The sequence below is a fragment of the Streptopelia decaocto genome (assembly GCF_964273445.1).
Source record: "Streptopelia decaocto genome assembly, chromosome: 2".
NCBI classification, from domain to species: domain Eukaryota; kingdom Metazoa; phylum Chordata; class Aves; order Columbiformes; family Columbidae; genus Streptopelia; species Streptopelia decaocto.
Genome location: NC_138655.1, coordinates 116,705,816 through 116,819,287, shown reverse-complemented (window position 1 = coordinate 116,819,287; position 113,472 = coordinate 116,705,816). Strand labels below are relative to the sequence as shown.

At 44.1% G+C, this 113,472-nt stretch overlaps 4 protein-coding genes across 6 annotated transcripts; 1 reads left to right on the top strand and 3 right to left on the bottom strand.

Moving 5' to 3' along the window:
- Positions 1-12,954: 12,954 nt before the first annotated feature.
- Positions 12,955-20,691, bottom strand: CLEC3B (C-type lectin domain family 3 member B). The gene is made up of 3 exons (XM_082046658.1): positions 20,398-20,691; positions 15,615-15,713; positions 12,955-14,354 (listed from the first exon to the last, which is right to left on the bottom strand). Exons 1-3 carry the CDS (start codon positions 20,501-20,503, stop codon positions 13,954-13,956), a joined length of 606 nt encoding a protein of 201 aa, XP_081902784.1. The 5' UTR covers positions 20,504-20,691; the 3' UTR covers positions 12,955-13,953.
- A 14,241-nt stretch (positions 20,692-34,932) lies between these two features.
- On the bottom strand, positions 34,933-55,730 carry EXOSC7 (exosome component 7). The gene is made up of 8 exons (XM_082046966.1): positions 55,587-55,730; positions 54,531-54,632; positions 54,076-54,170; positions 48,189-48,354; positions 43,950-44,020; positions 39,224-39,347; positions 38,157-38,312; positions 34,933-35,073 (listed from the first exon to the last, which is right to left on the bottom strand). Exons 1-8 carry the CDS (start codon positions 55,641-55,643, stop codon positions 34,969-34,971), a joined length of 876 nt encoding a protein of 291 aa, XP_081903092.1. The 5' UTR covers positions 55,644-55,730; the 3' UTR covers positions 34,933-34,968.
- A 2,296-nt stretch (positions 55,731-58,026) lies between these two features.
- Positions 58,027-92,226, top strand: ZDHHC3 (zDHHC palmitoyltransferase 3). 3 transcript variants are annotated; one of them, XM_082046389.1, is made up of 7 exons: positions 58,027-58,241; positions 69,715-70,044; positions 72,684-72,808; positions 76,108-76,204; positions 77,966-78,047; positions 79,798-79,928; positions 88,343-92,226. In XM_082046389.1, exons 2-7 carry the CDS (start codon positions 69,739-69,741, stop codon positions 88,583-88,585), a joined length of 984 nt encoding a protein of 327 aa, XP_081902515.1. In that variant the 5' UTR covers positions 58,027-58,241; positions 69,715-69,738; the 3' UTR covers positions 88,586-92,226. The 3 variants fall into 3 exon arrangements, with proteins under 3 accessions (XP_081902515.1, XP_081902517.1, XP_081902516.1); XM_082046391.1 differs by lacking the exon at positions 88,343-92,226 and adding an exon at positions 82,674-84,356 and having other exon boundaries at positions 58,030-58,241; XM_082046390.1 differs by lacking the exon at positions 58,027-58,241 and adding an exon at positions 58,283-58,420.
- Positions 92,227-93,609: 1,383 nt separating this feature from the next.
- On the bottom strand, positions 93,610-109,238 carry TGM4 (transglutaminase 4). Its single transcript, XM_082044283.1, has 14 exons — positions 109,099-109,238; positions 103,937-104,125; positions 103,688-103,794; positions 103,264-103,393; positions 102,504-102,622; positions 100,987-101,094; positions 99,684-99,858; positions 99,037-99,175; positions 98,671-98,774; positions 97,573-97,824; positions 96,587-96,937; positions 95,102-95,271; positions 94,474-94,610; positions 93,610-93,957 (listed from the first exon to the last, which is right to left on the bottom strand). The coding sequence occupies exons 1-14, from the start codon at positions 109,112-109,114 to the stop codon at positions 93,816-93,818; spliced, it is 2,139 nt and encodes a 712-aa protein (XP_081900409.1). The 5' UTR covers positions 109,115-109,238; the 3' UTR covers positions 93,610-93,815.
- Positions 109,239-113,472: the final 4,234 nt, after the last annotated feature.

Here is a 113,472-nt window from a genome sequence, read left to right as displayed (position 1 = left end):
GAGCGGAGGGGTTTGTTGCCCAAAGCAGCAAAGCTGAAAATATACTTCTTTCTTCTTGGGCTTGAGTTGGTGAGGTTTGGACAATTTCAGTCTATCAAAACACTCTTTATTTTAAGCTTATTTTAAGTGCTTTATTTTAAGCATGTATGCGAATAATCTAGTGCAATTTCCAGACAAATCAAGAGCCTTTGGATTACTCTTTGGATTACAGCAAAAGTTGTAGAGCACCAGTAAGAAGTGAAAAAGTAGTTTCATCAGACAAATATGGACACTTCAGCACCTCAACCCTAGCAGAAAAAAAATTATCCTGCTACTCTTAAGAAATTACCCTGGGATACCGTTGAGTGTGACAGAGAATAAATGTAAGTATGAGAATTTGGTTTTGGTCAGGGATGAACCAAAACGCTCAATGACTCTCATCCATGTGCACATCTTCACCAGCCAGCATCTAATTGTGGGCTGTAGCGTACACAAAGATGGGAGCAAATCTGTCTCCCCAAAAACTCTGAAGTGAGAAACTAAAAAAAGAATAATTATAGGATTTATTCCTTTAGTCTGAATGGCTTTCTATATCCAACCTAGTGACTGGTTTATTTTTGATAAAGTATAGCTTCCCAGCAATTAAGTAAGCATGGATTACCTAATTTTCTTTGAAATTGAGGAATTCTGGTGCGGAAAACTGATCCAGCCTGGAGGAAGGGACTGTCTTTTTACAGGGATTTAGAAACTTCTGGCATGTTTCTTCAGCAACATAAAAGAAGCATGCCAAATTGTTTCAATTAGCAACACTCCTAACATTTAAAAAGAGTTTTGTGTGTGTGTGGTTTGGGCTGCATCCCTCTCTTGTATGAAAGAATTGCTATGCTGCTGCACACAAGTCAGGCTTTATGCTTCTGGGCAAGATGAATCTTCAAAAACTTGAAGGAGCTGTTTCGTTTCTTGCCATATTCGTGTGTGTGTTTTATATATAGATATGGGGTTTTTTTAATCCTTGTACAACTGCTACAGTCACTCAGAGCTGTATAAAGAGTGCCATGCTGCATCCTGTCAAAGGTGCTCTAACAGAGCAATATTCTGTCAGGACACAGAACTTTTTTTAGACAGGAGGCTAGAAAAATGACCTCACTTTGTGTAAGCTGTTTTCTCAGAAGAAAATGGAGGGGGGAAAGTTCTAGTGATATCCTGTCATCTTTGCAGCATTTTTTTTTTTCTAACTGGAAATGATTTTATTTTGGGAAGTATTCTTTAGAACAAATGACATGTTCAATGTAAAGTATGTAGTCTCCTTTTTTATTTTTATTTTGTTGTCAGCATAAAGCTGGATTTGATATTGCTCACCAAGGAGAATGTCTGTCCTACACACATGGCTGCAAATCCATGCTGAAAGGAATGGTGATCTGCTCATGGGGTGGAGGAGAGTGCTTTTTGTTCTGAGGTGGGTTTTTTTGTTTGTTTGTGCTGGGGTGGTTGTTGGTGTTGGTTGGTTTTGGTTTAGGGTTGGTTTTGGTTTAGGGTTGGTTTTGTTTGTTTCTTCTAAATGCAGAAAATGAGAGCAAGTTTGTGAAATGTCCAAGAGCTTCATGGTATATCAGGGCCCCTACAACTTCATATCTGCTGTTTTTCCCAGCAAGGTTTAAATACTGATTTTTACTGCAGTACTTGCACAGCCACAGCCCCTCCAGGAAAGGAAAGGAAAGGAAAGGAAAGGAAAGGAAAGGAAAGGAAAGGAAAGGAAAGGAAAGGAAAGGAAAGGAAAGGAAAGGAAAGGAAAGGAAAGGAAAGGAAAGGAAAGGAAAGGAAAGGAAAGGAAAGGAAAGGAAAGGAAAGGAAAGGAAAGGAAAGGAAAGGAAAGGAAAGGAAAGGAAAGGAAAGGAAAGGAAAGGAAAGGAAAGGAAAGGAAAGGAAAGGAAAGGAAAGGGAAAAAGAAGCATGCTCTGTGTGGCTGAAGTGCACCTCCTTGCTGGACTTTGAAACTGATTTGTCCTTGGGGCATGCTTGGGCATTGCCTCTGCTGTTGCATGGGACTTTTTCCTTCAGAAATGCAGAAGTTTTTAGTGGCCTTAGGCTTCCTGGTACTGGAGGGTGTTGAAGCTCTCCCACTTAGACTGACCTTTCCCCATTATTTTTCAGAGGCCTTTGGAGCCATGGGTGCTCATTTCTGAATGTTACTTGAGGCCATCACTGGTGCCTGCTGAGCTGCATCCAGCTCTGGAGCCCTTAGTACAGGAAAGATACGGACCTGTTGGAGAGGGTCCAGAGGTGGCCACAAAAATGATCAGAGCTCTGATCAGAACACTTCTCCTGTGAGGACAGGCTGAGAGAGTTGGGGTTGTTCAGCCTGGAGAAGAGAAGGCTCTGGGGAGACCTTATTGTGGCCTTTCAGTATTTAGAAGGAGCCTGTAAGAAAGATGGGGACAGACTCTTTAGCAGAGCCTGTTATGACAGGACACGACGTAATGGTTCTAAACTAAAGGAGGGGAGATTCAGGTTAGACATGAGGAAGAAATTTTTTACAATGAGGGTGGTGAAACACTGGCACAAGTTGCCCAGAGAGGTGGTAGATGCCCCATCCCTGGAGACATTCAAGGCCAGGCTGGACGGGGCTCTGAGCAACCTGATCTAGTTGCAGATGTCCCTGCTCATTGCAGGGGGGTTGGACTAGATGACCTTTGAAGATCTCTTCTAACCCAAACCATTCTATGATTCTATGATTCTGTAAGGTCAGAAAGGCTGCTTCCTCCAGTGTGGTGGTTTGGGTAAATACTGGGAGAGGTGAGGGGATGTTTCAGTTTCAGGGGGTACTTCAAGTGAAACAGGGACAAGTTTGGGTGTTCTTCTTTCTCAGAAGCCCTGGATATGGTTTTGCCTGAAGGGTGGTATTAGGATATTCTGAACCTTTGTCATTTGCCACCATGAGAAAAGTATCCCTGTCTTTGATCATTATTTTAAGGGCTAAAAAACAACAGACAGATCCTATACAGATGACTTCCTCCCTACATGAGATTAATCACAGCAAGACATCTCTTAAGTATGTGTGTATAAACCTAATTTTCTGCACAGAACAATCTGGCCTTAAGTGAGATTCACCCCTTGGTCTCAGGAGTATGAACTGCAGCCTCCCGAGTCCAAGCATCTGTTTCAAATTCATCATTACAAATCCTTTTATTTAAAAGTTTTGGTTTTATTTTGTTTTAATTAAAAGAGAAGCAAATTAATGGGGCGTTTCTCCTCTCCAAATGCTGCTTTAATTGCTGGATTCTGAAAAAAATTACATGAAAACAAATATGCATAGATGTTGTTCTGTAACATATGGTAAAGTACAGAGGCAAAAAAGTGACTGCTTTACAGTTTAAGCTGCCAAGTAGAGTTTTGTTCATACTAAACACAGCATTTGCACTTCAGGGCATGATTTCATAAAGCTTTCAACTTTGAAGGCCTGCATATCCACCAGTGCCTTCCCACGCTGTAGAAACTGTCAGAGTTATGCTACTTAGAAAAATAATGCGAATTCTGATGTCCTCAATAGTGAGGGCTTTAACGATAAATGCTATGATAAATGCTTTGTATAAGAATAATAGTCTTAGTAAGATGCAAACTCAAAATCTTGAATCTTTATGGATTTCACATTTCCACAGTAAATTAAAACTGTTCTACTTTCTGCCAAATCAAACTTGTTTAGATACTTGGTAATTACTTTCACAGCTTAATGCTTTACCCATTCAAAAGTTTGAAAAGGTTCATGTGTTTTCCCTTCATTTGTTTCCTTAAATTAATGAGAGTTTATTTGATAAGTGGTAAAGCCTAAAAGGTAAGCAAAGGCATAATGAAATCTTCTAGTACAATTGTTTGATAACCATTTTATAGCTTAGCCTTTCAGAGCAATTAAAAAAAAGAAAACAGCAAGCCATTAGATCTTCCTATCTAATTTATTTTATTTGGATTAACAGACAAGTTTCTAAATATCTCAGACCAGCCTAGGAAAGTATATCGGTTCATGCATATGTCTAATATTCCAGTAGACAATTTAAATTTTTCTTTACTAGTCAGACATCTGAGGAAAATGGGCATTTTACTTTATACTTGTGTGTTCTGACATTTGATTTTTTTTTTGGCTGATCAGTTCTGCAGGTCAAACTCCTACATGTTCTTCTTAAGTTTTTGTGGCTACACGTCTGGGTTAAAATATGAGATTCAGCTTCAGCTGAAAGGAGATGCTGGATTTCTGTGACAACACTTCCTGATACTACCTATGGGGCATAAGTCTCAAGGAATCTGTGCCCAGGTTACAGCTGGAAAGGCAGCACTGCTGGAAGACAACTCAACTGGAAGAGGTTGAACCATGTGTCAATGAATTTGCTCCAAGAGCCAACTAAAAGGTGGATTTTTGTCGTCACCCCCCTTTCTTTTCCTATTGTTATATTTTCATGTCTTGTTTTCCTTTCTCCCCACACACCCAATCAGCTGAATTCAAAACAGAAGTCTCCAGAAACTACTTTTTTGGTGAATGTTCTCTGAGATTTACAATCATCAGCTGATGCTGAGGTGAAATACTTTCAGCCTCTCTCTACAATGTATTTTTCACTCTAGCCACATCTGAGCTTGCTTGGATTATGACAAAGCTGCTGGGTGAGATTTGCTACAGCAACGTCCCCAGATTTTGCTGCCACAAAGCTGGTTCAGGGTTGAATGAACTGCCATTACTTGAATTGTTTACATCTCAAATAGTTGGAGAAGTACTTGGGAAAACATTAATACACATAGGGAAAACTCAAATTGTTCCAGAACTATTGCTTCTCTTGACATGAATGACCCCTTGTATGAGTAATAACTAGTTAGACACCAAATTAGATGGAAGTGCACAGAATAAGCCAGGTCCACGAACAGTGCAGTGAACCATGTCGCTACCAGTAACCTCTTTCCAAGAAAAGCCTTACAAAATCTGTAATTGCTTCACTAACATTTACCATAGTAAAAATGTCTCCACCAATCCACAGTTTGCTTTAGGTGATGCAGTGGCGATGACTCTGTGGCTTTCTGTCACTGATGAACAAAACAGAGGAGCTGTTCCCCTTCCTGCTACCTCAAAGTAGAAAAAGATGGTGAGAATAGTGCATCCCTTCACCCTTGAAGGCTCAGATACCAATTTTAACTTTAATCATCAAGGTGAAACTGACCACTTATTTTAAGGGTAGGTATTTTCCTGTATGTTTCCTTTTGGACTAACTTCACCTCCTTCTGGTATTTCATACTGTTAACAATTAATAATGTATGCTGAACTTTGCGTTGTCTTATGTCATCATTGTGAGGATGAAGATGCAAGAGGAGGATCCCATTAGCTGTGGCAGGAGCTGTGAATTATGCTTTCTCTGTTCCTGGAAAAAATCACAACCACCACTCTTTCCTACCAATATCCCTGAGATGCAGTGGGTAGGCAGGCTGGGCTGGGTTTTTGGGGATGGCACAGACCAAGTGTGCCTCCCTTGGGTGTTCCCAAGCCAGAAGTTGCTTTTGATGGCATTAGTTGAAGTCAGTACTCCTCTGGCTATTGCGTCTCTGCTTCTAGCCATGATTTAGTTAAATCACTGTTCTGCACTAACCTTTGCCAGCAGAATGTCTTTAGGTAACTCTATACAACAGTAGGAACATGAGATATCACCTTTGCCAACATTAATAGTGGACCCTAACCCTAATCCTTCGGGTTTTGGCTAAAAAAATGGTCACATCTAGGTCATGGCCTGGGAAAGTAAGGGAGGGAGGGAGGGAGGAGGCTGCTTTCTGCCTGGGTGCTTAAATTTCATCCTTTTCCACAAAGCTACTGCTGTAATAGCATTTGCTGCGGTTACCGCTGCTGTCATGCTTGCAGTAAATGTATTAACCCTGCTATGAAATTACTGGTACAGGTAATGAATGATGATATAATTGAAGTGGTTTGTGTCAAGGTTTCCAGGTGACCTTAATTTTCATATATTCCTGAATTTATTTTTTTTTTAAGGACTGGATGCCTTAATCTCTCTTACTTTGTGTGTGTGTGTTATCCTTCATTGTACAGGATTCAAACCTGAAGTCACATAATAGCAATGTCTATAATACTCAACTGCCTCCTGCATCACAATCACAGCCTTAAGACAGATGTTTCTGGGCACATGTGGAGCCTGGGTACCATGTACCAGGAACCCTGCCTCATCCCAGCCTATGCCTCTAAACCAGCTTCCCACAGTGATGCCTTTCCTGATGAATTAAAAAGCATTAGTGTCTCTGGGACACAACAATGGCAAAGGGCTGGAACATAGATGCTATGGTCAGGGACCTTACTGGTGCTTGTGTCACGGATCTTATTTATGCTTATAAATATCTCAAAGGTGGGTGTCAAAAGCATGCGACCAGACTCTTTTCAGTGGCGCCAAACGACAGGATGAGGGACAGCATGCACAAAGTGAAACATAGGAGGTTCTGCCTAAACATGAGGAAAAACTACTTTCAGGGTGCCAGAGCACTGGAACAGGCTGCCCAGAAAGTATGTGGAATCTCTTTCTCTGGAGACATTCAAAACCATTCTGGACACATTCCTGTGCAATCTGCTCTGGGTGAACCTGCTTTAGCAGGTGGGTTGGACTAGATGATCTCCAGAGGTCCCTTCCAACCCCAACCATTCTGTGATTCTGTGTGTGATCTGGTAGTCTTAAATTTTCCCTCACCTTTGACAAAGCTGGACTTTCCCTGCAGCTCTGCTGAGAGCAGCTGAGGAATGAGTCCATGAGCACTTGTATATGAGATGAGCAGACATGAGAGGATCTGGCTGCTATAGTCCCTGCCTATTTTATCTGCCTGGTAAGGCTTGAATATAACTGAGAGCTTGGTTCCTGGACCAAGCATGGCTTAAGTTTCCAGGCATGTGTAATTCCTTGTTGCTCCCATTAGCTGAAATCCCAATGCTGCACTTGTGCACCTCAACACTACACTAAACATTCCAGATTGCTCCATGCTTTGGGGATGCAACTGAAGAAGTAGTTGGATTCCTGCAAAATACAACATGTGCAGATAAGCTCTGATATACTGCAGTTCCTGCAGGTGGATAACTGGTCCAGAGACTAAGAAACTGTTAGATTATGTGTTGGGGCTGTTTTTAATAGACAATTTTATGCAACCTCATCTCCCTGTGCCTGGAACTATCAACTTTAATGCCTCAGGAGTGTGATTTCAAGGAACTGGGAAAGGGGAAGGACAGCAGGAAAGGAATGGTATCCTCGGCCCCACGTCTGTTAGATGCTGCTTCTCCGTGGCGGGACATGAGAATATAGGTGCTCACACGGCAATATCTCAGGACCACAAGTTCTGCCTCAGACCTTTGTATGATCTAGAGCCAGAGAGCTACCACCTCTGTGGTGTTCTCCCCCAAGGGAAAAGGGTTGGCTTCCTGTGCCTTGGGGCCATCCATCTGCTCCAGGGATTTTGGCAATGGTCAGCTTGCTCCATCATGTGTGAACTGGTAAAAGAAGAAATCAAGTAGCAGATGTCTCAGGAGGGCCTGGCAGCTTATGGACACCCCTCCTGTTGATCCCAAAATAGGAGGGGAACAAGAAAACTGTCTTACCCCTGATACAGCCAGTTCCTGAGACTCAAGATTGTGATTTTCTATGGACCTCCAGGGTCATCCAAGTCCCCTGACTAGCAGATGAAACAAAGGCTTAATCTTTGCTTTTGGATACATGCACCGCTCACTGCAATTGGGCCTTCAGAGCTGTCTGCTCTCTTTTTAGTCACTTGATAAAAGCCATGAGGTAGTTTTATATCTGACTGTGGACGCTATCTACATCTGAAGTTCCAGCTTAAAAACAAGCTACTTATATAGACTGACGTAACAATTCCTATGAATGTTTAAAAGAAGGAAAAATTCTCAGTAATGATTTTTTGTTTTGTTTTGTGTTCAGACTTTCTACATTGTATATGTAAATTGGTTTGTTGTTTTGTTTTTCCCCCAGTACCGTGCTTTCAGGATTGCTTATCTTTCTGAGGTGATATGCTATGATTACTCACTGTGTTTGCGTTCGTTTTGGGTGCGTACATTTTAAATCAGGAATAAAAAGTACTGATTGTTATTCTGCTTCATTTTTCAAAGGAAGTTCAGTTTCTAGGCTGTGTAGAAAACTGTCAGTCTTTGGCTGTATACAGGTACATAGCACCCCACCCACACAGCTCCTTCCAAGTCCTCACTCTTCAATGCAGCCAATTGTTTGACCATGTTAATAACCAGTGCTATTTCTGGAGTGTTTCCTAAAGGTTGACTGGTTTAAGGTCTACCCACTTGAGGGTTTGGCTTTCTGCTCTGACATATTATAGAACAAAGTGCAAGAGCCAACCTCCTGTGCTGTGTTGCAGCACCTCTGAGCTGGTGCACAGGCAGGTGGGACCTGTGGCATCTCCCATCTCCTGAGGTTTGGATTTCCCCTTGTCAGGGTGGCTCAGGGTTTGAGGGGGAGGGAGGTGGGTTTGGATCCAAGCCTTCCCAGCAATGCAGCAGTGTCCGGGTTGCACATGAATCTGGATGAACTGGAAGCTGCCCACGGGCCAACCTGCTCTAACAGTAAAGCAAATCTGTCACTGTGGTTGCACTGATTCACAACTGCATCTGCCCACTCATGAACTTTGTGTTTAGACTAATCATTTAATATATAAAAAAAAATATCTCATTTTCTTTGTGGTGCTTTGGTGGAGTTTTTTCAGTTTACTTTCTGTTGAATATGAAGTTGCAGCTCTTGTCTTCTGATCACACTTGCCAGAGCAGCAAGACCTAGTATAAGGAGCTCTGACAACACTACAGTGAAGAAATAATCTCCCTCAGGAGATTATTTTATCAGCTTTCATGATAACCTTTCTGTGTAGGAAGGCTTTTACATGACAGCTCATCCATCAGGTGCCCGAGGTCATCAGGTCCCCCTGAAATGCCCATTTCTCCCCTGTGACTGTAGAAGAGGTCCTGGTTACCTAGGCAGGATCCCTTGCTGGGTCTCTGTGTCTTCATATATCAGCTGAGGTTGGCAGGGACCACCTCCTGCTCAGAGCAAGGTCTTCTGGAGAAGGTTGTCCAGGGCCATGTCCAGTCAGGATTTAAGTATCTCCAAGGATTGGAAACTCCACAGACTCTCTGGGCAACCTGGGCCGGGGTCTGACCACCCTCACAGAGAAGAAGTTTTCAGTTTAAGCAGCATTTCTTGTATTTCAGTTTGTGCCCATGGCTCTGTCTTCTCTACCTCTTCCCATCAGGCATTTAAACATGTGGATAGGACCCCCCTGAACCTTCTCTTCACCAGGCTGAGAAGTCCCTGCTCTCACACAACAGCTGCCCCAATCCCTTCATCATCTTTGTGGCCCTTCACTGCTCTGGCTCCAGTAAGTCTATGTCCTCCCCTGTACTGGGGAGCCTGAACTGGACCTGGTGCTCCAGATGTGGCTTCACCAGTCCCAAGAAACACAGAACATGGTACAATATTGAACACCAGAGGCCTTGCTTTTGGGATCCCTGTTGATGGGTGTGATGGAAATAAGAAGCATTCCTGTTTCTGTAGTGGGAAACTAAGCTGGCTTCGGGTATTTCTGCAAAGCAGTAGGTGGTGTAGGTTTTATTTCCTCTTTTGCATTTTTTTTCATAAGCTGTAGTGCTTCCCAAACAGCATTTGCGACACATATCTTCTCGAGACGCGTTCTTTGTTGCTGGCCTGCAAGGTTGGCATGCAGCTTACGTGTTTCATTCTCCTTGCCAGGCTCAGGGTTAGCTTTCTAACAGGGCTGAGCTGAAAGCAAATATTTTCCGTGATTAGCAGCTGGCCTCACCTCTTGGCAGCGCAGTCATCTGTGGGTTTCTGTCTCCTTCCCAGGGTGAGGCTGGACACTGAGTGTACACCCAGGCTGCAGGCGCTGGGCGCCCCATGGTGCCCAGTGTGGCAGGAGGTCGCAGGGAGGTGATGCAGCCACCAACCTGTTTGCACAGCACAGGACAGAGCGGTGAGGCTGCTGGGTGCGAGTCACGGCTAAGGTGTTTGTGATTTTACTTTTAGCTATATTTGCAACAGTCCCCAGCTGTTACCTTTGGATTCTCTCCAGGTTCTTCTAAACTGGAGATGCTTTTGGATACTGTTAGGGAATAAAGCACTATGTTTTCATTCTGTACACCATAGTCTGATACTTTCTCAACCCCTGCTTTTTCTTCTACCTACAAGGAGAGTATTTTTATGCTCTCCATCAGTGTAGTGACCCCCAACTCTTTTACATTTATGCTCCCAGTGATCATTTGGCTTACCCTTGTTTGCTGAGCCTCACAGATCTGTGTTTCTTTCCTGCCTATGGAGGCTCTGAGCTGAAGAAATGTAACTTTAATTTAACTTTTTATTTTATTTGCAAAAGAAGAGACTGAGAGGTCAGGTACTGAAGCGGGGTTCAGAGCTTAAGTAAGAGCGGGATCGAACAGTAAAGCCTATAGAAATAAGAAGGCTCAGTGGGGCAGGGGAGGAGGTGCTCCTTCCCTTTTGACATGTATCCTACTGATGGTCTCATCCCACAGCTGGACATAGGAAGTGCCTTCCCCTTTGGGCAGGCAGGAGCAGAAGTGTTTGGGAGCTGCTCCTTGTGCAAGATGATGGAGAGAGACTACATGTGACAGGGTGAGCGACTTGGGTTTGAGTAACCCTCAGGCTGAGCAGACAGGCACAAGGAGTAGAGGTGTCAGGTTCAGTTCCTTGTTCTGCGTAGGAATTTTCTTCCTCTCTCTGCTTGGGGTCCCTTTTCCCATGTCACCAAACTTTCTTGATCTGAATTTACCTGGGACTGCTAAGGATCGAGTCCCATAAAAGTGTTCAAGATTCAAAACAAGGTTTTGGCTTGTGACTCCCAAATTCTTGCCCACCTTTACCTACCTGTCCCTTTTACTGACCAAAGCCAAAAGCAAGTTGGCCAGGGCGCTGACAAGTGTTAATAGTTTGCTGTTCTGGTCCTTGCTCAGAGGCATACTTCTGAAAGGTATTAACTGTTTTATGGTTAATAATTTTAACCATTTGGTCCTCTGCCTGTACTTCAGGACCTTGGTGAACTGGGTTTAGGGCAATCAGCTGGATAAATGAGCGTAGTTCTACTAAGTCAACTGTGGATGGTGTAGTGCTGGGTTAACATTTTCCATGGGTTCACCCAGTAACTTTTCTTCTTTTGTTTATATAAATGTATGTGCATTTCATGTTTCATCTTTCCTCAGCCATGTTACAGAGCCACAGGCAGCCAAGTGGCACAACCAGTGGCACAAGCTCTTACACAACATCTCCTATTTTAATAACACAAGGTTCATTTGAGATTGCAGACATCACAAAATGTTGGTTCAGATGTGGTCACTTCCACATTTCTTTTTCTTGGGGAAAAGCTGAAGTTTCTTTCCACTAGTCTGCATGCCTTTGGTTGGGATCACACTTTGTTGACAGCAGATGTTCTTCTCTGGCTTGAGTGCCAGAAAGATTTAATAGAAGATCAAAAAAAGTGATGCTTGTCCCAGCCCCCAGCAGATGGACCCCATCAGGCCATGCTGGAGTAGAGGCAGCCAGTGTCCCCCATTCAACCTCTCAATCCCAGCATCCCTTGTGAGCACAAAACACGGGGTTGGTCACAAACAAATTAAAAAAGAGTGCTGTGGTAAGCAAGGATGAGGACTCTTCCAGAATTTGCTTTTCTTTGGCTTTTAAAAGAAAATCTGTAGTTCATAATATACAGTAAGAAAAAAACATGTAGAAAAATATTAAAATCATAAATGCAACCCTGAAGATGCAAAGTCAGTTTTGGCATCCTGGCTCCAACAAGTAGGGCAGGAGCAAAGCCACCCCTTCCCTGCACTCCTCTCAGCTTCAGAAAAGCAAAACATCTACAAAGAATGGGGTTGGTAGGAGTGTAGCTGTGTGAAAATAGAAAGCAACAGAGATACAACCAAGAACTCTGCTGAGAGCAACTTGTTATTCTCTGGATTTTGACAGATTGACCCTTTAATGTCCTCTCTGGGAATATCCTTTGGCGTCGACCTCCACAGCTGTTTTTCAGATTCACACTCCTTGCAGAGAGATGGTTTGGCTACACCACCCTCATCTTTCCCAAATCTCAGCACCGCCAGGGTCTGTGGCTTTTATAGCACCCCTCTTTAATTCCTGGGCTCCTATAAAATCCCTCAGTTTATTTCTCTGACCATGCATTTGTGTTTTAAGACCTTGTGGTTTATGACCAATCAGGACCAAAGCCAGCAATGCTGCTGGCTCGGCTGCTTTGCATTCATGTGTATCTGAAAACATGGAGGGATCATCTGGCAAGGAAACTAGAGGGTTTTTACTGATTGAGACAAGCTGGCTTGTAGAGTGTAACCATGACCTATAGAAAAGAGCCTCAGAAACATTCAGGATCAGGGCCTGGAGTCTGCAAAGGCTTCTTTATGTAGCCTTCTCTCCTTGGCAGGATGCTGAGGAGGAGGATGAGGGGGGAGAGGCCATCACCACCTCAGTGGAGGAAGGAGAGGGACACTCAGTGCTGCTGCAGCTCTGCTCGTTGCAGAGGAGGCAGGAGGCAGCCTGGTCAGTGCTGGCTCCACACTGGGACCTGAGGTGCCTCCTCCCCTGACACCACTGCCAAATGGGGACAAGGGAAAGACCTTTCTTCTGGGTTGGCTCATATTTTGGAGTGACATTTCCCAGCAATAAGAGGAGGAGAGGAGGGAAATCTTATATGCCTGTAAAAGGATTCCGTGCCTGTATCCCCTGTGTGGCCTGTGACTGCGATGATAAGAGGGGAGGTGGAAATCCTATAAACCGTGTCCCGGGTGGGAAGCTCTTTTCCCCTCTGCCTTTGATATCTCTGACCCTCTGCAGGTCCCTGGAGCTGCTCTGCAGAGAAATGCAAAGAGAAGAAAGCACTCCAATCTCATTGACACAACTCCCTTCCTTCAGCAAGCTATATATATATTTATTTTATAGTCATTTGAACAGCGGAGAGTTTGACAATAGTTACAGCCTCGGGAATGTGCACTCTGCATTTGTTTGTGTATGTTTCAATCCCTCCAGCTTGACTCTTCCACTCAGCGTCCTGGAATACCCATCATCGTGCTCTTTTTAAACAAAGCAGCACATTGAAATACCTCTCCCATGGGTTCCCCATGAGTGTCACATCTTGACATTCCCAACCTGGCAGCGCAGGAGACATGACTCAAACTGGAGGAGTTATTATCAAGCACTGAGCTGCAAAGAACTGCTGATACCTTTACGCCAACAGCCAGCAAATCAGCATCAGCAGGGCTTCATTAAACTGTTGGTGTGACCTGCATTTCTTTCCCATCTTTGTTGTTTATTTTTTTTTTCTTTAACCCTTTTCTCAGAAAAAAAAATACAAATTCTCTCTACTTTTTGAGACAGGACCTTGATCCCCAGGAGCCTGAATTAGGGTGCTGTGAGGGATGAGGATCTTGATCCTGTGTGCCTTGCTGCCAGGGCTTACAGGAAGTAAAACAGGAGAAGAAAGTGGGAACTAGCTTTGCTGGTGTCCCAATGAAGCTCAGCGAGGTGGGAAAGGACATTGCAGAGCGACAGCCCCGGGCAGCCGAGGTGGCTGTTTGCCAGGCTGGACTGAGGCACTGTGTCTTTGCCAAAACAACTGAGCTGTCCTAATAAAATTCCCTGTGTAAAAAAATATATCCATAAATCACGCCTTAGTAAGAACAATGCAGCTGCTAACAGGGCTGGATGTGGCCAAACGAAATGCTCTAACGCTCTCTAACCCAATACGGAGCTGTGACGACTTTCTTTGCAAAGAGTGACTCTAGTGGAACGTGCGCGCGCGTGCGTGCGTATGTACATGTACACATACACATACCTATAGCTTTATAATCCTGCTGCCAAGGGGTAAGACCCAGGTGGCAGGTGGATGGGCAGGGGGAGGCCCCCACCACTACACGATCATGAACTGGCAGATGTAGGGCAGCCGCTCTTTGCACTTCTTGTCGAACCACTTGCCCACCGCGGCCCCCGACAAGGCCGCACAGTTTTCCAGCTTGCCGCCGTCAGGCTGGGTGGTGATTTCAGTCTCCCAGTTCTTGTAGCGGATGGGGCCGCCCGTCATGTCGACCCACTTGCCCTCTGCTGCCATGTCATTGAGGCCCAGCCAGATCTCCACCTCAGAGCCAATGCTCTTGCGCATGTAGTCGTAGAGGGCGTCGTTCTCCTCCCCATTCTGGGGGGTGCTGAGCGTGCCCCCCTGCAAGATGCAGTTTTCACTGGCCTCGTGGTACGTCTTGATCTCCGAAAACGCAAGGAAGCATTTTAGGTGAATTTTGGTGCCTTTCAGGCAAACTGAGAGGTTACCAAAAAAACAGGACAAAAAGAAAGAAAGGGAATTAATTCATTTTAAAAAAGCGTGCCCAGGAAGAGGTAGCAGCAATCGCAGCAGCCACACTACAGACTTAATTTATTAGGCTGCACAGCAATCCTTGGCAGCACGGGAATCCCAGGGGTCTCTCCCTCCTGTGCAGGACTCAAGCCCTCCCTGTCTGCAAACCATGAGGAAAAATGGACCTGGGGGTGCCCCTGTCACCCTCCTGGGCTCTGCTGCTGCCATGGTCCTCCCGCCCCTTCCCTTGGTCTTGCTCTTCCCCAGCTGATGCTACGCTTCCTCTGACAAACTGGTTGGAGCGAAGGCTTGAGATGGGCGCTGCCGGGTGTTCGAGTGTCTTGGGAAAAAGTTTGCAATTCCAATTCAATCATCATAATTATGCAAGCATGAGAAAAAAATGTCTTTTTTAACAGGCTTTGATCAGGAGTGTTGTGCTTGCCTAGTTTGAAGTATTCAGAAGAAATTTCTACTTGCATCTGATTTTATTCTTAAGAATAGCTATTTACTTCATTTTTCCTTTAAGCTCTAAACCCTGAGAGTGCAGGGTACTCGGGCCAAACAATAACTAATCAGAGCCATGCATTAATATCCAAACCAATTACATCTCAATGAATGTAAGTTTGGCTCTAAAGTCTTGATTTTGCTTGTGTTCATTTTCTTTTAAGGAGAGCGTTCTCCTTAACTTGCATTTTCATTGCATTTCTGTTTCATGTTCTGCAAATCCCCCTCCTATCAACGTTGCTGGAGTTCACATAGAATAACCATGGAGCATGGCTGGAAGATGGACATTTTGGTACTGTCCTCTGTATGTGTTCAATGAAGCATGGTGAGACTGACCTCCTGTGAGGTTCCCTGGGCAATACCATAGTATGTATAAGAGACCAGGTCACCATGTCACTGGGGTTCAGACAGAAGAGTAAACTACATTTTATTAGAGACCAATCCATTTTACCCATCCCTCTGATTCATAAAGTAAAATGAACATCTGGCTTAGTGTCATAGAAATATCCATAGCTGTACAAATGGGAAGCTCTAACACATAAAGAGGGGCCACACACTCTCATCATTAACCGTCTGAGGAGCTCCATCTGCCTGGAGGAACTGCAGCGAGCCCCCACTCTCTCTCCCCACAATAGACTCCTTGTCGTGGGGTGCTTGGGCATGTCTTGTCAAAACATGTGGACCAATTGTAGTCGCTTGCTAAGCAGCGAGTCCTTTACCTGTCTGGAGTGCTTGCTTTTCCTTCAGTAGAGCAACCTCTTGAGAGATGTTGTCAATCATGGCCTTCAGGTCTTCAATCATTTTAAGGCTCACACTATCTGTTGGAGAAGGCAAGGGAGGAGGATGAACATTGGCCGTGTCCCTGGAGGATGCAGCTGAAGCTGTTCCTATCATCAAAACTCCCTCTTACTCTGCCCTTAGAGAAAGACAAACAAAAGGGATCCACAAAGTCAACACCTGTGTCCCCTTTCATATCCATCAGAATGAGCGTTTGCTCACTAGCCTGGTTCCACCGGCAGCCCAGTTTTCTCACTTGGGGTTTCAGGGCTTTGTGATGGAGGGGGTCTCCCCTTGGGCTGCTGCTGCAGTGCTGGGGAAAGGGGGCGGTCACACACCAGTGTTGCAAGGTGCAGGCTTGTCTCTGGAGTCCCCGTGTAGGGCACTTGCCTGGAGTGGTGCTGCACCAGGGTCAAGCTCCCAAAATGCAGGAGGGCACCATCTGATTCTGCCCCTCCTAAGCAGGAGTCCTGCCACACACGAGTGTTTTGTGGGGGATTTAAAGCTGCTGCTGAATAGGTTTTATTTTTTTTAAATCCCTCAAAAACAGGCCCTCTCTCCCTCTATTTGCAGCACACCCTCCTGTCTTTTCTTAAGCATCCTAGCACAAAATTTTGTCTTTATGCAGTCCTTAGTCTGCCCTCATGGGTGCGTTGGTAGGAAAGCTCCTGCTCACTGGGTTGATGCTCAGCAGGAAGAGGCTGGAAGGGCTGTGGCCCCTGCACCGCCAGCCACTCCATCCCTCAGCCCACCAACCACGCCATCCCTCAGGCCATCACAGCTGCCCCTGCCTTCAGCATCCCCTGTGCAGGTACCCAAAAACTGGTGAGAGCTGTTCTCCTGCTATGAGAAGATGCCTCCTTGGCTGCGTAGTTGGTTGCCGCCTGATACCAAATCCTACATCCTGCTCAGTGTGTTGCTTCTGCAAGAGCTCCAACCACCTATTAGTCATACTTGGATTTCTCCTGTCTAGGACCAAAAGGACCATTATGCCTTGGAGGTAGTGGGAGATAGAGGTGTTTGTATTCCTTACACTATCTCTGCTGCTCCTATTGCTTTGCCTGGCCTGGTGTAAGCATCTGGTGGTTCTCATGGGGTGAAAGGACAGGAGACAATTTTCCCATGAAGGCAATAGGATGGGCTTCCTCAAGGGTCAAAGAGATGGGGACCTGAGGCAACAAGCTAGGTAAATGGGGAAGCAGCTTGGATGCAGACCAAAACCACCAGCCCAAAGATTAGATGGTGCCATGAATATGAAAATCCAGACATATCAGAAGGAGGTCATTAAGCTGCTTTACACATAGCTCAATTAACTTTAATGGGTTCACTTAACATTGAGGCACTAGTTACTATTTTGCTGCCTTTGATGAGAACATTTTGTGGGAAACAGCTAATTAATGCTGTTTTTTTTTTCCGTGCAAGCTGGTCTTGCAGCAGAACAAATATCCCTTAAGTTTAAATAACATCCAAGGGCCATGGCAGGACACTGATTCTTGCTGGGGCAGCTCCTTATGTTGTTCCAGCCAGGTTTGCTGGTGGGCTCCCATCTAGAGGGTCCCTGCTACGCAAGGTGACACATCTCTGTGACAACTACCTAAGTGTCCTGTCCCTTTTCACCACCTCGTTTCCAAGCCCTGGGCCACAAGGGGGTTCCTTCATCGGCTCATTCACCGGGACGTCATGGGGGAGAACCAAGAGCAGTTAATTTGTGCTTCAGCTACAAAGCAAGTACTGCGGCTGCATCAACAAACATCAAGTTTTCTATTTAGTTGCCAGAGGTTTTTGTCTCTGCGCTGTCATTTCCTCAGGGCTGGCCTCCTGAAGCCCCTGATCAAGGCTATTACAGCTTGGGTTTGCTGGGACTGAAGCCAGCATGGGGGCTGCCAGCGCTGCCCATGGGAGCTGGAGCAGGTTCTTGTGTGGTTAACCGTGAGCTGCAGGATTAAGCGTGGGCAGAGGTGAGGTGGAAGGGAGACTCACAGAAGGATGTGGGTCACAATAGTCTGTTGGTCTGAAAGCCTGGTCAGTAATGTATTCAATGCTGCAAGTGGAGCTCTTGCATGTTTTTCTTTGTTCTAATTATACAATGAATAACAACCAAATCCCTCTGTAATTCATTTTGATTATTTAACTATCCCAGTATGATATTTGGATCTATATCTGGGTTGCTCAGCTCTGCCTGGGCAAGCATCATCCAGTTTGTTCCCATCCTAACAGGTTTCTTGTCCCTCGGCGGGGCATGCATCTCTCTGGTTCACTATGTCTGTCATCGAACCTCCCTGGCCACTGGTTTTTCTTCTGACACCAGGCATTTTCCTGAATGTCCCAGCTGGAAAAGTCACCCCATGTTGCAGTCTGTCCCCAGATCAGAGCAGGGGACTGAACACCCTCACCCTGAGTTTGTATAAGTGTAAATGTTCACTGACACTTTCTGTGAAGAGCATCTGTACTCCAACATTTACCTGTAGATTTAAGCATCCAGACTCTAATGGTCAGCTCCAGTTACCTTAAAAGTACATGTGAGAGCTACACCAAAATGGTTCTCCTGTGGCCCCAGCACCCTGCCACAGCTGTGACCAAGGGGACCCCCGCCCAGGGCCAGTGGGTCCCCAGTGTGGACCCCTGAGTTGGGGGGTGCCATCACCGCCCAGGCAGGGCTGCCATTGCCCAACATGGCTCCTGCCTCCTCTGGGCAACCCTTTAGGTGAGACCCCTGTGGCCACCGGAGGAAGGCAAATCCCATCTGCCTCCAAAACATCAAGGTTTGTGTAGAGTTTGCTGTACCGCTGGGTCTGGAAAAATCACTGGGGAGCAATTTGAGGCAGGAAAAAACCCAACAGAAGGCAAAGTAAATGTGCTATCTCAGCATTTTCTGAATGCTATGGTTCGGATTTTTCATATTGAACCAGCACCATATTGTGTTCTGAAGCAGATCCAAATGTAAACAATAATTACAAAAAAAAAAATCTATATATAAAAAGATAAAAAACTTGGCTTGAATCATCATTTTCTTTTCTAACATTTGTGGTTTGGCTGTGCAGACTGAAAAAAAATAAATCCAGCCAAACACCCCAACGCTCCAGTGGCTTCACCCTGCTCAACCCTCCCTGGTGAAGGGCATGGGGTGAGCTGGGACAGGGGGTGCTGGGGGCCTGGGATGGGATGGGGCCATCCTGCCCTCCCTCAGGGCAGGAGCAGTGGAGCCCCAGCCCCAGTGGCTTGAATGTGGCAAGCGGTTGGGGGCAAAAAGGAACCCTGTGGGGGATTTTTAGTGCTTTCCCCCCTCTTTCTCCATCCCCTGATGTTGGTAAAAATCAGAAAAAAAGGTAACCAAGAAATGCTGGAAGTTTCCAGTGAAGGAAGGGTGGCTGACCTGCCACGAGGCTGGATGCAGCTGGCCAAAAAATGCCAAGTTTGGGGTTTTCTTTTCCCCAAAGAAAACTTGACCTCTCCTTTGAAAAGAATCCTGGAAGCTCTCAAGAAAAACTGACACCAGCTGTTTGAGACGGCTTGATTTTCAGAAAAAAAAAAAGGCTTGCTCCCTTCCCTCTGACAAATGTGTTTAAACTGGAGACAAATTTTCCTGTCAAAAGCGATTTTTCTCCCACCATCTGACTTCTCTCCGACCATTTGATTTTCTTCTCACTTGCTTTCACCAGTGGGTTACAAACAGCAGTTCCAGTGACACAGGGAAAAATATGATTTCTCTAAGAAACTCATTTCTCTTTCCTGCTACATCCATTAAGTGCACCACATGTATATACCCTGTGCTGGCCCAAGGAGGTATTTTTGCTCTAGAAAACAGCCACATGGAACAAGCAGCTATGCAGTGATTTTGTAGGAAGAACTAATGGCAGAAAAAGGAGAATTTTCTCAAGAATGGGATCAGATGAAAATAGCTGCTGGGCAAGCGTAGCGAGCAGCCCAGCCAAGTGAATTCCTGGGATGCTTCTTCCTTGCTCCCAGCTTTGCTCCAGGCAGGAAAACACCCACCAGAAATGGTCCAAGCCCATGCAACAGCATCAGACATCGGTCACATCAGGCAGGCTCACACGCTGCCAGGTGTAACAAGAACCGCTTCCTTACCTACCTTCTCCTAGAATTGATGTGCATTGGGTCAGAGGGAAAAAGAATGGGACAGTAGCAAGAGAAAGAGAAGAGAAAAAAACCCACCACACGAGGGAAAAGAAAATTTAGGCAACTTTTTATGCGCATTGCCCTCTGGTAAGCCTGAGTAGTTGAAGCTCGTGTAGGGCTTGACATGCACCCGGGGCGAGTGTTGTAAAATGAAGATTCATGTTGATATTTAGTGGATTACATATGATCTGCCCTCTCTTGTCTCCAAATTTACAACAGCAGCCTGTCATCTGCCGCTTATTTGCTTCTGAAAAATGAATGAGGAGGGCTAGGGAGTCACAGAAAAGGAGATTTTAGCAGAGGAAAAGTTTGGGGTGAACCTTGGAGATAACACAGAAAAATATGTTACCCTCTGAAGTTCAGACCGAGCTGTCCCATCAAATTTATTCAAGGTAGGAACATGCTGAAAACACTTCCATTTCCTTGCTATTTTATGCAATCATTCCCACAGGGAGAAAAGAAAAAATAGACACCTTATTAGGCTTTTAGATGCTTTTTTTAAAGTTGCATTAGAACACCGTATGGTAATTGCATCCCCCCACAAGCCCCACCAGTTTTCCTCACTGGGATGGTGCCACCGCTCCTTACCTTTCTTGGAAGCTGCTGGTTTTGGCCGGAATTTGTTGTTTTCCTGGCCGGAGACCTGGGCGAGGGAGAGGAGGCAGAGGAGCAGGCAGGCTCCCCAGAGTGCCATTCTGCTGCTGTCCGTCCGTCGCCGAGTGGAGTCTGCCCTCAGACAGACAGCTGAACACCGGCTTGGATCAGAAAAGGCTCTCCCAGAAAGCCGCCCGCTGAGCCCCGGCCAGAGGCAGCCTCCCGGCCCCGGGGGGGGCTCAGGCGGCCCCGGCCAAGGCTGAAAACATCCCAGCGGGTTTGCATTTCTTAGCACACTGCTTGTTTTTGTTAAGGGAAAAAAAAAAATAATGAAGACAAAGAAGGGAATGAATCTACTGAAAGTCTGCTAAACTAAACATAAGGCTGTGGAATAATTTCCTATGGATCTTAGCAAAATGCTGTGGGTTTGGTCTCATTTGTCGGCTCAGCGCACATGAGATGGAGTTTGGGTGGTCGAGGGAACAGAAGGGGGCCAGCAGCTGCACAGGGAGCATGTGGGGGCCCAAGCACCCCCACCATGGTGTGATGCCAGGCCCGCATGGAGATTTCTGGTTTATCCCCCTGCCAGAAGCTCCTGCCATCCCCAGCCCCGTGCAGCTGCAGGGGGACAGAGGGCTCTTTTTGTTCTCAAGTAGTCCTTGCTCAAAGTGGAGGACAACTCTTACACTTCAAAAAACGGCTCCACAGTGGCCTTGACGGGGTTGTCCTGCCACCATTGCTTCTCCATGGTTTTAGACAGCCATGGGTTGAAGGGAGCTTCCAATGCAACATGTTTGGACCTCTATTTTTGGGGCACTCCTCCCCAAAACTGGGGGTGCTGAGCACAGCAGCCCTGTGGTGCATGGGCTGTGCCTTTGCTCTCACCCAGCTCCCACATTTAGGCTGCAGGACAACGCTTTGGGCCGTGCCCATGGGGAGCTGCTTGGTGGCAGTCCCCCCGCCATCTGTGGGACCTGCCTGGGGATGAGCTGGTGTTTGCTGCTGCTTTTCCTTATGTCAGTGGCTGAGGAGGGAACGTGGCTCGCAGCCCTAGGCTCAAATCACCAGTTCTGGGGTGGTCCTGGTGTAAATCACTCACCTCATGGCGATTCCCATCCTAGGCGGTAAGGACAGCTGCCTTGGTCATATAGTTCCCTACCCCTATGGCAATTTTGCAAGGACAGGGATTTCTGTGAAAATATCCTAATAAATCTCCAAGTTGTATATCACACACCTGTATTTCTGGTGGTGCTGACTGATGTATTTCTGGTGGTGCTGACTGATACCACTGAGCATATTTTCTGCTATCTTTGAACCTTTCTTGCTTATACAGTACACATGGGGTTAACTGTTCATCTCTAACAGGCCAGTCTTAGCTGGGATATAAGTCCCTGGTATAGCTAAATGTCTCCCAAAGAGAATTTCTGCTGGAGTTAGTCCTACGGGTTGCCATGGTGCATTTCGAGTATCCCGTAGAGCTCCGTTCAATGCTTTTGGCCACTTGAATCCAGAGCATGTGCACATTCTAGTTGCTTTTCCTTTTAATGTCTGTTTCATTCTTTCTCCATGTCCTAAAGACTGCGGGTGATTGGGATTATGCAGATTCCTCTCCATTCCCAGTGATTTATACAGCTGTCTGATTACATTTGCTGCAAAACGGGTACCCCTGTCTGACTCAGTTGACTCTGGAACCCCATACCTGGGTATAATTTCTTTCAGTAAGGCTTTTATTACTCCTGTACCTGCTTTTATTGTTAGGAAGGTTTTTACAAACCCCGATGTACTAACAAATGCTTCTATCCATTTGTAGCCAGCATATCTGTGTAATCTATTTGTAATTGCTGAAAAGGAAATTAGGCCCATGGTTGTTCTCCTAACTCCGAGTTTGGTTTGGGATTTGAGAATTTTTGGCAGGCTAGGCAGCTACTGGTGATTCTTTTTGTGGCAACATAAACCCCTGGTGCTGCCCAGCTGCAGCATTTCACTGAGACCTTGGAGGTGCCTGGGTGGCACCATCCAAGGGAGCGAGACTACTTTGGTGGCAAACATGTCCCCACTGCCAGATCATGCGGTGGCTTCATGTGCTTTTAATTTTTCCGAAAATACTTTTGTTTCTGTAGGACAGGAAACAAAACAACAGCTCCAGAGGTTTTAACCAAACCAGAGGTCTGCTCATCGTTTTGCTCTTCAGCCCTTCCCACTACCCTGTCTGGGAGCTGGAGCTATTTTGGCTCTGCCTCACCCCACCAGGCGGTGGGAAAGGGATCTTGGCCATGGCCTCTACACCCACATCTTTGTCCTGAATGCAATCTGCAAGGGAGCTGCATTTCAGCAGACCTGGGCAAAAGCAGGGATGAAGACAACTGGGAAGATGTTCGACCTGCTACTGCAGACATCCTGCTAAGAGGAAGGCTGTCCTGCACCTACCTGGCACCAGATCGCTTCCCCTCCTCCTCTGGCACATTTGAGAGTCTAAACCTACAGGTGCTCTTCCAACTTAAGAAACCTGGCACACACCAGGATTGTCAATAATCCAAAGTACCTTGTGGCCAGGTCTGTTGAAGCACCAAGACACTTCATAACAGCCGGTTGATGCTTCACACCCACCACCCTGGAGTCAGGCTGAGTATGTGGGGGTTCTTCCCTGGGGCCACCTGAGTGCTTAGGTGACTAAAATTACTTTGAAATGTGGGTTTTCACTCAGTTTTGGGAATGTTCAGGCTTCTAAATGCTCCATAGCTGTAAAAGACAACCAGGATGACCAAGACTTGGGATAACCCAAAGAAAGCTCTTTTCCCTGGGTTCCTGTTGCAGGGTTCCAGCCTGACTTTGATGTAGCCCAACAGCTCCCAGAGCAGCCATGCAGCCAAAACCAAGACCACTGCCTCATTTTTTGGGTGTTGTGGTTGTTCAGCAGCTGCAGCACAAATGGGTGAGTCTTTCCTGCAGGAGGAGCAGGAACAACCTGAGCAAGCGGAAGAAATTCACCTAGAGAAGACCGACAGGAATTTTGGAGAACCAAGTGCTCTGGACATCGGCCATTAGCCTTAAGCCTTTCCTGAAAAATTAAGTTGCCACCCAGCACAATGTGAATCATTGGAGTTGTAGGAGCATAAAAGGTCTGAGAGAAACAGGAAAAAGAGCTGCTGTTGATTTAGTTTGGCTACAGATGTGTTACCCTCCCTTGCACTTCTGCTGAATAAGAAAAACCCTGCCCTTATATCCTACCTGAATAGAGCTCCCTTGCAGACCAAGCTTTTGAAGCCAAAGAGGAATTGGTTTGATTTCTACTCCCCTTTAACACACACACACACACACACACACACACACACACACACACACACACACACACACACACACACACACAGCCCCGCTCAAATTTAAGCAAGAGAATATACATTTTGGGGATTTACTGTTCTCCTGCCTGGACTATCCCAAAATGGGATGGAGCTCAAGAGATGCCAAACACCTACATACACATACATGTTCCCTTCTCTTGACATTTGAGTAATATTTACCTATCCAAAGTACTCTGAGTAACTCAGCACCTCCTGGTTTTCATTGGCTCCAGATTTGCTCGCCTGCCTTTGCTTTGATTCACGTCCTGCCACGCTAGTGAATAAAAATTGCTCTCTCTGCTGCACATGAAACAGCTGGCTCTGATGTGGGGGCTCAAGGCGATCCCTAACCACAGGTTTCTGGGTGGCTGAGATCTGCTGGATCATTGCATTCCTCTGATTCCCAAGCTGAAACGAGAAGGGCAGGGCAGATTTCCATCAGCCCCTCTACGAGCACGGGGTCCCCACGCTGAAGGTCTACAACCAAGGGGACCTCTCCGTGTTCCAGCTGGCAGGTTCTGTGCTGCACGCCACCATAATTTTTATTGAAAAAGAGAAAAATGAAGAGAGGTAGACTTAAAAATCTCATTTCTGGCTGTAACACCTATTTGCAGAGGACTTCCCTGGCACTGTAAAAGCTCATGAATCCACCTGACAGGACCAAGCTGAAGTGTTGCTGAAATGGGTCCAGAACCAGGATGCTATAAGAAGGTCCTTTGCCCGTACCCAGCCCACTCCCTGCCTGGGCTCCCGCTGAAGCCCGAGGCCACAGTTCCAGTTATAATAAAGAATGAAGATATCAATGGTCCTTTGTAAATTGGCTCTTTGGACAGACATCATGCTTTTGGGATCCCGATGATTCACGCTTCTTATGTAAGGGAGGCGTGGGAGGTGGGAAGAGGTAATCCATGTTATTAGATGAACTAACAGAGATGGAATACGGCAGCGAGGTTTCGGCCAGGCGAGCCCTGAAAGAGAAGCAGAGGAGCAACAGCTGGGATGCTCGTTAAGCACATATAGCCCACCAGAGAGAAAGGGGGCAGGCACCAAGAGAAAGAGAGCAACAGGTAATTCATGGAAAGGTTAATGAGAAGGAGAAAGGCTATAATTACACCAAGAAACCAGGTTTTTGTTCATGATTTTTTAAGTCTGTGGACTTACAAACTTTACTTCTCTATAAAAGAACTTTATTCCCTTGTTTTAAGCCTGGACACACTCCTGTTAGCTGGAAGGTAGCTGGTTTGAGATGAAACAAAAGAGGGCAGAAGAAAGTGTGCTTATGGAAACCATCCCAGGGCCACAGGGAAGCAGTCAGAGAAGTTTACGTGGCTTTGGGAAACCCAGTAAGTAGTCTGTGATGTTGCATTCGGAAAGCAAAACAGTGGCTGGAATAAGCCCACGAAAATAAGCTGGATGCTCCTGGCAATGATGCAGACCTGTGATTTCGTTCCCAGCTAGGCACGGAAACAGGCAGCAAGATCAGAGGCTATTTTGTTTCTGCTCCTAGGAAATAAGCAGGTACCGCCAAGTCAAGAAATGAGGCAGCGCCGCCATACAATGGCTGGAAAGTAGAAGGGTGAACCAGATAACAGTATTCACACAGTTATTATCAAGATCAGGAATTACCAGACCTGGCTTTTCAAGGCTAAGTTGCCAGTCCAAAGGCTCCCACCACAATGCCAAATGATGCTTGCTTATTGCATACAGCCCCCTTCCTCTGGGAAGAATCCAGTGCTGACCGCAGAACAGTGGGGAGACCCATAAGCATCTTTACATGTGGGGCTGCGCAGCTTGGTGGCTTGACCCATGGCTGGGGCAGCACACTGGGTTTCATACCTCTGCTGCCTTGGTCAAATCCACTCTTCAGGATGGAGGATCTGTGTCTCAGTGCACTACAGGAACTCCAAGCAGGCAGAGGAGAGAAACAGCGGTGGACAGTAAAATACATGCTGCAAGGAAGTGGAGCAAATAGAAGAAAATGTCTGGTATTAATTCGCCGCTGCACAAACTCATGCTGGCGTCATTCCTGATTTCCACCAGCATAAACAACATCAGAACAGGTTAAAATGGAAAGAGCTGAATCTATGGATCATTGTTTTTGAGACCAATTGAAAAGGAATGCGATAATAGTTCAGGAAAGGGTGGTTTTCATAAGGACAATGATGTGGAAAACCAAGGAATCAGCACTTTGCCAAAATGTTATCCCCAGCACCAACTTTAGGAAACTGGCTCTGAGCCTAAGGAGGGAGCCTTCCCATCACATCGCATGGCAAGCATGGCTCAAATCTCTACTCCATGCTCACCAAGCAGCACAGGACAGAAGGATCTGCACTAAAAGAGATCCTTGGGCCTTAAACCAGAACCAAATGTGAAGAACTTGAGTTCAAGGGCTACCAGCTGCTCAAACTCCTCATGCTTCCAAAAGGAGCTGCACCAAGGGACTCACCCCTGCTTCTGTTTGGAGCATGCAGCTCCTGTGGGCTCAGGATAAACCTGTCTTCACTGCTTTTCTTGTCCTCCATGTCCCAAAGTCTGACCAGCCAAAGGAAAACTGTAGTCAAGTGTCTAAATCTAAATTCAAAAGTCCAGAGAAACTCCTAATTGTGTAGGTTTGCTGAGCAGGCTGCATGAAACTGCTTGTCTCAGCATCAGCTCAAGTGAAGGCGCCATTGAAATTAAAGTCAGTATTTTAGGACTGGCAAGCAGACAGCAGTTCTGCCAGCTTATGATCTTGTGGCATGTCATTCTCACCTCTGAGTGACTGGTTTGCTTTCAAATGGCTGTGGATGCTGGATTAGGGATTGTAAGAGAATTTCAGCATCAGCCTTGTGAATTTCTTGATTTTTTTCAATTCACAGAAAAGGTTGATTGATCAGACACCAGGAAAAAAGCAATCCATGCCCTTGAAAAACCTCATCAGATTGAAGTTGGTCTCTGTGGGGAAAGAAGTAGGATTTAGATCATGACCTTTCAACTCACAGGTTTCCAACCCTGGGAATACCAAAATCTACTATTTGCCAAAAACACAGCAAAAACACGTAGTGAGAGCATTCCTCTGGAAGAGAGGGCCTGCAGGCTGGTGGCTACAAGCACCTCCAAAGCCCATGCACAAATGGCTTGGCTGCAGTCCCCACCATGCCAGCTGGGTGGAGAAGGGCCTCTGTATGTCTGGAAGTGGATGACATTTCATGTCCTTTTTCCCCTCCCAAGGCATTAGCCTAGGGGCCAGAGTAACTATGATCTTCTCAGTCTAAAGCAGGGAGATCAAATGTGGTCTACAAATGCCATGACATGAAGAGTCAGGGGCACCTGTGCTGCTCATCTTACCCTAATCTTGAGAACGGGATAGCAACAGAGAAGCTCAGAGGTTAATCACAGCCTTACTAAAAAGTGTTCCAGTTGATGAAATTGAGGTTAAAACCATCACCAGGGAGTCATTAACAGCAGCATGTTTGAGATCTTAACTTTCCTTTGCTGGAACAGCAAAAAGGTCTTTATTACCAAATAGCTAGAAATGCAGCTGATCCAAGAAAAAACTGAGGCACTGCAGTCTCTCTGTGAGGAGATGGGTACCAAAGCACCTGGCTGTGGCTGAGCGCTATGACTGGGAGTCCAGGGCTTCATCAAAGGAAAAGGAGCAAAGGATGAGGCATTTAAAGTACCAGCCTGAAGCCAGTCCCTGGTAGCTGCCCCCCTGACAGCAGGGAGGCACAGCTAACAGGAGCAACCACCTATTGCCTTGGAGGGAACAGCTGTCTCACAGCAGTGGGGAGTGCTAACAGGCAGGAATGTAGCAGGACGCAAGGGGTTGGGAGCAGGGAGAACAGGACCATGGAGGCTGAAGAGCTTCTGTCCCAGTTGCAGGACTGCTCTTGCACTTTGCTCAAGTGTGCTAAAGGAAAGGAGGGAACAATGCTCTCCTCTAAGGTGTTACCAAGTCATGATGATGTCTTCCCCCTGCTCTGGGTCTCAGTGGCTGCCTACTACATGCACAGCAAACCAGTGCCACAGCAGGGCTGGAGAACATCCCACTGCTGAGGAGGTGGTGGCATCTGCTGACTGTGCTGAAGCAAGTTTTTGTGTTCAGTTTTGGGCCCCTCACTACAGGAAAGATATTGAAGTGCTGGAGAGAGTTCAGAGAAGGGCAAGGAAGCTGGTGAATAGTCCAGAGCACAAGTCCTATGAGGAGCAGCTGAGAGAACTGGGGCTGTTTAGCCTGAAGAAAAGGAGGCTGAGGGGAAGACCTTGTCACTGTCTACAACTACCTGAAAGGAGGTTGTAGCATGGAGGGTGTTGGTCTCTTCTCCTAAGTAGCAAGTGATAAGACGAGAGGAAATGGCCTCAAGTTGTGCCAGGGGAGGTTTAGATTGAATATTAGGAAAAAATTCTTCATGGAAAGGGTTGTCAGGCATTGGAACAGGCTGCCCAGGGAAATGGTGAAGCCACCATCCCTGGAGGTGTTTAAAAGATGCATAGATGAGGTTCTTAGGGACATGATTTAGTGCCAGAGTTAGGTTATGGTTGGGCTTGATGATCTTGAGGGTCTCTTTAAACCTAAATGGTTCTATGATTCTATTCTATAAAGCCCAACTGCAGGTGGCATGGCCCTGGGTGGTGTTGGAGCACTCGCCATATGAAGAGAAGCCATCAGAACTGTGTTTATTTGGCCTGGGGAAGAGCTCTTCCAAGGATCTTGTAAAATGTAATGTTTTCTATACTGATCTAAATCCTCTTGCACCATCTCCTGCTCTGCTCACAAAGCCCATCCAGTGATGAGAGGCCCTCAGAGCTCCTGGAGGACCAGAGCCAGTGGTGCAATGGACAACGCACCTGACTACGGATCAGGAGATTGCAGGCTTTACTCCTGCCTGGCTCGGCATTTTCGTGCCCACAGCCCAGCCATGCTGACAAGGGACCTCTTCCTCCATGGTGGCCTGCCTTTGACTGATGTTTCTCCCTTCTTGCTGGGCTTCTTGCACAGGAAAACTTCCCTCACATCAGGGGATTCTCTGACTGCATATATTGGCAAAAGCATTCACTGTGGGGGTGGTAAATCACTGAGAGAGGGACCTGGGGGGCTGTGAACTCTCCATCCTTGGAGATATTCAGAGTTCAAGCAGACAAGGCCTTGACCTCAATGTCCCAAGTTGAGCAGAAATTTGGACTAGAGACCTCCACATGTAATTTCCAACCTGAATCACTCTATTATTTGATGGGATGTTCCTGCTTCCATCTTCTTCTGTTGCTCCGTTCCACATTGACAGGCTCATGGGCTTGTCATTACCTCTGTGGTACCTTCACCCTGTAGGTGGCTTGCAGAAGGAAGGTCAAAGTTGGCCATGTACAGGTTAGCCCAGACCAGTTGACCATCAGGCAAGATCTCATGACCCACAACTCACCTGCCCTGCCATCTGTCATCAGGCAGGAGGAAGTAGAGGGCAAAATTGGTGGCTTTGGGTTGAGCTCAACCCTCAGCTGGACCCCACAGCTCCAGAGAGCCCTGGGCTGCTCCAAGCCTTGGGGGGGCTGGGAATTGTAGCCACACTTCCCATGAGGCAAACAAGATGTCTCCTCCAACCAACCAGAGCAGCTGAGGGCCTGAAGACCACTACCTGAAAGGAGGTTGTATCATGAAGGTTGTTGTTCTCTTCTTCCAGGTAGCAAGCAATACAACAAGAGCAAATGGCCTCAGGTTGCACCAGGAGAGGTTTAGATTGGATATTGGGAAAAATTTATTCCCAGAAAGGGCTGTTGGTTGTTGGAACAAGCTGCCCAGTGCAGTGTGGCATCACCATCCTTGGAGGGATTTAAAAGATGCATAGATGATGTTCTTAGGGATGTGATTTAGTGCTAGAGTTATGTTCATGGTTGGACTCCATGATCTTGAGGGTCTCTTCCAAACAAAATGAGTCTATGATTCTATGATGTGCTCTTGCTGTGGGGGTGACTCAGCACAGGCACCACTTCTCCTGGGGGTAGTTTAGGCTGTGGGGCCGGTACTGACCTCCCCCCATAGGCGAGTAGGTCAAGGCTGCCATGGATGGGGCAGGAGGGAGCCACCACTTCCTTTTGAGCACCAGCACACCCAGGTGGTACAGAGAGCACAGGGCAGGCACCGGGTGGGACCAGGGGCTGGGGACAGTGGCAAAATGGACAATGCGCCTGACTATGGATCAGGACATTGCAGGTTCAGCTCCTGCCTGGCTCATCCTGAGGCTGTCTGAATGCTGTGGAGGAGGCAAGGGACAGTTGTCTTCATGAGATCCTTACCCTTTCAGACTTTTTGTCCATCTGCCTGGCATCAGCATTACAGGAGCATCATTTTGGGGCAGGCTGCATCAAAGCTGTGAGTGTGCCACCTGCTTGAAAAGCCACCACTGCTCAAGTCCTTTTTGGCCTCACCTGCTGAATTCCTAAGCTTCTGAGCAGAGAGATTGCTCCTGAGGTCTCTGAGTGTGTGTTTTCTTCATAAAACCCATGCAGATGTCTTCTCTGGCATCCTGAGCACCACTGAATGAAAAACACCTAAACCCCATGAGTAACTGTGAGTAAAGGGTGGGTGGAAAAAGGTCACGATGTGCCATGAGAGCCTGAGGGTGCTGATTCTGTCCAGCCTACAGGGCTGTAGCTCAGGAGGCATCTTAGTTGTGCTGTGAAATTTGCTGTGCTGTCCCTGGCTGCGGTGTGGGTCTCAGCTCCACCATAAAGGCTGGATAAACACTTTTCCCTCCCACAGAGCAAAAGGACAACCCACCACTTTTGCTCTGCAGAAGGTCTGGGAGGATGTATGATGGGCAGGAGAAGGAAGGTGCTCACATAGGGAGCAGGAGGAACGGCTGCCAGGCTGAAAGGGTAGAACCAGGCAGGAGTCGAACCTGCAACCTCCTGATACGTAGTCAGGTGCACTATCCGTTGCGTCACTGGCCCTCAGCTGTTCTAGGACCCTCACCGGCGGCCCATGTCCTCATTCTGGAGAACATCTTCTGCAAACACCATTTAGACATCAAAGAACATCCAATGCAATATCAAATGGTGAGGAACACCAGTTGGACTGCCAAACACTGACCACAACCCCCTCAGACCCCTGGTCCAGCCACTTTGTATTGCCTTGTGATTCAACTGAGGCAATCCATCTCTGTGTCCTACCACAGTCATTAGTCTGGGAGAAGCCGACAGAGATCAAACCAAAGCCAAGATCAGTGATGTTCCCTGAACTCCTCTTGGCCACTGTGGAAGTCATCTCTTCAAAGAAACCTATCACACACTGGCCAAGAGTGGTCTGCCCTTGTCAAATCCATGGTCACCATTTCCAGCCATCATCACATGCTTCCTTCCTTTGGGTAAGGCTTTCAGAGATATTTGTTCTGTAGTCTTCATGTGGGCTCTGAGGTGAGGCTGACTAGAGCTCCCTAAATCTTCCGTTTTACTCTTCTTGAGAACAATCCTCATGTTGTTCATCAGAAAGCTGTCCCTGTTTCCATACTCCTACACTGAATATGAAGAAAACACACACTCAGAGACCTCAGGAGCAATCTCTCTGCTCAGCAGCTTAGGAATTCAGCAGGTGAGGCCAAAAAGGACTTGAGCAGTGGTGGCTTTTCAAGCAGGTGGCACACTCACAGCTTTGATGCAGCCTGCCCCAAAATGATGCTCCTGTAATGCTGATGCCAGGCAGATGGACAAAAAGTCTGAAAGGGTAAGGATCTCATGAAGACAACTGTCCCTTGTCTCCTCCACAGCATTCAGACAGCCTCAGGATGAGCCAGGCAGGAGCTGAACCTGCAATGTCCTGATCCATAGTCAGGCACATTGTCCATTGTGCCACTGTCCCCAGCCCCTGGTCCCACCCGGTGCCTGCCCTGTGCTCTCTGTACCACCTGGGTGTGCTGGTGCTCAAAAGGAAGTGGTGAGTCCTCACCTGGCTCCCTCCTGCCCCATCCATGGCAGCCTTGACCTACTCGCCTATGGGGGGAGGTCAGTACCGGCCCCACAGCCTAAACTACCCCCAGGGCAGAACAGATTCTCTCCTTCCCAATCTACACAATTGCAGCTACTGTAGTTGCAAAAACATTGGCTGACAGGATTCCTGCCCTTGGCAAATCTGCTGTGCATCACCCTGAGCATGAACACAGATCTAAAGCAACAGGAGAAGCAAACCAGCCAGGTCCTCTTACTTGCAGCCTAGTGCTCTTCTGCTTCAAGGGGACTGTCCCTGTCAAACAGACTTTTAGGCGGGGATACATGGGGGAAGTGGAAAAAAAAAATGCAGGATGCTTTTTAGGCAACACAAGTAGAAGCCTAGCCTAGCAGGAGTTGCTAGACTCTTCATCTCTAATACACAGCTTTCAGCCTCTTGGTATTCCCAGCAGAGGCAATTAATTTCTGGGACAAACACAGAGCTATCCTGTTCCACAGATGTTTCCTCTTAGTTCTACTGGACTTGAGTCAATGAAAACGTGGCAATATCTGCACAGCAACACATGGAACTTTCCACCAGCCCAGATGGGAACAGGAGTAGTCTCAGCTGAAGCCTCTATTAAAACTCTAACTGCTATTTTTGTTTGGGATGGAAAGGAGGGGTTAAAGAGAACCAAGAAAATAGAAATGGGCAGCATAGCCCTTAGCATGCCTGAGAAACACAATCTCAAATATTTCTTGGCAGATGTAGTATCAACCGGGAGTGCTGTAGGCCCTTTTGCCCCTGTCAGAGCTTTGTTTATCCATTTGGGATACGGGTTGGTGGCAGCAAACCTTTAGGGGTAGCCAAGCCCAACCAGCAGCTGCATGATACTTTTGGCCAGGCTCGTTATTTATATCTCAGTGGGCAAAAGCAGTCCCAGTCTGAACTGGGGTCACGCTCTAGCCCACTGCTTTTCAATGCCAACAGATGGGACGTTGTGAGTGTGGAAGGAATAGGACCTTCTGAAGACCACCCCCTCCCATTTGTTCTGTGCCTGCTTATACAGCTACAGAAACTCCAGGGGGAGGACATGTATGGTTAGAGGAGGCTCTGCAGATACCTGCACCACGTTAATTGACAGTGACAGTCTCAGAAAGTGCTTGGTACCAAGTATTTTGTGACCGGGGTAGCTCTTTTTATATACACAGCTGATGCACAGGTTTCCGTGCTGGCAGCAGACACGGATGCTCAGGTAGCAAGAGTTTGCTTTTTAGGTATCTTGACCACATAGCCTAGATCTCAGATGGGCTAAATATTTATCATCCTCAGCAAGAAGTGGAAAGGGAATGCAAATATATTCACCTCCACAGAGGTGTCAGTTAACATGCTTGAAACACAGTAATGTTTCTTCCCCCCCCCCCCCCCCATCCCAGGTCTCATAACAAACGATTTAAAATTACAAGGATCTGGATAAGGGACATGAAGCATCTTAAGTGATGTAACTTGCAAAACGCTTGGAGAATCTTCAGCTGGAAGGCTATGTAGAAATACACTGTTATTACCATGTTACAAGATTCAACCTGGAAGTAACTCTGGGCAGCCTTTTAGTATCCAACCACAGATCGGTAATAAACCAGGCAACAGCTACTCAGAGAATGGCTGTGGTTAAACTTACAATCCTCATTTAGAGTAACCATTTTCTGAAACATTAAACAATACACGACCAAAAAAAAAAAACCACTGTCTGTGGTAAGTCGAGGGTACCATAAATGGTCTTTCTCCCTTCAGTTTTCCTTCTACATTCTTAAAAGTAGCTTTGTGCAGCAAGGAATAGATCACAGCTGCTGTAAAGGTGAGGTCAGGTTAGTCTTTGCTTCACATGGAATAACTCTACTGGAGTGATTAAGGATCATATATATAATCATTGTCACTTGTCTGTACTACTATGTAGCACTATCATAACATACTTAAGGTTCTGAACAAATCCCACTGCTTCAAAACAGACATCTTGGGCAAATTTTGAGGGACTTTTTTTTTTCTTTTTAACCTGACTGCTTAGGATGGAATGGAACAGAACAGAACAGAATAGAATAGTGGCTACACATACCTGAAATACATAGTATTGTGTGAGCTCTAGGAAAAGGGCTGAAGAGACGTGGGGACCTTAGGTACACTGTATATTTCAATGCAATCATGACTATTAATTTGAGATGTAATATGTTTTGTGCTATATCTACAGCTCCCCTTCAGCAAAAACCTTCCTGTTCTTCCCACCAAACACATTCCAGACAAAAAATGTTCTTAATCTGATATTAGGAAATTAAAAAGAAAAATCAGAAAACACTGCGTAAATAAGAGCTAAATGATTCCTGGACTATTGTAATAACTTTTACCATAATGTTTGTTCAAAATTATCCTTCTAACGCTTGCAGTTGAAATATCATATTCTTGAAAATCAACTTTTTCCTTTTACTTCTTCTGTCTGTTCTATCTTCCTATCCTGCCAAATAAATAGATCTTTGCTGGGCCAGCCAATTTATGCAGGGAGGGAATCCACTGCTCTGAAGACCTGATGATACAACTCGATCACATACCTTATCTGCCATCTTCTGTCTTTCCCTGTAAAGGATGGTTACTGACAGTCATTATGCTTTTCCAGCTGAATTACCACACTCCTAAAAAATTAACTTCTTTTCCCTTCTCCTTAGCCACTGTGAGAGGTTTTGGCTAGGTTACTATTGTACCTGTTGTCCAAAGGCATAGGCAGAGCCCTAGTAAGCAAAGAAATCTCAGTTTAAAATATGACCTAGAAACTTCGGACCGTGTTGTATTTATAGTAAAATATAACCACATTTTATTCAAAGAAAAGTAAGATAATTTGAAGGAAGACTTCCAGAAAGTGCTGTTCTCATCTGGCTAGTGAATAAAGAAAAAATTTAAGAGGCCCAAAGCCTGGCTTGTGCTGTACTGAGGACACCCCCATATATGCCCTACAACACAGCAGCTGCTCTGCAGAAGTGGAACACAGGCAAACAGAATTAAGTGGAACCTCTTCCAGTCACTCTTGAAAACAGACTCAAGCATCTCGCTGGCAATTGCATCAATTGCTGCTGGTGTGCCTCCTAGGTGTGGACAGCCACCCATACGGGCAGCATCTCAAATTTGCTTATTTGCATTTAACTGTAGCTTTCTTTAAGCTTAGTGACATTTTAAAAGCCTCTTAGCCAGAAGGGTAAAGATACTGGAATAAAAAGCATTCTTTTTATATATACAAACTGACAAGATTGCATGATCAGTTAAAAACAGTTTTGAACATTTAATAAAAACTCATCCTAGAAATCCAACTTTCTGCCGTGAGGTCCCCAGACGCTCTTCTTCATCCAAAATCTTCTGAAGGGCTATGTGCAATGACTTGCCTACTCTTTGTCCCGTCTGCAATGCAAAGAAAGCAAAACAAATCTGAGACATATGATTATTAACACGAAGACAACCCTCACGGATCACTTCTTTTGACAAATATTTTCCCTTTAATGATTAATATACACCAGCTGGTATAATGAAAACATGCTTTTAATTAAGAAAAATAACGGTTGTAGGAGTTCTATTTTAATTTGATTAAATTTTGGAAAAATGTACACATAAAGGCAGTGCTCTCATTCATCAGAGAAGCATTCCATGATCATTAACACCAGATCTGTGCACCGCTTGATCACCCAGGAATACAAATTAATACACATCAGGCACGAGCACACATTCAAATTAGCCAGCATATGCAACACCAAGCGACATGCTAGCTGCCAGAGGACCAGAGATACTTAACCAGCAAAGCAGCCTACTATGAAGTTCAGTGAACTCTTGTGAATGTGCTCAGAATTAGCAGACTGAATTTAGACCAGCTCAACACCCTGTCAGGTGGCCAGAGAAACCCAAAATGAACACTGGCTGCAACAACTAATCAGGCTGTGGGCACACTCTTCATTATGATGTGAAATTCTGTACTGTCCATGGACCTTAAGTGAATTATCAGAAGATTTTCTTTACAGAAATAAACTCCAGCAATGGAAATCCACATAACAGCTTCTACTCTACCCACATGCACAATTGTACTGTGGAAACTGCAGGACAGGAAAACATTGGCCAATACTGAAATAAAGACCTTAAGGTAGTGGTGCCTATTAGAGCTTTCCTAGGGTTTTTTTAAATGACCTGAAATGACTCCATAAAAAGATGAAGAAAGCCCACCTGTCTCTGAAGTGCCAAAGGCAGTTTATATTAAACTGAGTTTATTAGCTCCTGATCTATGTAACAATCCTATGCCTGCCATACAGCTGACCACAAAGCGCTTTCACCTGTTGATGACAACTGCCGACACCACAGGCACACAAACCTTAAAAAAAGATACATTTCTAATAGAAGAATCAGGTTACAGAATACAGCCCATAGTACCCAAAGGGAATACGGGAAGAGGTTTGATGCAGCAGGGTAGCTGTCAATCCTAGACAGTTTGAGTCCTGCTAAATAAAGGGGGTCACACACAAGAATTGTTACAGCTCTGCACCGGGACAAAGATCACAGCAGCAGTCTGGGGTCCTGAGGGGTGATACACTTTGCACATTCTTCTCCTCAAATGTAGGACAACATCACTCACACCAGGTCAAAGCGAATGGGAACTGTGCAGCGCTTTGGTATTGACACAACGCTCTTGCCATCTTATTCCTGCTTGTCTCTCTTATGGATCAGATCACAAACTCAGTAAAAAAAAAAAAAGCCTAATGCTGCTGGCTTCCCAAAACTTTCCCATGAAGCTGCCTTCCTAAGAGATATGTCCTAGGAACATCTGTTCTCTACCAGGCAGGGGAAGCTGAATGCACTGACCTGCAGCCAAATCATTAGGGAATGGAGGTGTCAAGCAAGGGTTATGCAGCTCCTCCACTGGACATTCCCAGGCCTTTTTGGGTTTTTTTGGTATCCTAATCAGGCTGCTGAGTTTGAGGCAGGGCCAAAGAGATAATCTCTGACGTCCCTGAAAATATCTTGTTTTTTTCTCATCAGCTTTATCCCTCGCTCCTTCAAACTGCTCACCCCTCAGGAGGGAAGACTTCTTCCAAAGCAAGTGAGAGACGGCACAAATCACCAGGCGATCAGCTTAGGCTTTTAACTCCTTGCAGCAACAAGCAGCTAAGTAAAGCTCTTAAGCAGAGTAGGATGGTTTGCAGATTTCCCATTGTTACCTTCCATGTGCATTTCTGATTAGTGTTTAGATGAGCATAATATAATCCCCAGCACAACTTTTGGGGGCAAGATATACAACAGAACTGCAAAAGTTCATTTTGTATTTAGAGCTCAATGTAAAGCAAAATCTGTGATCAAAACAGAGGCTCCAATCAAAGCTTTTTGCAGATAATTTATATGTGGGCCAGTTTCTACCATGAAGCTGTATCTAACTTAAGCACTCATCTCTTTGTAGCAGCCCTAGACCCAAAACCTCAAGCCTGACATTTAGTTAGAACTGGACTCAAAATTTACCAAGGAAGACACATCAGACATCCATAAGAAGTTTGGTTTCTTCAGGATGCCAAGTTAGAGATGACCCCCCCTGCACATCTACAAAGATGATAAGGGGGATAAGTGACCTCTCTGGATGCAAATAAAAAGCCTACCAGTACCACCAAGATTAGCACTTTGGATCAACATCATGAAACAGTGAAGTGCCATATATACTCAGCATGTAATTTCCACTTGAGAGCAACTGTTTTCAAACTTGGCTCCAAGTTCCACATTCCTGACTACAGCCATGCTGAAATTAGTTCTGGATCTCTAGGAAACAGAGCCAGTTTGAAGTATTTAATTTTCATTCTGACTCCAAGTTCAAAACTCAGCTCTGTCTCTTGTTCAAGGCCAAACCCAGGCAAGAGAATTTATACTGGAAAACAATTTTAAGAAGAGCCTGAAGAAAGGTTTAAAATGGAATTCTTACATGGATATGAACAACATCCAGATACTAGTATTTTAATGGAGTAAGGGCAGATCAGAAACCAAATGAAGGAGTAAAGAAAAACAACAGTAAGAAGAGTAAGCTTATCACAAAACAAATGAGCTGTGCTAGAAGAAAACATCTTGCACTAGCAATTCAAAATACCATCTCTACTTCTAAAGGGACTTTACCATGTTAGAAGTTTTGCTCTTTTGGTCTTTAAGGGAAAGGAGAGAATTTTCTCTAAAAATACTCTCAATGTTTATCAACTTAATATTTACTATCTTACAGCTGTGGGGTACTTCCCTGAAACAACTGTGAGTATCATACATTTCAGGCTTCTAAAGCTTTTAGATAACTTCCATTCATATTAGATTCTGTTTCAAAGGAACTGTTTGTGACCTTCAGCAAGCTCCTTGTGCACCTAACAAAAGCACCAAGATGTCTGCTCTTAAAGTCTTTACTGCAGCTTTTCATATACTGAAGTTTTAGTTCATCCAGAATAATTCAGTATCATCATCACAGGCTCAAAACTCCTTACCTCCATCATTTCAAAAATACTCTCAGGATCAAGGCTGCCTTTCCCCATTTTCTTCATAGAAGTGAGGGCACCTTTACTGGTTACAGAAATAAGCAGGCTGGCCAAAGAACAGGCTTCTTCCTGAAGGGTAGCATCCACCACATGCCTATATCCAATCTGTAAGTTAGTGACAAAACGACATATTAGTTTGCAGGTGTCTAAGCTCTTTACCAAGAAGTTAAACTGTGAGCTGTAGCTCTGTTGGCTATCTACAGCCTCCCATCCCAATATCGTGACTTACTTGACAGCACAGTACTTAAACAGCTTCTGACCCCAAATCATGAGTACCTACATAACACAAGCGAGATAAGCATGCCACTACTCCACACTGTTTTACTCTCTGACTATCCTTTCGTAATGAAACTCCAGATTCGCTTTTCCCTAAACTCCAAGCACAGACTTTCCTCCCTCACTACACATCCTGGGACCTGGGTGAGCCACCACTCCGCTTCAGTGGTGGCCTTTATACTATTTATAAAAGTTGCTTAAAAGACAGGTCAGACAATCTTCCAGGTAACTAAGCAAATCACTAACTCTTGCATTGGAAAATGCAGCATCCCACAAATCAACTGCGTTATTCGCAGGCTACATATGGAAAAGGAAAACAAAAACCTGTTTGAAAAGACAGTACTGCACCCATGAAAATAGTCTTTGGGTTACTCCAGGCACATCACACAACCTCTGCAACTCACAACAATATCCATTTGTTTCAACACGCTGAAGGATCTGCTGCTCTGGCTGTTGAGCAAGGAGTAAATGAAAAATAAAAAGTCTTCTGCATGCAAGAAGATGCATTTTAAGAATGCATCAAGTAGAAATCTGCAAGTCAGAAGGTGGAAAAAAAAAAACCCAACCCTTTTTGATAAAAGTTCATCTAATTAGGAGGCCAAGGATGAACAAATATATACATAGTGGACACTGACCACTTCTGTAACACAAGTTTTATCCCTAGGGAAAAAATTAATGTCAGGTGAAGTTAACAGAAACTGAAGTTTGTAGGCAGAAGGTCAGAAATTTGTCAGTCTTACTTTGCTTAATGTGACGATGCAGGGCACATCATCCACATTAAGTCGAATACAGTCATAAGGGTCATCAGACAGCTCAATCTCTTTAGAGCCTTCTTCATCCTCCAGAATATGCACTTTGGGTATTCTGTGGAAACGAAACACACAAAATCATTGACAGGACAACGATACAGATGTCATACAGTCTCAACTCCAGGAAGTGCCCTTTCCTCTAAATGAATGTTTAGAAAAAAATCCAGAATGTTATCCAAGTATTAACAACTCCTTTACTGAGATTAGGAAGAAAACATTAAGTGGGAAGATAATTAGGATAAGATCATCAAATTTACATTATTCAAACCATTAGAATTTGAATTTTTTTTTTTTTTTTTTACACTAATATAAGTGGACAGATTCTTTTGAAATTTGCACAATGCAATTCTGAGCAATTCTTTGTGCATCTGCCTGGACGTACAGGAGAGAAACTGGCAAAGCTGAATCCTTTCGTACTGTGGTTCCCAGTCTTGCAGACAAGAGTAAAGTCAGAATTACAGCAATTGCATTGCTTGGCAAAGCTGTGACATCAGTACCAAATACAAGTAGTAAAGCTGTTCAGGAAAGAATGACACCAACTAAGGAGACTTGGGGTAAAGGAAAAAGATGACATTAGTAAAATCCTCTCTCTTTAGCAAGGTGGGAAGTTTGGCAAGATATTCTAATTCGTTAAGAAACCAGAAGACTACCATTCTAAGGACAGATATACAAAAGCAACGACCAGAGATAAAAACCCAGGCAGAAATCCAAGAAATATTTTATTCTCAATTGTGAATGATGGACTCTCTAACAAATGTGCTAGACAGGCTCATTATCAGTGATGCATATACTGCATTTGTTATGCCACTTAATGGGAGTTTTACAGGATGATTTGATACAGCTTTCTTAGCACAATTTATAAAGTAATTTAAAACAATTTAGCAGAAGATGGTATCTCAAGAAGCCAAAAACTTCAATGTCTTATACACCCTCATTTATCCAGGTGCCCACTAGGATGGAGTACTGACTGAGACACTTTGCTTTACAGGCCAGTAAAACCCACACATACCTCAACCACACTGCTCTCACTTTTACACATTTGCGGTTGAAAACAAAATATTTCAAGATGTCCCTAGAAAGCTAACTTCAGTAACCACGCGGAACGCAACCACGATCTGTTTGTATAGTAGCACTTTCACAGTAGCATTGTGTTTTATAACGAGACTCTGGAGGTTACATTCTTTTATGTATTCTGTACCAAATCTCTCTTAAAAGAGAAATGGAAACTGATTTAGTGCACTTTCCCCCCACCAATGCAAAGTGATTTTTGTTGTTCCCTGGAAGAATATTTTAGTTATTTGTGGCTAAGAGTCCTACACAGCTACACATGACAGCTAACCCTGCTTCAGTGAGAACATATTCCCACCAAGAATGTTGGCCTGAGCCAAGCTAAAACAAAAACTTTCAGTAAGCAGAACAACTGCAGTGTGTACTTTTTCCTGAAATTAAACTCAAAATGCTTTGCAGAGTTACATAACAACTCCTTGGAAATGCATCAAAGCCTGTTTTGAGGTTAAAAATATTCCATTAAAAATTGATGGAATAAAGTCACAAGGTGACTAAGCTCAAGCTACACAGGACAATTGACAGGACTGGACAACAGCCTAGACAAGAAGTGTATGTGCCAGAGCAGTGTTTAAAATGAAGGAAGATTTCAAGAAAATCTGTGAGATTGAGCAATTTTTAACTCCCTCCTAAACCAGCTATGAAACCAGAGCAATGTTTGGTCTGCAAAAAAAAGTTGCCAGAATTCATTCCTGAAAAATGCCTGCAAGGAGCTGTTTAGGCCAAGAACAGATGAGAGGTACAAATTAGAACCACTGCAGATGCAAAAAGACAGCTGAGCAGACACAAGCACCATAGTTGCATAAAAATGAGGTATATAGACAAAAATCAGGCAAAGAGAGTGTTGCACAAAGCATTGCCAGAAAACCAAAGGTTTCCTCTCCCAGCTTGTAAAGGTTTATCTTAAGAACTAGCTGTACGTGTTTACTTTGCAACTTTTATTTTTCTGTTTTAATTCCTGCAATTAATCAGGGCAGAAATCTGTACAGCAGGACTGAAGTCACATAATGAACAATGTTCTTTTCTTTGGGCTGCAGACTCAGATTTGACAACTGCGAAACCAGTTCTACCCTTGCAAGCAGACACCAATTCTGCCACTACCATGCTGCCCAGCAAAAAAAAAGACAACAAAAACCCCCACAAAATTACATCCGCAAACCTATTGTGTTATAAAATCCCTAGCTTTTGTAATTTGCCTAGTCTCTGTTGCTCAGTTGCAAGCAGGTACATTCCACAGAATCAAGTTTAACGTTATATCTTGACATAGTAGCTACCTGCACATTTTACAATATCTACATTGATCATGGAGAAATCCAGCCTTAAGCACCTTGGAGACATAGTTAATAAGAAAACTTGATATCTGCACATTATCTTGATATAGTTTTTAGAACATAATGAACAATACAAAACTTCAAGGACTAAATGTTCCCCCTAAAACAGTCATATTGTCATTGTTCCATGCCTGAAGGGGATACAATGAGTCAGGTCAGACATGCAAAGAATTTAAATCCCGTAATTCTTGCACAAAATTCCTTAAGTTATGATTTTGCATTTACTCAGCCCTAAAGAAAAACTTGTCCACAGCATTACATAATGGTTAGAGAAAGATTTTAAGGATGAAGCTGAGGTATTCACATGGCCACCTGAACATTTAAAAATCTGTAGCTTCAAGGAAAAAACAGCAGCTTGAGGTCCCTGCTCTTGGTTCCGAGGCTGCAGCCAAGGCTGACAAAGGTCCAAAAACACTTATAACAAAAACCTGGTTGTAAACAGATTATGAAAGGCAAGACAGACTCAAAGAGGGACACACATGTCAAGCAAAGTTCAGAACACTTAATCTGAAATGATCTTCAAACTGACATCTTGTCTTGCTGAGACAATAATATTTTACGGAGAACAGGCAGCTACTGTAAACAACCTTGTGTCAATCCAAAGATCGGTTAGTAGGTACCAACAGAAAGGGAGAGGAACAGTGGGCAAGGACAACAGGTTTTCACTTTTTCACCTTTTGACTTCCTGAGCTCGTATGAGATTAGATATACTAGTGTTCCCTGCTCAAGTCAATAGACAGGATTTTCACAAGTCAAAAAATCAACAGGCTCTGCATTTTGTCATACTGTACCACATTCTGATTTGATATTTGCCTTCCACAAGACTGTGGATGCTTGGTCACAGGTTAAAGATTCTATGAAAGATACAGTTTTCAGAAGAATAAAAATAAAGCAGAATCATTAAAACATACTCTCCATGTTGCCGATGTTCCCAAAGCAACAGATTCTCTTTTTAATTATTTATTTATTATAATTACTTTTTACATGATCTTCTCTCTTTATTCAGAACTAAGATTCTGATTGAAATAAGACAAAATACCTAGTTATCTTGTAAATAAAGAATGTGCTTTGGATCTGCAAAACAACTCACATGAGAGTAACTTTTTTAAATATAATATATGACTTTTGCATCCTGGCAGCTCACACACAGAGACATAGGTATTTCTTCCCTTTAGTGTCCTGTCAATTCTTTTGTGAGCTGTTATATTTGTGACAGTATTTCTTAATGATACAAAAACTATCTACTATTAAAAGTTACTGTTGAGAACTTGATTAACACGGGCAATTTCTCAGCAATATATACAAGTTGTAGCCTTTTATGGATTCTCCCCTTACCCTCTTCTGAAGTGTTTATATCCTGCATGTACTTTTCCAGCTCTAGCACTGTTCCCTGACGGGTAAGCAAGAACTATGCCAGTGACTTCAGCAGATCTCTAATTTACAGCTGAAGAACAACCTGAAATTCACTTTCAAAATAATTATGCTTGTAAGAGTCTAACTTTTGCACCTCTTCCAGCTACTTCTGCTATGTAAGTTTTTTAGCAAAGCCATACACTAGTTCTTTTCTCAAGGGTGCTACAAAACTCTGTATTCTCTTTCATCTATAGATAAAAACAATAGAAAAAATATTATTGAATGTTATCATCCAAACACACACAGATCACTTGCGTCACTCATTTTGCTCAATTTTGCTCTTCCATTCTTTGAATTAAAACACATGGGACGAAGTTCTTTTAAAGACACATCATTTCCCCCTCCCCACAATCTCTCAGCACCATTTTTTCCTCTTAGTTTTAAAAACAACTCCAGACTAACAGTTAATGAGAAAGAGCATCAGAAGTGGGAAGTCAGGGCTAGTAACAAATCAGTAGTCACACTGACAAAGGGCTGCTTATTCAAGAGCATCACATATCAGTGAATACTACTTATTTTAAACCCACAAAGCATCAACACTAAGGCCTCCTCTACTTGCAACAAAACCATAGGGTCAAGACGATTTTTTCTTGTTCTGGCTACAGAACAGAAGTTATATTGTGAGCCTGATTGTGCATATAATGCAATATGACAATTACTAGAAACTGAATTAAAGTCCTTAGTTCATGTTGCTTGCATGCAACAGGACTGGCTTGTATCTGAATGCAAATTGCCTTTGTTATTTCATATTTAAATAATTACGCATTAAAAATGCTTAGCTCACAGAGAGTACTTCTCTTCCACTTTCATGCCACTTCCACTCACATGAAATGCGATCTGTGCTTTACCTTGTGTTAAAGAGAGCTGCCTTCACTGCAATAGAGATTGCATCAAAGAGGTTCCCACCACATTCCAATAACTGGGGAAGAAAAAGAGAACCTCTTTAAAAGAAAATCAGGCTAGTGGTTTTAAATCAAGTATTTTACTTCAAACCTACTTGAAAAGGCACAAAATTAAGAACCAGAACAGGTTTTTAAAAAACAAAGTTGTCTTTAAGGTCTATATACAAAAAGAAACAACAGATAGGAAATTAAGATTTTAGCTAACTGTATTATACATACAAACTAGAAGAGTTAATGCACTTCATAATAAACTTAACGATAAAATTCAATAACAGAAGCTGAAATGAAACCACTGCTGTTCTTGCTCTTCTTGCACTAAGGCACTGAACTAGATTATGACCAGAATACTTTTTATAAACTCACCATATTCATTCTTTAATGTTAAACAAGCCAATCCTTTTTCTATACTTTATTTCAAAGAGGAATGATTTTTAAATATCAGCTGGACAAACCCAAGTGGTAGAATTGTTTTCAAAGAAGCAATGCAAATTGTCACTCAGAACATGGTATGAAAAGCTACTTCTAGAAGGGATAGTTATTAAGGCACATCATGATTTATTTTCTATTCTTTATGGAAAAAGAGTCATTGGCAGCTTTGTCTTGTAGCTGAAAAGGATCTAAGGAAATCCTGATATCAAAGTCTGCTTATTGCTAACACTATAATTTGAATTAAAGTGTGTGGAAGTGGGTCTAGCTTAGTTTCTTGCCATGAAGATCAGGAGAACAGCACTGCATACTATATAAAAAGGCAGGGTTCTCATAACCACTAATACTTTCCACAGGCTGACAGACAACCCAAAGATGTATTTGGCCACAATCCAGTGTTACTTCTCTGATAAGCTCCGCTCTGAGCTGCCAGTACTATTCAATGAACACACGCATCCCCAGCAAGTATTTGAAACTACTTCAGCAAGAACATATGGGTGCCTCTCCATTACATCAATCCATGCTGTATGATGAGACGAAAACAAGTTTTGCAATATTGATTGTTCTTCAAAATCTATTTACGAATGAGATAAACTCCTGTACTGGGAAGAAATCATAAATCGCATTATGGAAAGACAGTTTATTTTTATGAAAACAGACTGAATTGTGTAAAAAGAATGGCAAAAAGTTGGGATCGAAAACTAAATAAAAAAGCGATCCAATTATTTCTTTGCAAACAGCTGCTGGATACAGAGAGGTTAACTTGCCGCTATCCGTCATTATTTGATTTTACTGGATAACACAATAAGCCCCACAATATCTTTGTTATTGAAACACAATAATAGGATGTGCCTGTGCTGTTGCAAGCCTCATGCTCAGGCTGCTCTTCTAAAGCCTCCTCTCTGTTACAGTGGCACCTACAGGCTAGGAGCACAGCCTGTATCAAGCATGGTACGACAATTCCTCCAAAAAGAAATGAACACTCTTCTCAGCTAAAGCACCTTCTTTTGAGATTCCTCCCAATTTTTTTTTTCAAGGACTAAGAAAGTCTGCACAACTGTTATTCAAATAAGTTTTTCCACAAAAGGACAGATTTCTAAGTAGTTTGGTTTTGTTTGTTTTTTTTTTTTTTTCCAAACTGGGGGGAAATCGAAGAGATGAGGAAATCCTCTGAGGGATGCTCAGTAGTGAATTCCTAAAATTTCAACAGAACCTCATGCACACTTCGATTCTCCTTGCTCAGCACTGCAGGCTGCTGGGGCAAATTATGTGGAAAAGACTATACGTGTATCAAAAACACACTCAAAAATGCTTAAAGGCTTATTTCTTACATTGATGACTTAGAAGGGGAAAGAAATAGAGAGAAAGACAGAGATGGAGAGAACAAGCTTATAGTTTTGCAGCACTGTGTATCTCCGCGTTCATGAGCTACTCCTTGGAAGCTGAACACCTATTATTAAGAAAGAACGCATGTATTTTGCAAGGTCAAGGTATACGTTCTTGACCTTTGACACATATCCACATGTGCCATTTGTCTGCATCTTTCTAGTACGTATAGTTAAACTTATGTTCTTTCTAGTCTGACTGTACACAACTATAGCACCTCCCAAGTACTCTAGCCACTAGAAAAGAGCAAGTTTTTAATTTATAAGCTGCATGGCTAAGCAAAATATATTATTTTCTCTTTTGAGGTTGCATATCTCAAATTTTGTTTACACATAGGAGCTGAATGTAGATGCTTTGATCAAAGTGTGAACAGCTAAAATAAATTGCAATGGAGCACCTCCAGGTTCATAACCTTGTCTTTCGGAATGCGACACTTGAAAACAAGTACCTTCCCACTTGACCACAAGGTATCAGTAGTTTCAGGCTTAGGACAGATTTAAGGCTTATTTTCACTCCAACTCAACTAGGCAACACAAACACTAATGTGAACGATTTCCAGGAATTCTGAAGGAAAACATAATGCAAAGGACTCTCAATAAGCATTGTTATTGTATTCAGAATCTGCATCCCTCAAATAATGAATAACATGACTTGTATTAGCACAAGTGTCATATCTCCACCATGTACTGTTAAAACAGAGCTCTATAGGAATGATTAGGCAAGAGCAGCTTCAAGAAAACCTGCAGGTATCAAGAGCCTACATCAAATATAAACTCACTTGTGATATGTATGTCTTCTGTTTAGAAGAGGAAATAGTACAAGTACCTCGAAAGTGTGAAAATAGAGGTCTGGTGTGGGGAAAAAAAAAAAAAAAAAAAAAAAAGCAGGGGGGAACAGAACAAAGAGACAGATGTTCACAGTATCTTGTCCCAATCATACCAGCAGCTCTTCAATGGCTCACACACTAAATCCCTGTAGAATATGACATGAAAAGGACTCATCAAGTTTAGAGTCCTACTTATGAACCTACAACAGGTTCAAATGTGAAATGTGTCACATAGCGTAGATCTTGATATTCAAAATTCTGATCCAACCAGTAGCAGAAAAATACCCAGGCTGATTTTCTCTGTAGCTGGGACAATCAACAAATTTGCCCAGGAAGCATCAAATCATGACCACTTAAACCTCATACAAAGGCTATGCAGCAGTCAGCTTTATGAAAGTGTTTGTTTGTGCAGTGTTTATGCAATGTTAAGCAGTACATTGCTTAAATAAGCACAGCATTTAATATTCTGTACCTCTGCATGTAATTACCTAGTAACTAAAGGCCTCAGTTTGAGTTCTATTAAACTATGTCAAACTCCAATAAGCTGGTGAATAGGACTGTTAAAGCACTCAGCAGTGGTACAAATTTCATCATTCTGTATGCGGACTAAGTCACAGTATGTTCCAAACCTACTATAATTAGGCTAATGGTACTGTTTTTTAAACACCTAATGGACTAATTTTCACATTTATTTAGGTCTTAGTCTGAATGTTCCCATTTTGTTTATCAAAACCCTGTATTTATTTTTTTTCGCGACACAGCTTAACATTTTGCAAATCATTTCATAGACATTAATGGATTCCTGTGAGTAAGATCCCTCAACATATTTTTAGAAACAGATTTGACAAATAGAAATGCAACTTTGGACCAATAAGAACAGGAAATAATGCTCAGGAGAGTCTGACTTGCAGACTTCTGTTAAATTCCCATGACAGAGTGCTTTAAATACAACATAGTTTGGAAACAGAGCAGCTACGTGCACAAGACTCACATGCATAAAATTCAGTTTCCACTTTTTAAGGGGAACAAATATTCAGTTTCTCTTCCACATTCAATACATGTATACAGTTTTCATCAAAAAGTGCCTAAGCCCAAAGTAACTCTTGCCAGAAAAGTTTCTATTTTACTTTACTGAATTAGTACTGATAATAGTGGTTGGCTACATTAGGGCTAACAAACACCCATGCTAACTTACATTCATTAGAATGATACATTTCCTGTTACATCTAGCTTGGACAAAAGTTGTGCCGCCTTTAGTGGCAATTTCCTTGTCAGTATAAGGTCACTGACTTGTCTAAGACAGATTTGGTTTATTCACTGTTTTCTGAGCTCTGCAGTAGAGCAGTGGCATCAAGAAGAGTAGAAAAAGGGCAAGATGGAAGTTGTGATTAACTGTTATAGGCAGATTCACAAGAAAATGGCCATCCATGCTGTGACGCATTATATCATGTTATGAGAAACATTTTTTATATGAAAACACACATGGTTATGCTAAGTCAGTGCTTTGAAAAACCTCCTTGAATCTTAGTTTTAATTTCCTTACTTACCAATACATCAACATAGATAACCCAGCAGTGTTCTCTGGGATTAATACAAAGTGATTTTAAGTCTACACTGTTCTCGCTGCTAAATACTCTGTAGAGAGTGTTTGCTATCTCTGTGCCAAGCTCTTCTCCTCCACGGCCTTCAAATTCAGGAGTAGCATTTGCAGAACTAGATAAAGAAAGAAAAAATACTTTCACTTCTGCAGCAGCCAATACCCAAAGAACATTTCTTAAATATAAAGCATTAGAAATATCTAAGGATTTATATTTACGAGAATAAGTTTCCTGTCTGGTGAAGAAATTATTTCCATTTTGCATAGTAAAATGTCTTAATGAATATACTGTATCTACAATTTGCAACAAGCAGCTCTGATACTAATTAAATTCCACTACTATGTTCAGTATCCAAGTTACAATCTTAAAGTTGGTGAATTCTTTCAAGGATTATTTCTTAAGCTGTCTCATGTTCTATCATCTCAACCCTTTCAAAAATAAAAAAAAAAGGAGAGAAATCTGTACTAAGTTCAGAACAGCTAACAAGACAGCCTGTTAGAGTCGAATGTTAAATTCCTAAGACAAGAGAGTGGCTAAGAAAAGATGTGACAATATGACAAGTAGAATACGCCTTTTTTTTTCCTAAAGTGCCATGACTGACTGACCTTAATTGGTAATTTCTTTACTGACTGTACTCTCTGCTATCAAGCCACTTACAGAGAGCAGCTCATTATTTTCAGCAACTGCAGCTTATGTAGAACAGCAACTAAAGAACATTTTTTTACCAGACAGGATCTGACAAAAGTGTGTGGTCTTCACCACCCTGATTCCAACGTAATAAACTTTGTTTATGATCAGTCAAGCAAGCAAGTCCTTGAGTGCTGGGACCCTGTACACAGCTAAGATCATTCTAACAAGAAAAGAAAACACACCAAAAAAAAAAAAAACCAAAAACCAAACACCAAAACCACACACAAAACCCCCACAAAACTACACCACACCCCCCAAAATAACACGTCCAAGTCACAATGAAATAGAGCAGAAACGTCCAGAGATGCATACACAGAAAAATAACAAACAAATATTCTGAATGCAACGTCTGGTTTATAGAGAGGGCAAGATCATTCTCAAGCAGTGGACCAGTGGCACACATTGCAGATCTTGTTTTAAATAAACTCTCCCAAATAAATGTGTTATTACAGAACACAGGAAAGAGGTAGTTCCACAGAAGCAGTTCAATATGTTCAAAAATGATAATAGCAAAGCTTTCTGTTCTCCTGGCTGGGCACCTCACAGTGCCACTTTCTCATGTATGTTTTGTGTTCATACGATAATACAAACTCTTAGCTCTTCCAACAGGAACACCACAGAAATTCAAACACAGAGCTGAAAACAAAGTCTTGGAATATAACCCCTTCACCTTTAAAAAACAACAACTGAAGATCCACGTTATCTAGGTATGACTTAAATCATCAAGTTAGCTGTATCAACAAGGCTGCAACACCTGTAAGTAATTCTCCCAACTTGTTCTTTTGCAGAACTGATGAAAACTCAGAATGCCAGGAAGAGCTACTGAACTTTACATAAGTTATTTGCTGCCTCTATAAACAGACAGGACTATGCATGCTTAAAAAAATAAATTACTGACAGTCAAGCAGTGACCTATGCTTCCACACTATATTTGCCACTTGAAAAAGTTCTGCAAGAGTGACATAATATTATTTGCAGTTGTGTTAGTATTAGACACCAATTTTATAAGATAGGACCATATCTAAGTATAACTTAATCCTGGAAATATGGTGACTCAGGCCTTTAGGTTATATTAAACAAGCACTTACCCATGGAAGCAGCTTTCATGCAATTAGATCATTCAATTTAAACCATTCTGTTTAAAGTATGGTTATGCAAGCATAATGATTCCTGTGATAAGTTGGAAACAATTATACAAGTCTTGGTCTATGCCTCATTATTATTTCTAAACACGAAGTTCTATCAAATGTTCTAATTTTTAATTATAAATGGCCTCTTTCTTTGACAGAGAGTAAGAAGAATGTCACACTCAGAGTATTATTGCAAATTTCACTGCACCTTAATTCCCCTATTATTAAATTCCTTGCAATCAAAGTGAAATAAAGAAGTAATGTTAGCAGGATACTATTTGGTAAAAACTGCCATCCAACACTCAGACTATTGGAGCAATTCAACATTAAAAAAGCATTGTCTAGCACACTAATAAAAGAAAATGCCAAAAAGCTTGTTTTATGGAGTACAGAAAGAACTTCTTAGTGGCCAAGTAGAACACAGTTTCTAGTCCTGAACAAAATGTAATTTTAAAGACTTTGAAAACCATTTCAGTGTCACATTGCATAACCGTCAGGACTCCTAAAGCATAACGATGTTTCTGTCACAGATCTCTTCTTTCAAAACCCTTGGTGTTACCAGCCAAAGGCTTTCCCTCACAGTAGTTAAGTACTTCCCATCCGTTTCTCAGACCATTAATATATTATAACCTACAACATAAGTAATTGTAACCGAGATAAAACAGTCAATTAAACAAAAGCTTACAACTATTTTCATGCTTTACCAGAGCTTAATTATACTGAGGATACTCTTCACTTGAAGTCATATTTACTTCAAGCAACCAATACCAGATTTCTATTCTTGCACCAAAAGAAGCATACAACCATTTAAAACAAGAAGTCAAATTCACTGTTTTAGAACCAGCAGTAAGTTAAGTACCTCACTAATATTCCAGAGAACAGTCCGAAGATACCACTTTTATGATATATCTGAACTGCCAAGGCAGTCCCAGAAATAGACAGACCTGAATTCAGGTCCAGATCATGTCTAACTGTTAATATGATGATGATGATGATGATATTCAAGCTCATGATCCTACAAAGAACTGGGCTAACATGGTTTTGGATTTAGTCTAGTCAAACTGGTAACTCTGCCAACATGGATTTACTGATTCAGGTCTTTGCCTGGTCAAGGAGTGTCACTGCACTTCACATCTGAAAAGAACATCTGCTTACAGAGTTTGAAATACTTTTTAGTCAAGCATCAGATGGTGGTGTTCTCTCAAAATTGAGCTCAAGCCCATCCAGCAGAGACAACACATCTTTAATGGAGGAAGCACCCTAAAAAAATGTAAAGACGTTTCATTCCTTCAAAACTCATCAGTTTGCCTCTGCATAGAACAGGTGCCACAATAATGGATTTATAGTAGGAGAGAGGAGAGGGGAGGAGAGGAGGAAGGGTTCCTTTCTTGCAGCCACCATTCAAGTGATACCTTCAGTGACTGCACTGAAATTCAGGTTAGCATTTTCCCCACAAAACACAATGGAACAATACCTGAGGATCACCTAACAGCATGCTGATGTGGCTGTTCTGCAATACTGTCAGCTCTTATGATTTGGAGAATTGCTTTTCGCCTATAATATTTAAGATCCTAACTGATCCAGACTTACGTGCAGGCATCACACATAGGCTCAGTCTCTCAGCTGGAACAAAAGCATGTCTGGCCTTCAAAGTGGAGGAACAGATGGCCAGACTTGGACAAATATATGCCTTAGCTTCCCTAGTTCCACAAACAAAATCTAATGCATTCAAGGAATTCAGATGTCTGCCTTCTCTTTTTTCATTATTTCTTACACTTTGAAAATGCTAAATCTGTGCTTCAGTGAAAAGCCAAAAGAACCCCTAAAAAGTCAGTATTAGAACAGCCCCAAAACACAAACATGATTAAAGCCGACACAGCAGCGTTTCAACATCAATGGCCAGGATGACTGTCTTCTCCAGTGCTACTGGGCAGTAATGACATCACCTAGGATATGGACTTGTTCTATGTTGACTAATTTCTAGTATCACAAATTAGTGTCCCCAAAATAATCTCTTCCAGAGAATTGCATTAAAGTCTGTCTCAAAGTGGGACTAAACGTGCTTCTCAGATTTTAGGTTCGGGATTCAGAGCAGAATAAAAAGAGACAGAACTTTGGGGCAGCGAATTACATACATGATTGAGCAAGTGATTATTTTCAGCAGTACGAGAAACCTTGAAAGTTTCAGGAAATAAGCATTTTAAGATAGCACACACTGCAGTCTTGAGTTTTAATCATTAGTTCAAACAATATAAAAGCCAAGCAGAACATACAGGATGTGCAGCGTACCAAACTATGCTCCCTTACTACCACCCAGTGGCAGCCTGGAAAAGCATCAGAGTACTGACAGCATCTCATATCCCTCTACAGACAACAAGCTGCCTCCACTTTGCATTTTGTCTTCTGCATCTTTCTGGAGGCTAGATGGTACAAGCACGGGAGAAGTGACTACCCTTCTCCAAAATTCAGGCTTTTGGTTTGTGTTGTCACATAAAATAAAGACTATTTATTTCTAGAACTGACAAGATCCACCTTGTACAACATTGCTGCACATCTCCCTCCCAACTTCTTATGAAGTAGAGATTAACAGTTAGGAAATGCAACCTAACATTCATCTAATGAGTAGAAGTTTTTCTAAAATTGATTTACATATGAAAGAAGTGCCACAGAATTGCAACATCCCCACAGACCATTTGTTTTAGTAAGGAAATGTCCTGCTGTCAATGGACTTTCTTCATATAAAAACCACCAGAACAAAGCAGGTACTATTTAGGATATTTCATACATGAGTTTTATAAAGCAGTCAAGCTCAGATCCCCTCTAACAGCATGACCATATATGAGAACATCATCTTCCTGTCTGATATTTTTTGAACAGAAATCATAAGCCATTAATTCATAGGTGAGTCCTTCCTCCTACAAAACCTAAGCTTCCCAAGTTAACTAGTACATTGTTATGTATAGAGACAGTCTTAGAAAAGGCTGCATAATATGAGAGATAGAAATGTTAAGGCAGATATAGCAATTCAGGTCAGACAGATTATCAGATATACAGTAGCTCTCATGCCTTAGCTTTACTAATGGTATATTGGTTTCATATCAGAGACGCAACATTTATTGGTTTTAATAAGAATCACATGCAAAACAGCTAACTTGACAGTGCCAAGGCTTTTGCAAGAGTTTCCCAAAGCACTTTATTTCAAAATGAACAGTTCTAGGAAGTCTGCAAGATATAGGTACTATAGTTTCAGACAACAGTCTGGAATAACATTGAGATGTCTCTGTGCTACCTCTGAGCAATGTGAAAACAAGAGCTCTCAGTCTTCTTCTCGCTTCCTTCAAAATTAAAGCACTATGAAGACTGTAAGGATAAGCAATAGTCCATTTGCAGCACAAAGCCAGGAATAAGATTAAAAATAAATACCAAATTAGTTAACAAATGAAATACTGATTCGCTGATAAATATGATAACTATATTTTCTAATTAACTTTTGCATCTGAAGTTTACAGTGAGAATGTTCTTTTTCTAAACAGTTTTGTACAAAACACACTTCGAACTTCTTACACTGCTTTCTAAGACTAAGAAAGCAAAATCCTTTAAGTACAGTTAGAGTACAATCTGTATCAGTCAATTATTTTCTTCTGGAATTCTTCATTTTTGAAAGAGATTTTTTCTATTCTATCATTGTAAAAAAGACAAATTACATTATAGTCAAGAAATCATCTGTAACTGAAACATTAGTCTTTTCCAACTGCATTGAGGCTATGCAATTTGTGATTTTTTTTAAACCTTTCATTCTTTAACTTCTCTTGTTTTGCTTATTTTGAGGCTGCAGAACCAGCAGAAAGTTTCTGAACATTCACCATTATTGAAACAGTAAAGTAATTAGTTTCTAGTACTCAGACCATGACGGGAGGTTAGTAGAATGAAGGTACAAACTTCAGAAGAATGGTAAGATCTGATTAGTCATTTATTCCAAATATTAGATTTATTTCCTTCTCTTCTGTTATACTAACCAGTCAACAAAGAATTCCAGGTAACCTTCATCTGGTTTCTCCAACTTTGGTGTCCCCATTTCAGCTTTTACACCTACCAGGATATCAGTGTGTCCCTGTTAAAACAGAAATATATCACACAGTTTTGCTTTACTCTAGAGGAACAGAATTATTTTTACCGCGATTAGGCACAAGAGCAATTTCATTTTTTAAAGATTAAATGGTAGAGTAGTTCAGGCTGAAGGCTTTCCAGGTACCTGACAGTAAATCTAGCTCAATTAGATTAAGCCAGCCTGAATGAATGACATATTCTGTCATTATTTCCTTAACCAATAGTTTCAGTTAGTGCTGTATATATGCACATTTTATTATACACGCAAACCCATCTACAAATAGCCTCAGCTTATCTTAAAACTAGTCTCATAAACCCAGAAATCTCATCAGCAAGGTACATGACCCCGAAGAAAATTACCAACCAGCTTTACTCTTGCAGATCCACTTGTGTTTGATACAACATCTGTTTCTACTTCTGCACATCTGTAGTCTTCACAGCCACGACCATCTACACGAAGGTCCTCCTAAGAACATCAATCAAGATACTGTGCTTAAGGGAATCAGTAAAAGTAAAAAAAGAAACTGTGACTTTAAAATTTCCTTTTCCTATGCCAAACACAGCAGTAAAATTAACATAAAAGCAACAGCTCCCAGTTTCATCACTAACTTTCACTTAAGAGTACAACAGAACCAACTCCTCTTTTCCATTCACTTCTCATTTATCCACAGCTTGTAACACCTTCCTGTAGACAGACCTGAACTGCAGTACTTCCATCCTGCTTCAACAGAAAGCTTCAGACTAAAAAAGTGCAAAGGTCTTGGCTTTAAAAGGTACTTTACCTGACACAACACTGGTCTTTCTTGGGATACTCTAGTTCTGTACTTTTATATAAGCAATTAGGACCCAGAAGAGAAAAACAAGCCACCAGTCTTCCAAGTGCTTTCATCTGTTTGTATTTCAGAAACAGATATTATGTCCCCTATGCAGCTCATTCCCATAAAAATACTTTTCTTTGGTGTGAAACACAGTTTCTGAACTTTGCAAAGTACAGTCCTTTTATCTTTGGCATTTCTCCCCACCCGTCCTTCCCTTTTCCTCCTTGGGCCGCTCTCTATTCCTTGGCTAAGTGACGCGCTAAAGCTCTATACAAGGGCAAAAACTTGAGAAAGAACAAGGGAAAAAAGGGAAAGAGATGGACAAGAAATGGAAAAAAACGAACTAACGTCTTGTTCTCACTGTGCTTCGATGCTCACTCCGAGATTTCCCCCGCAGACATAACCTAATGGACAGCTCCCACCCCCCATCCAATAACCCGTTCCCGCCCCACACCTGCTCACAGGGAGCAAGCCCGGGAGGCGGGGAAGGGCCCTGCACCACTCCTCACAGGACAGAGCTATTACCGGCCACAGGCACGGCCGCCCTGGACTAGCAGGACCTCCCGCAAGATACCCTCCGCACTGTCCCCCGCTGCCGCTACCTGGACGCCATGCACGATATAGAGCTTCTCCGCTTCACTCAGCACCACGGACGCCATGCCGCCTCCCGCCTCGCGCTTTTCTGCTTCCGGCTCTCGGCGCCCTTCCGCTTCCGGAGCCCTCTTCCGGCGCCGCCGCCGCTACTGGCAACGGCCGCCACTACGCCCAGCGGGGGCGGGTCCCGCGCCTGCGCAACTGCTCCCCGCCCGCGCGCCCAAGGCGGGAAAGCGACCCGGTCGCCCTAAGTGCTGTCGCGGCGGTCTCGCCTCGGGGCTTCTCTTTTTTCTGGGTGAGGGGGCTGTGTGGCCGCTAAGCTCCCCACAGAAGGCTGTCAGGGGGAGCAGGTGCAGCGCTCTGGGCGTGGTGCCCGCTGGGCACCCCTGCGTGCCGAAAAACGCCCCCTCAAAGAAGCCGAAACTCCTGCTAAAGCAAAGGGGCTGTGCCCGGGTAAACGCCCCTGAAGGAGGCTGCGGAAATGCTCGACTGCTCGGGAAGGGCTCGCGTAGTGATGATCCCAGCAAGAAAAATGAGGAAATGCTGCGTTTTTACCTCAGAGAAAGGTCCGAGCCAGGTGCAGCGCATGGAGCAGGCTGGAGCAGGGAAGAAACAAAGCGCCCTCGCTTAGGAGAGTGCTGTTTGTCCTGTGCCAGGTGTCCCTGGGGAAGCAGACATGGAAAATGTAATTGAAAACTTGTACTGTGTATTAAAACAATAGTTGAGGGGTGTTTTTTGACAGCCTTAATTAAAAGTTTCACAACAACGAGTGGTTAATGTTGGAAGCTTCACACTCCTTTGCACAGCTCTTGTGTAATATTTTGAAATTATTTTAAAAGTTGTTGTCTGGCTTCATACTGATGCCAGCTTGGTGAGAATGACCCATGGCGTAAAAGGATAACATGCCATGCTGCTGGAGCATCTCTAGGTGCTTCCAGCTCTCCTCTCTGAGACTCCTTGCTCCATCAAATGTACAGAGCATTTCTAGCTGTGCCTGCTTGAGCAGGTGTGATGCAGAGGGAGCAAACCCGAAGAGCGAAAAGACATTTTGGAGGTTTTAACTAATGGTCTCATTAGAGAGCTGCGCATCCATCGGAGCAGACTCGTTTCTGGGATGCATCCCGTGGCTTACTTGCATCCAAAAGGAGTTGATTTTCTGCATGCCAGGATTGTTGAGTGGGAATCGCTGGCTGCTGCTCGGCTGGGAGAGCCAGCAGTGGAGCCTGACCAAGCTGGGGGGCTGAGGTTTGGGGAGCTCACCCTCCCCGCTGACCCTGAGGGGGTGTGTGGGGCTGGGCCTCCTTCCTGGGCCATGGGGGTGCCAGGCAAAGGCTGTGCGCCTGCAGAAAAGGGGCCTGGCTTGTACATTTTCCCTAAATAGCATCTGTCAACACTGCCGTCCAGCACGGATGGACCCTTTGTCTGACCCCATAGTGCAGTTCTCGAGTCCCCTCATTCCACAGCATGAGCCAGCCTACGGTAAGGAGAAATTGGAAACTCCCTTGTAAAAGTGAATGCCTGATCTGAAATAAAGTGTTAGCGCAGGTGCACCCTATGATTCCCACTGAGAGTGCAGGGAAATGGTATTCTGGCTCGCAGTCCTGCCTGTTTCACAGCTTAGCCCACAGCACACAGTTCCAATTGCAATGAAAAATTGACTATTTTTAAATTCTCCCCCTGTAGTCTACTTAATGTGAGTCAAATTTTTAAGTAGTCCAGAGGCTCAGCTAGCAAATCTTGTTTATATGCAAAAAAAGCAGTTTTCTAAAGGCTGGAGAAGCCCAGGTCTGGCTCATTTCTCCTCAGGGGTGGCAGAAGGCATCTCCTTGCTCTGAAGAACTCTTCTTAGCATGGTATAGATTCCTGTCTCCAAGGCAAGGGTGAAGGTTATTGGACAAAAAGGATGCCAGTTGTTTGTGTTTTGGTGGTGGGGTTTTTGTGTGTGTTTTGGTTTTTTTTGTTTTGTGTTTTTGTTTTTTGTTTGTTTGTTTTAACTAGGGCAAAGCAGCGTCTTTTCCTCTAACCTCGTGATGGTAGGTGGATGACAAGCGTTGGCTGAAATAAAGCCAGCCGGAAGGAGCCGCCGGGAATGCAGAAGTTCGCACGCCATGATTAAGGTCCGGCGAGGCTGTACCTGCTGGCAGCCGTGTCTGGGAACGGTGAGAGCCGAGCGAGCAGGTGCCTGGACGTGCGGACACCTGCAGCGATACGCCCTGTCCTCACGGATGCCGCAGGATTTTGGGTACCTGCAAGCCAGAAATACCCGAAGTTGTTAGGGGCTCGGAGGCGCGCAGCGAAGCCGAGCTGTTCCCCGTGTAAAAAAAAAAAAAAAAAAAAGAAAGAAAAAGAAGGAAAAAAAAGGTTATTTTTCCCTCGCAAAACCCGCATTCTCCCCGCCCCCGCACGCCCGCGACGTAACCGCGCACCGGGGACAGGCGCGCCCCGGCCACACGGGGCCCTGCGGCAGCCCGGCGGCTGGGCCGAGCCCCGCCGGGCGCGGCGCCGCCAGCCGCCCGTGGGCTGGGGAGCCCCCCGCGCCGCGCCCGGCGGCGGGGCGGGGACGGGCCGGGAGAGGAAGGGCAGGGGTGCGCGCTGCCTCCCGCCGCCGCCGCTCACTTCCTGGTTCCTCCCGGCGGCCGCCCCACCTCCTCGCAGAGCTTAGCGTAAGGGACGACGGGGGCGGGAGGGAGGGGACGCGGGGGTGGGAGCAGTGCCGGTGCCGCGCGGGCTCCCCGGTGCGGCGGGGCGGATGGGGCGCGGCGCGGCGCTGCGTGGCGGCGTGCGTTCGCGCGCGCGGCGTGGGGGCGGCGGGGCGCGCGCCGGACCGGCGACGGCCTGTGAGGTGGGTGTCGCGACCAACAACAGCAGAGGGGGCGGGAGCGGGCAGGTGTGCGCTGGCGGAGCGGAGGGGGGCGGGAGCGGGAGCGGGCCGCCGGAGGGGGGCGGCGCGGCGCGGCTGTCCCGGGGCCGTGCCCGCTGCCTGCGGCGCGCACCCAGTCCGTCCCCGCGGTGCGCCTGGCGCCGCTCCCCGCGCAGCCCGGTTGCGGGTGGCGCGGCTGGCCGAAGGCCGCTCGGTGACCCCCTTCCCTCCGCGGCGGGTCGCGTCGCGTCCCGGAGTGGCGTTTCGTGGAGGCGCTGGCAGCGGTCGCAAGAGGGGAGGTGGGCTCCCGGTCGCCGCTGCTGAGCCGCAGGCTTCCAGCCCTGAGCTCTAAATACCGCCGGGCTAAAGATGTTAAATAACACTGGGCTGAATCCGCGGTTTAGCTTCTGCTCCGGGGCCGTCCGGAGGAGCGTAACGTCCTCTGGGCAGCAAATTTAAACTCGGAGCCTCCAGCAATTTCTTCGGGGTCCCGTAACCCGTTAGTGTGCCGCAGCGATGGGACGGGCCCCTCGGCGAGTGGCCGGAGCCTGGAGCGGGGCCTCTGTATGCGGAGGGGGCCGCGGTCACCCGCGTTGGGCTGCGGCTGTCCCTGGGGCAGTGGGGACTTCAGCATCGGGAGCGATCCCTGTTGAAGCCGAGGAGCTGTACTCTGGCGGGTTTAGTTGAAATGGATGGTGAGTTACGTGTTGGTAGGAAGTAATCTGGACTGATTTTAAACAGCAGCTTCTAAGTATTACTACTGGAGCACCTCTGAAAAGTAATTTCTTTAAGAACAAGCAGGAGCTCACGATGGCTCATTGGAAAACAAGCTTCAGGAAAACACAGGCACGGGGAGGAGGCAGCAGCAGTCTGGTTTCTGAAGCACTCTCCTGCTGCCTGTGTGCTAGTGAGGGATGCTGGGTGGACACCAGAGGTTGTTTAGATTTCTTTCATTTTGATCCTGATTCAGAAAAGATAAACTATATTTTTTGGTGTGCAGGAGAGAGATTGTGTGCCAGACTCCTGACACAGCAAAGGTGTGCAGTGTCAGATCTGTAGGAAATAAGCCCAAATTTGTTGTTCTGGTACAGTAGTGATTCTACTAGAGAAGGGGCTGGCGGGGTGCCGTGAGTGACAGGCTTTGATGCCTGGTCGTGTAGATAGCAAGGCTTTAGTGAGCACCGTGTTTTCCTTTGCTTAGTGAGAGCAACAGATAAGTCTTTCATAGTCTTACAAACATTTCAGTGATAACAGTCATTATAAATGGAGCATTAATTCACGTATTTAAAAATGCAGCCCCATGTGCAATAAAGATCCAGTTCTTCAAACACTACGACTCTGTCAGCGTAGCTATTCGTGCTGTCTCACTGATGCAATTGTGTTTGTCATACCAATGGCACCTGTTTGTGGTAAGAAGTTGTGTGGGACTGAATGCTCATTGAAGTTTAGAAGATGCGACCAGAAGCTCTGTGTGTGGTTACAGGTTTATAAAAGGACAAAGGTAAAGTCTGCCTACAAGCTAAAATATTTGTTGCAATGTTTAACACCTCCTGTGTATTTTTGCATGTTTCTGCCTCCTTTCTAGTTTTCATTTAAAGTATTGTAATTACAGACTGCGTATGTGTTTCTGTTTGAAATTGCTTGTTTGGCAGTAGACAAAAATGTCAAAATGTAATTTAATGCAGCTATTTGGAGCCGGTTGCAAGAAGATGAACGCATAATTCCTCAGCAGATGCAGATCTGCTGTGCCCAAGTAGTTGTATGTTTTTTTCTGGGCAGTTTTTTTGTGTCAGCAGTGGGGAGCAACTGATAGTCTGACAGTGTGCATGTGGCCTGGGCAATGCTAACTCAGCTTTGATAAATCTCTTTTTCTTATCTAACGTGAATTTAGTTTTCTTGATAGGTGAGTTGCTGTGCATCTCAAACAGAATAGGAGCTAGCAATGTCGCATAGTCAGTGTAGTTTAAACCCATGTGTTGCGTTATTTCTGGGAAACTTGCTCGTGCAGACATTTCCCATACATTTGTAATGAGATATCTCTCCTGTAGGGGAGACCACAGGGTAGGTGATGGATGCCCACTGGTGTGTCAGTCTGAAAATGGCTTGACTCTAGCTCAGCCAGTCTCTGCAGATGTTGATTGACTGAACTTAAGGTGTTCTCTGGTCCCTCTGCGGTGTAGACATGACCTTACTCTTAGGGCAGTATTCTGGAGTACAGTTTTTCTACCTTCCTGAGAGAAGACAGCAGGTAATTTAAAATATGACAAGATAGAAAAGCTTGTTGTCCGTTTTTATTTTGCCTGTTGTGTGCTTAGCTGGTTGAAGCAAAAGAGATAGGAACAATGGTTCCTGGAACATCATATGTGACTTGTGCGTGTCACTAATCTGGAACTTAAGGTTGCATTAGAGAAAATGAGGAGTTGAAGCTTTCCTGATTAGAGCTGCATATTTCTTGGGTTGTGCAGATGATAAGAAAAAAAGATAGTCCGTAACTTGACTGGAACTGCAGTGCAGCAGCTCTGCCAGGAACACTTTACACATTGTCCTTTTCAGAGGGAGTCCAAAAGAGTGAGCCAGCCTTTCCGCAGGCTGTGGGTGCCAAAGGCCTCCTCATACAGAAGTGATTCCCAGCTGGAGAGCTGCAAAGTGTTGCAGGCAAGGTGCAGCTGGGTGCTGGCTCTGCCTCCAGAGGAACACTGGCAGGTTAACTCCTTTTGCCTGCTTCTGGCTGTGTCCCCAGGGTCTGGGGTGGTTGGGAGTGATTCTGGAGACTGGAGAGAAATTTATCTAAGTTTATAGCTCCATGTCTCATCACCCCACTGGGTTACAAGGTGACCATACAGAACTGATGATGCTGTTACAGCAGAAGGTGTTGGGGTGCAATGAGTTTAAAAAAAAAAGAGGCAGAGAACAGGGATAGGAAAGTAAGGAGATGAGAAGGAAGGCTACAGCAGCAGAGTTCGGGTAGGAAGATGTTGGGAATTGCTGTAATAGCAAGTAAAAGGACACAGAAAACTCAGTGTTAATACCCTTGGACAAGGGAGGAATGTTGAATGAGAGGAAATGCAAGGCCCTTGTTGTTGTTTTTCTGCCAGCTGGGTGGTGGATGGGGTGTTTGTCAAGTTCAGCTGTGAGTTTTGCAATAATGTGGAACTGACAGGGGCAACCAGTCTTAGATGTGGTGCAGCATGCAGAAGTTAAAACAAATGGACTCAAGTTGAAACAGTAAGAGTGAATAAAGGTAGCATGACGTACTATACTATTAAAAGAAAAAAAAAAGACAATGAAACATTTACAGTCCTAGTGGGAAGGCAGTTGTACCATACCATAGATACAGAAATCAGGGCTATAGCAGGAGATAAAGGGAGATAGTAATGTGCTATACATCTTTGTTCTTTGCAATGACTACTTGAATTGCTGATGGCCAATACAGCATAGAACAGATAAACAATATACTATGTCTTGCAGTTATCCTGGCCTTCAACTCCCAGTATTTTGAGGGATAACAAAATTAATGTTTACACTCAGATTTTTTTTTCTTTTTTCTTTTTGTTATGGAGACAGTAATCACTTGTGCTAGCTAATGCAACAGTGAGCAAAACAAGAAATACTAAAGTTTGCCAGCTCAGATGTTCTTCAGTACATTCCAAAAGCTTCAGAAACGTTGAACCTGCAGGGTTTTCCAGTTCCTGAAGTAACAGCTTAGGTTTCTTCTAGGCTGGCTCCTAACACCGCAGAGGTGGATTGTGACAATCGTCACGCTCACTTCAGGCCTATCAGGGTAGAGGTGATAATTTTTTTGGTCCCTGTTTTATTAATGCGCTGTTTTAATTTATACAATGTGTCTTTCTATATTTAGTTTAGATACCTGCTTAGGTGTAGTACTTAGATTTAAAATCTTAGTGCCTTACAGCCTTCATACCTGTATCTTCCCTACCACTATATGATAGGGAAGAAGTGTGGACCACAAGTTGGGGAATAAAATACAGAAGGACTGAGTGACTCGTTCATGTTTGTGAAGGGAGGGCTGCAGAAGAAGCCAAATCCTGGGTTAGAGCACCTGAGTGAAAAAGTCTGTCTGATAGGTAAGGTGCTCTTTCTGCCTTGAAAGATATTGAGAATGTTTTTTTAGACTAGGATGGTTCTGCAAGCTTCTTATTATGATTAAAACTTTAAAGCTGCAGTTCTTTTCTGCTTCTCTAGAAAATACATTCCTTAAGCCATGAAACCAGTATAGTTTTTAAAATGGATGCTAAAAATAATACCAGTTGCATAGACAAACCTTCCCCCTTTAAAAAAAAAAAAAAAAATTCGATACAGGGCAAATTGCGAATTTAAATTCCCGTAATCTAGTGCTTTGCTTTTTTAAGTCCTGAGTCAGCGTCAAAATTGCAAAGCTGTCTAGAAGACCAAGACAGCTCCTCCTGTTTTGTCTCTCATAAAGCTGTGTATTGAGGATAACTGCAATGCTGTAGGAAAGCATGACACCCCCATTTGTTGTTTTCTGCTTCCCAGTGCAGTCCCTTCTGCAAGACTGATCTTTCATTCTGATACTTCCTCCAGATAGGTGGCAATGCTACAAAGCTGGTTTGTATTTATATGTTCTGGATTAATATTTCTCTTTTTAGGTAGGTTTAGTAGCTCGTGTGTCTTTAGCCTGCCAGGAAACGGTGAGACTGAAGTGACAGAATTTCTCTGTTGCCCTTGCAGCTCTGATGGCTTATTAAGATCACTGACTTTGTGATCAGACCAAGTCAGATCCAAGTCTGACCTTTGTCTCTCCTGTCCCTGTGACTTGTGTCCTGTTCCTACATGTCACCCCAATTTTGTCACTCATCCATAGTGGTCCAGTGTTGATGTACCTGGGGCAGCAACTACCTTGCCTTTGTCTTCTCTCTTTTGCTCAGGCCAGCAGTTGACGGGCCTTGTAAATGTGGGTGGATCCCCAGATAACTCAAGACTCTTAGGTCAGTCTTCATTGCATTATAATTTATTTATATAGTATATGTCCATTAGTTAAACTTAAATGATACAGACGTTAACCAGGAAGCTGTTACCATCTGTCCTGAGAGATTGCGTACCACAAACATTAGGATAGGAAAAAACAGTGGTTTTAATTGCAAAAACATGGCTTATTTTCCTCACAGTTCTCCTAATGGAATTCCTCTGGCACTGTTGAAGTTGCTTTTTGTTTGCACTGATGTAAATGAGGTAACTGTGGGGTTTGTGCCTTATGTGGCTGCGTCTCTTTTGAGCCCGCCAGTCTCAGCCTGATCCAAGCCCTCAGGATTGAAGTTTCTAGATCTGACAGACAGACGTCTTTGAGGTAATTTCTACCTCCCCAAGCCCTCCACAGGCAGAAGTTCCCACTACATATATTCCTGTTCCAATGTGTTCTTCAGAAATGCACAACTTCAATTAAATCTTCCTCTCTAATAGGATGCTTCCAATAAAAATATTATTTTAAGCGTGAGTTTAGTGTGAGCCATTTTTACTAAGCTCTTGTTCATGCATAGCCACTTCAAAATAAGTACATTAAAAATAAAAAAGAATGAATTATTATTTGTCAAATAATTAAATAATGATGTAAGCAGTTTTCTAAATTGTGATTGTAGCACAGCATTGTAATATAGCCACTTACCGCCTTCATGTATAAGATTTTATAACTGGGTTAGCATTGGGGTTTTTTTTGTGTTCTCTTTCCCCATTTGCAAGGCAGGTAATCCAGCATCTGCATTTAGCCTCAGAAAACACAAGTTTGTTTTAAGCCTTGTAATTTTTTTAAAGATTAATTTTAAGGGATTTACTATCGTTTTCATTCTGATTTCTTAATGCATTTTTCATCAGTATGGGAACTGAAACTGTTGAAATTGCCTGACTTCAGTAGCCAAAGGTCTCAGGGGAATCTGAGATGTCTGTGAACATCTTGCTAAAAGCAAATGTGTAGCTGGTAATGTAGTACTTTGGCTGAAACTGTACTCATAAATGTAGCCTGAATTTCCAGAAGAAAAATGGAAAATTATCTGTGCCAGGCATAATCCTGTTACCTGCTCCTGGGGCGGCTGGTGTAGGGCTGGCACAACTGACTTTGCCCTGTGACATTTTGATCCGAGTCATTTGGTGTCCTGTCAGCACAGCATTAACCTCTGTGCCTGATCCTGCCCTGTTGCTTTTGCCATTTAAACCTGAGAGGAATACTTTTTGACCTGTTTGGGGTTTTGAATTGCAGTTGGGTTTTGGTTTGTTTTTCTTTTTCAGGGCTCCACATGTAGTTAAAAAAATCCAATGGGCATATGGCTCTCTATAGCAAATTTAAACCTGCTAATAATAGGCTTGCTTTTTTTAGCAGCCTTTCACAAACCTGTTAGAAATGTCCTGTTGACCCTCCAGGGTTTTGTAAACCAAGGACTGGGAACTGCCAAGCTGACGGATATCTGGATGAATCTGCAGGAGACTGCCAAAAATTCTCAGCATAGCTGGGCTGTTTTGCTCCACTCCTGTTGGTCAGATAACGCTGTTTAGGCCCTGCAGAAGCCATTAGGAAAAATATATGAATACTAATATTTCCTTATTATCCCTGCTAGAACTTGTTTTGGCAAGTTTCAGCAGGCTTGTTCTTAGATTTGAGCCATATGAAAGTGTGGCAGGAGAAACATAGGTAAATATCCTGTTAGAAAACACACTCTGATTTCTGTTGAAAAGGAAGATTAAATATGCAGTGTTTTAATCAATGCAGTTTTATATACAGTAAAATGAAATAAACTTCAAAATGAACTCTCTTGTAGTTTCAGTCTATCTATCTGGGGTTTGTTGGTTTTATTTATCACATCCGGTCCTGTGAATCTTGATTGCCTAGTTTAGCTGTTGTGAATATAAGATGAGTGGTTATGTATGATTGCTTCCTTTCGATGGCAATAAAAAGTTAACTTTATTGTTGTTTATCAGCTTTCAAAATACTGCCAATGAACTCTGGTTCTGTGTGTGTGTTATAAAAGGTGTTCCAAAGTATCTCTTTAAATACATAAAGACCCAAACTGAAAACCTAAGAAAATGCATGTGATCTCCCTCTAGTCTGTTTCTCTACCCTCACCCCCAAATTGTTTTAATGGAATTGGCAGAAATTGAAGTTCAGTTGGTTCATACGATAAAATGTAACGTCTTCCCAAAGTCTAATGTTAATGGCCTTCTAATAGAGGAAATGGTTGCAATGAACATGGTAACACTGGAGTTTTGCAAGTCATACCCACACGCTTGACTTCACTAGCATGAGTAATTACATGAAAACCAGTGAGGTAATGATGATGACGATAAGCTTGGTGTAAGTTTTATAATGTCAAAACCTCAGGTAGCTTTCACGTACACATCGAGTGAAGGCCTATGTCATTAGTTTATTTTTAATGCATTCTTTGGTGGTCACAGGGCATTAAAAAATAGGTTTTTGACATGGTTTATGGCAGGTCAAAAAACAGTTATTTAGTTTAGATATGGTGTGGTACCGTATTTTAAGTGTTCCTTGTAGCAGGAAGTGGATTTTAAGTTATTTAAAAGTCTGTTGTGTATATTACATGCTTTTTGGTTATTCCTGTAGTGCCAATTGCCTTCCAGATAAAAAAGAAGAAAAGGTCTTTGCTCTGACATATCCTTAAGCTAAATTGATGTGTGTGCTATCATTGTGTCTCACATTCACCTAGTGGCCTCTCTTGTAGCCTGACACCGTGATTAAGTCCTTAAGCCCTTTGCCTTCATTGTTTACATATTGTTTGCTCTGTAGCAGGAGGGACTGACATCTTCCATCAGTGTGTTATAAATTAAGTTCATATGCAGCATGATTCAAGGACAGACCAGTTAGGGCAAGTTACTGCTTCCTCCCTGCTTGAGTCTTTATTTGGAGGTATTGTTTGTATGCAAATACCAGGTTAGACAACATAAACAAAAGCAGATGTTTGTGAATGTAAGAACAAGGAATTAAAACCCAAACACACAAACCACAAACAAAAACACAACAAAAAAACCTCATGGGTCATGTAGAAGAGAAACTCAGACTCCAGGCTCCTGTAACTTGACTCAATGCACCCTAGAACATGTATGTATTTCTCACATAATGAGTGGTGTTTATGTGCTGATTACTGACTTTTTCATTTTGTTGCCTGATGATGCCTCTAAAGCAAGTGTTAAATAACAAAGTGTGTTAAATAACATATTTGTCCTCCAGCCAGAAGTCAGGAGTGGACACTTGGGCTGTCCCCCCTTAACCGCTTCCTTGCTGCACTGCAAAAATGAGTCCCCAGGCTTTCAGACTGAGGTGCCTCAAGGCCACTTCCACTTTCTACGTATTCAGTCCCACAGCAATAGTTTTGGTTCCCCCCCCCGCCCCCAAATTTAGCTCAGTAATATTTGTGTGAGAGCTGTAGAACTCTTATTGGAGTGAAACCACTTCTGTACTTGCAGGAGAGGTGATTTGTTTGACTGCTGGATTGTGCTGTTTGGGACTAAACCCACAATTTTATAATCACTGTGTATTTGTCTGGCTTTCAGTCAGTCTCTGTTACTACTGACCTTAAGGTGACTTATCAAACTAATTCCTCTATTAAACAGAGTTTGCTTTTCCTGGGACCATTTCCTTCCTCTGCTTTGGGAAACAAAACCTTGCAGTGGGGAAAGGCTCAGAGTTTAGGCAAAAAATCTTGAAAGTCTGTGTTCAGGACTATCCCAACTTGTTACTGCACCTAGTATGTCAAGTCTAAAACTTCATTTTGAAATCTGAAGACCTAAATTACTGTTTCTTTCCTATTTTTTAATGCGATATGATGTTACTCTCATCTAAATGTGGTTGGGCATGAATCTTTAATTATGTCAACTTTGTTTTGAGCTGGCAAACCAGCGTAACAATTTTAATAAGATGATTAAATAATGCAATTAAGGTTAACCTGTTTCCTTGGAGAGGGGAGGGATTGAGTCTTTAAAATACTTGTAAAGTCTGTGTGAATGTATGAATACATAAGCATCCCTACATAAATGGTGGAAAATGCTGAAAAGGTATGGATTTAGTAGCAGGTATAGATTTATCTGAACTTAGACCACCAGATTGTTTGGGTAATCGCTGTTTCTGAAAATTATATGGTTTGTCTCCCTAATTATCAGGAGTCATGAGGCTAAATGATAGCTGTGGTTAAAATACAAAATAATTACAATGTGGTGTGTGAAGTTTGTGAATGAGGAGAAGTGTGTGTTTGTTTTTCTCACCAAAGTGAATGAGATCTGCACATGCAGTTTTATCTTGATTTATCTGTTATATGTGATGTATGACTGATATACTTTAACATTAATCCATGCAGCTTTCTTCAGATTCATAAACCATCTTAAACTCTCTCAGTTGGCAGCATACCAAACGCTAAAAACAGAAATATGAGAGAGTACCTGATTCTCCTGGGCTTTTTATACCAGTTATGTTGGAAAACAGGTACCATGAATGGTCTGGTTCATCAGCTCCTGTACGCTAGAAACTTTGTGCTTCTGGCTTTTGCCTCTGGATGTGGCAGCAGCAGTTCCTGTCACCTCAGTTCCACGTCACTCACACTAATACTCACAAGCTCATCACTTCTGTGCTTGGATTTAATTAACCATCCTTCTTGTTAATAAGCTTAACCTTTGGCTGTGAGAGACTAATTGTCTTCTTGTGGATTTGGTCCTCTCAAAATAACAATTACAAAGCAATTTACCATCTCCTTTCCTGTCTAGATAGGGGCAGTAGCATCTCCCTTTAGATCAGTATCATGCATCCCCTTGTACTTGGGAGAACTTAGCAATAAAATCTTTAAGAGAAGTTTAAGGTCCTAGATACTTTTGTGACCTTCTCATTATGTTTTCTATGAAATTTACCATTTTGTCTAGGCAACAATATTGCTTTTTTAACAGTGAAACGCAAAAATGGCTCCGGCATGATTTTTTTTGGCAGAAAACATAATTAGTGGTGAACATCGTCTCCCTTGCTCTGAATTAAAATGGAAAAAATGCACTCATTTCTGCAAAGAAGTGAGAATAATCCTTACATGTTGAAATAGGAGAAGGCTGAACCCTTCTGTTTAGGTATATGCCATTCAGGGTATTTGGTTGCAAAATTATTGTATCAATTTTGGTAGAAGGTGTGTCTTTATGTGTAGCTTGTAGTGGTTTTGAGCATTTAGAGCATTGTGCAAATACTCTGTGAAGAAGTGTCTTTGGAAGAAGTTGCTGGGTGTGTGAAGAGCCATTTCAAAGCGCAGCATTCCGGGTGTGCTCTCACATTGAGTGGTGTGCGTTCGCATTGCGGATTGATTGATCCCCTGACAAAGTCTAATGAGAACCTTTTTTTGTTTTCTCAAATGCTTATGTTTAGTGAGAGTTACATTGGAACTGCAGTAAGCACCGTGCATACCTGGAGTAGTACAGCTTCTAGCTCAAAATGAACCTCACCCTCTGGATAGACAAGGTGCCTGCAGAGGTGGAGGGGATAGGGCAAGTGTCTTTCTAGTGCCCTTATTGTGGTGGAGTGGATGTGTTGTAGCTAGGAATGCTAAAGGGAAGGTAAAGTGAATGTGGTGAAGGGATGGAGGAAAGGTGGTGGGAGGAGGATGGCAAAGCAGAAGACTTGAGGAGGTAAGAGTGGGGGACAGCTGTTGTTTGGGAAGAGCATCCCCCAGGCAAGACTAGAAATTCCTATCAAGATCTCTGCTGCTGCTTCAGCGGTTCCCACCACTGTAACTTCTCAGTGGTGTGTTTTTGCAGTTTTAGCCCAAAACCGTGAATCCATGGATAAGCAGAAAGGAAATCTCTTAGTCTTGCAAGCTTCCCAGTTTCGGTAGAAGAGACCTTTCCCTTCCCCAGGTCTGATGCAGTAAAATGGGACCCTGCCAGCTGTACCAGGTCATTCTTCCCACATGACAAAGTCTGGTTCTTCAGTCAGTGCTGTGGCTGCTCATGTTGGTGCCTGCCTGATTGTGGTTCTCTTCATTAAGACACTTTTTGCCTTTCCTCTATGGGGGCGGAGGTGGCACACCAGGGGATTTAATATGTAATTAACCAAGTCTTAAAAGCACTTAGAGAGTCTTCCGCGTAAGAAGTGTTCTGATAAGCGCAAGAGTCTGGTTTCCAACTCCATTATTTTGTGTTTGATTTATTTATCTTTTTTAGCTCACTTTCTGTAATTTGGAATATCCGCCATGATCTCCATGCCAGTATGTGAATGGGCCTCTGTGTGTCTTGCAAAGCAGTGAACACTGTTTCTGTCTCTCTTTCAGATGCAAGTATGGACATAATAGCCTATGATGATTACTCCAGTCCACCGCTTCAGAGATATTGAAAGGAAACCTGAATACCTCCAGCCAGAAAAGTGTGTTCCACCTCCGAGCCGCGCTTCCCTGGGAACAATGTGGTTTATTCGAGATGGCTGTGGTATTGCATGTGCTGTCGTTACCTGGATGCTGGTGTTCTATGCCGACTTTGTAGTCCTTCTTGTCATGCTAGTTCCATCGAGAGATTATGTTTATAGTGTCATCAATGGCACACTGTTCAACACCTTGGCTTTCCTCGCTTTGGCGTCACATTTTCGTGCTATGCTGACAGACCCAGTAAGTATATCTCTCTCCGTATGTCTTGCAAAGAAACAGGCAGTGTTTTTCTTGTGTGCTACATGTTGGGTAACTTAGTTGTTGAGTGAATGGCAGATTTAAATAACTTTTGTGTGTGAGGCTGCTGATGTGGTACACTAATTTCTCATCCCACTCAAGTCAGATGCAAAGTCAAAGACCCAGCTTTAGATTCCTATTGTGTGAGCAGCTCCTCCTTTTGCACTGGGAAGGAGAGCATTTCTCTCTGATGCTCTTTTCTCCCCAGTGGCAGAACTCGTGTTTGTGGCTTGTCGTGTCTTGACAAACAGGAGAGCTGGAAAAGCTGGTTTTGGTTGTCTGCCTTGGCAAGTATTGTTTCAGCAGAGTGCAGCAGAACGTGTGTTGTTTTGAAAAGCCATGTTACCATCTCTCATACTAGTGATTTAGTTGAGTTTATTGAACCATGCTGAAATAAATACTACGTGAGCGTGCTAAGAGCTGGCAGTTCTTAGGCAGGTGGGAAGCGACAGAGTTGTAGGAGCCCCTTGTATGCATGTCTCCATAGGGCATTGCTTTATGAGGGATCTGGTCTGCTGCTTGTCTTTCAGCCAGTGAAAAGATGCAGTTCAGTACCATGATGCTTACTCTGAGTGGCCTGTGATGGTTTATTTTGCTTAATAATCTCTGGACAGTAGTTTCAGTTCAAAACCCCATCTCCACTGGTCAGTGGAAGGATATACAAGCTCAGACTTCTGTTGGCCCTTTCCTCCTGAGTGTTCTTCTTACTGTTGGGAATGGCAGTGTGCCTCTGATATTCTAATTGTTCCTTCCACATGTCATTGCCTACTTGAAACCTTATTAGGTGCCATTAAAACTTCAGTGTAATCTTTGTTTCTTAGTTTCCAGCTTTCCCAGAAGCCTCAGCACTGCAGAAATGGCTTGATTTGGGTTAATTTCACAGTTTATGGTAAAGACTGATGCATGGCATGCTCCTGCTGCTGGGCAGAACTGTGAGCAGTAATTGAGCCTCTGAAACTTCTGGTAATTGGCCTTGGGAATACAGGGTTCCAGCAATTTGTTACATAGTTTATATCCTAGGGGTTCTTGTTGTTAATTATTGTGTGTTGTGTGGCTTTAGTGCCTAGGGACCTTCAGGTCACTGGAACTATTTTGCAGAGTTAGCAAGAACTCTCTTGAAACAAAAGCTGTTTTCTGAAGCAGACTGAGCGAGCAGTGTTGGAGAAACAGATACAATCTCTATGCAGAGTAACTGGGAAAAGATAAGTTAGTTCCTACTTTGTGGTGGGACTTTGTGTGCAGATGGCAAGAGCCTGTGGGATTTTGTTTTATTCTTTGTAGAGCTTTTTTTGTGGTAATCAGATAAACAAAACAGTGGGGGGAAGATAAAGTGAAGGGATGCAGCAACATCTGGCAGACAGTCTGAGTCAGGGATGGAGGAAGCAGCTGGAACGTGGAGAACCAGGGGCATGTCTGGGATCAGAATGAAACAGAAAGCACCACCGATGCAAACAAATAGGAATTCTTATTATAAATAAATGAAAACATGAATTCTTCAGAATTGATAGTGTGTTGTGCTTTTCAGAAACTGCCTTATGTGGATTTTTGCTAAAAACATTCGTAAGGTTTTGAGCTTTGCAGTGTACAAGAGAGAGAACATAAGTTGTAGCATTTTGTGGAAACTGACCTTGGTAATTTTTAAATTGGTCAGGAGGTTTCTGGAAAATTGAAAGACTGCTCAAGAAAGACTTATAGTACAGGTTCAACATGCAGTTCTCCCATTGATGAATATTATTCCTATTTATTGCTGTTGGGAGGCAGTATACATGTGTTAAAAAGAGACTGTTTCCTCAGAAATCTGTTAAAATGTTACATCCTTGTTTTTATTTCAGTATAAAAGCCTTTCATCCACAGAGGTGCATTTGTGCCAGTAGATGGGCATGGATTCATACAGCTTGTTTCTTGCCTTTTTTTTTATTTTTTTAGCAAATTTGTGGCCCTAGAAGGGCTGGAAACTCTTGAACTTAGTCTCCTGCAGCAGCAATACGTTACCTGTTTAAAGACACATATCATAGTGGCAGTTGTGCAGCTAAGAATGTTTTACTTAGTCTTATTCAGGTGGGAGGATTATTAGTGTTCACTGAATGTTAAACCATGTTTTAAATAACATATACACAATGGAAGCATAGCTATAAGTACGTGAGGTGTTTACCAGCAACTCTTACTGCCCACAGTGGTACGTCAGAAGTAGCTGCTTCTACTGGAATAGAATATCTACAGTTTCCAGTTTGCGATATGAAACACTGGCATGATAGATTTGTTGATACATGTGAAAAGAACGATGAGGATTCTTAAAGTATTTAAGGTTACTATAGGATTACGAAAGACTAATTGCTTAAGCGAGTATTTACTTATGTTAAAAAAAACAAAAATCACCCAAGTTATGTTCAAGATGTACTTTCATATATTAGGACCTCAATTTATTTTCTTGCTCTTCCTGGAACTCTTTTGATCTTAGGGAAGTTTGTATTTCTTTCCCTTCCCTCCCCTCCCATAGTTCTAAGTCATCCTATTGTTCTTAGCACTCATAATGTCCACAGGTTAATCTTCTGGTTTGTTTTGTTCTGTTTTGTTTTCTGCAGGGTGCTGTACCCAAAGGTAATGCCACAAAGGAGTTCATCGAGAGTTTACAGCTAAAGCCAGGACAGGTGGTTTACAAGTGCCCAAAGTGTTGTAGCATCAAACCTGACAGAGCACATCACTGCAGGTAAAGTCTTTTCTGAGGATTGCTCTTTTATCAAGACCTCAACACTTCTCCAGTGTGCCTTGATCTAAATTGTTACTGGAGTCTGAGAATGAAGTGGTTAAATTGAGAGACTGGCATCTGAATTCTGTTGCCAGTAGTGCCAGACACGTTCAAGCTTCCCTGAAAAAATCTCAGACCTTTTCTGACAAGTTTTCATCTACAGCGTGCTGGGGCTACTTCTTGTGAAGTGAGAAGTACTTGGAATGAATGCTGCCTTCGCTCCAGACCTTTAGTTGACTTTCCGTATATTTTCATGTAAGCGTGACTTAAAAAGAGACGCTATATGCCAGAATGCATAGCAATTCATTAAATGTAATGTCTCTCCAAAGGTCAGTGTCCTTTCTCTTCTTGTTTTCATTTGCAAACCCATTTGTCTTAACTGTAGATTCTATTTAGAAGTAGTATTTAAATTAAAACTAAAGTTCAGGTAACTGTATATATTTTTTTAAGAGTTCAAACTTCGACATTTTCATTGAGTACTGTGACTTTGCTTTGTACTTTGTGTTAGATCAGTATACCTACTGATCTGTCATGTCCTTTCTTCTCCTGGTGGGATAAACTTCCCTGAAGAGAGTAACTGCTAGTGAGCTTTTTAGTTTTTGCTCACTGGCAGTGAGCAAAATATAACTACTTCCTAAAATTCCCTTCTGCTTTTAAAACACGTGAACCTGCTTTCCAGTAAGGAGTTAATGAGTTTACACTGGTGTCCCTTCCTTACCTACTCAAAACCCAATACATGCTGAGAGAGCTCGTATCGTGGTTACTGCTGATTCATGCAGGGATCTTGTGGGGAGGAGAATGTGTAGTACTGAGCTGAACAAACTTGTTCTGCTGTTTGAATTTTTCATATTTATTTTCAGACCCTTAGTTTGCAAATGTTTTTCTTTTTTGTCAGTTTTTTTTATTTTAATCAAAATCAGGCGTCGGTAATTCAGCAGGAGCAATGTGATCGTGCCTATCACTTATTAATGCTACTGTAAAATCCCCTCTGACGCTTCTTCAATTATGAATGAAACTTCGCATCTAAAATTGCTGTCTTGCTGATGACTCACAGTATAGGTAAATGAAAAAGACTCTTTGGCTAAACACAAAAGCTCATCTCCATGGTCCTTATTTCTATGCTTTAAGATAACTTCATAGACATTAAGATTTGAGAAACTGAGCACTGATGCTGTTGAGAATCTTCAGTCAAACTTTTTTTTGGTGGACGAGGGGGATTTATTTGACTTTCACACATCAAGGTTGCACATGCACATCAGCAAGAGGTACTGCTAGCTGTATGCCTGAGGGACCAGAGTGCTTTTTGATTCATATACTATTTTTTAAGTGCTCTGTGGCCAGCAAACTACTCCCGCCAGCATCTGGAAGATGGGTGATTGAGCAGGGGGAGAGTGTTTGAGTACAGGCAATCCCCACTGCCTGTAGTTTTCAGTCTTAGTTTCTGAGTTTCCTTTTCTACCAGCTGTTTTCATGTTCTGCCTCTTATTCAGCTGCTTTTGGTATGGAACGGATGCTCTAGTATAGACTAAAAACTCTCAGCCTTTGCTACGTCCTTCATGGAGGTCGTCTTTGGCTTGGCTGCCTCAAGTTGTCAGGACCTAGGAGCAATTGAAGAGGTTGTTTGGGTACTTACCTGTTTCAGAGCCCAAGGGAGGTGTGTGTGCATCTGCACAAGGTAAATGAGACTAGAGGGAGCATCCTCCTGCTTTACACCACCTGCCCTGCCTCCTCCCCCCCGCAGCTTTTTCTTTTTTTTAGCAACAGTAATTGATACTTTTCATGTGAAGTACCATTTTCGGGCAGATAACTTGCTTTTACTGTGCCAGCTGATTGTAGTCCCCATGTAGCTCAAGAATCATGTCAAGCTGTTAATTCTAGGAAAAGAAGGATTTGTGGACTGTTGTCCGCTGCACCTCGGGCCAGCAGATAATAGGGATCCTGAGGAGAAGTGGCTCCTGATCTGGCCCCATGCTGGGAGGCTGGGGTCTGCCTGGCCACTCTTTCATTTAGGATCAGGGATGTAGCAACGCATTTGTTTTTCAGGCATGGCAGGTGTGGATCCCTGGGGATTACCCTCTCCTGCCATGGAGAGTGAGTGCAAGGCTGTTCTGACAGACAGGTTTTCTATTATTTATTCATACGTGCTCATAAGAACGTGTTTATGTTTTTGTTTGAATTTCCCTTAAGCATTTAGGTGTTTATTTGTTATATTAAGGTCAATTTTTTTTTTTTTTTTTTTTTTTTTTTTTTTTTTTTTTTTTTTGTTATAAGAAGAAAAATAAAATTAGCAGAGCCCTCAGTCCTTTCTGTTTAGATGCTGCCAGAATTGCTCTGGAATGGCTGTTTCCTTTTTTCCTGTTGTTTGTTTCTTTTGGGGTTTTGTGCTTTTTTTTTTTTTTCATATTTGATTTCTGTGCTTGTTTGTGCAATGTGGTATCAGGAGACTGCTGTTCCTCTCCTATCATATGAGAAAGCAGCAGAGAAAAACACTTCCTTTATTATGTGAGTTGGAGCAGTTACTGACTAAGAAAGAGAATGATGTTCAGACAGAGTAATAATCTTTTAATTATTTGACTTCTAGCCACAATGTGCAAGCTGGCAAGAATTTGCATGTTGATTTTATTAGCCTGGTTTTGTGAAGTGTTTTAACATGTAATTTTACCTTGAACTGTATATTGTGGTACTGTTTTCCTGACTGACTGCCACAGCTGTTGTGTGCTAGTATGTGGCTTACCTTGATGTTAAGAATCTGTTCTAATGCTTTATTTCTTTTTTTTTTGCAAGTTCCTGCTACCAGCTAATGTTAGTACATAAACCTTAGTCTGTTATTATCAACTCTGAAAAATATCATTATTCGTTACTGTTTTTTACAACTTCCTGGGTTGTTTCTTTTTGTTTGCTTTTCATCTGTGGACATTTTCACAGACCGAATAGGTTATAACTAAACTAAATCACAGGTTTTTTTCCATCTGCCTGAGTGTGTTGTTCAAACTATATTTTGATAGAACCACTGATGTGAATATTTTGCTAAGGTGTCTTATTTGGCATTATTTTTTTGCAATGGTGATTTGGTATTGTGTGGCTCATTTTGAGCAGACATGGTCAAGTGAACAAACCACAAATACAAATGTGGTGACCAGTAAATTCATTTAGGTTCCAATTTCATCTCTGATTCTTCTCTTCAATTTCTGTGCCCCCCAAGCCCCTGTGAAATCTTGTATTCCTGGAATGAAATGTGCTAAAGACCTGTATTCTTTCAGTGTTTGCAAGAGGTGTATTCGGAAAATGGACCATCACTGCCCATGGGTCAATAACTGTGTAGGAGAGAATAACCAGAAGTACTTTGTACTGTTTACAGTAAGTATATTACAAGTGTTGTTTGAGGTTGTCCAGCGGGCAGCGCTGAAATGCCATGTGTGAAGCAGCCCCGAAGGCTGGCTGCCTTTATTTTTTTCCCCTTGTTTCAGAAGAACTTTACAGGGAACTGTCGCTGACTTTATTTTGCTAATTAGGAAACACGCACAACACAGCAACAGGGGAAAAGGTGTCAGGGGAACTATTTGCCAGGGTTTTCATAATGTGAGTAGTTTGTTGTGGCATTAAGGCAGGGTCCCAGGCCATGTGTAGGTTCCTAAATGTTGTGTTTGTACGAGTACGTGAGTGGGATCATGTAATAAGAGCTCTTGCCACATCTGAAGTGAGGAGTGGGAAGTCTGCATACCCTTTGGCAGAGATTATCCACTTTTTACTTGCAAGTGGTTTATTTTCATACTTGAAAACCAAGGAGGTGTTTGACTTTTTCTACTATATCTGTGGCATCATGAGGACAAAAACAGGAGTGCAAACTTGAATACTACATATTCATGGAAGGGTTGAAATCTATTTCATCAAAGCAAACTGCAAATATCCTGTGGGAGTAGCGTGAGCATTGCAAGGCTGAGATTCAGTGATGCTGTTTTATTAATAAATCTTTTGAGACATCTGTAGGTTAGAGGAAGAATGTTCTCATATTACCAAGTAAAAAGGCAGAGATTTTCAGTTAAGTGGAACGGCTTACTGTTCTGTGGTGTGCTTTGTTAGGCTGTGGGTTACAAAACAAAATGAATCCAATTTCTTTGCCTTGAGCAAGGTTTTCTTCACCATGAGGAGTGAGTTAGGTGTTTTAATCCTATCAAAAAGATTTCTGTTTCTGTTACAACTGACATCTACTTTCAAGCAGGCTGTATTAAACACTTAATGTAGTGGAGAGAGAAACAAAAAAGGTTGCTGGTTTTGTTCTTAGTTATCCTTTTTGAGATCTGAGGAGCTGAAAGAACAACAGCACGCTCAACTTGCAAGGAAAAACAAAATATTCTCCTGTCACCTTTTACTGCTTCCACAGGGGTTTCTTGTAACATAACCCCTCTCACTTCCAATATTTGGCAGACTGTGTCAGAGCCTGTAGGTTCAGGAGAGTAATCTTTTTAGCCCTGCTTTGGTAAATTGTAGTGTGTGTGTGTGTAGCACTACATATAGTTTAAAACAAAAAGGATTAAGTACAAATTATTGAAGCTTGAGAGAAACTTTCCATGCAGTGTCTGCCTCAGGGAAAAAATACCTTTTTTCTTTCTTTTTTTTAATAATTTTTCCGAAACTCATGCTGGAAAATGGATAAAGTGCATGTTGTGGTTAAAACAAATTAGCTGTTTTTCTCTGGGAAACTGTAGTGCTCCTAAGAGCAAGGACGTAAGCTTTGACGAGATGATACCTCGATGTCAGTGTGTTGCTGTTCTCTGAAAGCTGCGCTGTACTCAGCTGAGATCAGGACAGTGAGCCGTGTGGAAGGCCGTGCTGGGGTGCAGGAGTCTGGGGTTCGTGCCCTCCTGGCTTTGAATTAGACAGTGTCCCTGCTGTGCACTCAGAGCTGTTAGTAAAGCCAGAATGAGTCTGTGGAGTCTTAGCATTTGCCAACTTCAGGGTCCTCATTTAGGAGGGATGGGGGAGGGCCTGGTGGCTTTTGGAGTGGTTTTTGGTTTGGGTTTGTTTGAAGTCTTAACACGTTATTTAAAGTATTTGGAAGATTTGGCATTTTGGTCTTTAAACTTACCTGATACCTATATTACATCCTTTGTTTTTCAGATGTATATAGCACTGATTTCCCTGCATGCTCTAATCATGGTGGGATTTCACTTCTTGTATTGCTTTGAAGAAGACTGGACAAGTGAGTACTAACAAAATATTTCATTAAAATACCAGATTAGCCTCTGTATAAGACCTTATAATGTAGTATGCTTGTAAGGCATACATTTTATGCTGGTTTCAGGAGAATGCTATCAGGGCTCTGCTGTGCTACCTCTATTGTTTGGGGTTTTTTTTAATCCTGGAACTTCCTCATTGTTTCTGACTTGCTGAGATCTCTGTCCTGAAAAGTCCTGTTTCAACTTAAGCCTAACACTGCCCAGGGAGAAGCTGAGATGCGAAGACACCTAGATAGTATGTGTGCGATAATCTACTGCTGATGTGAATGTGGCACTGATTTCCTGAATGCCAACACAAGATAAGAAGAACGTGTGTAATTTTTTTAAAAGGGTAGTGTGAATCATTCTTGCAAGACTGCCAGGAAAACATACTAACTCAGATCCAAAAATCCACCCTCACAAGAACAGACAATTCCTTTCCACACAAAAAAAACCCAACCAACCAACCAAACATAAAAATCCCAGCCCTCATTCTGGAGCAGCCAGTGAGTAAATTTTCACAAAGCCAGTTGAGATGTGTTTTTAAAAACACAAATAGATATAGGAAATCCTTTAGGTAATGCTGAGTCAAACAGCAAGCTGTCAAAGAATGTGTGTGCAGATGTATCTGCTGCTTGTGGATTTTTCTGGAAGAGCATTAGCTTCATTTTTCTTGAAGTTTCACTTGTGTCTTTCAATATAATGATCGGTTTTAGTTTATAATACTGCAGACAGTGGACACATTTACACATATGAACTGAATTTGACAGGGTTGTTCTGCAGTTCAAAACTTTTTCAAATAGCCACCAGCTGTCACTGAGAACATCTGGATTTTAATACAGTGGCCAGGGCCATAGGGCAAGGATACATCAAAAGAGTTTCCTTTGCCCACTTTTTAGGAGCCTTTATCTATGAGGGAAGCACTTTTCACCTGTCCCAGGTTTGGTGGCAGAACAGAGCAGTTCTGATAGATGGATCTGTGGTTCCATCTGCCTTGGATATGTGCTGATTGTGTTAGCCCCTGATTATGGTGTTTCTGTTAAAGCTTAACATCTCATGACAAAAATAGGATTTTTGGTGATTCTCATTCTTGCATTTCAGAAAAATATGGAGATGTTCAGACACGTACAACACTCAACACTATGATTTTTGCCCTACAACATTTTTCTTTCTCTTCCTTTCTTCTGCTCCTCTTTTATAGTTACCTTCTCATATTTTTTTTCAGTGCTTGCCAGAGTTTGCACTATAGAGTATGAGGAAAAATAAGAATTTGGCTTAATCTGCCCTTCTTTAGGTTATGACTTAGAGCAGTTATGAAAGGAAGCATACTCTAATTATCCTTGTGTCTTGACGACCAACTTTAGATTTCTAATGGGACGTTATCATTTTGGAAAATCTGTTAAGATGAAAGTTTAGGAGAGAATATACAGGTGAAATTGAGTGGAGTCCCAGTCAGTGTGCTGGGGAAACACCTAAGTGGAAAAGAAAGTTGTATTCTTGAAGTGTTGCAGGGTGGGGTATTTTAGTTCTGCTTTTATTTAAACTTGCGGGATCATTTTCATTGTTGAATACCCTCAGGAATGTCAGAACTTCCTTGTGCACCTTTTTGAGAATGATGATCGTGTAATTTATTTTGATAGCTTGAGTATGGAAAACTCATGGCTTAGCAGGTGTTAAGCAGCTGCTGCATTACCTGATCTCTCCCCTTCCAACTCCATTGTTTTGTCTCCACAGAGTGCAGTTCCTTCTCTCCACCAACTACGGTGATTCTTCTCATCCTCTTGTGTTTCGAGGCTCTCCTGTTTCTCATCTTTACCTCGGTTATGTTTGGGACCCAAGTACACTCCATCTGCACTGATGAAACGGTGGGTGTTTCACAGACGCTCCTTTACTCTCTCTCACCATTTGTATAAACCCTGTATAAAGCTACAAGATCTTCTCTTGTTGCACGGGGAGTTCATGTATATGTAGCCTTTGAGGAAAAATCCAGTGTCATAAACTGAGCTAGCACAGTGCTGGATTGTGCTCGCTGAAGGTTACTGTGAGTAGTATACACCTACATATTGGCTGGGATGCCGTGTTGACGGTACTTCTGATAAGGTGGGCATTGGTAATTGGGATTACTGTGTAGAGCGTTCGTCCCTGTGGATTCAAGAACCTTTTTCCTTTAGTGAAGTAGGTTTACTTTTATATTGTCTGAAATACAGCTGTGTGTCCCCTGGTGTCACTACAGCTCTATGTGCTGGAAAACCAGGATGAGCAGGTGTAGGAGGGAGATACATATACAGACACACAGGCACTTCTAGTCCTGGAGTAGTTAAATTTATACAGTCCTAAAATTACATTTGGCCTTTTGAAGGCAACTGTGAGGCTGATGTGGCCCCCGGTGAAAATGAGTTTGACACCCCTATTCTAGTCCATAAGGTTTAAGTTTTATCTGCTTGTTAAACAGTTCAAAAACTCTTGCCAGAGGGGGAAAAAGAGAGTGAAGTAGGCCCATGAAAACCTGCTGGGTACCATCTGGTGCAAAGCCACCATGCTGTCCCCAGACAACGATGGCATAGCAGAGGTTACATAGTAGTGTTGCAGTCCGTTGTCTATCCCATTTGCCCGCTTCTCTAAAGATGGAGCTTGTGACTCCTGGGGATGTTCCCACACTGTGAATACTGCTGGCCTTCACCAAGCATGCTCAGATACCTTAATTAACTGGAGTGGTTGAAGTGATAAGTCTTAAAAGAGCAACAACTCTTTCTTCTTCCGCTACCTCCTTTAGTTTTCTTTCCACTTCACTTGTTTGCCCATGGCCAGTTGAAGCTAGAATAGGTATTTTTGCTGCCATTTGAGAGCTATGACTGGCATTATAGACTGTAAGAGCCCATTGCTCCTGAGTCTTTTTTGCAGTACTTTTTCAAATACTCGACTTCTGCAAGAGGCTGCTGTTCACATTGTGGCTCTTGTGTGTTCAGAGGAAGACACCAGGTGTTGTTTCTGCTGGGGAGAGCCCTGGGAAGAAGTACAGTGTCACACAGAACAATGAGATCCTGCCAAGCTTGAGTTTGTCAATAAGCACGTGAATTAGCAATGCTGCCTGTGAAATCATCATTTGGATTTCTCCATCTTTGAAGCCTTTCAAGAGTTTTTAGAAGCTGCTTCCTATAGCTGGGCACCCAAATAAGCCCCCCCAATTTTCCTTTCCCCTTAAATTCTGGGAACTTATAGATATTAAAAGAACAATGCCACAATCTAAAATAAGAAAAGAAACATGGCTTCCCCCTGTTGTGGGTTGTGGGTTTTCATTTTTGTTTTCTTTTTAAATATGTGCCATTAAGGGTTTTGCTCTGTGGAATGTCTCATTATTGATTTGCTAGCATTGAGCTGGTTGTGTCTGGCAAGCAATCTTTTTTGAACAGAGGAATATTTCCAGGTGAAGTTCTTGCAGGTGCGGTCTCTTGCGATGTTTTATTTTGTATTTTAGAGACAGGGCTGTGTCTTGCCCTTTCTCCCTTTCTTCTTCCAGTCGCTGGGAGACCTAACTCCACATCTTGTGTACGTTGTCCCACCAGGATGGTTCCTTTCTGCCTGAAGGGACGCAGAGCCCTAGTATGTTGCTGTTGTCTCTAGAGGGGACATTTACCAGGGATCAGCACAACTGTCGCAGTTGACCCATGTGTTCTGCAGAGCTCCCAGAATTGGTAATTTGAGACACACAGATTCATTACAGTGCATTAATCCAGAGCACGGGAGAGACATGTAGGTCGGGAGAAGCTGACCTTGCAAAAGATGCGAAGTTAAAGAACAGAGTGATCAGCCCGCTGCTGCAGCCTGTCTGAGACTAATGCTCTCCAGTGACTGCACCCATTCATTTTGCTTCTGCAGCAGCCAGGCACAGCTCTCCTGAAAGACCAAATTCACTTGTTGGGTGTTAGGCACGATACAGATAATTTTTTACTTTTTTAATGATTGACTAGCGAATGTTTTAGCTGATTGCTTGACGGCTTGTTTTTGTTCTCCCGCTAACCTTTACTAAGCAATGCCAATGATTTCTCTCAAATCGGTGTCTTATTTAACCCTTTCTCCCTGCTGTCAGCCTGTGCATGATTCTAATGAAACATGAAGAGGCACCAGGTAGACTCAGCTACACTGAGCCATGGGCACTTCCTGAACTTGCTTGGTGAATCTGGGAGCATTATCGAGATTGTCTTTGGGTTTGTGGGTTGTTTTTTTTTGTCTGCAAGCTTATAATGGTTTCCTCTAAAACTTTTCCATCTGGTCAGCACGTAATGCTTTCAGCCATTAAAGCACATACTTCATGATAGGTTTTAGGTGGTGGGCTTTTTTTAGTTGCCATCAGATGCAATTGGAGGTCAGGTCTTAAAAGGTTTATGAAATATCTAGGCCTGAATAAAATGGAAGTAATTTTATTTGCAAGGAATATTTTCTAACCTTAGTATTTTTCAGTATAAAACAATGAAAAGGAAAGGCAGTAAAGACACATTTATATTTTACTACTCCATCCTTTAGAGAAGGGATAAGTGAGAACAGACCTTTCCCCAGACCCAGAACTACAAAATTTGAGCGTTTGACTGAAAATGTGATATTTCTGTTTTCAGGGAATAGAACAGTTGAAAAAGGAAGAGAGAAGATGGGCTAAAAAAACAAAATGGATGAACATGAAAGCAGTATTTGGCCATCCGTTCTCTATAGCATGGCTTAGCCCATTCGCAACACCAGACCAAGGAAAAGCAGACCCATACCAGTATGTGGTCTGAGGAACTCTTGACCAGCATTTCCACTAAAATAGAAACATATTACAGCACTACTGTTATAAATTTTCCATGAATGTTGAAAACACAAAGCAAAACAAACTTTTTTTATGTCTATTCAATGGCTGATAATTGCAGAGAAAAAAAAGCCCTGTATTCCACAATTTCAGATAACTCTGTATCTCTGGCTGAAACTGCTGCTGCTTTTTTTTTTTCTTTTTTTCTTTCTCATTGTTTTTTTTTCTCTTTTTTTTTTTTTTTTTAATCTTGTTAACTTTACTGGCCTTTGTTTCTCTCTGCTTTCTGTATGGCATAACTAATGTGAAGGGGATCCTCTTTCTCTGTTGTGATCCACCTCTTCTGAGTAGATTCTCATGCTGTCTCCTGACTGTGATGAGCTCTGTGGAAGACATGTGAGTGCCAACAGCCCTACACAGACACCTTTGGACCTCCCGAAGGGGCACGTTGCTCTTTCGTAAGCGAACTTGAACCGGGAAGCAGACGCTTCACTTGCCAAAAGGTGCAAGGCACGAACGCGACACAGCAAAGAGCCAGTTGACCTGGTGATCGTATATAGTTAAAAGTACTCAAAACAAATGTTGCCAACAGCAATTCCCACCCCACCCTCCTTTTTCCTTCCAGCCACAGAACTGTTTCCATCTTTCTGGCATTATTTTGTCTGTTCCCTCCCTTGTGCGCAGGAAATCGTTGCCCTCTTAGGATAACTCTGGCAGATTTTAGAAGACTCGTTGGATTATTAAATGCCTTACATTTGCAGGAAAGAAAGAAATCTAATTTTCAAGTGTTTAGAATAGCAGAATCATGTTGTTTGTGTATATTTGTCTTGGTAAATGAGTTGTTAGAACAATGCCTGCTAAACAGTGTTAATGTGAAAAACTGACATGAATGCCCAGACTACGATAAAGACTAATGTTGACAGGATGTTAGGTGTACCAGGGCGATTGATTCTATATTCTTAGCGCTGCCCTGATTTAGAGCTTTGTAAGTCTTTTCTCATATCTATGCATACATGTGTATGTGTGTAAACACACACACGTATATGTGTAAGTGTTTGCAAGTGGGAAATATTGATGGTAAGGCGCATGCATATTGTTATGAGCTGTGTGGTGATGGAAGTGGGAGGGACAGAAGTCGTTCCAGAAACGGGTAGAGCTAGACCATTCATAATTACAGCTGACATTCTTGTGTTCAGGCAGGAATTTTATTATATTTTTGGATCATGACTCCCATGGGTTCATCAAATGAATTGCAAACAGAGGAAAAATACAAATCAGATGTGTCCATGACTTCCAAGGAATCTTTTCTTTCCTTGGTTTAAAACAAAACGGTATTTTTTTTGGAAAATGACCTGTTTAGACTGCTTCAAAGCCATGAGGGAAGGGAAGGAAATCAGGGAAGGAGAAATTTAATGGATGTCTCGTTTTGGAAGTAATGTGAATGCTGCATCTTTTCAATCTGTCAATGCTTCCATATGGAAAACAAATGCAATAAAACTTTTCCAAAAACTTGTTTGCTGTTCCTATTTTCTTTCTTCAAACACTGGGAAAAATCTGTAGTCGTTTTGTGAACTTTCACTTCCGTACGCAATCGGGCAGGAGCACATAAAGATTAATTGATGGTGCAACTTTTCAGTTGAAAAATGAGTTAATCAGTAGTACAGTGGTGGGTTAATCAGTGGTTTTATTTCCCTGCTCGGAGGAGGCTGTCAGTGAGTGCGCTGCGGTGCGAACAGGCTGTTTCTGCAGCCCTCCTGCCTCCGGGGCGGATCAGCGTGAGATCTCTGCAGCACGACTGCCCGGAGGGAGCCACGGGCTGCACTTGTTCCTCGCCGGGAAAGCCATTTGAAGGAAACGTGGCCTATGCAGACACGTTTCCGTAGCAAAGAAAAGCTGAGGTTTTGTTTTTTATAGTGCTGATACTGCTGGTAGTGGAAAACTACTGTAAATAAACACGTAGCTCTGGTATGCAATGCTGTTTTTCAGAGAATGGTCCCAGCTTAATGGTTAAGGGCTGGATCTTCAGCTGCAGTCAGTTCAGTCAACGAGGGATGTGCAGGTGATAACTTGATCTGGTGGAGAATCTGGCCCTAAAACTGTCTTGGCGCAAAATCATTGGATAGAATCACAGAATCATTCTGGTTGGAAGAGGCCATCAAGATCATCAAGTCCAACCATAACCTAAATCTAGCATTAACCATGACCCTAAGAACCTTGTCTGTACACCTTTTCAACATGTATTGTGGGGGCAGGCTTTAGTCACCTAGGCAATTAATGAACAAATGCATCTCTTTGTACACTTCATTGCTTTAAAAATTGTTTTGATTATAAATTCCACTGGTGCACATTCCAGTTTTCGTTTGTTTTTAATTATCCTTATTCACTATGCATTTTGGAAGGAGATTGGTTATTTTGACTATTGTGAGAAAATGTGTAATTGGTGGGTTTTTTTGTTTGTTTCAAACATGCAAATTGTTAAACAGCATTATGTAGCATTGGTATATTCAGTCAAACAGTTTTGTTTTAAATGAGGCGTCATCACAGCTTGCAGAAGTGCCCATTGGTACCTGTTACGTGTGTATCTCAGTAGCTGGGGCTCTTCAGTGTTACTTGCACTGTATGGCTTGGTGGTGCAATGTGGATTATAGTAAATGTGGGTCAGTGTTAATACAAGAAAGGCAGACTTACCAGTTTGCTCATGTATTTTCTCAGAACTACCCGATCGAAGATGCTTGCTCTGTTCTAGTGTGGCTGAGAGAAACTGAGGGATAAACTTGATCAGAGGCAGGACACCTTTTTTTTTTCCCAAATCCAAGAGGTGCTTCAAGCAGCAATGAGTGCAAAGACCTGCCATAGGGAAAGACTGCCTTCATCATGATTTCTGATAGCAACACTTCCTCTGTCTTCCCCTTTGAATTGTTACAATGCTTTCCCCTTCTATTCTCTCTTTCCCTTTGGATTTTAAAAGTGTATTTAAAAAAATATATATGCATTTCTTCTAACATGCAAGAGCTGTCCTGCAGATCGCTTCTGGGTCAGGCCACACAGTGCAGCATCCTCCTCTGGCGCTGCGCAGGAGCAGATACCAAGGGCAACAGTGGGACAAACAGGGTCTGTCCTGCAGTGTCGCAGTGGTAATGGGTCACCCTCGTCTTACTGTCCCTGCATTCGCAACGCTGCACCACTTACTGAAATGGGAGTGTCCGGTGTTTAGATATCGCTCTGCGTATGTATGCTCTTTTCACTATTTGTTCAAAATCGTGTAATTTGAAATAGTGACAGGTGATGCTTCCTGAGCCCTTTTTTTTAAAAAAAAAAAAAGTGAAATAGTTGTGCAATGGGAAAGAGAAACAGCTGATAGTTGAATTTGAAATACAAAATTCTCACTTTCTAAAATAATGGTGAGAGATTTGAGGTAAATATATAAAAAAAAAGTTTCATTAAACAGTAGTGAAACATCTTCAAGAGTTGTGCCTTTCTTCCTTCCCACTTTTAAGGCAAAACCTCAGGCCCTACTGACTGTGGGGCAGGCAGCCAAAATCAGACCAGGATACAATTTTTAAAACTTCTGCTCGTTTTCAATACATGCCCTGCAGGGATTAGCGAGGTCAGGCTGGGTGAGGGAAAGTATGCCCCTGCCTGCGCTGATTAACTGCTCCCTAATCTGGTTTTAGTGCAACCTCAGCCTGACCTTGCTCATAGCCCTGGTTAGCAGATTCTGTTTGGAGCAGGTGAGGGATGTCATTTTGGGGAGCGAAGAGAGGGCTCGCTGCCCAAAAGTGCTCAAGATCCTTATTCCCCATCTAGGTGGCAGTGTAGAATGAACCAGGTTATGGACCTGACTGAGGGCAGGATTAAAGTTCGTGCTGCTGGGAAAAGTTTCAATGTTTGGTGGCGGTTTCTCCTCCTGCCCCGTGCTGCTTGTTTTCCTTCTGTCCAGATACTGCAGCACTAACTAAACACTGCAGCAGCAGCAGCAGCACCCAGTGCCTCATCCCAATTGTATAGAGGCTGCGAGGGATTTTCCTGGGAATAGTAAAAACTGCATTTGCCAGCTTGGGAGCAGATCAAAGAGACACCGTGTCTGTGCTTAGCATTGCAAGATGCACGTTTGTGCTTCAGGGCTTGAATTTTTCCCAAAATTGCAACCCTGAAGACTTAATGTTTTGTATTTCATCATTTCTGCACGTTTGCTGTTGGATTTCTCCAAAGTTAGCATGAGAAATGCTCCGTAGATGAAGCTCCCAAAAGCTTTGCATGCAATTCTTCAGTTTATGGTGTGTTTTCTCCCAGGCCTCCTCATGCTGACTCAATGTTATTGCAAAGCCAAGCTGCTGCTGCATTAAAATGTTGTGTTAGTTACAAGGCTTACTGCAAGTCCAGCTGTGGTGCCACTGAGCTGTTGCGTGTATTCATTTCCTCCCGCTGCAAAGCTTTGAAATGTTTTCTGGGTCACTAGGGAAAATCTGCAGAATTAGAACACGACAAGTGTATTTTTCATTCCAGCTCCTCTAAAGCTGCTCTTCTAAATGGTTTTAACTGAATTTGCTCATTTTGTCCTTTCCTTGAGCATCTAAAACCTTGGAACCAGTATTCTTGATTCTCTAAGAACAGCATTTCTGTGTGGCCACTTGTGTATTGTCATGAGCATATCGTGTGCAGCTGTAGATCTTCTTACATGGTAAAGAAGATGGGTATAAAAATACATGCTCTGTTTCACATAGTGGTAGCTTTAAAAAAAAATTCTTAGTTCCTTATTTCTATGTGAAGACGACTACCAGAACAAAATGTCACAGCCTAAATTTGAAGGATATGTTATTTAAATGCCATTAAAATGTTTGCTTTAGTAAAAGTGATGCTCTTGGAGGGATGATAAAATCAAAATAGTGACTGACCAAGGCTCCGGTGTCCTGTTTTGAGACCTCCTCTTCCACCCATATGGATGTCCTCATGTCCCAGTGAGCGGTGTGGTGTGATTTGTCTTAGACAACTTGTTAAATGGAAATTTTGTTCTTAAGTATTTGCTCTTCACTGGTGTTCTTATGTCAGCTTCTAGTGACAGTCCTAGATGTGGCTATGGTAAATTCCTGATCACTGGGAAGAGTTGTAGTATTTTGCTTGTATCTGGACTATTGTAAAATGGCTAAATAAGGTGAAATTTTAAATTTTAATTGCATTTTGTTATTCCTGGAGGGATTAAAAAAGCATCAGGAGAAAAGATCCATGTTTCCCAAAGGGATGGCTTTTTAAAAGCCATCTCTTTACCATACAAATCAATAGTAACTTGTACCGAAATAGGTCACCGAGATTCATGTTATCCGTGGATTTTGTCTTGTTTTAGGCTTTTGTTATGAAACTCTCAGTAACACGAGACATCTGTCTTCGTTGTTCACTAAAACCTAAGCAGCGACCTGGCTGTAGATGAGCCATTTTGCACATGCTGCTGAGGTTGTACCTTCTACAAATGCAAGACGACCCACAACTCTTCTCTTCTTGCAGGGTATTGAGCGTCTTAAAAACCAGAAGCCAACCTGGGAGAAGATCAGCGGCTGGGAAGGAATGAAGCTGGCATTCGGTGGTGCCTTCTCCTTGGGCTGGTTCAATCCCTTTTCAAACCTGAACTGCAGGAGCCCAGTGCCGGCTGAAGCGGCAGCAGCAGCTCCTGCATCTGCAATATTGACCCAAGAAGAAATTGAGCAGTTTCTCACTCGAGATGTTGCCGTCCCAGTGTTACATGAATAAGCAAAGCATTCTCCAAGGTGTCAAGAGCAGCTTTCAGGTGGTTCTTTTTTGTTTGTTTTTAATAACTGCTTTTGCTGGAGATTTAAAGGGTTGTTTTTTAACATACTTTGGGTGCATTAAAAAATTCAGAAGTATTTATCTGGAAGCCGGGTACAGCACTAGCAGAAGCAATGCAAATCTCCAGAGAAAGCTTTGTAAGGGATGAGATTCATAATCTCCTTCTTGGACCTGCGACAAGTGCTTCATTGAGCTTTTCTTACTTGGCCTTTAAGGGAAGTTTATAATTGTTGGATAGGTTGGCCCCAGCTCCCAGAAATGTGCAGTCCCAAGGAGACTGGTTAATCTTTTGTTCTTACAGCTTCTTGGAGGGCTAAATAATAAACTCTGCGCAATGGCCAGATTATCCCAGATCCAAAGGTTTTCTTGGAAAACGTGTCCTTTTTAGCTCTTTCTGTGGATGCTGCTTCTGGATTATGAAAACCACTGGTGCTCAGGTCTTGGCAAAGGTGGGATACCAGACTACAGGCACAGCAGATGGGTGAGCTCACCGTGGGTGTTATTCCTTTGGGCTCCAAAATATCTCCAGGGGTACGTTTTGACCCTCTGTGCTCGTGGGGCTGCCCAAGACTTTGGCTGAGAGGACAGCGAGCTGGTGGTGGTGCTGGGCTGGCGGGAGCCCTCATCCACAGCCAGCACAACCGAGAGTGGGCAAGTACTGGCCAAGTTTTCAAGCTGCTGGTGGGGAAAATCTTTTGCCCAGGATGTGTGGTTCCTGAGCACGTACGATGTGTGGAGCGGGAGCTGCCTGGCCGAGCTCTGCAGCCCAGAACACAGGCAGCTGGTCTAGGTTGGGCACCAGGGATATTTCTGCCATAAAGAAGAGGGTGATGTGTGAGCACCCTGCTGATGGAGGTACTGGCTCTCTCCATTTGTCTTGTCTAATTTAGATGTCTGTCTTTTGTTTTTCCTTGATGGCCAGAGTTAGCTGAGGATGAATATTGCTTCTTAATCATACTAGGGTTTAACATTGTGCTGTTATTTCCTTACCCTAATTTTGCAGCCAGCTCCTGGAGCACATTGGTGAGTGCATAGCAGGAGCGTGCATCGCTCAAGGAAGGCGTCACTGCAGGTGGCAGTAGTTGCAGCAACGTCCTGCAGAGGTGATGCCAGCCGCTGCATCCAAACATGCTACAAACACTCGGTGTGCTCCAGACGTCAGTTAGTGTGGTTTTAGTTCAGACTGTTTTTCAGGTTTGTTTGTTTGTTTTTCTTCTTCTCATGTCCCTTAGCTCACTCATCAGTAAATTTTGCAGGATATTAGAGACGTGCTCCTGGTTTCCCCCCGCAACAGGACGAGCTTGCTTTCATCTCCCCCACCCCTCTATAACGTGGACCAAAGATAACTGTTTCCTCTCAAAAGTAAGAGAAAGGAGTTTTGGGGATGAAGGCATAGTATTGTGCAAGACCTAGATGAAGTTTTTATTATTTATAGAAGCAATACCAAGTGCAATTTGTGCAAGACGTATTAATGGTGTGACATTAAGGGATACTGTGAAGGGATGAGATTCTCTCTTGCTCTTGTCCTCTGCCACAGCAGTCCCTTTTTCTGGCAAAGGGACTGGGAGCAAACTGAGTGCCATGACTGTTAGGAGCACAGCTTGGCTACAACCTAGGGAGTATTCCCAAGCAGTTGTTCTATCCTGTATCCCCTCTGGATGTCCCCTCTTTTTCAATGGAAATTAGATTTAGAAAAAAATGGGTTTATAAAAGCCTTTTTTTGTAAAGGGAAACAGCCTGTGTTTGTGGAGGATTGAGGTGTACTCTTGTGTAATTTAGACATGAGGCCTTTGAACGTCATTGCTCTGTGCAACAGTGTGAAAGTGAGTGAAGAAGCTCTCCTGCTCCTGCACCAGCCTGCGTTCATAGATAGAATCATAGAATCATTTCAGTTGGAAGAGGCCCTCAGATTCATCAAGTCCAACCATAACGTAACCTAACTCTGGCACTAAACCATGTCCCTGAGAACCTCATCTAAATGCCTTTTAAACACCCCCAGGGAGGGTGACTCCACCATTTCCCTGGGCAGACTGTTCCAATGCCTGACAACCCTTTCCGTGAAGAATTTTTTCCTAATATCCAATCTAAACCTTCCCTGGTTGAACTTGAGGCCATTTGCTCTTGTCCTATCACTTGCTACTTGGGAGAAGAGACCAACACCCTCCATGCTACAACCTCCTTTCAGGTGGTTGCAGACAACGATAAGGTCTCCCCTCAGCCTCCTTTTCTCCAGGCTGAACAGCCCCAGTTCCCTCAACATACTTGTGCTCCTTTGCCAGCCTCCCACAGGAAAGGGACATCAGGGACATATACAGATCTATAAGGGATTTCCTATAGGGAGCAATAGGGATGTTGAAGGAGAAAAAGTAAAAGTGCCCTTTTTAGCTTATGTTTTCTACTTTTGGCTTTCTGCTCAGCCTCTACATCCAATTAATTCCCTGCCTCTGGTGCCGTGTCTGCAGAGGGAATGGTGCTATGGAGTCCTGGGGGAAGAAACTAGTTGATGGGGATATCAGCTCAGGAGAGACCCCCCCTTGCCCTATGTTTTGGTGATGCTTCTTGGAACATGGACCCCATTTATGTATCTTTGGGTAGGCACAGGTAGAAGCAGAGTGTTTCCTCCTCCACTCTCAAAAAAAATGGTTCTCCTCATCATGAGAATAGGAATCCTTTGCTTCTGTTTCCCACCTCTTGTGTTGTTCCTCAGGTGCTGGCATTTCTAGGTTTTTGTTTCTTTGTTTGTTTTCTAATAGCTGAAATGAAAAAGCAGTGTGAAGAGGGGGGGTGAGAGCCAGAACAGCGATCTCCCCTTCTCCCATGGTGCAATTATGGTCTGAGCGAGAGACAGAGACATGGCCTTGTGCCTCACATGGAGCCATGGGCAGCCAGCCCAGCTCTGGTTCTGGTGCCCCCAAAGACTTTGTGGGGTGACTTTCTATATCTAGCAAATTGCTTTTCTTGGTGTCTCTTCACTGTCAGACTCCCTTGTCCCCCTCTTCTTCCTCCCCCCCGAAGTCCCAGCACCCCTTGGTGTATCTCCTCCATCTTGATATTGTGTGGCAACTGTCAGAAATTGCAAAAGTCGTCACAAGTTGGAAAAATCTGTTTTATCCACAGCTCTGGCATAAACCTCCTTCTTTAGTGACTACCTGGTAGCTTGAAACCAAATGTGATTTTCGTGAAATTGAAACCAAACGCGCCGTTTTCCTTCCCTTCGCTCCATGCCCTCCTTGCCCCTTGTTAAATTGTGCCTTCGCCTGCGGGCCATGTTGCTGCAGTCCCAGCTGGCTCGCTGGACACCTGGGGAAGGTGTTCCTTGAGAGCAATTGCAGTGCTGCCGACTGCTGGAGGTCCCATCGCTGCTTCGGTGCGAGGTGTTGATACGTGATGGACAAGGTCGTGGCAGACGTGGAAAATGGTCTTGTACTTCTTATCTGGTGTCTTCTACAGCAGGTTTTCTATGCAAGAATTTACATCTCTTAAAAAAAGAGATATAGTTATAGATATATATATATATTTCGCTGTTTGTAACTCCTTTTTATGCCTCCAGTCACTATTGTACTTATTAAAGGACTAATGCTCCATCTACCAAGGCCCACCTGCTCTTCCCTTCCCTGCGGTCACAGTGCAGACCCTGTGCCCGCTCTGTCTGGGGAGAGGGGCACCTGCTCCCAGCCCTGTCACCACCGAGGTGCCCTTGCGGGGACCCAGCGTTACCATGGGGCACCAAGACACCCTGGGCAGAGGGGTGGTGGGGCCCGTTGAGTCTGACTTCCTTTTGTGGCCCAGCTGCCACCCTTGGGCGCTCCTCCAAGGGTTCCCTAAATGTTTGAAATGCAAAGCAGTGAGCAAACCCTTCTTTTTTTCCTCCTCCCTTTTTTTCCTCTTCTCTTTTTCCTCTTCTCTTTTTTACCCCCTTCCCTTTTTTGCCTCTTCCCTTCTTTTCCCCCTTCCCTTTTTCTCCCTTCTTTTGTTTCTCCCTCCCATTTCATGGGCTGGCATGTAACCAGCCATAGTTGCTGGTTTTTGCTGTGGGTTTTTTTGTTTTTTTATTTTTTTAATTTTTTTATTTTTGTTTTTGTTTTGTTTTGTGTTTTGTTTTTTGTTTGTTTGTTTGGTTTTTCCCCACTCTGCAGCCCTAATGCTTCAGCATTTGCCTTTTAAATAAACAACGACGACAACAACAAAACCCCCTGCGCTAACGTGTGGCTTCATTTCCTCTTTCCGCATGGAAATGCTGGAAACCCCAGTGCCTGACTGCCGCTGGCCATGTTGTGGCAATGCTGTGGAGCAGAGCTGTCCCTTGCCACCGGTGGGCTTGGGAGGTGCTGGGGTGTGCGGTTCAGTGGCAGGGCTGGGTGGACTACAGATGTGCACAGCTGTTGTTTCCTTCAACTTGACTGTGGCTGGAAGAACTCCAGATGTACATCACCACCAAGGTCCAACATGTAATCCAGCAGAATTCAGGGCGGAAGGGGAAGGACAGAGGTTTTATGTTTCCTAGGAAGCACTGGTAATGGTGCTGGAGATCGTACTTCTGCGAAAAATACCTGAAAAACCCCCAAAAGAAATTGGGTGTGAGGAAAGGAAGATGTATGAAAAATGGTGTTTGGGGAAACTGCTAGGTTTGCTCTTTTTGTTGTCTAAAGACAAAAAAAGGTCCATGCCAGTACATTCCCCATCTGATGAACTAGGAGGGAGAGGGAATCGCCCAGGAGGGATCTGCTTAAAAAGTTTCTTGATCTGTGCAGCAGCCTGTGGTGTGGTGGGGTCCCTGGGTGGCCTCCCATGTAGGACCACAGTCCAGGCAACCAAGCAGCTGCAAAACCCCTCTGGACTGACACCCATCACCAACCGATCAACACCTTTGTGAGCTCCAACCCCTGGCCGGAGGTGGGAATGTCCCCCCACGGGCTCAGAGTCATCCCAACTTGGCAATACCATACAACCCAACCACACAGTAGATTTTAACAGCTTTTATTAAATCACAATTAACTGCAATCAACAGAACTGTGCCCTCTAAGTCAGTTTAATTCCCTTAGCTTAATGAGATTTTTTGCTCTTTACTTCGAGATTACTATCCAGCAATCAAGGAGGCCAGAAGTGCCCTTGACACGCAACAGTGCGACGTGTTTAGCCGGGTCACCATTTACACCCTCCTGAGGCACTGATTCTAGTTGATGATGGTGATCTTCTTCTCTGCAGAGATCCCTTTGAGCTGAGTCGAGGTCAGCTTGGCCACCATTTTCTTCTCTCCTAGTCTTGTCGGAGTGCAGATTACTTCAGACTTAATGATCCTGCCAGGCTGTACGTCCCTAAGGAGAAAGAAAAAACAAATAGCCCCAGTGTGAGTTATCATTCTTATTTGCCACATTTGAATCATTTTGCTTATAGAAATAGCTGCTGCTTGTGTTTAGGGTGTTTCCCTTCTCTGATGCCCAACATGCAGTAAGCGGGGCTCGGCATAGTGGTGCTGGCTGGTGGTCCCGGTGCTCCCTGGAAACCCTCCTAGATTGTCCCATACTGCTTAAACACTAAATTTGGGTCTGAAGGAAGCAGATGTGTTCATGCTGGCTGGGCTGTGCCTGGCATCACAGCAGGAACCTGGGGAGAGTCCCTGTCATGCCGAAATGTTCTGAGCAGGCCAACCTTTGCGTGGGTCTTTCTGCCGCTGGGATTGAGCCCAAATGTGGCAAGGTTTCTAACATGGTTTTCAAAGGGCTGCATTACTACACATCTCCTAACTGCTTCTTCAAGGGAAATTAAAAACAAATTTTAAAAAAAGAGAAACAAAGCAGAATCTCTTTTTCATACTGGGCTCATTGCCTTACCCCTGATCAAATGTTGTCATCTTAAATATGCCCAAGCCCTCCACCAGCAGCTTGCAGTTGTCCAGGGGCACATTCAGCTTGTTCTTGAAGATGAAGGCACAGGTGAACTCCTCATTCAGTTTGGCTGTTTCTGGCATCTGGTAGAGGAGGAAAGAGAGAAACAAACCGAAAGGCCAAGGATCAGAAAGGTAATAAAGATGTTGGAGCTGCTGCCCGTTTGCTCCTTACCCCCAGTGTGGTGGGGGACAACCCCCCTATCTTTTCCACCCTCCTGTGGCACCGTGTGCTTTGCCCCACCACCTGTTTTCCCAGCTCTTCTCTCTGGTTTCTCAACCGTTTTTTCCTTCAGGGGTTAGAGCTGCAGTGTTGGAGATATGCCCCACACAAACTGTTCTCTTCCATCCTCTTCCCTCCAGCAGCCCCTGCCTGCCCATTTTAGATGGGGCAATAAAATCTGCATTTTGTGTGTGCTTTCAACCTTCAAACAAAGGTTGAGTAACCAAATACGCTGAGGACTGAGCACCCCAGGAGGCAGCTGTTTGGGAGATACCCCCGGGAATGCTAACACCACCATGGTGTTACAGTGAACAGGCCTTTAACCCTTGTCCCCAAGGAGCTTGGCTGGCACCTGGACGGTGATGGGGGGGTACTCGAAGGGCATTGTTATCTCTTTGGTGAGTTTGTCTTCCATTCCCTGGACCTCAGCAATGGCAGTGACATGGACGAGCACTTCATCTTCCACGGAGGCCAGTGTCTTCATGTATGTGTCAGCTCCTATTTTCAGAGGAATCTGTGTCTCTGTAGGTGGAAAAAACACAGCTCAGGGCTTCATCACACACCTGGAAACTGGATGGCAAATTTGGCTGTGATAGTTGGTGCCTCAGGGTGCAGAATGAGGCATATTTGCTGAGACCATCCAGCTTTTGGCCAGACTGGAGGCCCCATGGGGGGAAGCCCCAGCTCAGCAAGTGGTACCTGGCACACACAGCCCATGGGAAGGGTGGCTGAGCACACGCCGTCTCCCTGCCAAGCCAAGTGTCGGCTCGGGCTCATGTCCAGCGTCTCAGCCGCGCTTGTCCCCGGCTGCCCTGGCACTCAGGAGGAGGTAGGGGAGCATGAGGTTGGGTACATTTAAGCCCATGTCCCCTGGGGTTTCTCTGAGGCACTACTAGCTATAAAATTAGCTGTTTTCCTTTCACTTCAGATTTTATCTTTAATTGTCTGGACAAACTTCCAGTGGCTTGGAAGAGCCCCAGAGTCAGCAGGGCTGAAGCCTGAATGTTGCTTTAGCTTCAAAGCTTCCTGGCTTCTGGGAATCAAAAAAAAATTATGCCTGTCCTTATCTCTAAACGTATGTTGCTACTCTTGTGTCCTACCCTGCTGCATTTTGACAGCCAGAGTATATGCTTGAAAACACCCAGCAATAACCAGCAGGAAAGATTTCTTTTTGTGCGAGTGACTCACGCTTGGAATAAACAAGTGCTGTTAATTATTCATCACTTGTTATTCTCTTGTTTAGCAAATTTCAGTCACATTGCTGGGGATCAGAAATGCAAACCAGGTTGCTCAAAGATACGCAACAAACAGCAAAGAAGCTCTTGGGATCAGCCAGGCAGCCATGAGGTTGAAATAACACTGAGCAGCATCACCACCAGCTGTTCAACATTAGAGCAGCAAGCAAAAGGAAAAAAAAAAAAAAAAAAAGGCTGAAATTTCCAGCCACCTAAATCCTTTGTGGGATGTGACCCATATGGACACACCCGAAGCCTGCAGTGGCATCTTTGATGCTGACATGGTGAAGACAGGAAGGAGATACTTGCACAGCAAAAACTTCTGTCTGCCCACTCTGATGTGTTTCTAACCATCTCATTGAAGCTGTGGCAGGAACAGGGCTTTTGTGTTTTGGCCCCCACTATGTTGGGATCCCAGTCGGTAACTGAGACTCCCAAATGCAGTAACAAGGGAGGCAGGTAGCAGGCAGGTGATTTCTGCTCTTCCTGCGGTACAGATTCATGCACTCACCTACAGCAGAGCTATTATGAACCATCTTGAGTGAAACCCCAGACTGACACAGTAAATAGCCCACAGAACACAGCGACCTTTCTGTGCCTACCAGATTCGCCTTCAAGCTCGACAGTCTCCTTGACATATCCAAGACTGGCCTCAACTTTCCCAGTATAGGACTGCAGCTGGCAGGAGCCGACAAGATTGATGGTCCATTTCCCAGGAGTAGAGGTCTTCACTGTAATGGCCAGCTCGAGGGGATTGCCAGGATGCAAAGGTGCTTCGTTGGTTATCTCAAGATGGAGCCCAGTCTGGGGGACTGGCTCAGGCGGGAGGATCTGAGAATGTAATGACCTTTCAGCCATGGGATAAGCTGAAGCGAAGCGTGCACGAGGCACCATTCCTGCAGGACGTATGAAGGAGAGAGCTTTCTCCATAGACTCCCTTTCTTCTACGGAGCCTGGATGAAGAAAAAAGATGGGTGATAGCTGTACCCCAGTCTCCTCACTGAGAACCATCTTCCCTTTATTTATGCTTCTGCTGCTGAGCAAAGAGGATGTCAGGGCACCCCCAGCTTCTGCTCAGGAGACCCTCTTGGCTTACACTACCACCAGAACTAACTGTGGTGTTTTGGACTGGAAGAATTTCCTGAAGGGGGCACTTTTAAAGGATGGATGCTCTTAACTTTTTCAATCTAAGGTTTTCCTGCTCCTGACTGGGCAGATTTAACAGTCTAGCACAACACGGCTGGATCTGAGAACCGTGTGGAGGGAAAGCGGGGATTTTTGTTTCCAGTATGTTCTAAGGAATAAAAAGACAGGAAGAATGAAGACATGAAGCAACAGTAAGTCAAATCACTACATGGGTCGCTCAGCCTATTTCTTTCACTGATCCCAAAAGAGCAGCCTATGGGTGCCACTGGAGGCGTGAAGATGCCCAGGAGCGGCACTGCTCCTTCAGGTCTCCACGCCTTACACAGGGTTTGCCACTGCAGCTACCTCTGTGGCTATCTCCTGGAGATAACATGTTGTGGGGTGACCTGTGGGGTCAGGGGGTCTCCTCTTTGTCACTACGTTAGAGGAAGGGGGCAGTCACCTTCAGGGAACTTGTACTGTGAAGTGATGTCTTCCCGCCTGTCTTCCCCCACGGCTTTTGTGCTTATTTTCACACCGATGCCTTCGGTCTCCGTGCTAATCCTGGTGAATTTATTCTTGCCGTTCACCTTCTTGACGATCCAGTAGACTTTGTCAGCATTCACTTCCGCATACACAAACTTGCCGTCAAAGGGCAAATACACATCCCCCTCTTTGACAGCCTTCACCGAGCACGGACCACACTGGAACATACCTAGAAAGTGCATTCAACACCATTTGCTTTTCCAGATATCAGCAGAGCCTCCAATTTTTCTTCCACCCTCAGACCCACCCAAGCAGGAACATGTGGCCATGGTAGTTGACTCTTACTAGAAAATATTCCTCCAAGTCAGCAATGAACTCCAAAAGGTCTGATGTATCCCATAGCTATTTGGGCTTTTTTAGAGATTACCAAGGTCTGGTAAAAGCTTTTATGTGTTTCTCCTCACCTGAGTAATTTTAAGGTTTGAAAGTCATGGCTTGGTGATGAAGTCAACCAAGTCCAGCCACCTGTGTTGATTTTCTGGCAACACCCCACTTTTTGCACAGCCTTGAGGATTAATGTTTTATTTCCTGCATCAAATTCCCTGCATCTGTGCAGGGAGGGTAGTCACCAATTCTGGCAGCCAGTCCTCTCATTTGCCAATGAACAGACTCATGACTTTCTCAGGAAAGCTCTACAGAAAGCATCTTTACTGGGGAAAGCTGTGGCACCTCTTACTACAGACTGCTTTGAGCCCTCAGCTTCACCGAAGAAATCAAGGGATGGTGGAAAGAGAAATTAGCTCTGACTTCCAGCTATGAGCTCTAACCTCTGAAGAGACATTCATGTCCCCACAGCATCTCACAAGGCTGGCTTTCTGCCTGCTGAGAAATGCTGTTCCTCTCATCCCAGGCTGAGACAACAGGATTGAGACCTGCGTTTTAGGATGTTACTGCCCAAGTGTGTGAAGATGTGCATGGGCAGTATGTGCTTTGCTGACTGGAGACCATGGTTTTCATACAAAATGTCTCTGTCTCCACTGGGAGTTGTAGAAGAGCCTTTCCAGGCAAACCCTACCTTGACTTTGCTCCTGAGGGGTTGCATCAATTGCCTGCCAGCCGCCAAAGCCTGTTGGCAGGTCTAGCCGCCTCATCCAGACATCGTTCCACACGTGGAAGTTCCTGTGTGCATTTGGGTTGGAAAGAGGAGTGAGCTGTTACAGCCAGAAGAGTCATGATCTCCTGTCTTAATCCTTAAGTAAGGGCATGATTTAATGGGGATTTGCGTGTAACCCTGTGAAACCCCAGGCTTTCCCTGTCTCTGGGGCAGCAAACCCGAAGTGGGAGGGAAATTCTCAGAGGAAAGGGTACTGGGGCTGAGAAACACAGTGCTGCAGGGTGGTTGCAGGGGGATGTAGGAAGCGTTAGCCCCCTTTGGCAGTACCAGACAGAATCGAGGGACATCGAGGTCAGCTTTTCTCCGACTTCATTCAGGTAAACGTCAACTCTCAGGTTCTCATCTGTATCGTGTGCAGAGTTGAAGTTACTCACGCAGCGGGACGGGATCCCCAAGCAGCGCATAACTGCAGCACAGACAGACAAAACACAGGGTCACAAAACTGCTCAGGTTGGTGGGTGCATCTGGGGATCATCTCATCCGACCCCCCTGCCCATGCAGTGTCCTCTACAGCAGATGCCCAGGACCATGTCCAGGTGGCTTTTGAATATCTCCAGGGACAGAGACTCCACAACCTCTTTAGGCAACCTGTGCCAGTGCTTGGTCACCGTCACAGTGAAAAAGCCTTTTTTCCCATGTTCAGACAGAACCTCCCGTGTTTCACTTTGTGTTCATCACCTCTGGTGCTGTCACTTGGCACCACTGGCTCTATTTGCCCCACTCCCTGCTGTCAGGTATTTATACACATGGAGAAGAGCCCCTGAACCTTCTTTTCTCCAGACTGAGCAGTCCCAGCTCCTTCAGCCTCTCCTTACACAACAGACCCTGACACCTCTGCTGCTCAGAGGCATGGTAATTTGGCTAACTAGCACAGTAATTAGGATATCAGGGAAGGGAGACAGTTCAATGCTTACCTGTAGTGAGGACTCCTGCGAAGACCCAGCATTGACCATAAGACACTGGCTTCTTAGTTTTGTAATACTGCTGCAAAATTGCAACACTCCCGATCCAATCCATAGGGGAGGTCCCATTGCTGTAATTCCCTGACCAGTTTCCCAGCACGACACCGCTGTCATCATTGGCATTAACCTGTGGCCACACACACACATGCAAAGGAGAAAAATATGGGCATGAGGCTGAATGAGGCTTTAAACCCTGGGGTCTCTGCCCACCCTGTGTCTCCCCAGGTTCTCCACAGCTCTGTGGCACCCAGCAAGGCTGCTGGTGCCATCTGGGGGCTACCCTGGTTAGAAACCTGCCACCTGGATGTCTAGAAGGATGGTGCACTGCTACTTGGGGCGGACATAACACACTCTACATCTTGTATCCTACAGCCCAGAAGTTCCAGAAGGGTCCCACTGCAAGAGAACAGTTGTCCCCTGAAACACAACCCTTGAGCTGGCTCTGCCAATGCAGCTGCTGGAGAAGGACAGCCACCAGGGGAGCTGCAAGCTTTGGAGACAGGGAGATGCTGTATTTCATAGAAACATTTTGGTTGGAAGACACCCTTAAGATGGAGTCCAACCATAACCTAACTCTAGCACTAAACCAGGTCCATAAGAACCTCATCTACACATCTTTTAAACACTTCCAGGGATGGTGACTCCACCACTTCCCTGGGCAGCCTGTTTCACTGCCTGACAACCCTTTCCATGAAGAAATTTTTCCTAATATCCAATCTAAACTTCCCCTGGAACAACTTGAGGCCATTTCCTCTTGTCCTATCACTTGCTACTCGGGAGAAGAGACCAACACCCTCCATGCTACAACCTCCTTTCAGGTAGTTGCAGACAGCGATAACATCTCCCCTCGGCCTCCTTTTCTCCAGGCTAAACAGCCCCAGTTCTCTCAGCTGCTCTTCATAAGACTTGTGCTCCAAACCCTTCACCATCTTTATTGCCCTTCTCTGAACTCTCTCCAGCACCTCTGTGTCTTTCTTGTAGTGAGGGGCCCAAAACTGAACACAATATTTGAGGTGCGGCTTCACCAGTGCCAAGTACATGGGGATGATCTCTTCCCTAGTCCTGCTGGCCACACTAGGCCATGCTCACCTCTTCCCTCCACCCAAAATACCTCTGGCTTTTTGCATGCAGTTACCCAAAGGAACCCATTTCAGATGCATCCTGAACTGGTGTTCAAGGACCCAGGGGAAAAAGAGCAAGTAACAAGGAGGAGGGAAAGCTGGAGTGGCAAAGCACTTCTCTGGGAGGGGCATACCAAAGCAGACATGGCTCTGGACACAAGCACAGGATCCCTTCTACTGCCCGGCCTGAGTCCACTTTTGTCCATCAGATACATGCAGGCATCCAAGACGTATTCCTCAAACTGTTTTGGAGAGAAAATGGAGACATTTTTATACACCGCTTTAAAACAAAATTAGCTCAATCACTACGAAGTCTATTTGAGTACTTGGAGGAAACTGTCTGACTAGTCTTAACTTTCAAACTTCCTTTATGATACTGAATTTTCAAGCCTATGGGAATTCTCAAAGCCATTCTCTCTAAAGAAGGGCTTAAACAGAGCCCCACCTTGGAAGACAAAAGCCTGTCTCATGTGTCTTGCAAACACAGCTGGAATCTGACGCAGCAGTATTTACTCCTGTGAGTAGTCCTAAGTCACCTACGCCATCTCCCTGCAGCCCTGCAAATTACTCACTAGAGTAATGAAAATTTAAGAGCACTACAGATATTCAGCCTATTGACATAGGTACAAAATGAACCCTGGGAAAAAAATTGGTATATAAATGCAGATTATTACAGCAAAAGTTTCCTAATTAGCAATTGCTGATAAAACTTCCTGAGGTCCAATTCACAGAAATGTCAAATATCTGATCCAACAAAGCTTGGCAGAATATCAATATCAATTCTCATTGCTTACAGGCAGAATAAATATTAGGATAGGAACAGCCCTATGGACAATGCCCTTTGGCCCCTCCATGGGAAAGGCATCAGCATGAGCACTTTTGCTGGGTTCTCTGCAGCTTGAAATCACAGACTTATAAAACAAAATAAAAACAAGAAGAGAAAACAAAACAAAACAGATTTCAACTTTTTTTTGGCGGGGAAGTCTGCCTGGGCAGGGTGCAGGATGCTTTGTTTGGGTGTCTGTGTGCTTTCTATGGGGTGCAAATAAACCTGCTCTGGCATCCACCTCTTATCTCTAGATGGAGCTATCTGGGAGGCAGCACAGAGGAACACCCTTCCTGGGAGGGGGGGCTGACTGTGTCCTGTGGCCAACATTTCACCTCGCAGTTGGGGAAGGCACCACTTGAACCATGACAACCTCTGCCAGTGCTTTTCCCGTATATTTTCCCAATCATGATGCAACAGCTAAATAATCTAATGGTTTTTTTTTTCCCCCATCAGCCCTCTCTGTGGCTCATGAGCTGCTTACCGACAGCTGCTGTGTTGCATGAGAGCAGGGAGGGCTCCTTATGGGAATCTTTTTAACTAGAAATGCTCCATCCCCAGTTTCCCCATTCTTTGCCAGGGGTCTTGTGATCTGATTACAAACATGCCATTAAGCCCCATTCTGAAGCTGTGGCTGGGGGAAACACTTCAATACGCAGATTACTCTAAGCAGGTGAGCCTTCCCAGTGAAGCTTGCAGGATTATTCAAGCACATTGAGTTACTCATGGCCTTAAACTGCTTTTAGGTCTGATTCATTGAAATTAATGCGTAAAGGAGAAAGAGCGAATTAAGATAATAACACCAGCTAGATAGCTGTATTTTACCTGCCCAAAATTCCAGGGTCTATTGTATATGTTGTATGCAGACCCAACATAGATGTAGCCTGTATCGTTGAGCACATACTCGTTTCTCTGTGCCTCATCAGCCATGAAGACGACATCATCTGGAACAAAAAAACCCTCAGATGTCAGGTGGTTTGCACACAGGCTATACGAAGTTTTCCTTGGAAAGCTAAACTGAGGGAGTTGGTGGTCTGTTACATTCACACCAAATTATGACCATGTATCATTCACTTTTTTTTTTCCTATCATGGAAGAATTTCCTAAAAGACTAAGCTTTATTTTACTTCTGTAGGTCTGTTGCTATATGACCATTGTCTTATTTTAGTGAAAAGCTTCTTTCTGAACAAGTACTTCAGTGGACTAGGTAGACAGTAGAGGGAACTGGGGGACAGATGCCAACCAGCAACACACATTTTTTTGTCTGGTTATTTTTTTAAATCTGGATTTTTAGCAAACCCAGTCATCTCAGTTAACATCTGCAGTGGCTCAGGGAAAGGAAACAGCAAGGGGTGACACAGAGGTGCAAACAGAGGTGACAGAGAGATGCCCTAGGGAGGAGCTGGCTCATTGCTATTGCCCAGCTTCCCACTGGCTCCATGAGGATGCTGCTTCCATTGTTTTAGGGAGAAAAAGCAATGTACGCGGGAAAGAGAGGAGGAAAAATGTGAGGAAAAGCTCCCCCAGGGACAATCTCTGGCAGCAGTAACTATCAACCCGCTGGTTGCTGGACCACCCTCCTTACCTTCGCACCAAGGATTGAACAAAAGGTAGATATCACCCATTTCAGGCTTGTAAATGTTAGACCCAGTCTTCACGTTCAGGGTGTATTTTCCCACTGGAGCCCAGGGTGAGCTGATAACAGACAGCAGGCACTGGGGAGATGACAAAAGAGAGACGGCATGATGGACCCTCCAACCCAGCCACCGACATGGCACAAGTACAGCATGAGCACTGATGGTGGTGGATGAATATGTGGAAGAGGGATGGGGCGCATCCTGCGTGTGCAGTGGGGGACCAATGAATTAAACAGGGTAAAGCTGCTGCCCACCCAAAATTACAGGGTTAAGGGAAGGCAGGATGGGGTATGAGGATTTGCTCTATTGCTCCCAATGGGCTCGGTACCTTCCACCACTGCCCCGAGTGGGAGCGCGGACCATGGGTTCTACCTGTGTGCCGCTGTTCTTGACGATGGAGACTTTCCACCCACCGAAGTCCGGCTGAAGCATCGGGTTCAGCGACATCAGGGTTCCCCTGATTTTCATTGGGTTTTCACCTAGAAACAAATCCAACATGATATGCAGGAGGGTCTCATGGGTCTGCAATGATCATGAAATGCCGGGTGCAGGGACAGGCAGCTGGAGGTGGCTGGGGCTCTCCCACTTTGCCCGATGGCCATGGATGGCAGACACACTTACCGAGGCCGAAACGCAGAGACAACTTGTCGGTGGGCCTCAGCTCCCTGCTGAAGGTGAGCTCGAGCTGAAAGGGTTGCCCACGCCGCACCACCAGGTTCTTAATGTTGTATGCATCTGTGTGGTGCTGGCGGCAGTTCTGGCTCTTGCGAAAGTCAATCCCAGTGACTTTCAGATCGGTCCCTGGAAAGCCTTCAGCAGAGAGGGAGAAAGAAAAGAAAAAAAAGGGGGGGGTGTTGATGGTAAATTGCTCAATAAAGACAGGGTTTTCTTCTTCTTAATGGAGCCCTGTAGGTCATCAAATTAACTAACTATCCAGTGGTCTAGCACAAGGAATCACAACAAGGGTTGCCAGAGCTAATGGATGGTACAATAATTTTGATAATGTAAAATGTATTTATAAGGATAGGATAGGATAGGATAGGATAGGATAGGATAGGATAGGATAGGATAGGATAGGATAGGATAGGATAGGATAGGATGGAACGGAACGGAACGGAACGGAACGGAACGGAACAGAACAGAACAGAACAGAACAGAACAGAACAGAACAGAATAGAATAGAATAGAATAGAATAGAATAGAATAGAATAGAATAGAATAGAATAGAATAGAATAGAATAGAATAGAATAGAACAGAATAGAATAATACAATGTAAATACTTAGTATATGTATATAGAGATACAGAGAGACTCCTATTGCTGGGATGGGTTATGGAGGCTGTCTGTGGTGAGTGTGCTGCCACAATCCCCCCCGAGAAGGGATGAGCACCTGCCTCACCCTCTGACTATCTGGCCCTGGGTTGCTCGGACGTGCCTTTGCCTCCCTCCCTCACTGCCCAGGGAGTCTGAGGGATGTTTGACCTCTGAGGTGGCCCTGGGTGAGTGGGGAATGAGCAGCTTGAGGGAGGCAGCAGCAGTAGGAAACGTAGCCTGAGGATTTCTGTCCCAGTCAGGCACCCAGCCAGCACCCCAGCACCTCTGTGTATGGGCAGCTGCCCACTGCGTGCCCTTGGGGCTGCTTCCTCGACAGCCAAAAGGCTGCAAACAAGATCTCACTGGTTTGGAAAGCCAGGTCTGCTGGCCCACTGCCTGCCCTTGCACACTGCCAGCTGGCCAGGTGGCCAGCAGCCGGTAGCCAGCTCCACAGCCTGCCGCGTACCAGGAAGATGGCATAACTGCAAGTTTTGTTGCACTACTGAAAATCTTTCTTCTCTGAGAGTCTTGCTTCCCCCTTGAAAGTGGAGCAGCAACAGCACATCCGCATCCCATCCCTGCAGCTGCTGTGGGGCAGCTCTGCTCCCCTGAGCATCTCACACAGGAGCCCATCAAATGTCCTGACCAGTGCCCATGGTCCTGCCATGTCTCTGAGCCATACCCTCCTTGCTCCCATCTGCTCAGCTGCTTTGTTGGTGGCAGCTTGTCAAAGCCAAGGCTGTGACAGCAAGTCATGTTCGCTGCATGCCTGTGCCTTGATATGGTGCACACCTCCTTGAGTATTACAGATGTTTCTTCATTATTGCAGGTATTAAACAATAGTGATAGTAGTAGTAATAGTAGTAGTAGTTACAGTAGCAGCAGTAGACAGGTGAAGAAAGTGCTGCTTGTCAAGGCACATTCCCAGGTGATGCTCCCAGGTGCTCCCCAGATAGCACAGGGCAGGTTAAAAATTAAACCTCACCATTGGGATTTTATCTCAGGATATTACTCTCTGCTCAAAGACTAGCCTTATATTATCCTTGAACACATCCTTCATGTTATAAAATAATAATTAATTTTAGCTTTAATTACTTCTTACAAAACATAGTATACACAGTCAAGCTGGAAGTGTGCTGAAATTTCACTCCCAACAATTGCTGAAATCTCCAATGTGTCTGGGATGCCACAAGCCTGGGTAATTGGACTCTTCAGGACGCTGAAGCTGATACTTTGTATTTTCTCAAAAATTAGTCCCAAGTAATTTCACAAGTGCCATTAATCAACCTCTTGTGGAAATCTACATATGTGAACCTTTGCAAGTTTTTTTTGGTTTTGTTTTGGTTTGTTTTTTCCCAAGGACTTGGTTTCTCCTACTAACCAAGTACCAAAGGAAGGTTTGGGGCCAGGAGCCAGCTGTGCTGAAGAAATGTTCCCTGTCTGGGGAGATGCTAAACATGAGGGACAGTGTTCTTGCCCTCTCCATGCCAAGTGGTGCTTTTGCTGTTCAACTTCAGCACAGTTTTGGACTCCATCGAGATTATTTGTGGGGTGCTTTTTCCCCATTCATTCCCAACACAGCACCTAATTTCATAGCATCCAGCATTTAAAATCACCGTCTCCCAGGCTGCTTTCCCCTCCTGTGACTCTGGATGGGAGCAAGGCTGGGAAAAGGGCTCAGGGCTGCAGCCAAGAAGCAAGGCTCTGAGAGGCACAACCTGACACTGTGCTCAAGCAAAGAGCAAAACTTGAGCAAAGAGAAAGCGCTCAGCTTTTAAACAAAGATGGGGATTTGGGGTTTACTACATCAGGTTTTGGCAGGCTGCCCAGGTGTGGCAGGGAAAGCTGGAGCATGCCAGAACTGAGCTATATATCTTTGGAAGTGTCTAACCTGTCTTGTACCTGCCCATTAAATATTCTTAAAGCATGAATTCTGTGTAAACAGTAGGGAGTAACAATGCTTCAAAAGCGCTTGGCTCATGACTGATTTAGAAGATATGGGAGAGTAAGGAAATTTAAATCCACTTATGGTAACTTTGAAATTAGCCAGTCAAAGGAATAATGGTTGAAGGGATTAGTTCACAAAATGTCTTGACAGATTCACATGCACAACACCACGCAACCATGCTAACTCGAGTATCAACAAGGGCCATCCCTTATATTGAAGAGGCTGAAATCTGTTGATAGTTGCTGCAGCATGAGGGACACCACAAGCAGGGCTGGATCCAGGGCAGGCTGAAATTGGTGGCACTGTGACCTGCACTGGGTAGCGACTGCAGCCTTGAGTAAACTGAACTGACTGCCCATGGATCCCCACCAGATTACTACCTCCGTGTATTTCTTCTCAGTAAGTATTTAAACCATATTTATCTTAATTACATAGCACTTATCAGCAGTACAGCAAATAGACTTAAAATTGACCATCACCTTTCGCTAACCGATTTAATTTTTGAGCGCTTTTCATTTGATTGCTGACTGCCAGATACCAACATCAGGTTGATTTGCACAATGGGGCAGGGGTGCATATGTCAAAAAAATTCAGCTGAGATTGCTTAACTCTCTTGAAAAGCATGAAAGGGAAGTGCATCTTCCTCAGGGTTATCAAATCTCCAGCCACTAAAGCTGCTTGATCCTTGTTCCTTATGGAAGCCCTGGTGCTGGGTTGAGGAGCTACGAGAAGCCAGTCCTGGCAATGGATGAGGGCTTTGGCACCATGTAGGAGCTGGATGCATAGGATGGCTGTGGGAAAGGGCCCTGGGGAACCCATTCTTCCAGCATTTCCTAATGTAGGGACTGCATTTTTATCCCTTGTTTCTGGAAATCACCAGTGTTGAGGATGCAGAGAGTAAAAACCGCAGAGAACAGCTGCCTTGCAATATGCTGTGACAAAGCAGAGCGCGATGCCAAAGACCTGTCCCTGTCAATGGTGCTGCACTTATTTCTGTGCAAACACACCTGTGATACCCTGTGATGCAGCTGGCACAATGTCCCGCAACAAGAAATGTCGTGGAGCACGCCAGCGGCGCGCCCATCGCTGCGTCCAAGGGGATGTGGCCTCTGCCTGCCCTGCCTGGGCAGCCCTGTGTGCTGATTTTGGCTTCCTGCTCTGCCTCCTGGCTGGGGCATGGGGCCAGGCACCCACACACCCTGTGCCCGGCTGCCCACAGGCACCCCGGTTTGCCAGTATGGGAATTAATGATTTACAGCAGAGCTGAGCATGCCGAGAATGCGACCACTCACGGGATGGAGGCTTGAGCTACGAGGCAGCCCTGGCCGTGCTTGCTCCTGGGGCAGGCCAGGAGCAAACGCAAATCCTGCCGGATAACTTTCTTTTTCCTCCTTTTTTTTTTTATTTAGAAGAAATTTCAAGACAGTATATTTCTTTTTATTTCCTAGTTCCATGCTTTATCCCTTCTAGAGCTCCTTCCTAAACTAACCCACTGGCCCCATCGCATGCGACCTCCCTGGAAAGATGTTCAGAGCTTCGAGAATACAGCGATCACCCAGAACAAAAATGGGGACATGAGGCCTTTGCACTAGTGAGAATCTGAGGCGTTTTTTTCCATAAGTATGAGGTGATGGGGTTTTAAAAAATATTAATAGAGAGCAGAGCATTTCCAGCATGCCTGCCTTCAGTGGGAATAAGGACTGCTCAGAAGGTAAGTGGGATGCGAGTTGTAGTTTTGCAAGAAAGAGCAAAATTTGGACATATACATTCATTGCTCGCCCTTGCCCAACCTCCAGCAAACACTCTCTCATATTCCAGAGATGTGAGGTTCTGCTGTCTGAGACTTTCTGGAAAACTTCAGCTCATCCACACTCAAAGTATGGAGGTGTGAAATGGTGGGTCTCAGAACACTGTCAGGACATCTCTACTTTCCTGATAGCTGCGGAGACCTTCTCCCAGCTCCGCTGCAGGCACGAAGCAATCCGCGTGCAGAGCTGCTCTGGTACACCCCAAACCCCATGGGTTCTGGGCATCCTGGGGTTGGGCTGGCCCCAGGAGTGGTGGTGGTTCAGCAGCTGCCAGAGGAGTGACTCAGGCACCTTTCCAGGTAGGTGCGGGATCTTCTGACCTGGGATGCAGCTCAAGTCCCAGTAAATCCCACCTATTCAGCTATTTTGGAACTTCTGTCAGATGGGATCAGCCATCACTAAAGAACAATAATCTGAAGGATTCAGTAGTTTGAAAGAAATTCCTTTCACCTTGACACAGAACAAGTTTAGGAAAGCTGCGTTTCTTTCCTATTATCACCGACAGAGCCAGACGTCTACAGGTTGATGAAAGGTGGGTTGCATTTTTCAGTTGGTTTACCAATCCATCAAAATCAGAATTTTCGCAGTCAGAACAAACCTACTCCCTGTGAGCTACTGAAACACCTTTTAGAAAAGTATCACCCATGGCAGAGAGTGAGAAACCCTCCCTTAACATCTAACACGAGCTACCATATGGAGCATTAAAAACTCACCAATGTTAAAGCTCATGGTTCTTGTCGGTGTTTCGACGTGAGGTGCCTGCGATGCCGGCAGCTTCCAAGCTCCTGAGTAGCCTCTGCCACTGGCTTCTGAGCATGCAGAAGGAAGGCTGGCTGCCCTTTTTATCAGCCTCTTGCTCTGAGGTGTCAGCAGGGCCGCTGCCAAGGGGGTGGTGTTTAGAGAAAGGAAGTTCCTGGGGAAAAAAAAAAATGACTACAACTCCCTCTGCACATAGTCAGACCCTGAAAATCAGCGAAACTTAAATCCCGACTCACATGGCAGGTGGATTTACACAATCGGATGACAAGTGGACAGATCCTTCACTGACAAACAGTAAAATCATGGGCTGGATGAGTAACAGGAATGCAGCTATGCCCTAACATCCAGGTTACCAGGATTGCAACTCGATGGGCAAACTTTTCAAGGCAGCCAATAAACATCTAATTCTTAGAAAAACAGAGTTCCCCATCAGGACGGATGTGACTTTCTTTGAAGTTAGAAAGATTTTTATCATCGTGTTTGGGACAGAAACACTTGAAGCTGTGGGCTAAACTTTTACACATGTGGGTTGGAAAGCCCAAGGATCCTGGTGCTGACCCCCTCCCCATGGGGTCACGTGGGTGCCAGGGGAGATAGCCCAGTGGGAGCATCGGATGGGAAAGACGAGAAACAGGTCATGTCCAGGAGGAGCAAGAAATGTGGTGGATCGGGAGCTGTTCACTGGCTCCCCTTTGCTGACAGCTGTACCAAAGGTCTCAGCTCAGGAGGCAGCTGGAGCCCACATATCCCACTGCCACCCTGGTCCTCAGGGTGACCAAAGATGGAGACATGAGTCTACCCCACAGAGAGGAGAGCTGGTGGCACAGGTCAGCAGTGACATGGGCACGGTGGTCAGAAAGAGATACAAACATGTCCCCAAATACACAAAAGTAAAGAGGCAGCTCAGCTGCAGGAGCAGCCTCAGCCCCCCGATGCCTCCCTTCATGGCAGCAGGCCAGGCTCCAGCAAGGCAGGACTCAGTCTGCAAGGCTGGTGCATCTACACGTAGGATTTCTCTGAACAAGATCTTCCTGTGGAAGCCTTCAAAGGCACCGACTTTTCTCCATCAATTCAGGTAGCTATGTATTTACTTTAGGAGGACTATTTCATTTTGAAATGTTGGTGCAAGCTAGGTGCTGAGATAGCACATCCCACCCTTCGGGCATGTCACTGCCTGCTGGCTGGAGTATGTTCGGTGTCCTTAGTTGAGAGCATGACTAGCGCATCCCAGGGCACCGAGGGTTCAGTACACATCTATAATCTTGCAGGACATCTGCATGAACATCTGAACCGCCAGCGTTCTTAGTAGATGGAGTATCACTCACCTTCAGCACCAGACAATGTGCAGGCAAGCACATATTTCACTACTGAAAACAACACTACAACCCCATTTTACCTTCCAGTGTTGCTTTTCATCTGCATTTCTTTCCTTCTAGAAGGTGAAAGACGTTGCTTAAAACCAGCATAGGATGAAGTATATGTGGAATGGCAACACAACCAAATAACCAATAATACATGTAATCTGAACATTTACAATATATACTACTGGTTTCCACTTAACTGCAACAACAGAGTAATCCACTTCATCTGAAGGCACTGAGAGTAGCTTTCTAATCGAGTCTCAACCTGTTATATACACATCATTCCACGCTTGGTTGGAGGCAGCCTAAATAGCGTTGACACAGGAGTCCTACAGCAAAAACTACAGATTTTTGAAAACAGGAACAGGTTGATGTTGATAACGTTTTGCTTCTGAAAAAATTTTATGTAGGTGCGTGCTAGAGGGTTGGTGATGGAGGCAGGGCACGTACTCATCAGTGACCGTCACATTTCCAGTCCTATAGGGTCTTGCAAAAGGCTGATTTCAACAGCATGTGTGTCCTGGCCCTCATTTGGAACCTGAGTTCTAGGAAAGAGTGTTCAAGTTAGATGGGTGTGGGTTTTGCCCTGCCATGAACCTATTTCATCTTGAAGGTGGCTGACCTTTTCACTGTCTACAGGAACTTCTGGTTTATGCCAGTGGACAGCATCTAGCTTTCAGTTCTCCTTTTATTTTGTGCAGCTGCTGGTCTTGCCTGCTCCCATTATCTTTCTCTGTGCACTGGTAGTATCTCAATTCATGGCAGCAATCCTGGCACATGGTACAACGCTCCTGCATGAGCTTCCTCCCATTGCTCGCACAAGCTTTCCCTTCTAGGAAGGGCCATTGAGCTGTAATACTCTGTGAGACAGCTGTTGGCACGGGCTGAGAAAGGGGATTTCAATCAAACTGCAGGAACGTTTTCTCAAAGACATGGTTTCAGCTTGTTTCATGTTGTCAGCAGGTGATTTCTGTCTGTCCTACAGGCAAATCTCCTTTTTTCTTTGCTGGCCACAGTGGCAGCAGTGTGGCTTTTTTCTTCTTCCTTGGTGAAGCTATGAAAACTAGCAGCTCTTTCGATTTTTTTCTCCTAAACAGTTACAATAGTTAATTGTTTCAATCTACCCCGTAATAGTATACTCTTCTAATTAACAGAGGCAGGTTACATTAATATTTTTTGCAGGCGATTTCTCCAGTCTATTACCAATAACTTCAGCGACTCACTTCCCAGCTTGCAAAATCAGGCACCAGAGGCTATCAGCTGTATCTGCATCTATCTGCTGCATGGTAAGTCACCTTATTAGCTGGCATAAGAAGGTAGTAAAACACAAACAAATAAAATCAGAATTTCCCAGCGGGCTGCTCCCCTATTTACAAGCTTGCCCTCTGTCTCAGGTTTTGTTTAGTCTGTGTATCAAAAATGACAAGCACAAGTCAAGCTCCAGAGCATGACCATAGATATCGATGTCAAGTAGGAGGGACATGAAGTGCAAATCAGTCCTTAGCTTTACAGTTTTATTCACCTGTGTGCCCATGTCTAGTCATGGAGAAGTTGTCTTTTATAATAGTAATGTGGTGACCTACATCTTTTATGGCCATCTAATACTTCAGGTTGCTTCTGTTTTGACTTTTTTTTTTTTTTTCTTCAGTATTTCCAGTCAGAGTAACACTCAAAATAAAACACAGATCAAAAGCACCACAGGTTTCCTTTTTGGTGCTCTGGAAATGTGAACTACTCCTTCCAGTTGCCTTGCAGTGTTGCTCAGAGGTGCTAAGGGGTGAGCGGAGCATCCACTGAGGTACACACATGTACAGCCCATGCCTGGGTCCTGAGAGGTACCACAGCGACGAGGTGCCTTCCACTGGCCACAGCAGGACTGCTCCCAGGTGTACCAACTAGTATGTGTTGAGTCCTGCCTGAATGACAGCCTAGGGAATGATAAGTAATGAGAAGTCTTGAAGGGATAAAAAGAAAAAATAAAACAAAACGCACAGATGAAGAACAGCTGAAGATCTGGTCCATCTCTTTTGAGCTGGACCGTATTCAAGGTGCTACGTTGTTCCTCCCCTCACTATTTCATCATGTTCGTATCTTGGTCATTAAGAGTTTCCTAGCAGTGAGACACATCTCATCCATGTAATGACCCTGACATGTTATGCTGCTGTTAATCTGAAAGGAGTGCTGATCTGATCACTTCTCACTCATGTACACCAACCATGGGCTGTGACAGTGGCCTGTCAGCTACGACCCGAGGGCACCTCATGTTCCTGGCAGGCAGATTCTCTTCTGCTCTTACATGAGCCAACTTGTGGCAGGCAATCGGACGTCAGGGGTTGATGCAAGATGGCCAAGCCCAGATCTTAACTGATTCCAAGTCATCTGGCCCCAGCTAGCTGGTAATGAGTCTCTCTAAGGCAAATACCAGAGAAGTGATTGATGCCAATAAAATAATTACTGAAATTCCATTGTTTCCTTCTCACTGAATTTTGAAAGAGGTATTTGGACCTGAAGTTAAGTATGCAGGTGACTAGCTGTGGGCACTTACTTCCAGAAGGAATGAAAACCATGTTGCTCTGTGCCCAACCCAGCACCACCCAGGGAATCTGACCCTGAAGAAGGCAAAGACGAAGCTAAAACGGAGACCACGACTACACATATACCAAATGTAGGCTTATAGCCCTGTGATCCCCACTCAGGCAAAACGCTCTTGCATAGTAGCACTTTCACTGTCCTGAAAGAGAAGTCCTGTGGTCATCACAGGAAACTGAGGTTTTATGCCAGGCCTTCTCAGAAAAATACAGAGTTGCTTTAACAGCAAGCCAAAATGCTATAATGTTAAAATATCTTTTCAGGTTATTTTTCAAGACCCTTTTCTCCTTCCCTGGCTGAGATGCAAGAGGTAAAATTGCAAAATCAGTCTAGATATAAGGAGTGACTATGTAGAAATGTTGAATTTGGGATTTCAGT

Excerpts from the sequence above, each read along its gene's own strand:
- CLEC3B (XM_082046658.1), bottom strand. The coding sequence starts at position 20,503 with ATGGCACTCTGGGGAGCCTGCCTGCTCCTCTGCCTCCTCTCCCTCGCC. Across the intron at positions 15,714-20,397 it reads ACCAGCAGCTTCCAAGAAAG|ATAGTGTGAGCCTTAAAATG; the intron begins GTAAGGAGCGGT and ends CTTCTCCAACAG. Across the intron at positions 14,355-15,614 it reads AAAGCAAGCACTCCAGACAG|TTTGCCTGAAAGGCACCAAA; the intron begins GTAAAGGACTCG and ends GTAACCTCTCAG.
- ZDHHC3 (XM_082046389.1), top strand. The coding sequence starts at position 69,739 with ATGATGATTACTCCAGTCCACCGCTTCAGAGATATTGAAAGGAAACCT. Across the intron at positions 70,045-72,683 it reads GTGCTATGCTGACAGACCCA|GGTGCTGTACCCAAAGGTAA; the intron begins GTAAGTATATCT and ends TGTTTTCTGCAG. Across the intron at positions 72,809-76,107 it reads GACAGAGCACATCACTGCAG|TGTTTGCAAGAGGTGTATTC; the intron begins GTAAAGTCTTTT and ends GTATTCTTTCAG.
- EXOSC7 (XM_082046966.1), bottom strand. The coding sequence starts at position 55,643 with ATGGCGTCCGTGGTGCTGAGTGAAGCGGAGAAGCTCTATATCGTGCAT. Across the intron at positions 54,171-54,530 it reads GATCTGCAAGAGTAAAGCTG|GGACACACTGATATCCTGGT; the intron begins GTTGGTAATTTT and ends CTGTTTTAACAG. Across the intron at positions 39,348-43,949 it reads GCAGCTCTCTTTAACACAAG|AATACCCAAAGTGCATATTC; the intron begins GTAAAGCACAGA and ends TCGTTTCCACAG.
- TGM4 (XM_082044283.1), bottom strand. Across the intron at positions 103,795-103,936 it reads GTCTCTGCGTTTCGGCCTCG|GTGAAAACCCAATGAAAATC; the intron begins GTAAGTGTGTCT and ends ATTTGTTTCTAG. Across the intron at positions 103,394-103,687 it reads TCAAGAACAGCGGCACACAG|TGCCTGCTGTCTGTTATCAG; the intron begins GTAGAACCCATG and ends TCATCTCCCCAG.